Source organism: Thamnophis sirtalis, unplaced genomic scaffold, assembly GCF_051295495.1.
Source record: "Thamnophis sirtalis isolate CommonGarterSnake01/CBP01778 unplaced genomic scaffold, rThaSir2_p1.2 scaffold_4, whole genome shotgun sequence".
NCBI lineage: Eukaryota > Metazoa > Chordata > Lepidosauria > Squamata > Natricidae > Thamnophis > Thamnophis sirtalis.
Window position 1 is genome coordinate 97,291,940 of NW_028261384.1, and position 133,114 is coordinate 97,425,053.

The 133,114-nt window shown below is 38.6% G+C and overlaps 2 protein-coding genes across 5 annotated transcripts; one reads left to right on the forward strand and one right to left on the reverse strand.

Annotated features, from left to right (window-relative positions):
• Positions 1-18,175: 18,175 nt before the first annotated feature.
• On the forward strand, positions 18,176-101,432 carry CRHR1 (corticotropin releasing hormone receptor 1). 2 transcript variants are annotated; one of them, XM_087713516.1, is made up of 13 exons: positions 18,176-18,255; positions 42,675-42,759; positions 69,264-69,383; positions 78,066-78,151; positions 81,564-81,670; positions 81,809-81,929; positions 84,545-84,698; positions 86,717-86,777; positions 90,900-90,972; positions 97,762-97,847; positions 98,872-99,007; positions 99,869-99,910; positions 101,292-101,432. In XM_087713516.1, the coding sequence occupies exons 1-13, from the start codon at positions 18,232-18,234 to the stop codon at positions 101,430-101,432; spliced, it is 1,236 nt and encodes a 411-aa protein (XP_087569642.1). In that variant the 5' UTR covers positions 18,176-18,231. The 2 variants fall into 2 exon arrangements, with proteins under 2 accessions (XP_087569642.1, XP_013924558.2); XM_014069083.2 differs by lacking the exon at positions 18,176-18,255 and having other exon boundaries at positions 42,442-42,759.
• On the reverse strand, positions 100,297-114,416 carry LOC106551068 (uncharacterized). 3 transcript variants are annotated; one of them, XR_015696428.1, is made up of 5 exons: positions 112,865-114,416; positions 111,792-111,866; positions 110,450-110,695; positions 104,368-106,807; positions 100,297-100,923 (listed from the first exon to the last, which is right to left on the reverse strand). XR_015696428.1 is itself a non-coding variant. In XM_087713515.1 (4 exons), exons 1-4 carry the CDS (start codon positions 112,896-112,898, stop codon positions 105,474-105,476), a joined length of 1,686 nt encoding a protein of 561 aa, XP_087569641.1. In that variant the 5' UTR covers positions 112,899-114,416; the 3' UTR covers positions 102,567-105,473. The 3 variants fall into 3 exon arrangements, 2 of the variants coding, with proteins under 2 accessions (XP_087569641.1, XP_013924556.2); XM_087713515.1 differs by lacking the exon at positions 100,297-100,923 and having other exon boundaries at positions 102,567-106,807; positions 111,792-111,863; XM_014069081.2 differs by lacking the exon at positions 100,297-100,923 and having other exon boundaries at positions 102,567-106,807.
• Between the last annotated feature and the right edge of the window lie 18,698 nt (positions 114,417-133,114).

The following is a 133,114-nucleotide window of genomic DNA, read 5'->3' on the forward strand; positions in this document are numbered from 1 at the left end:
AAGTGCTAGGTTGGCAGAAGCTGGCACACGTAATGGGAGCTCACTCATGTGGTACTAGGGATTTGAACTGCCAAACTGCTGAGTTTAGCCACTGAGCCACCGCATCCCATCAAGACACCTTAGGTTCAAATAAAAGAAATTAAAATAGTGATTCCATCATATATATATTTTTATCAGCAAAAAATAGACATAAGGCAAGTAAACACATCTCTACATCTGACTGAGACTCCAGGGCCCAGGTTATCTGTAAGGGTGGTAGAGTTTGATGCCTCGTCTCTTTTCCCATAACAAAAACTATTCCCTTGTGATTTTGAATAGGATCATCTGTTCATATTCATGACCCTTGAAGGAAATATCCAGGGATTTATGAGCACTTTCCTATTTTTGACACATTTCTGACATGCAAACAATTTCTCTTTTTTTCTGCTATAAATTCTGCCCTACATCTAAATCAGTTGGTCCATTTCAGGACCCAGGAGAGCAACCCATATAGTGTACAGTATTTTTGTTTTTTAAGCCTCAGTGAAACCTGCAGCTATTGGAAATGTTTGATTAGAACTCCTATCTGTCTCCCTCAACATTACCAATGCCCATGCTCACTCAAATGATGGAATCTGGCCCAATATTTGTGGAGACAACACAACTGGAAAAAACTGGAAACTGTGTTAGGAGTGTAGGTCCTTGGTACTCTTGAGTTTGATTGTTTTCTTGCTGATATTTCATTACCAAGATAGGTAATTTCATCAGTGCTGACATGAAGTAGAATTTGCCGATCAAGGAACAACCAGCTCAAACAGTAAGTAAAGGCAAAGGTTCACCTCACACATGTGTGCTAGTCGTTCCCGACTCTAGGGGGCGGTGCTCATCTCTGTTTCAAAGCCGAAGAGCCAGCACTGACCAAAGACATATGGTCATGTGGCTGGCATGATTAAATGCCAAAGGCACATGGAACGCTGTTACCTTCCCACCAAAGGTGGTCCCTATTTTTACATGCTTTCAAACTGCTAGGTTGGCAGAAGCTGGGACAAGTAACAGGAGTTCAATCCATTATGCGGCTCTAGGTATTCAAACCACTGAACTGCTGACCTTTCTGATCTACAAGCTCAATGTCTTATCCACTGAGCCACCGCATCCCTCTCAGACAGTACAACAATTTAATCAAGGAACCACCAAAATTACTCCCACCAAAACTACTCCCACCAACATCCAGAGAACAAGCCACTAGTATATATTATAATATGAGAACAAACCCCACTCTCTTTTGTTTTGAAGAAAGCAACTTAGCTCAGAGAACACCAAGGACCCCTCAGTTCAACCATGAGCTGCAAATATTTTCTTCCAGTGATGTGAATACTAGATAACTAGTAGTGAGAGCCAAGTTCAGATCTCCATTCAATTATGGAGAATTTTAAATGTTTGTGAACTAAACACTACCTCAGTCAAGCCCACCTTATAGAGTTGTTGTTGGGTAGTAAAATGTGTCAGCTTCATTTTGCAAAACGAAATACTGTATAAAAAGTATTTTCTAAATAAACACTTTCGGTTTTAGGAATAGTTTAATATGGCAATAGTGTTAGCCATAGCAACCCGTGTGATATCTCTATTTTCTTTTAGAAGAACAGAAAAAGTCTTTTGAGGGAGAATTTTGAGATATATATGTATCATTAATGTTCACAGTGCATGCTATTAAAAATAAACAAAAACACGGAATTCAGAAAGCAGTTTGAAATCAGCAGGAAAGAAAAGCAAAATGACACAGAAAAGTGGCACTTATAATATGCACTATCAAACAATCAAGCCAGTACAAATATTATTGAAACCACTTTCCTCAGTGCACAATGCTTGAGAATAGTTGTGCTTCTTGGAGCAAGCATCACATTTGACAATAAAGGTGACTTCATAGCTTGAGTTTGCTATCATTGGCATGTGGGTAAACAGTAACCCTCTGTATCCCAGGATGCTTCTCTACCTATGTGAAGATATAAAACATCCTACATGTAGACAGTGTTCTTCTAAGACCCAAGAATCAGAGCCTGCTGAAATACCAGCACTGAGGCCTCTACTCTGTTCCTCCTTTTCTCCATCTCAAGTACCATTATTTCAGTCCATAGGGATAGTCTTTGACTGACAATCATAATTGGGACCAAAATTGCTAATCAAGGGAGGTGTTAAGTGAGTCATGTCTGATCTTATTACTTTTTTTTTTTTTGCTTTTTTGTGATTTATTAAGCAAATCACTGCAGCTATTAAGAGAAACATACAATTGTTAAGCAAATCCAGTTTCCACATTATTTTGCTTCTGAGAAGCCATCTGGGAAGATTGCAAATGGTAATCACATTGCCCCAGGATGGTTCAACCATCATGGATGCATATGCTGGTTGCCAAGTGCTGAAATTTTAACCACCTGATCACAGGGATGCTGCAACAGCTATAAATGTGAGAATCCATTGTAAGTTACTCTTTTTCAATGCTGTGGTAACTTCAAACAGTCATTAAACAAATGGTTGAAAACAGGTGTAAATCAAGCTCCCCCTGTATGTTGCTTCCTTCTCTCTTTGTCTTTACAAGGCATCTTCCTTCCTTCTTCTACTGTCTTAAGTCAATTAAATAATCAGAAGTAATTGGAATGAATAATGTTCCAACACCCGTTTTTGCATCTTGGCTCCACACCACGCCATCTGGAGGATGACATAAACTCTGGAATGTCCAGTGGAAAAAATATTTTAATTGTAAAAGGTCAGTTTGAAATGGGACAGGGTCCATGTGATTGGAATTGGATCAGTCCCGTTTAAAATGGGTTGATCATTCTGAAGTTAGCTCATAGCATAGAAAGTTTCGAGTTTCGAGTTTAATAAAATTTGTATGCTGCCCACTCTCATTGGGAGTCAGAAAAATTTCTGACCTAGATTTCTTCTGTGAGAGAAATATAATAGGTGTAAATACATTCCAATGTAATATTCTTGCTTATTACACCTAAATTACATTAAACGAATAAGAAAAGAAATGACCTCAAGTTTTTTTCCTAATGTCTGAACTGCCTAAAGATGCCACTGCTAGTAAGAGTGTAGTCTGGTGTTATCTGGATCTGAAGAACAGAAAGGCAGTCATTAAATATGCACATGAACAAAGAAAGGAAGCAATGATGGCTTTTTCTCTTCAAATACCTAAATTGTTTAAAAACAAGCCTATGAATTAAATTGTTTTGCAACATTTAAGGACAGAGTGAACTAATAAAAAAAACCACTCTAGGCTTCAGAAAAGCAAAAAGAATGGACTAAAACTTTGAGATAATTTATTTGTGACTCAGTGGGGAAATTATGGGAATCTAGAGAGAAAATGCTTTCAACTCTGCCACGCAAGTATGCCCTGTAAATGAATTATCAATAGAATATCATAAACGGGGAAAAGGTAGAGCAGTGGTGTCCAGCCTTTCCAGCTTGGCAGACCAGCAGTGACAGGAAGGGAGGGGGAAAGATGGGATGGTTTGCGAGCATGCACACTGACTCATGACTTCCACTGCCCAGTTTCCAATGGGTTGCAGCTCAGCACTGGGATTCTGGTCAGGGGTTGGGGACCTCTGTGCTAGAGAGACTCTTCAGCAGCTGTTTCCCTGCTGTCTGAATTCTACAATCAAAAGCTCAAATTGTTATCATTGAAGAAGGTTGCAAAGATTCCATGCTGTTCCGAGAATAATTCACAAGCTGTAGTTGAAGATGTAACTGTGCCACTTTCTCAGTGATTCCAAGGAAGGCGGGAACAAGCCTCATCATTGAAATGCAAACCCAACTATACACTGAATTAGATCTATGAGATAAAAATAATTAAAGCTATTTAAATAACCAAGGGAAAATAATGATATTTAGCAAACTGTACTGGAACTTTACATAAGATAAGTTTTGGCCTTAAGACACATAGTTACTTGTTCTGACCCTCCTGGCCTGTGACTAAACCAGAACACAGGCTTGGCTGTTTGCCACTGTTCAATTACTGAGATAACGAATCCTTTGGCTGGGGGCCCAAGCAACTCACATTCAATAGAGTAGCACCCAGACAGCAACCCAGACAGCTCAAACGAAGCAACGCAGATAGTCCCGAACGAACAGACATGACTAGAATACACAAATAGATTTTCTTAACTACTAATTCGAATGGTTGTTTTCTGCAAATGTCCCCTCCCAACGCCTCACCTATAATCTCTCTTGGGAGGGGCCAATCAACAACCACCTGTGCTTAATCATCTTCTGTGAGTCTGCCTACGAAATTGCTGTTTCCATTTCTCAGCCCTTCTCAATCTAGCATCAGGGACAAATTGCCTTTGATCCTCCCCATTGCTCCATGCCTCAGGCGCCTCCTGGTGGCCAACCAGCCTCTCTGGTCCCTCCTCTGAGTCTGAACCCTACCCAGGGTTCTCCACATCATCCAGGGCAGACTCATATGGTTCCTGCTATCCGAGTCCATCAGCAGCTCAAATGGATCCTGCTGGGCCACAACAGTTACTATTACTCCTTTTTATCTAGGAGTAATGGAAATCATTTATAACTGGCCTCCATTCACTACTAGCTGGTTTCACATGTCATGTTCTAATGCATACAAGACATTGATCCATAAATTGAGCCTAAAAGCTCAATTGGATTTGCACAAATATACTACTTTTGCCATCAAAACTTCCAATTGAAGTTAAAACTAACCAGTTTTTGATATTCTGTGAAAGCAGATATTTGGTGCAGGTGACCTGGTCAAAATGAATTGTGAATACACGGATGGGACATTCATTTGGAAGTATCAAAAAAGTCAAGGTATGGCTATGATGGGAATCTTGCAGTGCATGTTGGGGCTTTGATAGCATAGTTGCAGATACTTAATTGACTTTTTCAACACTGTCCCACTGCAGTGGATACCCTGCCATTGAGTAACAGCTGCAGGTTCCCTGGAATTAGGTAACATGAAACTTCAGAAGAGCTATAACATTGAATGGAAAGATGGGGAAAATTTGGGGGAATAAATTACAAGGAAAATCAGTATAAAATGTCTTGTAGATGGCACCTGCCACCTGCGAGACTTGCAAAAATATCTTCAAGTTTATCCCCAATGTGTTGGAAATGTGATAAATCATTTGGGAAGTACTATCACACATAGTGGACATGCAAGGTAGCCAAAAAATTCTGGGTTAAAATCAAAAAAATTATAACGGGATCACATGGATGGAAACCTGAGACATTTTTATTAGACTTAACCATAACAAAATATAATAAAGAGACTTTATATCTAATTCTGCATATTATTACAGCAGCCAGAATAGCATATGCACAGAAATGGAAGAACCACACAATACCGAGTAAAGATAAGATAATATGGAAGATCTTAGAATGCACAGAGATGGCTAAATTGACCAAGGAAATTCAAGGAAAGGAAGAAACAGAATACTATTTAATTTGGGGAAATGGTGTAAGTGGTTAGATGATAGAAATAGGAAATAAGAACTTGGAAAATGTAGTTTGTATTATAGAAGTAGTAGGAATTAGTGATAAGATTGTAGGAAAAGTGGGATTTACAGAAGTAGGAAAAGTTATATATTAGTAGTAGAACAACAAAGACTGTCTGATACAAATAACCAAACATAGACTGATAAGAAAAAGAGTAAGAAATAATAGGATTATAAGTGTAAAATTACTTAGAGATGTATTGAGAAGGAAATACCGTTTGTAAAGTTGTATCAAGAAATATCTGCTGTAAGAAGGAACATGAAGTTCCGATGTTATTTGTAAGTGTTGTGTATGTTTTCATCAATGTGTAAAAGTGTTTGTAATACATTTTTTAAAAAAAGAAAGAAACTCCAGAAGAGCCTGATATTTGACAACTCTATTTGTGTATTTTGGAATGAAAAGAAAAAGTCAACAGCCATTGCTATATCACATCTGAGAAAGGAAGACACAATCCAATCCCCTAAGAGTTTGCCTGCATAGAACATTCCATACTTCCTGTTATTGTCATTGTTTATTGGTAACTTTCAGTGCTTGTGTGATTACTTGATATCTGTTATCATCTGAATGCCAAAAGAAAAGCATCAGCTGAGCCTTCTTTGGGGAGGAATCTGAAGATTTGGCTGACCTATTTTCCTCCTCAACCCTGTACTTTAATCAAACAATTCAAAGAAAATTATAGCATGAGTACATTTCTCCTTTATTCTAACAGGGCTGTGCAGTACTTTAAATCTGAAGGAGAAAAGGTGTGTAGCCATCTATAATTCATTAAATCAAAGATACATTTGCTCAGGGTTATATTTCCAGATCAAGATGAGGCTGCTTTAAAGTACTAAGAACCACCAGAAGCTCCCTAGCCTTTTTACTTCTTAAATCAAAGCCTATTGGATATCAGGCACTTTAAGAAGGAAAAAAAAAACCAGTGTTATGCCAACAAAAAACAGGAAAGGAAATAAAAGACAGAATTCCTTTTTAAACAAACAGGTCCATTATCTTAGAAAGTTTTATGGGAGCTGGACCATTCTTAAAATTTAATTTAAAAGGTACTATAAATTGTTAACTGATTCACTAAGGCACAGATGGGCATACTGAGTTGTAGGGATTCCATATGAATCACTTCTCTCTTTTTTATGCAGTCTTTAAAATTGTGCCACCAATTCAATAGTAAACAGCTATATAAAAATTGTGCAATTTCCCATTGTCTCCTACATGACTATTGGTGGAAAATTAATAAAAGTAGGCATTGAGTCTACTTCAGCAGAACGGATACATCTTTCAAAAGAAAAATAAAAGCAAAGATAGTGCCCAACTCATGGTGCTTGGAGCTGGCAATAATATAAGTTTTTAAAAAGAACTGAAGCTTTGAGCCATAGAAAAATTCCATAAACATGCCCCATCATCCTCAGCCAGCACAGTAGTTCATGCAATTACTTTGACTTATTGTAGGTACTGGACTGATGTTGTAGTTTATTGGTCTGAAAATCTTGGTTGGGACTGCAGTTAGTGCAAAAGAATCCACAATGAATGAGTTTCTCCTAAATACTGCTAATATTGGTACATACAATTGATGATGTATTGAGTTGTTATTCCACTGATACTAATGAATTCAGTTAATTATCAAGCCAGCATGCCAGGAACGACTCAGAATGCAGAAAAGAGACCCAATTTTCCTGGATATTTTGAATTAGAATGTTTTGCTGGTGACAATTTTGTGTCTCAAAAAGTACTATGAATCATAGGACGGCTAAGTACTTTGAAATCACCTATTAAAATCTGCATTTCCTAGTCATATAATCCCACACATGCACCCAAAGCCCACATATCATGCCAGTCACCTGAAAATTATTTTATGTGTTAACATTGAGCTATCAAGACAGTCAAGAAACAAAATAACCAAAGGCAATTCCTTAAGCATTCCTGTTTCAGTGTATATAAAGCAGGTCTCTATATATATATCCTGTGTTAAAAAATATGCACCAGCATACGCCAAATTTCACCTCAAGAGAAGTTGAATTTTGCAACCCAGAGTTATTACATATTCATTTTTCACATAATATATTATGCTACTGTTAATTGTTGGGAGGTAAAACTCTTGAAGCCTGGTCACATCTTGGCTTCCTCCTTGACTCCATAAATTTCATCAGATATTGCCAGCATGTTTTCAAATGTAATGTCATAGCCACTAAGGGAATTGATCACCTTTCCTTTAATCCCTTAGCTCAACTTGATGGCATTCAGATGCATTGGTTGGGAATAATGGGACTTGAAGTTCAATAAATCTGGTGGGAATCCATAGTAACAAACCTGAGTTAATTACTAAGGAGATGGAGTAAGTTTCTTTAATGGTTGATTGCTCTTATGTCTAACAAATGCTACTCATTTCAGGATAGAAATAGTTAAGTACTGGAATGGAGCCAGGATAAAAGTTAAAGAATGTGAATGTTGAAGTTGGTTGAGAAAGCCAGTGTTGATTGTGGGAGAGGGATGTATGATAGAACTCCATTATCATTTAATATTAGGCTTAGAATTTTATATTCAAAATGAATGGAGGAAATAAATGAGTGGCATTTTTGTAAGAATTCTGCCTTTTCTGTACCTGTATAATACAAATGCATGTATTTCTCCAAAGATCCAAGATCTCAAGGGAGTCAAGGCCTCCCTCCTTCATCCCACTGCATGCTATGTCATGGAATCTAACACTAAGCATGACAAATGGACTGATTTTCCTCCTCTTTGGGAGTGTTATATTTTGCCTCTGCCATTTCTGACAAGTTGCATTTCGCTATAAATCCTTTCAATTATGCCTCCAAAACCGATCTGCAGTCATTTCCCTGATATATGGCGATGAAATTAGCTTAATGTCCCTGGCAACCAATTCTTGGACTAAAAATAGTTCCTGAATGTTTTCTATCCCCCTCCTCAACCCTTTCTCTCAAGCTTCTGGCTCCCCCTCTCTTGCATTTCATAAGAAACATGGCATAGGAGGGCTACTTAATCCTTTGAGAAACTGGGATAAACTGCTGAGATATGTGAGATACCATCCTGAAGGAGAAGGCCAGGTAGGAGAGATTTGCAGCCTAGGAAGTAACTCTGTACCAAGGCCCTTGTCATAATTGCAAGAAGAAAACAATAAAACAGATACTTGGCGCAATAATGAAAATTCTTCGCTGTTACAGTCTGTTGGAAAAAATGTCATTCTGGGTTCAGCGCCAAGTGGGGAAAAAGACACTGGAGACATGGAGGTTGCTTGGAAAGATGGTGGACAGGACCACATGGCTTGAGTCCTGAACAGAAAACATGCTTCAATGTTGGGTGAAGAAGAAGAGAAGAGAGGAAGGGCCTTGCTGGGCTTTTTATAATCTGTTCAGCCCCACCTCTCTGTTTCCTGTTCCTGTGTAAAAAATGTATTCTGATTGGTTGTCAGACTCCCATGGGGCCATGCAGGGGCAACTCTCTAGGCTGTGTTTTGAATCCCAAGTTTGATTGAGTTTCCAGATGCCATGTGGTGAGTTTCTGTGAAAGGCTGATATTACCTTTATTATGTAAAGTAGACTAGCTGAGGCTTTAATGACTCATTGACAAAATGAGGGTGGGCAGGAAGCAGCAGGGAGCTATTTTGTCTTTAGAACATGTTTCTCCCTTTTCACATCCAGGAAAATATAATATTCTGTCTTCTCAATATTTCCTAGGATATTTCATTTTTCTAGGAGAGGGGTGGGTGCTAACTTCCTACAAGTCCTAGAATTGATTGCATGAAAACCAACTGGGTTTATGACTCTGTCATTGTTTCTGTCCAGCTCTTGAGCCCCGTGACTCCCATTGCTATTAGACAAAGCAATCTTTGGGAAGAGAAAGGACCCAATGAAAACTCAGTGCATACAAGGCATGCCTGCCATCATGTTTCCTCCCCAACGAAACAGAATAACAGAGTTGGAAGGGACTTTGGAAGTCTTCTAGTCCAACCCTCTGCTCAAACAGGAAACCCTGTCCCATTTTGTCCAATCACTTCTTAAAAACTTCCAGTGTTGGATCTCCTTCAACTGCTAGAGGGAGATTGTTGTGCTAAGTAATTGTTCTGTCAGGAAATTTTACCTTATTTCTAGTTGCTTCTCTCCTTGATTAATTTCCATCCATTGCTTCTTGTCCCACCATCATGTGCTTTGGAGAAAAGTTTGACTCCCTCTTCTTTGTAGTTACCTCTTAGATGTTGGAAGACTGCTACCATGTCACCCTAGTCCTTCCTTTCATTAAACTGTTCTTCATATTTTTAGTCTCCAGTCCCCTATTCATCTTTGTTGCTCTTCTCTGTACTCTTTCTAGAGTCTCAACTATATATGCTTTTCCCCAAACTGCATTTGTTTTCATCAAATCAATGTTCCTCCTTCTTTTTCTTGCCATTTAATCATCACAACAGTCTTGTTATGGTAAGATAAGCTGTGAGATGGTGACTCACAAAGTCATGCAGCAAAATTCATGGTGAGTCTTCAACCTGAATCTTTCCGATGCAAATCCGACACACTAAATATTAAGCCAATACTGACTTTATAATACCTTCCCAAAAGCTATGTACACCCCCTGAAATTTGTTGAGGCTGAAACTCTCAGCATCCCCAAGGCTCTTCTGGTTGCAAATCTGGTAAATTGGAGAGCACCAGGCTGTATGTACATATCTGCAAAGCAAGCTGTAGAGTCTTCTCTCATCCTGGGGTAGCTGCCAAAAGTCAGGCTTCTGTCTTTTTTTACTGGCAAATTTCCACCTTCAAAACTGTTGGTTTCTAGCTACACATTATTCCTAGTTTCCATCCTTCTATGAGTAGGCATGATCATACTTAGTTCAATGGCGATCAGTTCAGTATGTGCCAAAAAGATAAATAAAAAAAGATCCTGTTAACACCATAAAAAAGCAACTAGGATTTCATTATATTCAAAATGAATGTGTAAATAATCTCACCATGGACTCTGGCCTAATTTCAGTATGGTACATCACAAGGCAATTATCAGCTATTGCTAAAATATCATAGATATGCATTCTAAAGATAAAATATAAGCAGTGGATGCCTAGCTCTGCTTGTCTGCTTGGATACCTGAAGCTTCCAGTATTCAATTCTTGAATTATCCTTCTCGTATTCCTGAAGTTCAGACTTGCATACTTTGCTCGAAAAGAGAATTCACATTTCATAGCTTTGGGAAAGTTGTAGATTTAAAAAAAGGGGGGAAACTTCTTACTGGCTACAGGGAAAAAAATAATTTGAAAGTTGGAATTCAAGGGATGAAATCAAATATTCTGAAGAATTGGTTTGGTTTTATCCACACCTATATGTCTATTAAAGCCCATGCTACTATCCCATTAGGTCACAATTAAGAAGCAATGCCTGACACGAAACTATTTGCCATGTATTTATGGGCAAGCCTTAGGGACAGACTTATTTACTGCCTCCCTATTAGGAGGATCAGCCTCTGCTGCAAGAATGCAAATGGCATACAAAATGTCTATTGCACCAGAGGGGTTACTGTAATAGCTTGACATTTTTTGGAATAAATTCTCGTCAATATGAATTCATTTGAATAATATAGATTGAAGAAAATAGAGGTTTCCTGTTTTTTCCTAATGCAAATAAAGCAAAAACATCTGCAAATATCTCTCCTCAAATATATTGCTTACTGGACCAGCGAAAAATTCACAATATTATGTTGCAGACCTTCCAGTTCAAAGACAGATAGTAAGGAAAGAGAATTAATGTCTAAAATGTGCTCAGGATAATGTTTAGCATTTGCATCATTCAATTGCCAGTCATTTTCTCTTAGTCCTAAGGAGGAGGCAATGGCAACCACTTCTGAAATCTTCCTAAAAACTGTAGGAACTGTATCAACATTGACCTGAAGGCTCAATAAACAAATCAATAAATAAAATTGTATTTTATAGAGATTTCCAACAATGCTGCCTTGCATTTGTAATCCCTCCTATTTTTTTTCTATTTGTTTTTCTCTTAGAGAAAAGGCAAAATATATTTTCACAGCGATGTTCGCTCTAATTTTTTTTCAGTGTGTGCGGAAAAGTATAGTGTTTGAGCAGCACATTTTCATGCCTGAGCACCTGAATTTTTTTAGCCATAATTGCCATTGCAGATTTTGGGGAGGGGGGGCAAGGAGGAACAGGGTCCCTTCCTTCTCCCTCAGACTCCCAGGAAGGAAGGAAGGAAGGAAGGGGAGGGAGGGAGGGGGATGGAAAAGAAAGGAAATGGGAAAGAAGAAAAGGAAAGGATGAAGAAGGGAGGGAAAGGGAAGGGAAAAGAAAAAAGAAGGGAAAAGGTAATAAGAAAAGGAAAGGAAAAGCGAAAGGAAAGGAAAAGAGAAAGCAAATGAAAAATAAAAGGAAAAGAAAAGGAAGGTAGAAGGCCAGAAAGGGAAAGAAAGAGTGGAATGGATTGGTATGCTCAAAAATCAAGTCTCAAGATCCCGTGGACCCCTTTGGCTCAGGCAGTCAAACTCCACACTGCTTCCCTCTCTCCGCAAAGCGAAGGGATTGCAGAAAGGCTGCTGAGCCCAAAATGGGCCTTCAGATGATTTAATGCCTGAGAAATGCGGGATGTGCAGAAAAATGCAGGCTACAACCAGCGAATCACGTTTTCCCAGGAACCGTCGAAACCACAGAGAACCAATGGGAATTCTCCCTTCTGCAGCGTCATCAGTCTCCGGGCAGAGTCTTCCTTGACTTCACCCGCTGGAAGAGAGAGTTCGGTGCAGAGGAGGGAGGGAGGGGGAATATTTTAAGTCATATTTTAAGACATTAAAAAACACTGCCCGGCAGTTGGAAACTGCTGTGCGGCATTTTCTTGTTAATTGCGCGGCCACGCAGCCGCACAGCTTAGAGGGAACATTGTTTGACAGAGATTAAATTTTTAGACTTTCAAGAAAAACTCCATCTCAAAGACATTGAAACTATTGCTCTTTCTTTATATGCGCTCTACATGGGGCAGCCCTTGAAGAGTGTTCGGAGACTCCAGCTGGTCCAGAATGCAGCCGTGCGAGCGATTGTGGGTGCACCCCAGTACACCCACGTTACACCTATCCTCCGCGAGCTGCACTGGCTACTGATTGGTCTCCGGATACGCTTCAGGGTGCTCGTTATTACTTATAAAGCCCTACATGGTATTGGACCTGGGTACTTGAGAGACCGATTACCTCCCACAGACCCATTCGATCCCACAGATTAGGCCTCCTCCATATTCCATCTGCCAGCCAATGTCGTCTGGCGACTACTCGGAGGAGGGCCTTCTCTGTGGCTGCCCTGGCCCTTTGGAACGAGCTCCCCGTGGAGATTCGGATCCTCTCCACCCTTCAGGCCTTCTGGACGGCCGTGAAGACCTGGCTGTCCCAGCAAGCCTGGGGTTGAGTTCCCCCCCCCTACTCGAATTTGCTGTGTCTGTTGTGCTTTTAAATTGTTTGTATTGTCTGTTTGTCTTTGTCTTACTTTTGTAATTTCCCCTCCCTTGGCTTTGTTCAGCCGCCCTGAGTCCCTTTGGGGAATAGGGCAGCCTACAAATTGATTAAAATCCAAATCCAAATATAGTAAAAATAAAAAAAATTAAAAGAAAAAAGAAAAAGAAAAACTCCATCTCAAAGACCTATGAACATGGTACAATACTACTTTGATCAGTATTTCTCAATCTTGGCAAATGGAATTTTAAGATGTATAAACACACCCACCCATCCACACACTAATCCTTTACTTCCAGAAGCCATGAGAACTTTCAGAGACTGAAAAAAGAGCCTTTAATGATGAAATGGGCCATATATGCTGATAAGAATAAAAAGAGGACTATATCAAACCAACATAACAGTTGGAGAGTAAAAGTGATCTTTTAAGTCATATTTCATATCCAACCTTTAAATTTGAATCTTTGCTAAAATATAAAAAATAGGGCTATATCACATTTTCCAAGAAGAGTTGAAAAGGTCATAATAAAGCAACATTGCACATGGTGCCATGTCACTAATTTCTTTTGCTCCCTTATTGATTTTGGTCAAGTCCAAGAGATCTGCTGCTATTTCAAGTACTGCAACCCATGCTAACTCTGTTGATTAGGGAAAAAAATATTTGGAGGGGGCTTCCAGAGGAGATATGACAAATTGAAGATGGTTCTGCAAAAGCAGAGGTGCTAACTGCAACAAAGATCAAGGAATTTCTCCAGATAAGGAGAGCACAGGGGATTACCCACATATGTTCTGGACAGCTTCTCCTTGCAGTCTCCGACTGACACTGCAGTACCTCAGTTATCTTCAAGTTTGAACATCGACATCGGATCAGCATCTTGTCCACAACTGCAATATAGTCTTTTAAAGAACATTGTGTTTGCAAACCTCAGTTTCTCACCACTTTCAGAAATTTCCTATTAGCCATCTTAAAGCTAGTAGAGACCTTTGCAAGTTTGAAAAGTTGGATGAGTTTATCTTCAGCTGTGAACAAAAGAAAATTAATTACAACCTTAAAAATTTAAAGAATTTTAAATAAACAGCAAAAAAGCTATATAAGATTTTTATCTAAGAATGTTATAATGGATTAAGAGTCCAGATAAACTTGGAATATTGATTTTTACTATAAGACTTTGGAATTAAAACTATAAAAAACAGACAACCTCATGGGAAACAGACTTATTTTGACTATCATGGCAATTGCAAGTCATAACAAGAAATGATGATTTTAGAAACTTGACACTAGAGGGGACAAAATATTTTAAGCAGAAGAAAAAAATGCAAGCCTGATGTCATTTATTACTGATACTTACAAAACCTTTCACCATCAGAAATATTAAAGGAGATATTTGAATAACGTCTGTAGTAACTACCATATCAAGACTGTCGCTAATGATGCCTCCCTCTATGCATAAGACTATATTTGAAAGATGTTACTGATGGAATGGCAGACTTGGAACAAATGTTATTTGACAAGATTCAGTAGAGGAAGTACAGAATGTGGAATTACAAATGACAGGCCAAGAGAATGATTGGGAAAAGGTATTTTTTATGCAAAAACAATCAAAAACTGGCTAAAGTTTTAAAAATAAATAGGGAGATAGAAATGATAAGCCAGAATAACTTGGAAACTTTTTTCTTATTGTATTCACAAAATAAGTTTGTTAAAATTTTGAAGAATTTGTGTGAGATAAAGAATTGAAATCAAATTCTAAGGCAATATTTGATTGAATTAAATATTAAGACTGTTAGAAGTAAATGATACATATAAAAAGTTGGTTTATATGATCAATGTTAAAGAAGTTATTTTTGCAACATTTCTGGAAACTCTTTATAGAGTTTTTGTTGATCACACAGTTAAAAAGTTGATGTTTTTTAGATTTGCTTGTAAATAAGTAATGAAACATGGGGTGAAGAGTTCTTAAATTTGTTTACATTTTGTATGATCCTTATGATCTTTATATTTTTCTTTTTTAATTAGATTTCTTTCTTATTTTTACTTTTTCTTTGTACTTTTTATTCTTTCTTTCCATTCTCTTCTAAGTGCTATTTGTTTGTTTTTTTATAATTTTTACTATTGTAATTAAAATTATTAATAAATAAGGTTGTCACTTTTAATGTGCACACACTGGCACACATTGCAAATGAAATTCTAATGTTCATTCTCAAAAGAATATAAAGGCACATACATACATACATACATACATACATACATACATACATATTCATGCATACATATATGTAGTGTATATGTGTGTGTATGTGTGTGTATACATATATAGTACACACACACATACATATACATATGCTGTAGGTAGGTAGGTGGAGAGAGAGAGGGAGAGAGAGAATAGATAAACAGACAAACAAACAAACAAAAATTCTTTAGTAGCAGGAATCTGTAGCATATCTGCAATAATACTCATATTTGCAATGATGGTAACTTGGAAGGAATTGGAGACACTTTAGAAAACAGGTTAAAAATCTCAAACCAAGAGAGCTGGACTGACAATAATAGGATAAAATCAAAGAAGGACAACTGTTCAAAGAAAGGGCATACAATGGCACAAGGAAAATGAGGAGATTACTGGCTAGGCAGAAGTGCTGCAGAGAAAATGAAGTGGGTGCAGTAGAGGGCAAATTGCACATACCATAATCTGGCAAAGCGATGCTGTGGCCATTTGGATTTATTAGCTAGATTTGCAAGGGGGGGGGGGGAAATCCAACACCAGAGGTGTAATTGAAGTGCCATTCTCATTAGCTCTAAGAACGTCCATGAAACTTAAATTTGGCCTTTGAGCTTTTCCTATTTATGGGAATATTTAGATTGAGTGAATGCAGAAGAGAAAACAGAAGGGAGATATTTGCTAATTAGTGCAACTAGTCATTTTATTTCCTTTTACATTATAAATGAAATAATACGGGTCATGCTTTAAGTCTTGTGTATGGAAGAGGGTAACAACTCCACCTAGATTCCCTTTTAGGCTTGGATTCCTGCAAGTTGAATCTAATGTTGATAAATTGGAAGCATTTGAAAGGGAATCCATGACAAGGATGATTAAATCTGAGATTTGAAATTACCCCCCCCCTTTTTTTTTTAAAGGTAAGCCACAAAAATCACAGGCTGCAAGATTACTCATTTGTTTAAAACCAAAAATTGCCTGGTAGACTTATCAAGCTTACAATCTGGGTTCAGACTAATACTTAACTCAGGGGCTGTCTTTGTGTAAACCTGATTAGTTTTAAACATAATTTAGCTGGAATATGGCTTCATAATACCGGGTGAATCTCCTATGTGTGTTAATTTTGCTATATAATCATAATCACAAACCGTAGTCATACATACCAACATGCAGCTGTGTAGTATGTAGTAGCTGTGTTGTAGGAACACAGTTTTTTACATGTGGTGGACCTTGTGGAGGCAGGCATGTTTCCTAAAGTCTTGTGGGGTCCTAATGTCTTAAGATGTCTTAGTATATTTGGGGAACCAAATTAGGTCAAAGGAGAAGTCCCTATAGAAGTTGTGTCAAAACTTGGTCAGAGATTGCTTTTTTCCAATAAGAAACAAGAACAGAAGCACATTTACTCTTATCTGACTTGTATCATACCAGATGTTGCTGAACTACTACTTCCAGTTACCCTGCCAGCCTGGTCAAGGATAAAGGATGCTGGGAGTTATCATTTCTCCTGTGTTTACATGTGTTCTCCTGTGTTTTTTAAAGTCATCAGTCATCATTGTGCCAAAAGGAATGAGGATAGGTTTTATATCACTTCAGCAATGGCTACGAAGATTCTGTAGCAGGAAAATGGTCACAGTTTACTTCTACGTAGCCACAAACTCTGCATTCCTATTTTGTTCATCCAGGACTAAAGTTGTTCCTTAAGGTGAGATATACAATTACATTTCAAAAATCTGGGAAACAGAATCAGTAAGAGATTACTAATACTAATGCAGAATACTAATGTTAATGCAGATCTAAAGACTGTTCAAATGAGGAGTGGGAAAGATTGGTTCATCTTTTACTAATTTTTGAAGAGCATCACAAAGAGCAATAGATTTAAATGATACAAATGCAGAATTACTCAAAAAATATGTTAGGTTCAAAATGCAGGACCTCCTTTTGCTTAACAATCTTTCTGCCATTAAGTGGGGAATGATGTAGTTTTATATCCAATATTGTTTAGACACCCTTAAAATCCAAGTTGTTTTGGGAGTAGGTAATCATAAATAAACTGATTTTTTAAAAAAAAATATTTATTTTTTAAAGAGATAGATTTAAGTCCCCTTTTTGAAATGGCAAAACTTCTTTTGATTACTAAACACTGGAATAACTTTTTCTCCTCATTTGGAGGCAGGGATATAAGTCCTATAATAGCATTAATATAGTATCAAACAACAGAACTTTCTCACCAAGAAAAATAATGCTTCAATCTACTTTGCAATATTGTCCTGCTCTCTGTGGCCCTTGAGCTCACCAAAAGATTGTCCATCCTACTTTCTAATCTAAGTTCTGCTAGGTAGAGTGAAAATTGATGGTTTGCTTCTAGATATATAAGTTGATGTCACATTGGTGACTGATGACCTTAGATTTGAATCCAGATTTTCCATTCTTATTCTAACTCCTCCAGAGACCTCCACTTTCAGTCCCATCTTACAGCAGGCATCCCTCCTGCTCAAAGCAAGCTCCAGATCTCCAAATCCACCAAATTATCTTCCTCAAATCGGTGGTCTCTAGATAGGCTGCATGCTCTAGCCCATCATCTACAGCAGATGAAAGGCGGAGAAGACATAGGGCACAAGGAATGTTAGGGGGGAAGCTCTTCCCCTGCAGCCAGCACTTCCACAGTAAGAGAAAATCCATGCGGAGCTTAAATAGGGGAGGGGGAGAGGAGAGAATGGGGGAGGAGGTAAAGAGAGAGTTTATCCAAGGAGATCCAAGTCTGGGGAAGCAAAGTCAAATGGGGGAGTCTCCAGCTCCTCCTAGTACCCTAAGCCTGTACTTGGGGAAGCGAGGGAGGGGGAGAGAGAGAAATCATGTTCTGCCATTCAAATGACTGCAGCCGTCCAATATCGGTTATTAGATAGAGCGGGATGGGGATTGGGGGACCGGAGGCTGTCCTTAGATCGACCCTCCCCAAGAAGCGGCGAGTGGAAGCAGGTGGGGGCGGAGGCTGCCGCCGCGACGTTTCTTTGCTTCTAGTTTAGCCTGCTAATGCTGCGGGAGATTCCCGGTGGCCGGACGGAGGAGAAGAAGCGAGGGGGGAAAGGATCTGCAGAGCCATGGAATCGCGGGGGATGCTGCAGGTAAGAAGCGGATCGTGCTCAGAGAACCCGGCCGGAGCAGAGAGAGAGAGAGTGAGGGATAGATACCCGAGCACCCCACAACCCACGCCTGGGCTTCGGGCATGCCATCTAAGTCAACTTTCCAGCCTTAGGGTCCAGGGATGGGGTTGCGCAGACGGGGAAGCCGGTGAGAGGCAAAAAGAGAAAGGCGGAGGGGGGATTTCACCTGGGATGCCAGAGGTGAGAGAGATTCCTCTCCTTCTCAGAAGGGATGGCAGGGAAACCGCGGGGCAGTCATGGAAGGAGACGCCGCCCCCGCTTCCCCGGACAGCCTTGAAACCTGCCGTCCACCCTTCTCTTTGCCTTTCTTCTTGTCTTTTGCCTTTTCCTGGGGGTGGGATGAAGAGAGAGGAAACAAAGCAATTGTGCATAGTTATAACCAGGGTCAGTTGCATCTCTCCTTCCCTCCCTTCTCTTTATGTCTCTCATCCTTTCTGTAGGGAGTCCCTAAAAAAACAAAAACCCACCAGCCCAGCTTTTGATAACTGAGTTTTGGATAAGTACTGCCTCTGATTGAAAGAGTTAGCCAAGGGAGGAAATTCAAAATAGTATTCATGACAAAATCTTAAATTAAGAGAAATTAATCTGGGATAACTACTCCCTGCCATTCCACACTTAATCGCCAGCAGAGATTAGACTTTCTGCCTGGCTAGATATATGAGGCTTCTGATATTGAATACAGAAGTGTGGCTAAAACTATTAGAAAGCTATGGATCTGCAGTCAACTGCTTGGATGCTGTATTCTGCAAGGCAGAAATCTCTCCTTCTTCCAGTGTGTTGTTGATAAAGTTGTCTTTGCCTGTGAAGGCTCAGCAATAAGCCCTTTCTTGGTGCATAAGATCCAGGGCCAACTGGGCATTAAAATATAGCAGGGATGCAGAGAAACCCCAAAGAGTCCTTTCTCCTAATGGTTTTCAGATATGTGACCTTCAGGGAATGCATTGCACTTAAATATGGGCTCTTAAATATGGGCTCTTGTGAATCTGAAAGTCAGCTCCAAGTGGGATTGATCCATAGGCAGCCCATGTCATCCATGAGCTCCTTAGATCATGTTGCCTTGACTGAGGGAGCAAATAAGGTGGATGATGCCAGTACTTGGGGCAATATTGGGTGGCTGCATTCGCTTACTATTATTGTTTCCTGCAATAATTCTCCCAACAATGAGAAAGCATTTTGGGAAAGTAAAAAAAATAGCTAGGCGATCTTGTAAAAACAAAAATTTCTTGGAGAAGTTACGGAAAAACGAGTGCGGTGTGGTACTACAAGTTTGTTTAAATACCCAGCTAGAAAGAGCACTGCTAGAGATACTAATGCATGCTTAAATTCCTTCCTCCTTAAATGGCGCTTCCCAGTTGGGTTGGGATTTCAGAGGTTCAAGCATTCCAGCGTGCAAATTGGGATATTTCTAGAGGAACATGATTCTGTCAAGATAGGACAATAGACAGAAAGTTTACATTAGCCATGGTACATTGAGAGAACTTTGCTCTGGAACTCCAACCCACAGTTGAGTCTTGAAAGGAAGAAAATATGTTAGTGAGTCAGTTAACTTGGTATACAAATTCTGCCATCTCTGGTGTCCTTTTCATTGAAAAATCCATAATGAACCTCCAGATAACAGTTCACACAATGATAATTATTTGAAAGAAGAACAAGAGTTCATTTGTTAGCCCTTCTTCTCTCTGTGTCCACATGCATTTGGAGTGGGGAAAAAACCTGCACACAAGAACTTGCTACATGTAGGTGGTCTTCCCTGTAATTTAAAAGGCTAGTGGGGCAGGACTGGTAACATCTAAAGTTCTATTCAGCTGAATTACTAAAAGGATCAGGATAATTTGCTTATAATAAAAACTTCAATTTCAAGATTCCATAGTTGACTTTTGCTTGTTATTGGGTGTTCCATTTATGCTCATGAAGATATCCCTTTAGGTCAGTGGGACCTATTATCTACCCATTGAGGACTGGAGATTTCTGTATTTCACTTTGAACAGAAAATTAAACTGTATAATCATGGAGCAGCATTACCAGTTATATTATATACGATTTGATAATTGCTGAAAGAAAAATCCATGAGTTTAATCTCTTCCATATATTGCAGCTTACACATACTGTAACACTGTAATGTTCTGAATTCTTCCCTTCACCTAATTAGCCACAGAGGGGAAATCTAGAATGCTATGATATCTGGACACAGGTAAGTTGTCTTTTTGGAAAGAAAAACCAGAAATCAGCAGAATGATTGGTTATGAATCTTGCTGGCTACAATGTGCATTTTATGAAATTTGTTTTTCTCTTCAGCATCCGATAAGGTATGTTAAAATGTCAAGCACCCAAGTACAATACAGTCCAACCTCAATAGGTTTTAGAGAAGAAGGGACATAGCAGAATAGGGGCAGATTCATCTTGCATGCAGAAGTCTGTAGCATATTCAAGTATACTGGGAGAGACTTACTACCAGTAAGTAAAAAAGAGGAATGGGCAATCTACTTTGGGCCAAGACTATTGAAACTCAAGATGCTCTCTACTGTCTCCATGGGACTTTTGTGAACCCAAAGCCATTGCTGTAAATACATACAATATCAGAGGCTAGTACTTTCCTTTGTATGCTGGCTCCCTATTTATTTATTTATTTATTTATTTATTTATTTATTTATTTATTTATTTATTTATTTATTTATTTATTTATATTTATTTATTTATTTATTTATTTATTTATTAAATCAAAATAATCTTTAAAAATCAGTGGAACAGAGAACCTGATGCACACAAGAGAAATTATCTGCTGGCACCAAATTGCTAAGCTAGAATGATCACTGGTCTGGTTTAATATAAGACATCTCCTCATATCTTGTGACATTCATATCAGCACAGTTCTGAGTGGTTTGAAAATAGGATTTCACTCTTGTTGTAGATTAGAATTCATATTTCCATAAAAAGGCCGATCACACATATTTCGTTCAGTTAATTCAAATTAGCATGGTAACGAACTTACTGGTGGATGGTAAAATTTGTCACGGGGAAGTGATCCTTAAATATGTACTGGGAGCCACAAGTGAGATGAACTATTGCTTTCATCCAGTGCTTCCCACTCTGCTCTAGCCTCCATTGCAATGTTCACCTTCCTTGAAAATGAGATCTCCAGGATTTGGAGGAAATGATGTTGGCTTCTCCCCAGACCCTTATAGTAACTATTAGAAGCTGGAGCAATATGGACAGGCCCGATTGCATTTTTTCTTCCAGATCTGTGGCTGCATTTTGGTTGAAAGGCAACTATGAAGAATGAATCCATGTCCCAGGATTCCAATAGTAACCTAAATGACTCTCATACTTAAATAGGTTAGGGATACAGTATTGAAAACTGTTTTTTTTTTCAACTGTTTTTTTTTAACGATAATAGGGAATGGTAGATATAATAAGCTTCATGGATATGAACAGAGCTTTCAAGCATTATTATGATGGGAAGAGACCCTAGGCAGTAGCTTCCCACCATTAGGAGTGAGTTCCAAGATTTCATTTGTGCCAGGGATAATCTTAACACCATTTTTCTTTTAAAAGATCAATTCTGGAATTGTGAAGTAACAAGTACCTATGAGCATGTCCAGAGGACTTCTGAGCATTTCCACAATGCTTTACTGATTAATTGCAGTCTGCTCCAGAACTTCTGGGGTGTGGTGGGAATAATACCCAAATCAGGCAGATTTAAGCTTCAGCATCTCTCATCTTCAAAACTATTTCAAATGGCAATTTCCCATTTGCACACTTGAATTAATGTATTTTGCATAATCCGCATACATCAATTATCCTCTGTGCAAATACAGTCTGCAGCATTTCCCTACATGAATTCCTTCTGAATTGAGACAGGCATTAATATATGCTAATTAATAATGGCAGCTATTTTTATCATCTGCAAAAGACTTCCTTTTTCTAGAGAATTCCATGTTCAGAAGATTGCACAAGGGTGACCACAGAAGCTCTTGAACATCTCTTGGCAAAGAAAGCAGCCGGATCCTATGTGCAAAGATGGAATGATGTGGTCATTTAAAAGAAAAAACATAATTCTTGGTGATCCACCAATGCATCTGGTTAACTGATTTGTATTAATAGGATGATGGTAGCGGTGGTGATAATGACAATGATAAAAACCTAAGCATTGCACGCTACACCAGAAATTAACCTACAATTCACCATCATAGTCTCCATCTTACTCATCTTTACCTTGTTGGGAGTGGGATAGCTTTAAAACCTACATTTTGACTGACTAAAAGGGACCAACAGTGAGCTACAACAGGGATTTCATTATAAAATTGCTGCTGCTGTTGCTATGTAGCATTTTTCAATATTAAAATGCATTATATGCATTATTTCAGATATTCTTACACATCTTGGAAAGGCAGATCGATATTTTCTCATAAGGGCGATGAAGAAATTGAAGTTATCAGAATACCTTGTTTGTATCCAGTGACTAGATTCATTACCAAGGTCTTTAGTGAAATATTGATTCATTCACACACATACATCTGTTGTACTCCTTAAGGTTAACCGGAGACAGGAAACAGAGTGAAGGACAGATGTATCAGCTCTCTTCATTGCCAAATTCCATGAAACTGAGCTGTTGCAGAGAGAAAGCTATAGATTTCAAATAACATCCTTGAACTGCACTTCTCCTGTTTCTGAGATTTGGAATTAGCATAAATAAGACAGAAGACAAAATCTGAAGGATAGTCCTCTTACACATCTATCAACATGAACGTCCCAAAGATGTTTTTTTCAAGAGACAACTGGACTTTCTGGTATCAGGAAATCCAGTTGCCTCTTGAAAAAGCACCATTGGGCAACCATGAGCTGAGAATCTGCATAGACATATCTCAACACGAACATTGCCATATTTCACTGTAGAAATTCTTTGTGGACGCCCTACTAGAAAGAATGAATGTATGAATGAATTTTGCCAAAGGGTTATTGTATCTGTCTGCCTTTCCAAACTGCTAGTCCAAACTGTGTCTAATCTCAGTGGAAGCTGATTGCAAAGGACGCATTTGAGGTGGGGGTGGGATTGGTTATTCTTTTGGAAGCCATAACATAATGGAGGAACAGACCAGGCTTTTCTTGACATAGCTAAAAAAAAGAAGAATGTTATTAGTGTGCCAATTTATCCAATAACTTCTCTACATCAGCTGCAAAATGACAAGATTCTTTGAAACCACACTTGCAAATGGACTTCTGGTATGGCCCACTACTTTTTCAGCAAGTAGAGGAAAATTGTTTGGCCACAGACTGTTAAGTACTTTTTATGTTATTAATCCAACCACAAAAACATAATTTAGCATGTGCCTTTTAAGGAAAACTGTAGTTCCAGAATGTGCAGATATCCTGAGGACTTTAAGAAGGTTGATCTTGGGATAAAAAGAGATAGCCAATACAATAAGTGCATTGATAATATTTAACAATCTAAAATGCACATGCTAAATTACTAGAAACATTAAATATTTGTGTATCTTCATCCCTCATTAAAATAAAAGGGGTAAATACTTAAGATTATAGTTACAACTGAATTAAAATGTAAGTGTTGCTCTGGTAAAAAGATATAAATAAATGGATATAAATTTATTAGCTATTATGGACTGTTACTGACACTGAAAAAAAATCCTCCTAAGGCACAATTTCTAAAATACTCTCCAGAGAAATGGTAAGATTTTAAATAGAAAAAAAAACCTGAACTATTTTTTGATGAATAGCAATAGTGATTAAGCAAAATTTGATCACTCTCTTGAAGGTCGTCTTGGAAAGGTCTATGAGAAGGAGGAAAATAAGACTGGCATCTGTTTCACTGTGATTGAATGTTAAAAGAAATCAAATTAAGTTTTTATGCCAATTTGAATAAAAGGGGCATCAAAGAAACATGTCTTATTGATTCCTCCAAGGGACATGAATATACCATCTTGTACCAGTATGCCTTATAATCTTTCTTCCAGAATAGTTGAATGTAAAACATTGTGGCTGCTTAATTTAAAGGCTTTTATGTGTTGGGCACATAGTGGAAAGATATTTGGCTGGTATGAATGTCTATATAACAAATATAAACCTGAGTTGAGAAGGCACACAGTTTTTCTTCCAATACAACTTTCTCATAGCCTTGTGAGACCAGTGGAAATTTCAGGGAAAATCCAGAGGTTATACTTTATTCCAGATACATATGAAGTGAATCTCATAAAGCCAGTGCTGCTAAAGAACTTTCAGAGAAGACTAGATTGAACTAAAAGATGATAAAATTGGATTCCAGTCTCAAGTAAAAACCCATTTCTGGACTTAATAAAGACTTAGCTACACGTCTTGGCACACAAATTAGGATCCTTAGCACTGCTTCTAAAGAGGTAATGCTCTAATAACTGCAAATTTATGTGCACTAGAGCAGGGAGCCCTTGATTTTCCTGACCGGCTCAAGGTTGACTTAGCCTTCTATCCCTCAGAGGTCGGTAAAATGAGGACCCAGATTTCTTATCACAGCAGGTAACAAATAAAAGAATAGTGCTTGTCATGTTGAACTTGCAGGGAAGAAAATCTCATTTGTTTAACTCAGGCCACTAAAGCTAGCAATAGGCTTCCTAAATGTTTAAATGCAATGGTTTGTTGGATGCTGGTATTTATAAAGAAGAATTCCATAAATTTAGTTTCTTTAAAGTTGGTAAGCTTATCCAATCTCTGCAATGAAATGGAAGACCTTGAAGAGATCATCCTATTCTCACTTGGAAAATAAAAATGATCATCTACATTGAGAAGGACAAAACCCAGGTTCGTTGGTCAGTGTAGTATGTGGTTGATGTTATTTTCTTGTTAGTAACTTTAACCAAAGAATTTATATAGAAATATGGGAAACAAAGGAGCAAGCATGCATGAAGAACCTCTTTTCAAATTTTGAAAGCTGCTGTGTAGTTTGTAAGATTCGTAGCTGCTTTGGAAACTGCTTTTGGCTGCCTTTGCAAGTGATGAAAAATGGCTGCGTGCATGCATAGAGATATGGAGATATAGCATGTCTTGCAAATGATGTGGCTGCTTTTCTAATTCTATGCTTTAACTGCTTCCTTATATGTTAGAAGACACATTGGTTGAAGATTTTGCCTAGGTGTAATTATTAATGTTATCGATTTAGAACCAACCTTTAGAACAAATTTAGATGCCTTAGATTACAACATCCATCATTCCTAGCAGTATGTTCAATGTTAGTGATGGTTGGGAATTATGAACACTGTAATACAATAGACTACAGACTAGATAATTCTTTCCCTATTCCAAGTGGAAGGGTGGGATAATTCATAACCTGTTTCCCTGAAAATTACCTGAATAATAAGCCTGATCGGGCTTTTGAATGCATGCTCTAAAATAAGCCCTCCCCTGAAAATAACCCCTCCCTCATAATATTGCAACACAGCAGCAGGCATGAGGTGACCACGCTCTCCGCCTCCTTCACCTCAAAAATAATAAGACCTCCCTGAAAATAAGGCTAAGTGCTTATTTCAGGGGTCAAAAGAAAATAAGACCTTGTCTTATTATCGGGGGAACACAGTACAGTGCTTCAACTTCTAAAAGTGAGATATTTTCAGGATGATCTTCTAGTTATTAGCATTCACAGAGGTATAGCCAGAGCACCTACCTCCCATTCTGGGGTTTCATTTTACTAAGCTGTCCCAGTAGGAAGATGTGATTGAACCCTGTTTGCTAGAATCCAAGGATGCTGATTAAATTGAGTTTACAAGCTCAGCCAATGGATTTGTAGCGTGACTTACTCTGAGAAAGAATGTTATACCCTGCCATATGTACCAGTTTCTAGGCATAGTCAACACACAAATGTCTGCCTACTCTATTTCTTTCTTTTCAGGTGTTTTAAAGTATTTTTCCTAACATAGTTAATGTTAATGTATTCTAAATTGTTTAAGTTAACAAAATACCACTGAATGCTTACTAATGTAGCTAATTAAATTGGTGTTTTTCAACCTTGGAAATTTTAAAATATATGAACCTCAACTCCCAGAATTCCCCAGCCACCATAGGGAAAGTCAATGTTGACGTCCAAAGATCTTAAAGTTGTCAAATTTGAGAAACACCGAACTAATTTATCCAAAGAAGGATGCTACACTGCACTTTTTATCTGACTGCCTTTGCTAGGTGGATTGAACCTTTGATCCTTCAGTGATAAACTAAAGATGAAAGAATACAAGTAATCCTCGGCTTTTGATCACAATGGAGCCCAGAATTTATGTCATTAAGTGAGACATTTGTTAAGTCAGTTTTGCCCCATTTTACGACCTTTCCTGCCATAGTTGTTAAGTGAATCACTGCAGTTGTTAAATTAGTCACATGGTTGTTAAATGAATCTGCCTTCTCCATTGACTTTGCTGGTCAGAAGATCACAAAAGGGGATCACATGACCTTGGGACACAGCAATGGTCATAAATATGAACTAGTTGCCAAGCATCTGAATTTTTATCACATGATCATGAGAATGCTACAAAGGTTGTAACTTGTGAAAAATGGCCATAAGACACTTTTTTTTAGTACCATTCTAACTTTGGAAGGTTTCTAAGTGAACTGTGGTATGTTGTGGACTACCTGTACAAACCTTTTTCTGTAAACATACAACTTCTCTCCTACATACTTAATGTTGTTAATGTTTTGTTTAAATACAATTCATCTCTACGTTCTTTTGCTTAAATATGTCAAGGAAACTTTTCCAAATGGTTCCCAATTTTTATTAATTTTTCTAGCCTAGACTAATGGGTAGCAGTTTATTCTTTACTACCACGGCAGAGCCTATTTTGACAGCTCATGGTATATTTTTAAGTTTTAAAAAATGGATGACTTTAACATTGCTGTAACGAAAGTCACCTTGTAACATGCTTCCTGCGAGGAATATGTTAGGTTGAAAAAGATTCATTTCTAATTTAGTCCCACAACTCTGGATTGCTTATGATGATGGGGACTCTTAAGGAACAGATTTTCACCAAACCACACTGCTGATTTACCTAGCTGCTGCAATGAAATCTCTCAGGGGCTGCATTTGAGAATTTGCCTACGAAGGGAGGACTTAGCTCACTACTGCTTGAAGTCTAATTTGGCTCTTGGGGAAAGAGAGATTTCCAGAATGGGAAAACAATGGTTGGTATCTCTACTGGAATAGATAATATCAGAAAAATAGACTCAGGGGCAACATCATCTTGGAGTCACTGCCTTAAATATTTCCAGTTGGATCCCTTAGGTTCCTTATATCGATGTTTCACCAGAAGGTAGGAACCGCTCATTCAACTGTCCTTTTGGAACAGGCCAGCAATGGCAAGAATGAGGGAGTGAAGCTTTATCCATTGGCTTTCTGTTGTCCTTACAGCCTGTGCATGGTGGTTCAGAGCTTAAGACACTGGGCTTGTTGGCTGGAAAGTTGGCAACCCAGATCTGAAACGTGAGCATCATGCAACAAGGTGAGCTCCCGTCCTCATTCCAGATCTGCCAACCTAGCCATTAGAAAGCATGCAAATGCAATTAGATAAATAGGTACCATTGTGGTGGGAAGGTAATAGCGCTCTGTGATGTTGTGCTGGCCGCGAAAATGTCTTCAGACAGCATTTACTCAATGACCTTGAAATGGAGGTGAGCACCATCCTCTATAGTCATCAATGACTAGTTTGGGGATTGGGTTTTTTTTTCAGCCTGTGCAAAAAGAGGCTTACTATTTTCAAGATTTGGGGGCATCTTTTTAACATCCTTCTGACCCACCTTATTGATGGAGAGGCAGGAAGTAGCAGTCCAAACGTGTCTCACCCTTTTTCAGCTGCAGGTGGCAAGTGCAGCTTAGCAGAAATGCTGACCGCTTGTTTGATAGAAACAGAGAGGGGGAATGAGTAACTGGACAAAACAAGTGATTTGTCTCCGCCTCATTTTTCCTGGTGGCATCTACGTGCTTGCAGCCTGCTTTCAAGTAATCAGAGACACACATAACATCCACTCTGCCATCAAAGATGTAACATCTTGCTTCTGAATGCAACTATTTCATGGCTTTGGAAGAGCCAATCCTCTTCTTTCTCTTGGCATTTCCATATTTTACTAATGAGTGTATTATCTTTATGTTTTTTGAGCAAGCTTACTTGTAAAACAGCTGAATCGCCTGCTGCATGATTGTAAATTTAAACAGTAAAGGAGAGGGGGGAGTGATGGGTGAGAAGCGATCTATCTCAGCTGCAGATCAGTTTGCAGAATACAGGGGATGGAGAAATCAGGTTTAACCTTTTCCCCTTTGTAAATACAATCTGAATGACTTTCCTACAACTGCTCTTTGGGGCTGAATAGGGTGCAAATAATGGGAAAAAATTGATTGATTGATTGGTTCTCAGTATTTATAATATTGCCTGTTATAAAAATTCAGGGTGGTTCATAACAAAGTGAAGTAACATAATCCAGATTCCAGATACAGCCAATTAAGATTAAAATATACTCGAAAAGCAAAATTAAAGCAACCAGAAAGTACAAAATAATTTCGAGAAGCTTGCCTGAAAAAAAAAATCTTAGCCGTTTTCCTAAATTGGTCCAGTTTCTGGATGAGTGGTTTTTCCAGAGGGCTAAGGAATTTGTGGAGAAGCTTTATCATTGTGATCATAGACTAGGGAATAGAATGCAGCCTCATCCCAGTTCTTCCTTCTGCTAGAATCCTAAAAGATGCTATTTACATCTTTGAAAATCAATTGCATTTAAGTATATTTACATGCATAACATAAAGCTTCATCAAAACTGATATTTCTCAATTCTGATTTGTTACAAATCACAGATTTATTTGAATGAAATCTTTGAGCTGAGTTTAATCAAGAGAGTCGTGATTAATTTAATGCTTCTCTTATTCTGTGGATCTAATTATATCACTCAAGCAGGTTTATATTCAAGCAAGCCTATATTAAAGTTTTGTAGAGTAGGTGTGAGTCACTTTTGGGAGCATGCCAGAGGTCCAAGGCGATTGTGGGTGAGGTGCATGGGGGGGGAAGACTTTGATTATATATATTATGCTACCTTCTAAGACTCATATATTTCTTGTCTTGTTGCAAAGTTAAAGAAACAAATATAAACGTGTGTGTGTGCGCGCATGTGTGTGTGCACGTCTGTAATTGTAGACTATTCAAGTATTTTCTTGCAGTTTTATGAAGAAGTATAATACTGTTATACCACCTTCATTTCTAAGCACTTCTTTCCAGTAAACAACTAGTCTTCACTGACCCATAGTGTTCTTTTTTTGTAAGCCCGTAAGACTAAAAACCTTAATTGATGTAATTAATTGCAGATGTAAAGTGTGGACTGTTGATCACTTTTGTATTCCTTGGGGGGAGGGGAGGGGGAAGAATTAATGCTTTGTTGTTAAACAAGCTCTGTGCACAGTTTAGATGAAGCAAGGTAATTTCCCACATAAGACATTGTCTGTGCCATTTGCTTTTCTTAAATCACTTGGAAATAACTCCTAAACTGTCACATTGATTTTTAAACTGGTAATTAGGCAAATAAGCATTTGGACTCCATTCTCATATGAAATGACAATCCAACATAAATGCTAGAATAAATATCCAGCTATGCCAAAAATGGCAAATATTATGCAGAACGCTAGGCAGCCATATATCTGATATTTTAACTTAGGTAGGTTGTATATGTGATGCAAAATCTGGTTTGGTTTTATGTTTACGGATATAGTATAGGAAACAGTCAGAATGATTAAGTTTTTAGACTTAGTTTTTGAAAATAAAATTTAAAATCCAAACACGAATCAGATGGAAATTCTAGATTTGTATGTGACATTTCATAAAGTTAAAGGACTTTAAACATATTGGTAGCATCAGAGCAACTTTTGAGTAGAATAGTATAGAAACACTTGAATGAATGAATTATCTCTTCATTGTTTTGAAATAGGAAATCTTACAAAATGTATATTAAATACCATTGTTTTTTATTTCTATTGGTTGTGAATTTTAAATATGGTAAAAGTTAATTTTAAAAAATTGAAATCGAAACAGATGCAAAAAAGAGAGAAAATAAAGGTATGAAATGTATGACTTCTGACACCTTCAATAGCCTACAATCTTATAATCCTCCCTTCCTCTTAGATTTTATATAATTCTCTTCGATCCTTCCCCTAAGTCCACATTTTTTCAATCCTCAAACCCATAAATCATATTATTTTTCTTCTTTCAACAGAAAGTCCATAGTTGTTCAGTCTTTCAAAAGTTTGAGCATACAATAGTCCTGCATTTTTCTGTAGTTACCATACAAGGTCAATGTGCCATCATCTTTTCTAGTTTTGGTTTCTTCACAATATTTCATTTTCAAATCATTTCCATCATTGTGTGGATTTGAATCTCACAAGTCCACCATGCATTGTAAAGTGTTCCTTCAAGTATTTCACATTTTTAATACTGGTTTGAAATATCTTTGTACATTTTTGATACCTTCTCCAGTGTTGTGTATCAATTTTTATCTTTCATCTTGGGTTTCAAATCTTTACAAAAGCATATATTTTTTCTATTGCACGTTCATCATTTGTACATAATTCAGTTTCAAACTCCATTTTGTACTTCTCAATCTTAGTTATCTTTTTAATCCATATTAAACACACACACAGAGACAATACAGATATATCAGTTGTGTTAAAATAAGAGTACTATAAGCTATGCTTAAAAATAAAGATTTTTAAAATACTATATACATTTCTTGGCAAAGTGGTAGAAATGGTTTGCCAATGTCTTTCTCTAGAATGTTTTTCTCAACTTCTCAATCTTCTCAGTCTTCTTCAGTCCTGGAATTTTCTAATGTTCTCCATCCAAACACAAACAAGTCTGACCTTGTTTAATTTTTCAAAACCAGACTCCACCACAGGATTTTACCAGGTGCATAAGTCTGTGACAAATATTTTTAAAATTTGTTAGATAATGTTTTTGTTAGTCAACCAAATTTCAGCTGAACTATGAATTCTCCAGAATATTGCATCAAGCTACATGGAGGATGAAGCAATTATCTTATGATGAGGTGGGTTGCCCTTCAGATTTTTTTAAGAGTAACTCTTAACTCTCCATGTTGACTTCAAAAGGTGGGATTTGAAATCTAACACATCTGGAGGTTATTGGATTTGAGAATCTGTTGTAGAAACTCATCTTTCAAATCGCAGGTATGTTGAGGTTATTACATATATTGAGAGAGTCTGCCATTGTTCCACTTCTCTATAGTTGAAGCAAAAAAAAAACGGATCAAATTTATTGTCTCTATAGTTCTACACTATATATATATAGTCACTAAAGTATGAGTATGTTAGGATTTTTAGATTTTTGTTGAAAAGCAGGCGTAACATAGAAAATTACCACCCCTAGCCACAAAAAAGTAGAATATAAATTAAAATGTTGGGTTCTCTTTCAAACTAAAGATGTTTCCTTTTAAGAGTTTCCTATCCAATATCATTTTATTTTTAATAAAAATGCCAAAGCAGAACAGAATATAACTTAAAAGACAGGGTCATAATATTAGGAACTTTAGAATTCAAACAAACAAGCATCTGCCACATAATACCTCAGGCTTAACAACTATTAATAAAGACCAAAACAAGGCCTGGTTAGTGTACATCATATTTCTGGAAACAGCAAAACAGAAAAGAAAGAACTGGAGAAAATTAAAAAATATAAATAGCTCAAGTAGAAGTGGAAACATCCTGGCAAAAGAAATCAAAAATAGTGCTAATAGTAATAGGTGCTTTGAGTGCAATCTCAAAACATCTGGAGTACCACTTGAACGCCATCAACATTGATAAAATCATTACAAAAGGCAGCTTTAGTTGGAGCAGCTTATATCCGGAGCAGCAAAGGGGGTATTCAGACAGTTCAGACCGGTTCGAGTGAACCGATAGCAGAAATTTTGAATAGTTCAGAGAAATGGTAAATACCATCCTCCTGCCCCCATCATTGCCTGTCCTATATTCCCTTGTTTTTTTAGCTCTGCTGCTCCACATGGCAAAGCAGATTGCCACGCCTCAGCTGAGTTAAAAAACAGCTCAGCTCACCAGCACTGACATCGAGGGCAGTCTTTGAGTGCTGTGGATGCACGCAAAGTATGTGTTAGGTGCGCGCACATGCAAAGCACGAGCACACATGTGACACACTCTCTCATAGAACCAGTAGGAAAAGATTTGGAATCTCACCACTGCGGAGCAACTTATATCCGGTGATGATTTCTTCTAAATCAAACAATATCCACTCCTCCCAGATCCTTGGGAAAGACCTGATAAGTGGATTAAAAATGCCAACTCTAGTGTGGCTGGTGCAACAAAGCATCTTTATGTGCAAGAATTAATTAAGTAGATGGTCAGTGAAGTGGTTTCATACCCAAGAAGAGAGCTTGGTTGTTGTTTTTTTGTTTCAAATTATCTAATTAGTTAGTGACTTCACACAGTGCATGTGATTCCAAAGTTATGAGCTGATCGTTATTTGTTATTTGTATGGTCCACATTTGTTCAGCCTGATCTCATTATTGTCCTTAATTGCTGTAATCAGGTGTAAAAGGTATCAGGAATATAAATAGGGGTCAGTGACTGAGGTAATTTAATCTATTAGCAGCTTTTCTTCTTCAGTGAATTTTTAAAATGTTGGTCGCAAGGCATTGGTTGGATTTGAACAGCTCTGCAAAGCTAAAATGTCAAGTTGGTTTGTCTTTGGCTCAGGGAACTGGTGAACATGGCCACTATGATTACTTTATAGTTCAATGTGTTGTGCAGATCCAGGCAAAAGGGTTAATTAGTAAACCATGTTTCAGGTGACTATGGTTAGTATGCAACCATTATCTCAAGGTTTATTGAACTAAGGTTCAACTCCAAATAGCGCCAGAGCTCAACTGGGGCATATAAAATGCAAATGAAGAAAAACAGGATTTGAGTGCATTCATATCCTGTGCCATATTTTTATTTTAACCATGGTTTTTTAAGGGTTCATACTTGTCATTTTAAAGTTTAAAGCAAGGTTGGGTTGCTACCGGTCCTTGCCAGTCCTTGCGGACCAGTTGGTCGGTGAACTCAGAAGTAATTAACTTCCGGGAATGCTGGCAATGTTCCCTCTAAGGTGTAGCTAGAACTGGCTACCCGTAAAGGACCTCTCCAGACTTGTTTTGTTGAGCACTGGGAGACTGACGGTAGCTTGCGCCGGCTGCGGCCACTGAAACTAGCGCCAGTCACCCCATTTTCAGCAAAGCAAACCCGGGAAGGTCCTTTGTGGGTGGCCAGTCCTAGCCGCTTGCGCCCGGTGCTATGGCTGAAGTGAACCCCCAAAGCCCCTGCCGCCACTGGAATATCTGCTGCTGCCTCCTCCTCCTCCCTCAGCATTGCTGGATTTGCCGCCTGATGCTGTGGCTGAGGTGAAGCTGCCAAAGCTCCCGCTGGCACCCCCACCCTTGGCAGCGATGTCTCCCCCTCCGCTCAGAGCACCTGAGCTGGGCCCCACATTATTCCTCCCCCCTCCTCCTCTGCCATGCTTTTGAGGAGCCATGAGGCTGCAGGAGCCAGTAGGAAGGCGGCAGAGGGGGCGGGAGCAGGAAAAAAATGCCTCATGGCTTCTCAAAAGCATGGTGGAGGAGGAGGAAGTGGTGGCAGGGGTAATGCAGGGCCCAGCTCAGGTGCTCCGAGTGGAGGGGGAGGCGCCGCTCGCTGCTGCTGCCACAGGCAGGGGCACCAGCGGGAGTTTTGGCAGCTTCACCTCAGCCGCAGCACCGGGCAGCAAATGTGGTGGTGCTGTTGGAGGAGGAGGAGGAGGAGGAGGAGGAGGAGGAGGAGGAGGAGGAGGAGGAGGAGGAGGAGGAGGCGGCAGCAGTTATTCTGGTGGTGGCAGGGGCTCATTGGCATCTTCAGTGGCAGCCCTGCCCCCTGTGAAAAAACCGAAGATGGAGCAGATCCACCCAGATGATGTCACCACAACATGATTGGAGGAGGAATTCTGGGAGCTGAAGTCCTCAAGTCTTAAAGCTGTCAGGATTGAAGACCCCTGGGTTTTTTCCCCTAAAGGGTTAAGGGTGCAAGGATCTTGTAACTTGACAGCTTTAAGACTTGCATGCTTCAATGCCAGAGTTTCTGAGCCAACATGACTGGAGGAGGAATTCCACAAGTCTTAAAGCTGTCAGGTTTGAAGACCCCCAGTTTTTTTTCTAGGGGTGCAATTTCATATCTGGTCACATGGGTGGCAAGCCACTCCCACAAAGGAGGCCACACCCACAGAATAGGTTCCAACAATTTTTGAAACCCACCATTGGTTTAAAGCCACAGTTGGCTGGGACACTGTACCAACCATATCATTAAGTCATGGTTTCTGTTGAATAACCCATAATGGCTAGGTTCACATATTGCATTAAGCCAAAACCAACATGTGTAAAACTGATTCTAGAGTGCACCCCTTAACACTGAAACAGCTACAATACATTTCCATATATCAGAGATTATAGAAAATGTTCCTGAACAGAAGGTTGTTGAGAAGGTGGTGGCCTTCCAGCTCCAACGGTCCTTGGAGGAAGCAAACTATCTTGACCCCTTCCAGTCAGGCTTCAGACCCGGTTACAGCACAGAAACCGCTTTGGTCGCATTGAGCGATGATCTCTGGAGAGCCAGAGATGGAGGACACTCCTCCATCCTGGTCCTCCTTGACCTCTCAGCGGCTTTCGATACCATCGACCATGGTATCCTTCTGCGACGACTGCGGGAGGTGGGAGTGGGAGGCACCGTGTTGTGGTGGTTCTCCTCCTACCTCTCGGACAGGTCGCAGTCGGTGTTAGTGGGGGGGCAGAGATCGTCCCCTAGGCCCCTAACATATGGGGTACCTCAGGGCTCGGTCTTATCCCCCCTACTATTCAACATCTACATGAAACCGCTGGGAGAGATCATCCGTAGGCACGGGATTAGATACCATCAATATGCGGACGATACCCAGTTGTATCTGTCCGCCCCGTGCCAACTCAATGAAGCGGCAGATGTGATGAACCGAGGCCTTGAAGCCGTTATGGACTGGATGAGGGTTAACAAGCTTGTGCTCAACCCAGAAAAGACCGAGTGGCTGTTGTGCTTCCCTCCCAAAGATTCGACCAATATTCCATCACTCAGGCTGGGGGGTCAAATTTTATACCCCTCAGAGAGGGTTCGCAACTTGGGAGTCCTCCTGGATCCACAGCTATCGTTTGACCACCACCTGACGGCTGTGACCAGGGGGGCATTCGCCCAGGTTCACCTGGTGCGCCAGTTGCGACCCTACCTGAATCGGGAGGCGCTCACAACAGTCACTCGGGCCCTTGTGACCTCTAGACTGGAATACTGCAATGTGCTCTACATGGGGCTGCCCTTGAAGAGCATCTGGCGACTTCAGTTAGTGCAGAACGCGGCCGCGCGAGTGATTGTGGGTGCACCTCGGTTCACCCACATAACACCTATCCTCCGCGAGCTGCGCTGGCTACCTGTCGATCTCCGGATGCGCTTCAAGGTGCTATTAGTCACCCATAAAGCCCTGCATGGTAGTGGATCTGGATACTTGAGAGACCGCCTTCTGCCAATTACCTCCCTGCGACCAATTAGATCTCACAGATTGGGCCTCCTCCGTATTCCATCGGCCAGCCAGTGCCGGCTGGCAACTACAAGGAGGAGGGCCTTCTCAGTAGTAGCCCCGACCCTTTGGAATGAACTCCCCGTGGAGATTCGTACCCTCACCACCGTCCAGGCCTTCCGCACAGCCCTCAAGAACTGGCTAGCCCGTCAGGCCTGGGGATAAGGATAGCCGCCCCTCCCAAATGATGAATGTATGTTGCTTATTACTTTTATTATATGTGTCTACGTCATTATTTGTATTCCCCCTCCCTGATTTTATGTGAGCCGCCCTGAGTCCCCTCAGGGAAAAGGGCGGCATACAAATGTTAATAAACATCAAACATCAAACATCAAGGCCAGAAACACAGATTGGTTTAGTTGCGGGATTTGAGGCTAGGCTAGGGAGGATGTTCCTAAGATAGAGTACATCTTACTCCAAAATGTTGCAAGGTAGTTAAGTTCCCTCCTGTTCATTTTGCTGAATGGGATATTGGACTTCTGCCAAGTGCATCCATAAAGGAGCAAAAAACTCAAGATGGTGCATGCATAACATTCATTTAAAAAAGGTAGGGCTTCTTCTTGAATTTTTGAGGCTGCTGACTTCTGCTCGAAAGTCTTTTTTTTTCCTGCTGGCAGTACTAGAAGGCATTTAGGATTTCAGAAAGACCTGAGGAATTTTGCCTAGCTTTCTTTCTAGAGATAAAATCTTGCTTTTCTAATCAGAGAGTATTTCTCTCACACACATACATAGAAACATACACATTATCTCACAAAGAGGCACAGCTGTTGTTTCCCTAAGCTGAAAACAGCAATAGCAATAATTTCAAAATGAAGCCTTTCAGGTTGGCTGGCAAATTCTACTGATCAAGGATTCAGTTCTAGGAACCTCAAGAGCCAGAAGAGTTTTTTTTCTTGGAACAGAAACTAGATCTTATTGCAGACCTTGAAGTCTCTGGGTCAACTGTGAATCTCTGAATCCTTATGCCAGAATCTTTTAAAAATTGAAGTCGGGACTTTCTTTCCAGGCTTCCAGATGTTGCAGGTCCTAAATGCACAACCTGATGGGTATATGCCAGGTTACTGCACAAAGAGTGACATCCAGATCCCATGCCTTGGTTGTAGTTGTAATATGTGACACACCAAAGCAGCCAGAAACTCAAGCTTGCTCTCTTCAGCTGTTGATCAGATATTGCAAGGTCAGATATTGCAGTGAAGTTCCTAGACAATGCAACACAATCCTCTGAACCCAGGTGGTTGGTTGTGCAGCAGCTTCCCAGGTCTTGAGACTTCAAGGCTGTGGTTGTAGAAAATTCTTTACTTTTAAGAAAAGAACTGATGCAACATTTGGGAGAGTCATAAATGACAGGCTGAAAGCATTATATGATGGGGAAAGGATGTTGAGAGAGAAAGCATAAGGCAGAAGGACAGCTTTTAACAATCTTTTATGATGTAATTTGTTTTTCAAAATGTAAAGTCATTTTAAAGTTGTGTTCCAAAAATTACATTAATTGCAGTGAACCGAAATTCCACCACCCAGCTGGTAATTTATATAGGAAGGTTTCTGTTTTGGATATCATACATAATAAACAGCGAAATGCATGTGTCTCACCTTAAGTGAAAACATTGGACAATAGCTAAAAGCGTCTTCTCCAATTTGGTGCAGAGCCACCCAATGGAAAGATGATATTTCATCAGCCTGGATGGATATTAGTTGAAAATGCAATATTTCTGGAAGGTACCTAGATGGCATAGGGTATTGGAGGTGAAAACTCTTGAGACAGAAATACCTGGCTGCCTTGGGACCAGTCATTTTCTCTTAGCTTAAAGGCTGATGTGGATACAATGGAATGTTCTCCAAAAGATGGAATTGATTCTTCTTAGCAGTAGATGAGATACAGGATATTAAGTACATCTACTATACATCTCAAAGAGCCTTGGTAGCATAGTGGTTAGAGTGCAGTACTGCAGGCTACTTGTGCTGATAGCTGGCTGCTGCAATTTGGCAGTTCAAAGTTGACTCAGCCTTCCATCCTTCTGAGGTGGGTAAAATGAGGATCCAAATTGTTGGGGGCAATATGCTGTAAACTGTTAGGAGAGGGCTGAAAAGCACTGTAAAGTGGTATATAAGTCTAAGTGCTATTGCTATTGCTATCTACTGGGTATGTTACTGAAGCCCTCCTTTTTACAACCTGCTTAGAAGTCTGTAAAAGCAAGATCAATTGCTATCATAAGCCAAGTAATCCTTGGTTTATGATAGCAATTGAGACTGGAACTGCTGTCGCTATGTGATGTGGTCATAAAGCACAATGTCATCTGATCACATCACTGATCGACAACAGTTCTATCAATCCAGGCTTTCATTCATTCATTGAGGACAGCATGACTATTGCATGACTACAATTTCCAATTTCCTGCCACTTTTCCCATTGGCTTGGAAAGCCAGCAGGAAATATTGGAAATCACAATAACTGACACTTGCTGCAAAATTTCAATTTCATTAATTTAATGCAATTGCAAGTAAGGCACAAGTACCTAAACTACAATTAGATGACTCTGAGGATGCTGTGATGGTCAGAATTCCAAGGACCCCTTCATTCAGCATAAGTCCCCTTCATGCAGCACTTTGCAAGTTCAAATGGTCACTGAATGAATAGATGTAATCTAAAAGCTACCTGTATATAATTGATGTGTTGGAAGAAATGCACTTGATAGTTCTATGCAATCATTTTTAACACGTCTAAATTAATAAATCAATAAATCATGAGGATTCATTGCAACAGCCCAGGGCAAGGCGTCCCAGCAGTTCAATATGTATTATGCAAATCGTTATTCAATGTTAATTGTATTCACTATATTTCTTATTTTAATCCCCAAGTGTTTACATACAGAGCGCAAATAATATTGCCCCTATGTATTCCATGTATCTCAATCACTAATTTATAACACCATGAACTGTTTTATATTGAACCCTTGTAAAAAATATTATTAGAACAGAAATCCCACTACTTAATAATGCTCCTCAATAGCCTTATTTTCAATGATTAAAAAATGTAATATAACTACAATAGCTTTCATATATTTTATACAAAATTTAATAAAATAATTCCATGAGATTAAACACTGTCACTTTTACATAATTCAGGGAATATTATGGCAATCATAGTGTCTAATGTGTTCATAATGGTATAAATGTCAGGATGGTTAATTAGGATTTCAAATTCATGCTCTTACAATGTGATCCATTTAGACAATTTATATAAGTATGACTTTTGAAATATTATAGCTATTATTAATACAAAAATAATTCTCTTTTGCAATGTATCCAACCTTTAATCATAAACTTCCTGAGTTTATTTTTATTTCCCAGTATTTAAATAATGCTTAGGATCATCCAAAACACATTAGAGCACTACATGGAAATGGAGATGCTAGATGTTCAAGCTGATTTCAGAAAAGGCCAAGGAACATGAGACATTATTTTTGATGCCCACTGGATAATTGCATGAACCAATACAATATGGTTGTATTGGTATTGGAATACAAAAAAGGAATCAATATGTTTTTCATTGATTATGCCAACCATGTCAAACTCTGGACTCTGCTTAGGAAAATGGACATCACAGAACATCTCATTATTCTCATGCGAAACCTATATAGGCAGTTCAGGTCCGATCATAAGAAAACAGACTGGTTTTTGGCTGGCAAGGAGTGAGACAAAGTCATATATTATCCCTTTATTTATTCAACCGATATGACAAATAGATATTGAGAAACCAGATTGGAAAAAGATGTGCAGTTTTAAAACAGGAGGATCCGTTATCTATGCTATAACAATGACACAATTTGGCTCTGGTGATGAAAATCAAGGGAGCGCAGTGAAAAAAGAAGAGACTAAGACCAAACTAATGACAAGTATAGCAACCATTAAAACTGACAGGATATTGAAGTGAGGGAGAATTTTTTTTTCTTTTAAGACTGACTGTCACAAAGAAAGCAGCAGCCAAGAAATACATTGGAAATTACAGCTTGGCAGAGTAGCAATGAAGGCCTTGGAAAAGAGATGTAACATGTCTCTACTGATTCAGTTGAGAACTGCACAGGCACTGGTTTTCCCGACACTTTATTTTTTTCCTATGAAAGGGGAAAAAACTAGAGTTTGTAAAAGCAGGATAGAAAAAGAATAAATGTTTTTGAACTTTCATGTAGGAAAAGACTGCTTAAAATTCCATGGTTACTCAAAAAAACAAACAAATGGTCATAGAATAAATCAAATCCTAGTTCTCACCTGAGGGGCATGTGACCAGCTCAAATTATTTTTGGATGTATTAGGCAAAGGTCTACCTCTCTTAGGAATGTCATGAAAAGTGGAAGGAAAGAAAAAAAAAGAGGACAATCAGCAGTAAGGGGGATGGAATTGTTGAATTACAGTAGTAATGGGTACATCATTAGATTTAGAAGAGAGATAGGTTGGGAACAGATCATTCTGGAAAAGGTATATGTGATGTCTTAGAGTCGACACCAACTTGATAGCTCATAATGTCACTTCTATTGTGGAAAAAACCTTCTGTTTCTTTTGTAAATGTTTGGTTAATTTTACCTTTTTTGCTGGCTCTATATGTAGAGGATTTCATCAACTCCTCCCTTTAATGGCTACTAATTTTTTCATCTCATGCTTAATTTTGAACAGAATCCTGGTTTTTATCTACCACCATCTCTTCCAGATAATAAATCATAATGATTGAACACAACGTAGCCTCACAACACATTACAAGTACAGTATATGTTTTTTTTTCCCCTCTTCACTCTTTATCTCACAGGGTACTGGAATATCCTCCAGAAGGTTGCAATTCACTAGATAATTTTCAGCTAGTCATAATTTTTCAACCAATTTTTATCTCATATGGTTATTGTAAAGGAAAAATTAGAGGAGCAAATGTATGCATAGTACCTTGAATTTCTTGAGGAAATTTCAGCTATAAATCTAAAAACAAAAGTTGAATAAATGTATCCCTTCTAAATCTTAAAGATGCCTTAAAATGTCAGTATAATGGCCTAATTATTCCTAATATTTTAATCAAATTTTTCAGTCATTTCACCCTCTGACATATTTGGTACTTAATAAGTTATTGTAAATTCTTCTTTATTACATTTCTCCAAATTATTTCTCCATAATAACTTGGCATGTTTGTCCTCTAGTCTTCCCTCTAAAACTACATTTAACATTATTGAAACCTTGCATTTTCTGAACATTCAAATACTGTATGTTCTCAGCTTTTAAATACTTGACACCTGTGCTTTTCACTACTGTGACAATCTATAGGTATCGTTCCCTGTCCCGAAAGATAGAACAAAACCAGCTTTCACTGGATTTGAAACACTAACAATGAAAATACTAGTGAACATTTTCCTTAAATAAAGTTCTTTGCAATTACACAAAAGACTGCTTTGCACCCTACTAACTCAAACCACTAGTCCCTTCAAAGTTATTTTGCTGATATTCGGAAGACAGATCTTCTGACAAAATCTTTCCCAATCTTATCCAAACTAGCCATGTTCAAACATAGGATTCTTTGGAAGGATTGGCCCTACTTGTGAGCTACAGTTATTCCCATCCACTGATGGGATTCTGTCTCAGCATCCTTTCACCATCTTGTTTTCTGCCATGTTCACAACTATATTGCAGTAGCTAAAAGCAAAGCATAGAAAAAGGGAATGGAAAAATCGAACATTGTGAATGAGTCTTGAGTCAGCAAAAGGTGTATCTGTTGGATGAATCTGTACCACTTATTTAGTTCAATGGATTTATAAGTTTCTCGAGACATCTGGTTAATGATTGGAGAAAAGAGGATGCTGCATACAGTATTTTTCTAGTATAATCTAATATGGCTTCTCTTGAATTTATAAACAATGATTTTGATAATGAGGATGATGATGATGATGATGATGATGATGATGATGATGATGATGATGATGATGATGATAGCAAAAATAGAAATATGACAATCGTAGAAACAAACTCCCATTTTTTGTAAAAAAAATGTTCTTTCTCCTTTTTGAAGATTAGAGAAAATCAGTGCTGTAGTTTAGTAAGCTTGTACATATTTACTCAGAAATAAATTTCACTAAGTTCCATTAAGATTATGCCCAAATAAATTTATATAAGATTGCAACCTAAATAAGATAGAGAATTCATTGTCCCTCAACATAAGATACAGCTGTCTCTGCATGATATTTTTGTATGTGATGGGCTGATATTTGACAATAGTTGATATATGTCTTGTAAAGACATTCATAGTACTTGACAATATTTGATGAATGACAAGTTCTCGATTGTTTGCCAAAGCAATCAAGATATGCCAAGAAAGCTAAAACATTCTTATTGGGTTTGTTTAGGGTTTTTTTTGTAAACTGTCACCTTCAGAAATTTAAAAGTAAATCTGGCAATGTTCCCTTTCATATTTACAATACTGAACACCTCAGTTCCATAAGTATGAAGAAGTTGTGACTATTATCTTTTATTCTGTGCAGTTCTGCTTCTCTATTTTAGTCCCATTATTTCTAAGCATCACTTCACTTTTATGGATGAGCTGTCTATGCCTCACACTTCAGCTAAGCTTCTCTAGCTTGGTGTCCTCCAGATCTGTTGCAACAACAGCTTTCTGAATTTTCAGCCAATTTGGAACCCCATAAGATGCAAAAGGTTGATGTCAACGGAATATTGAGAGTTGTCTCTGTATTCCCCTATTCAGGCCATCTGTCTTTTCTTCTCACCCAGGTTATTTTCTTCTGGTTCAACTTAGCTGCTGCCTCTATTGGTGATGAACACTGTAGAAATCTTTCTTCTGCCAACAATATTACTGGTAAGTAAGTTTCAATTATTTGACTTGCTGTCTGTCAGACCGACACATTGTCCAACTTGATGGATGATCATTTCCTGAGAACAGTTCAGGTAATCACCACGGACTGGCTGATTTCTGGAATCTGAAACTAGAGATTTCAGCACTATGAAAGGTTGTGATGTCCACACTAGAGGTGGGTTTCTGCTGGTTCGCCCTGGATTGGGTGAACTTGTTGTGGCGGCGGCGGGAGGCTCTGCCCACCCACCCAGACACTTCTGCGGATGCACAGAAGCGTCACGCATACGCACAAGTGCACACAAGCGAACCAGTAGTAAAATAAATTGAAACCACTACTGGCCCACACCTTTCTGGAATGAAGAGTTAGGTACCTGGCTAACTATGCAGCTTTGCTTTCTGGAACCATGCCTATTAGCCTGATTTTAGTAGGTATCAATTTGTCATCCATTTTTTAAAAAATTCCAAAGATATATTTTACATCACATTGTATAATGTGAGTTTTCCCAAACCCCTTTTCACACTTGCAGATTACAATCAGAAATCAAAGTTGGCATTCTCCACAAGTTTAGGACTAAAACTCTCATAATCCTCAGTCATAATGCCCATTAGCATCAGACTGAGCAAGCATTTTCTCAGTGGCCTTAACCTGTAACAATCTCTAGTAATTCTCAATATTTGGGAGGTGAGCATAGATAATAAATTAAGGATCATGGATGTTGATCAGGGAATACTCTTTCCTGATGAAAGAACTGTTTGTTCAATAAGTGTGAAGGAGAGGATAATTTCTCTACTTGGCAGGAACTTAAAAGCCACAACTAACTTTTTGATGAGGAAAATGCCTCTGACAGAAGCTGGGGAAAATTTGTGGATGACTCTTGCTCTGTCTGTCAGTAGTCTGTTGAGATTTGGGTGCTAAATTCAGGTCCTGAAAATTTATAATTTGGAAATAACAATTTACACTGCAGCCTAACCAGAAATAAATGTTGCTATTTTTGTTCTTGCCTGTTCTCAATAAGGTGTGCAGAAGGGCTCTCCTGATTAATGTTCCATCCCGCATGCTGGCCGAGTTCCTAACAGAGGCCTGCAGCCGGTTTGCTCCAATAATAAAGGCACGTGGAGACATATGGAATATGGTGACTGCATTGTTATTAAGAAGATAGGCCTAATTATTCACTGTGCTTGAATACAACGCACTGAAGATCCAGTACCTAGTGCCAGTTTTTCTTCATTTTGCCTGCCAAAAATTCTTGATTACATCCCTCTTCAGGCCTCCCCATGTATCTGCAATTAGCACCTGAATCTGAACTATCTGTGCCCTTTTCACGTGTCATTGCTTTCTTTCTCTTAAAATAAGAAACCTTTTATTATATTGCTTTGGTCAAAATATCTATGAGGTTCAGGTCTCTTCTATCTGCTACAGGTTTTTTTCAATATTCATAGGAATTTTCCTTCTTTCTACAAGATTTGATATGTACGGATGTAATTTGAATGAAATATAGGGCATAGTTTTGGGGTACATGTCAACCACAGACCTGATCTAGCAAAGGTTTGGACATGAAGTGCAGAAAACAGAAGCATAAGCACTCACTTAATCACCATTACTTCTGAACATATGTTTGATAGCTCTGGGCAACGCTGGTTAAAGTCTCTGTTTTACCAAGCTTATATGCATACTGCGTAAATGGCACCTGTTAATTTATATTAGTTCATTTGTAAGTAAATTTCCTGCCTAATCAACAAGCACACTTCACCATTCTTACCCCTTGGCATGAATTCTCTTTGCTAAACCATTAAATCATGAGGAGCAATTTTTCCAGCATGTGAGCATGAAGGAATCCTGATTTAAGTCATTGTAAGAGAACTTGAGAACTTGAGGAGAACAGCTGGAGTTTGGCCAGATAAGAAATGAGAACAGGGCTGTTGCTCAGCCTTGTCACCCCAGTATCTTAAATTCTGTGTCAAATCCAACTGAGTTTTATATTTCAACCTAAAGATCATGTTCATTGTTTAGTTTATTTGCTTCCAGCATTTCGTGAATCAGATTAATTATTTGTTGAAAAATAGATGCACATGAAGCTGCAGAAAAAAAATGTTTTTGCAACCAGGGAAAAGCTTGAACATTTAACATTTATCTTTGATATAGTTAGAATTTATTATCCTTTGTGTATTTTATTTCATATGTGTATTGCATATACTTATCAAACATATAAAGTACTTTCTAAAATACATCATTTTATTAATTATTATGTATTTAATATTTCTAAGCATATTTAATATTTGCATTTTGGACAGTTTCCTTATTTTAGGATGACCATAATTAATTTTAACTAACCATGTCGCCTCTTTCCCGATCATAAACTTTTCCCATAAATTACAGGCACTCACCCAAAATGGCACTTTGAGCCATTAAATAGGCAGTTGCTCACTGGAGCATTGAAAAAAGAAAGCTCAAGATACTAGTACAGTCTTTGACAGGGTGCCAGAAGTTGCTTAAGCAAATCACATCTTGATCCAGAGTTGAGTAAGTTTGTGAATGAAAAAGAAGAAGAAAGGGAAAGACAGTTTTTTTTGGGGGGGGGGGAATCTAATGGTTCTATAATGATAAGAATCAGTTTTTCTGCAGTGGTTTAAAAATGTCAGTCAAGGGCCTGGGAGACTGTGAATTCTAGTCCTAATAACAGGAGATTTAACATGTAGATACCTTTAAATATACAAAATATCATTCGTATTTATTTTAAAACCCTGCATTACTGTATGCAGGGTTTTGGAGACAAGAGTTTTATTGAAACAATGCACTACGTAATTCCTTCTCTTCTCTACCTCTGATTAAAAACAGAAAAGTTTTTGTTTCTCCTGCCGGCTCTGCTATGCTTCTAACTGAAAATCAATATAGCCACTTTTAAAATTCATTTGAAACTTGCCATAATCCATTTAGTGCTAGAGAAAGGATAGTTTTCCACATCTTAGTAGCTTTAGAATGCTGGGTAACCAATCCTACTATCCACAGCCAGTCAGTATTACAGACTGGAGATGTAATTCATGCAGTGTCCTCGGAGTTTCAACCAGCACCCGGCTAGTTCTTCAAAGAGTGTGCTGATTTGGTGTGACCCACCAGCCAGCAGGCGCATCACAACCAATCAGCACACTCTTGGAAGAACTAGCCGGGTGCCGGTCAAAACTCCGAGGACTGCAGTTCAGCATCAGAATGCATTGAGGATTCCATTTTGAAAGAGGTTGCCATGGGAGGTCTTTATTTGTTATGCCACTGAGTCAGCTATCCAAATGTGATTCCTTCTGGTAACTAGTGGCATCAGCTGCTCTAATGTACTAGAACTTGTAGAAACGTCTGAATTAAGGACATGAATAAACATTTCATCCAATATTCCAAATCATTTGGCCTGCTTCTGCATTGGAAAGATTCTAGAACCTTCAGTGATTTCTGAAATACTATTTCTGACCAATCTAAGATAATGGGATCATCAATATCATGAGGACTTTGAAACAATATTTTACTCATTGAGCAATCTGAGAAAGTTTGTGTTTGTTTTTGCCACAAAGGGCTAATCTTTCTCTGTTGCTTGTGAGAATAAACAGGAGTAGCAGAAACTAAAAGTGGAAGAAGTGGGAGATTATTAAGAGCCAGAGTTTCTCAGGGTACGAATGCTATGTTGAGACTCCAGGTAAGTTCTACCAACTACCAGCAGACTCTGTCTTGATTCATCTCCCACAATTCACAATATTGGGAAGAAGTCATTACATATCTGCTCGGGAATCAAAACGAGATCCTCCATCCTTATTGACAAAATCTGTCATGATATACTTACTGATAAACAGGTAATGATAAAATGTGGGCTAGATTATACAACCGCTAGATAGATTTAAAATTTGTGAATGACCATATAAGATCCCCATAAATCTCTCTACATCAACTTGGAGAATAATACAGAGTACAATGATAAATATACCTGTCTTGGTCCAAGTTTTGGTCAGGATTTTATTAATGCTTTAGAATAAGTGATTGAGGGGATGATTATCAAAGGCAGAGATGATATAAAGCTAGGAAAAATTTTAGAAATGAAAAAGAAGAATGTAAAAAGATCTAGACAGGCTTGAACTGTGAACTGAAGGAGAGAGAAAGAGAGAGAGAGAGGGAGGGAGAGAGAGAGAGAGAGAGGGAGGGAGGGAGGGAGAGAGAAATGTAAAGCCCGGTGATAAAAAACAAAAACAAAGGGAATTTATATAAATTATGGGGAGGGGAGAGGGAGGGAGGGATCAATCTGGCTTGGCAGTTGTATATATGGAAAGGATCCAGGTGTTTTAGTAGATCACAAGTTGAACATAAGCCAACACTATAACGCAGTTATTAAAAAGGCAAATACTACTTGGGGGGTGTATTAATAGGAGCATAGAAAGTAATTCCCACTCTATTTTGCAGTAGTCAGACTCCACATCAAAAGCTGTATTTAATTCTGGACAGTAGAATCTAAAAAGAATTAGCAAACTGAAGCAAGGAAGGCTATCAGGATTTTGAAGAGATTGGAATTCCGTTCTATCTGGAATGAGATATATTTACCCTGTAGAAAAGAAATCTGTTTAGGCATCTAAAGAGCGATCACATAAAGAAATTAGCTTATTCTTTCTTTCCCAGACGGTAGAACCAGCCCCAAGGGTTGAAATTATAGGGAAGGAGATTAGTTTAGATAATCCAAACCCTAATCCTTCCAACCTCTTGATATTACAAACTCCAGATGATTCTGCTAACCACCAGTCACTTGGCCAACCCCTTGCTTATATATCTACACTTGATAGCTACCCAGATATATTGGCTAGTCCTAACCATGGAACTGTTAGCCCAGCAGGTGGGAAAGATTCCTAAATGAATCTTCTCCCAATAGCTATCCCAGCAGATTCTGCCACAATTGTAACAGCAACTGCAGTAGCATTTTTATGACAGATGCCTACTTTCTTGCCAGACAAATGAGACAGGTTAGGTTTAGATTTAGGTTTATTGGACTTATATGCCACCCTTCTCCCAAAGGACTCAGGGTGGCGTACAACAGAAAAACACATATTACAAAAGTTAAAAGAAAGATTAAATAGAATATCCAAAAAACCCAATAGACAGTTACAATGAGATTTAGAAATTAAATTAAAATTAACAATTAAAATTAATAATTTATTTTATTCAAGCCAGGCCGGCTTGCTGGAAAAGCCAACTTTTTAGGCGCACCAGAAGGACCGAAGGTCAGGAATTATGCGAATTATGCTTGGACAGAAATCCAAGCCAGGTTACTGCTTTTTTTGCTCAAAACAAATTTTATATATCTCTAAGGTCACATAATTTTTTTGCTGATCAAGCAAAAGTAGCTTTCTTAATAGGTCTCACTGTTTTGCAGTGATTCAAAATAGGCAATCCATTTATTGATCTAAAATAATCTGGACTATGCTAACCTGTGACATATCTGAGATAAATCTTTGGGATTCTGTCAGGCATGTGATTGCCAATAAGACCCATTGCTTCTGGTGTAGGCCCAGAGATTCACCCACGAGTACAAAATGTGAATTGGAATGAAAGAGGCTTACCTGATCAATCAAAGGCCTGTCTAATGAAATCTCAAATGAACTAATACTTCAAGGGGCCTCAATGTGACAACTATTTTAGTGCAAGCCTGTCTGAGCATAGATGGGAAGATCAAGGACAAGTGGACAACTGCAAATGGGAGAGGAGATGTCACCATTCATTTTTCTTCCCTTCTCCTTCTATAATATCTGTCTGCACATTGGAGACTGCATAGGTTGAATCTATGCACCTTGGAACACAAAAAGTGACCTCACTATGCACAGAAGTTACATTCTCACACACAAAGATTATACTTATATGGTGCAAAGGTTGGCCATTTCTCATGAAAATCTGGCTATATTAACCCCTTCAAATATCAGTGAACTGATGTTGGGGGATATGGCATTTTGCCATCTAATGCTTTACCTACTCAGGCATGTCAGGAAATAATGTGATTCCAGCCACAAGCTGGAAATTAAGTAGAGTCCAGATTTTTTAAAATATGTGTTTTATTAATGCATTTTTAAATATCACATAAAAATTCCATATCTATCTGAACAGTATGTTGTTCAGGAAACAATTGATTTTAAGTAGAAATGCCATATAATCAACATTAATCATAATAATAAACATGTCAGTAATAATAGCAAAATAGTAATACAATTGGTTTCATATTTAGTAATACAAAATTTTCAATACAAAAGTTCTTATTATATTTTGGAGCTTTTTAGATTGTAATCTGAGATTTTGTTAACCATTGGTAAAACAAGTCTCATGTCAAAAAGTATTCTGTTTCTTCCTTTTCTTTTAAGTTTTAATCTGTCCATCTCAGCACATTCTAATATTTTTTACAACACTTTCTGATTTTTTTGTGGAGCTACTTAATGACTTCTAACTATTCAAGTTACTTTGCAAATATGATTAACTGCAATGTGGCTACAAGCTCTGATGTCAGAGATAATTTCACTAAGTTTTCCATTGCACACAAATATATTCTTCCAACTTAATCTGTCTATTTTCCTATTATAGTTGAAACAATGGATGATTGACAGCTATACTCTCCCAAAGGAACTTTTTCAAGAGGCAACTGGACTTTCTTGTTTTTCTTAAATTTTTGGAGAAGCTTCTTGGACGAGAAGTGAAATATCTTCAAAGAAAAACAAGAAAGTCCAGTTGTTTCTTGAAAAAGCACCTTGGGACAACCATGACCTGGTTGACTAAGACTCTCCATAGACATGACAACTATGTTCATTCATCATCAGTGAATACTTTGAATTACTTTTATTCTCTGAGATGCAAAAATCAACAAGCCAAATAGGTTCAAATATGTTTTCTTAACCCACCTTCCACCTTCCAGAATCACCATTTCATCTTTCTTTTGTTGTATAAGGTGAGGCATCTGATTTTATTTTGAGAACTGTATTACCTGAATCTGCTCCAGAGATTCCAGAGCTGTGATATATTTAACAAGGAGTTTTGGCCATCAAGGATGTCTTTCAGACTTTGAAATATGGCAAATACCCTGGAGAAATTTATTGGATAGAGCACACTATTCTGCAGCAGTAGAGATGGACCAAAAGAACATGAAACAGTTTTAGATTTCTTACAAACCTGTGTCATGTCAAGAGAGCACATTACCAAAAATGTCTTCTATTCCAACCTTACAACAACAAACAGCATGATGGGTTACCATGGAAGCTGGAAAATATAATTTTCCCCAATCTTCCATTTATAAATGTTGATATACTTCCTCTAAGCTGGGCATTTGGGGGCCTTTAAAATGATCCATATTCATTTTCTTACTTCTGATGGTCTCGTGTTGAAGGTGTCAAGAGTTACATTTCATGCTGCCAAACCTGATGACATGGCAGGTTTTGAAAATCATTCAATTTGAACAATACCCTCTATATCCCAAACAGCTTTAGGAGAGCTTTTTTTAAAAAAACTTTATAATTGACCAGTTTCTTGTCAAAATTCATTGCACACTTCTAAAATAAGCAGGCCCTATTTTGGTATCAATGTGAAGCTTCATCTGTTTGTGACCCATTATCCACAGATATATGAGAATATAAAGTGCATAAATGCCACTTCAAAACAATATCTTTGTTACTGTGTTACCTTCCAATAAAATAATTGGCCAGGTATTTTCCAAAGACGGAGTTTGCTTTTTATAACTCTGCCCATATTTTTATTGAACTGTGATCTTTTGAGATCAACTGTGGCTACCAACTTTTTCTGAAAAACTCCCTGTCTTTGCCCATCCCAGTAGTTTTGCGGCTCCTTCAGGAGCTTCATGCAATCTAGCTAACCCTTGCCAAGTCTGCCTACAGGTGCTCTGCCTGCCCTTCCTTGCCAGAAGGCCTTTCCATTTCTGTAGGAGAGTGTATGGATCTAAAGGCCTTTCATTTCCCCTGACCCTTAAGTACCTTAGTTCCTTCATTTCTGTTGTTTTGGGAAAATTGAACAATGAGTTTAGAGGGAGTGTATTCCTACTCTCGGGCTCGCGAAAGGCTCTCTTGCATATTTCTTTCTTGGAAAAGCTATGTAAACATAACATATTCCTGGGAAACTTTCATTAATGTGTTTCTATATTGTTGTTGTTGTTTTCCTTTTCCATTTCCCGTACTTAATACCTGAATGGCTATATGAAGAAGTATCTTTAGTTGCCAGACTTTAGGATTAAGAAAGATTTGGCGAGTAAAAAGTTGAGTGACTGAGAAGTGACGTGTAGGACAAAATCTGCCATTGCCTCATTGGCTCATAGCCTGGAAGAGACTGAGTCACCCGAAGAAAGAACTGAACCTGCAGGTATTTTGCTGGCCCCACATAAAGAAATGGAGAGCATATCACTCATTCCTGTCCTATATATTTGAAGAAAAAAATGGAGAGGGGAAAAAAACGAGTCTCTTTTCTACCATTCTAAATCTGAGGGAAATGATACCTCCTAGTTCTTCAAGGTATATGAAGAGGGAATAGAAAGGGGTATTTTGGAAAATATATTGAGAAATGTGATTTCTCAGGGCAGGAATGACCAGTTATGCCATTTATCAATTGCTATTAGCACCATGCAAGAATCGTATAAAGCAAGGGGTCCATTAAATAGTGGAAGGTCGGGAAAAATAAGCACTAGATTTAAAGAGCAGTCAACTGAATATAAGCCATGTTGGCAGAGGACCATCAATTTCCTTAAATTGTCTTCATTGCAAAAAAATGTTCCTATGTAATTGTACTGTGTCAAATGTCTGGGTCATTTCTGCCAAGTGTGACTAAGGGAGCTTGACAAGAAACATTATCAAGCAAATTATTTTAATTTCACAGAGACTTGTCTCGTCAAAATTAAACATTCAGAATATATCTTAACTTTATTAACATTTCAAGAACCTGAAGATATGGTAGAAAACTGGATTGATCACGGTTTATACTTAATAAAAACTTTTAAAGAAAGTAATTAACAGTTCCATTGTTCGGCCAAAGTCCATAAAAACATTTTATTCCCTCATTCAAATTTCAGAATTCCAAAAATAGACATTCAGATGACTGACTTTGAGTTCCAACATTTTTTTAACCAATTTATTGCATTGTTCTGTAAATTTTGCTTCCTTTAAGTTTAGGGTTGCTCAACCAATTTGTCACTTAGCATTTTTAACACACTATTCTCCTGGGAGGAGGGGAGAAACGGGAGTATCCATGATATTCCAGCATCTGCTGTTTTCTTTTTCTTCTTGGAAGTACAGAGGTAGAGGGAAATTGATCAGTAGTGGATTGAATGACCAGTACTAGATTAGCAGTTGGAGGGATCTTCAACAACTGAAATCAGCAACATTTTGATGCATTTAAACATATTATTTGTAAGTCAAATTGTTGTATTTGCACAACATGCTAAATTGGTTAATTTTTAATATTTTATTTTGTGTTCTTTAGCATATTGTGTGAATCCTGCCCATTACAGGATAGACAGGAGCTGTATTGGTGCAATGGCTAGAATGCAGTATTGAAGGCTAATTCTGCCTACTGCCAGCAGTTTGATTCTCACTGGCTCAAGGTTGACTCAGCCTTCTATCCTTCCAAAGTCAGTAAAATGAGAAGCAAGATTGTTGAGGGCAACATGCTGACTCTGTAAACCGCTTAGAGAGGGCTATAAAGCACCACGAAGCGGTATTTAAGTCTTAAGTGCTATGTGCTATTTAGCTGATGATTCAAATCTGAAAAAGAGGCAATCAAATTAATTTGTGGCATGAACACAGCCAATAATTTTTATCCTATTAATTAAATCTATCAGAGAGATAGCTTGATTCATAAAAAAAATAGAAGAAGCAACCTTTTGAACCAAGGATCCTCCAGATATATTGTTGTATCATTTTTCCCAGCCAACACAGCCATGATTAGAATTGTAACTACATACATTTGGGGTGCACAGTTGAGGTATGTTGATTTAGATCAGAAATCAATTAAATCAATCAAATATTAATATTTGACCAGATATGATGGATCAGAATATTATTGTGTAGGCATAAGTTTTTTAAAAACATTGTTGCTAGAATTAAGATATACAGGATTATTTCTTTCCTGTCACATAAATGGTCTAAATATGTCTGCCATACATTAACTTGTCTTTCATCAGCCTTAACTAATATGAGAAGACAGATGTTAAATGTAAGAAGACACAGAGCCCTCATTTACTTTACCTTTTGTAAGAACTTGCCTTTAACCTCAAACTGCAATCTGGGCTCCCTATCTTGTTTAATCTTAAATAAAGTATTTCTTCCATCATCGACTTTCTTCTTCAACTCAGGTGACTTTTCAATACCCTCTGCCTTCCAAGATGTCCTGTGCCAACCATCTGTTTGGCAAGTTTGCATGCCAACATTCATCCTCACTATAGCATGCAGCCAAGTTACACTACACATATACAAATCTTTAGACTGGAATGAATGGATGCTAAAAATTATTTTTGCGTGAGTGCTTAACACTTAGTTCTACTTCCTTATCTGGCAGCAGATGAAGCTCCTGTTAGCATGTAGCTGAAAGGCAGGGAGTTTTTTTTCGTTTGAGAAAAATTAGCTTCCTTTGCCAGCATCTGCTAAAATTCTGAGACTAATAGCTTGTACAACCCATTTAGAGAGTTTAGTCTCTCTATGTGATTTGGTTCTCAAGAGAGCAGGGAACTCATGTATTTCTGGGGATTTAATGGCAGATTTAATGGCCAACAACATCAGTATGTCTTTTTCAAGTAAATCATAGCTGGGCCTTTTTTTGCCAGGATGACCTACTGTGTGCCACAAAGGCTCCTCAGTTCCTCCATTCTTGAATTTGGAAGTGGTTCAGTCTAGGGACTCCACTGGCCAATGTCCAGTGGAGCTGGTAGCATATTTGGATAGTGAGGAGGTTGGGGAGGAACATGGAATCTGGGGAAGACTCCAGGAGACAGTCTTGGAGTTCTGGAGAAGGCTCTGATGAGGGGTCTGTGTTAGAGGCAGAGAGGAGGCCAGAGCCATATGCCAGTTATTAGCTGCCTTCAGAGTCAGACATCAGTGAGGCAAAAGAATAGCTGGAGTCTGTTCCCAGTGTGCACATGTGCGGAGTTGCCAGACGAAGGGAATAGCTAAAGAACAGGGATCGACTTGGAGAAAGACCACAGGCGGGTGATGAAATTATTTTATTTTATTTCCCTGAGTAAATAAAAGAGGACCAAAAAGGGAGTGGAGTTTGCAGGAGACAATTAGTTCTCCTGCAAACTCCAATTAATAGGTTTACAATTAATAGGTTTGTGACTCTCTGAGACACCTTGCCAAGTTTTGCAGATATTGGCCAGGCAGTTCTTCCAGCCAGATAAGGTCTATGACTGTAAATCCTCCTTGAAAGACTTTGCTGGATATGAATGAGCAGAATTCACAGTAAATTAATAAAAGGGGTTTTTGTTGGGACAAGGAGTTTGCTTCATGCTCTCAGGAAGCCTAGGTCAGAACACCATGCAGGTTCACAGGCAATTGGACTACTAATGGCAGGCCCACCTGAGAGGCACGGTTATTGACAAAAGGAGAAATATCTTACTTATCCTCAGGGTTCATTGAAGACCTAAGCTTAATTATTTCCTTCTCACCCAATATAACTTACAGGATTTGGGGATGAAATAAGGGAAACCCCAATATAGGTTATATATTCTGAGTTCTCTGAAAAAGATAAACATAGATGCTGTTATTATTATTACCATGTGTGCTGAAGAATAAAAAGTCATTAGAATAAGGTAGATAGATAACCTTGCTGAGCTTCCACAAGTAAATCAGATAATCTTTCCATCTCCTAGAATCAGAACAAAGTGAGGTGGGGGAAAGAAATCTTAGTAGAACAAAGTTAGCATTCCCCAATCTACTACTATGAAATCATGGAATTAAGTAGGAATTCACCTAGTGAAGGAATTCAGATTAAAACATCTCAGGCTGATGGCTATATAATCTTTGTCTGATAACATCCAATGAAGAGAGTCTACCACATCTCTGATAATTAGTTTTATTGTGAAACTTTTTCTGGCAGGAAATTTTTACCTATCATTCAATCATCCATGTTCCTATAACTTAAATCCTTTCACCCATTTCCCAATATATGGAATGAGAGAGAACAGGTCTTGATATTCTGCCATAATTCATACAGTTAAAAGAGTGCTTTCATGGCAGTCTTCTCTCAAAACTAAGCTTACTCAGTTCCTCCAGTCTTTCTTCATAGTCTCTGATTATCTTTGCTGACCTTTTCTGAATCTATTTCAATTTCTCAGAAACCTTTGTAATATGTGGTACTCAGAACAGGATGTAATACTTATGTCTGATGTCTCATCAAAAGAGAATAGAATAGAATGATTACTTTCTGTGATTTGTAATGCATGATGACCTTCTTTATAGCTGCATCACACCTCATTTTATTTATTATGACTTACAATATTTAAAAATTGTATGGCTACCAATTTTAGAAAACCACTCCTCATGGCTCACGATAACAATACAATCCAGAATCAACAAAGTTATAAAACCTAACACCAAAATAAACCTGGTGCTGCAATCATCCTCTTGAGATGCCCTATACTCCAGAATCTTTATCTACAGCTTTCTCATTTAATTTGCAATCAATTATAGCCCAATACTGGTTTTGCAGATAATTTCTCTTTTAAGGTACTACCCATCATCCAATTTTATGTTATTAGCAAATCTGATCAGATGACTTCATGAGTTCATCCAAATCATTAAATGAAAACATTAATGAATAAAACACATAGAACATATAGTACTCCACTTAATACCTCTGTCTAATTGGATGACGAACCATTCATGGACTAGTCCTTGAGTAGGCTTCTTTAGCTAGTTATGTACCTATCCAACTTGCTAATAAGCTAGGCATACTTTGGCCAATGCTTCATTGGTCAAAGTATATTACCTAGGTTGGTAACATTTCCAGATTCTTATTAACAAATATCAAAAGTGAAATAAAATTAATCTGGCCAGATTTAATTTTGACACATGCATACTGATTTGTGTTAATTACCACTGCTTTCAAAAAGCTTACATATTGATTTTTGTGATCCACTGCCTTACAATCTTTCCAGGTGCCAATATTAAAGTGGTATTTCTGTTTTTTTGAAAGTAGGGGCAACATTTGCTCTCCTCCAGGCATCTAAAATCCAATCTTCTAGGGTTTTTCAAAAATAATTATTAGGGCTCAAACTATTAATAGCTGCTTTCATTAAGAATAAATTCATCTGATCCTAAAATTTTAAATTCAAAATAAAGAGGTGCCCCTTGACCATTTTTGTTTATTCTCAAATTTCAATTTTGCCTCTTTATCCTGCCCTTCATAATTTCCTGGCAGAATATATAGTTCTTTGCTGGAAAAGACAACTTAAATAGGAGTTGTCAATCTGCCTTTTTTTCTGTTGCCTGTTAGCATTTTGCCTTGATTTTTTTATTGAGCTTTTTTTTTTTGAACAACAAGTCCTTTTTATTATTGTCAAAATTCTTTGCTAATCTCAGCTTTCCTGACACCTGCTCTACAGTTTTGAGCATTCTGTTTGGTAGCTCATCTGGTACTCTTTCCATTTCCTGTATGTGTTGCTTTTTTTCCTCTTTTGGATATTTATTAAGCCTTTTGTGTAACCACAGTGGCTTCTTTTGCTGTCCTTCATTTTTTTTCTTGCTTGTTAGAATTGTTGCACTGTTGTGCTTTTGGTATCTTCATTCTTATGACACTCCATCCCATCTTGCACTCCTTCTCCTATTAGTTTTTCCTGTCCTTGGATCCTATATATATGAGTCTATTAAAATCCCCCCACCTTTGGGGGGGGGCATTCAGAAGTATATGTTTGACTACATTCAAATTTCCTTTCTTTTAAAATTAGGAATTCCATCATTACTCAGTCACTTTCCCTGAAAGTTCCTGCTATTTTTATCTCCTTAACAAAGTCTTCCCTATTGATTAGTATCATGTCAAGGATAGCTGACTTTCTTATGCCTTCCTCTACTCTCTGAGGGAGAAAGTTGTCAACAAGACAAGACAGAAATTTCCTGAATGGGCGATGTTTTGTAGATATTGTCTCCCAATAGATATTGAAGCAATTAAAACCTCTCATCATCATGACTTCATGCCTCATTGAAAGATCTGCAGTTTGCTTTTATAAAACGTGGTTCACATTTTCTCCTTGGTTGGGAGGCTGTGCCACCAACAATATTACATTTATTTTCTCCTCCACTTATATTAACCCGCATGCTCTCTACAGCATTGTCAAGCAAAGGGGCTCTCTTAAGGTGTATGGCTGAAAATTATGGGAGCTGAAAAAGTGCAGCCCTAAATCATTTTCCGATTACACTCATTGCCCCTTGGTATCTTTTGCCCCAATCTGTAGTTTCATTTTTAAAAAAACCATTGCATTTAGCGTGTAACCTACTCGGCCCTGATCAATTGGAAGTTCAAATTCTGTAACAGGAGAATAGCACTCTATTGTGACATTCTTTTTTTAAAAAAGTAATGTCTGAGAGACAGGGAAGATATGGCTGATCACTATGGCTGGATTGAATGGGACCAATACTTTTGGTTTATTTTTGTCACACTTAAGGATTTTAAAGGGACTGAATCAGTACCTTCAATCTCCAGAAGCTGAGGAAACATTTCATCATTGTTGTTTTAAATTCTCAGAAATATTTTTTTAAAAGCTGAACTTTGGAATTTTTTTAAGTGTCTTAAATATTCGCCTCCTTTAAAAAGCTCAGAGTAACTGATAATTTTTAGCCCTGCATATAAAAGAGGAAGGCTGCAAGTCTGCAAAAAGTGGGACTAAGACTTGTGTACCTCAGTGCTAAAGAAAACATGGCACAATGCTGATAGAATATTCTACCTGGATGAGAAATGCTCAGCTGCTTATTTAGGGCTGTGCTGTTCTCTCTCTGTCTGTCTGTCCGCCTGTCTGTGTAATGGATGCATTCTGCAGATTCTGCAAACAAAGCATCTGCCAAGCTGCTCATTTATAAGTTTTGTGCAACCGCTGGTTGAAACTAAGCATTAATACTTACAGTCCTGGTTCAAAACTATTGTCTGCAAAATAGCAAAGCTGTCATTCCAGACACAATATTTGATCAAACTGAATCTGCCCTCTGTGAACCCAAATGCATGTGAACCACTGGGCTAGTAAAGTTTGGAAAGTAAATTCATTTTTTTGTTGTTGGCAGGTTACAATAACATTTCAAGGGTAGTGAATTTATCATGGTTCTAGCAAAGTAACACTGAAATGGGAAACCGAGTACCAAGCTAGCTGCCTGGGAGTGCCAAGTTTTGTTAGTTTTTCTTCTTGATAAAGTAATCTTGCATTGTTTTTTTGTGGCAATGAAAATAATACCTGCAATAATTCACCCTGTTTCTAAATTCTTCCTGAGTTCTGGGAATTAAATCTTTTTTTTTTTTGAAACAGAAGCAAATTGAAACAGCTACAGGAGAATGTTGAAAGTAATCACTGAACATACAACATGAAATGACCTTTTCTATTTATAAAATTGCACCCAAACCTAAAAGCATCTCTTTAATTGAAAAAAAAAACCCACCACCCAAAATGTAAAACATTTAGCATTAACGAATATGAAGACAGTAAGGCTCTGATTTTGTCTCAGCTGCAGTACTGCTGTTTGTTTCCAACATGTTCAGAGATCCCCAGAAAATCACAATAAAACTCTGAAGTCAACGTCTGTTAAATTATTTGTAATGACCAATAAAGTAAAGTTGTGTAGAACCTGTTTTCTCTTTGTTTTCTTGGAAGATAAAAGCAAACTTTGTTTTAAGACAGAAAAATCTTAGAATTTATCCAGGAAAACCACTAAACATTTTTGTGCTCTTCAGAACCCAAAAATATAAAGTAGAAATTTATTTGGAATCTATATTTCATTTCTTCCAGCAGATTTGCCTTTAATAGTAATATCTAAAGTGATTATCCTAGCTGAAAATGGAATGCTGTGCAGATTTGGCAGAAGACCTTGACTTTAGCTGATGTGCTGCATAGGTTCTGTTAAATCTTGAAGAAAAAAAACTGTAGTGTAGAAGAGAAGCTTTAAAGAATAGATTGACTGCCTAGCTGGCAATTGAAATGGTTTTGTGAGATCTTTACAATAGCTTCTCATTCCATCTGTCAATTAAATATCCTTGCCATATTCATTTACTATGACACCAGAGCAACTACAAGATCATCAACCAGGGAAACCTTAAGAAAGCTTGGAAAAAATATAGCATTTGTTTGCCAAGGCACTTTCAACTAATCCCAGTAAATTCCATCCAGAGGGGTTGGTTTTAGTAAACACCTCTGGGTAGGAAAAAAATGATAAGAGCCAATTACCATTGAAAAGATTTCAACTGCTTGAACAGAAGCTTTAGAAGTGAAAGCTTTAGCTCTTAAGATTTGGCATGGATTGTGAGAAGTCAGTCTCTGGGGGCAGGTGTGTGGGGGAACCAGGCTGTATCTGAAACATAAGTCACTTCTTCCTTATCTGCCAATAGCTCTCTTTTCTTCCTGATAGATTTTTGTTTTACACTGAAGGAAATCTTGTTGGGCCCAGATTTAGCCATATTTAGAATAAACCTTCTGTAATGTGTATCTCAAATTATTGTCAATGGATCTATTAACTGAATGTGAATTTCCAGTTAATCATAAAAAATGTAGGAACCGTGCTATTCAGCCCATCTTATTTTCCATGGGAATAATCAGAAGCATTTAGGAAGACTGCTAGCAGTCCTCAAGAGAAATAGCACCCTTCTCTTCACACATTTCTTCACATACCCCACATATCCCTTAAATGGAGCTGGCATTTAGAGGCATTCTTCTTCAGATATTGCAGGTAATGTACAGCTCTCATAATAAGAAAAGCTGTCCTCCAATAATTTATTTCTATTTAAAACTCTGGTGTTAGTTGCTCATCTAAATGTAATGTAATTATCTAATCAAAAAGTTAATCTGCAAAGCTATTCCCATTTACAAATGGGAAAGGGTTAGTTGCCTTTGCCAACAAGGCTGGACTTCTCCTTTTCTTATGGTGTTATGTTCTTTCCAAGAATACTCTACCTCCTAATTCTCTTGGATTTACCCCAAAGACCAAGTCTCCATTTCCATACTTCTTCTAGATTCCTGAAAGCTGGCAAGCAGCTATTAGAGTTGTATAGATATTGATGGCCTCTGCCAGTTCTCCTATCACAGAAGCTCCGATCTGGCCTAAGTGCCTCTTTTTTTTTTAATTTGAGCCAGAAAGGACATCAGGCCAGAAGTATGCACACTTTTCCTTCTGGTCAATATCATGAGAAGAAAGGACTCACTGGAGAAGAGCCTAATGCTGGGAAAGATAGAGGGAAAAAGGAGAAGAGGAGGACAGAGAATTGGGTGGCTGGATGGAGTCACTGAAGCAGTCCAGAGGATGGACTCCAGAGGATAGTAGAGGACAGGAAGGCCTAGAGGAATGTTGTCCATGGGATTGTAATGGGTCGGACAAGACTTCACAACTAACAACACCAGCACTGAGAACTTAAATAAATAAATACATTCCTAACTGAGAAGAAGAGCTGTAAAAAAAAAACCTCTTCTCAATTTGCATCCTGAGAGAAGCAGGAGGTTTATACTGCAGCCATTTCTCTGCCATGGATTCTTTCTTTCCCTTTGTACTCCTTATCTCCCCAAGAGGTGCAGCTTCTCTTTGCCCCTGGGCTGTGGAAATACTTGCTCAAAAGGATTAGTCCAGATATCAGGCTAGGCCTGATATGCTAAAATGAGCAAGGACCTTGGACAGTGGATAAGCTGTTAGAGGTGGATTATGCCTTAACCAAAAGAACAAGACCCTTCTAATTCTTGAATCCATGCAGATCAAACTAAAAGACTGTAAATTAATTGATACAGTTTATTGTAGTCTGTAATAATGTCTTCAGCATTGCTTAAGCAGGTCTCTGTTAAAACAATTCTTATCATGGGAGCATGGATATATATGCATGTGGGCAAGCATCAGTTTATACTATAATTTCATCTGTGAATATATGTCTTATGAAAAATATTAACACCATAAAACAGAACACATCACATAGAGTTTTATCAATTTGAGCATTCTTTAATCCAGTTTAACAAATCATTTCATCTTCCCACTATTTGGAAATCTGGACTCCTTTTTTATAGCCTGGACTAGTTTGATTTATTTTGTTATCTTGGGCAAGTAAAAATGCATTTGTTCTTCTCCAACCAAAGGCAAGATAAAGTAATGAAGATTTTTGTCCTCTAGGGAAAATATAAAAACATTTTTAAATGGTGACATCCTAAGAAATTACATTAAAATATTTAGAAATATTCTAATACCAATAGAGAGCTGTTTTTATGAGTCCACTGCTATAAAAATACCTTGTTTTCTTATACACCACACTATTCACTGTGGATTAAAGTGATACATGGTCAGAACACCAATTAACAATTCTATCTTGTTCAAGAAATAAACTGCTCTAGCTGTGGCACAGTATCGCTTGAAATCCATGTTATAATCACAAGCCCTTCTACTTATTGAGGCTAGCGAAGTCTCTGGTTGAACTTACAAGCAAATGCTGGGAGCTGCTGTAGTTCCATCACAATAGGAGAGTTGATATGATGTGAAAGTTTGGCTTTTTAGGTTCCTTCCACACATGAATTGTAAGACCCATGCAATGTTTGCACTGTATTGGTAGCAAGCACTCAGTCAGTGGAGGATAACTTTAAGGAGGATGGACTCAGGTAGAGTAGTAATGAATGCACCATTAAGAAGACCTAAAGAACCAAGTTAGAGAAAGATAATCATGGAGAAAAAGTTATCTATGCAGTTACTGAGAATTGGCAGAAATATGATGGGCCAAATTAGCAACAAAAACCAAACTTACATAGTTAGGTAGTTTCTTCTACTATTTTAGATCAAGGTGATACAATAATATATTTACTATTTATATATTTAGCATATGGCATATGATACATGGATCAGCAATATATTATTAACATTTCACCTAGATTAGTAAAACATAATAAAATATAAATGTTAAAAAAATCTATGTTGAAATATCAACGTCTAGGCCATCTAACCACTGAAGCGCACTATATATATATATATATATATATATATATATATATATATATATATATATATATATATATATATATATATATATATATATATATATATATATATATATATATATATATATATATATATATATATATATATATATATATATATATATATATATATATATATATATATATATATATAAAATACTGGATCTATAGATGCCTTCAACTCATAGCTGGTCACAATGTGATCTACAGTTTGATATGGTATCCTGCAGTCACACTGAAGAGAGGATACTATGCCCCATTTATACAGAGAGTGCCAGCAGACATCGTGTGAGGTGCAAATCCAATTCAGATTGTCCATAGTTGACATGGTAGTTCAAAACTTTATACCTTTTTTGTGGGATCATTTACATGTCTTTCTATAACTGGTATTCAGTAAGTCATTTGGCTTTCCATTGGGAATCAATGTTAAACTTGCTAGGCAGATGTTGTGCAAATGCCAGTGGGGACTTCCTGGATTTGAGACTTCCAGCTGATGAATGAGGAAGGTCAGCATTCACCAGTAGGAGTAAGTTGTTCATAGTTTTTCTGTATTTTCTCAGTAGTGCATCTTGCCTTCATAAAGTGGGAGGCTATATGACTCAGAACAGGAAGACAACAAGTTGGAGTAGTTTTACTACATGTTGGAGTAGTTTTACTACATCTACTGCTTATAATCCTCATGGGGGATTTTTGCCGTGCACCAAACTGGCAGTAATGCCAGCAGCAACCCACTCCTGGTCTGTAGATATTTTCACAGACTAAACAACCCATCCTTCCAATCAATGTTGTAATGTGCAGTTAGGTCTAGAAACATGGCCGTGGTTTTGAGATCTTATTGGAATCCTGTTTCTGTTAGGCTTAGCACCTGGTCTACACAGGTCTGGTCTTGTTGGAAGCCAGTTTGTTCCATGGGCAGATGCTCATCTACTATGGGACCTATCCTCTTTATAATTAATCTTGATAGAAGTTTGCAGCAGGAGCTCAAAAGGGCAATTGGACAATAGCTTTCAACTCTGTCTTGTGGTTTTACTAATGTTTTACAATTAATATTTACTAAGGACCACTCATATTTCTCAAAAGGTCTAGACTCTGAGGCTAAGAGAAAAATTCCTCTGAATTCACTAGGATATAACTCAATGACTTAACTCAAGCAATGTTATTATGATTATCTAGAAGCAAGCAGAAAACTCTGATTTCAGAAAAAATATTTCTAAAATCAGAAAGAAATACAAATTAAATTCCATAAAAACAATAGATCTGAGAGGAAGATAACCTTATTATTAGGCAGAATAATAAGAGGTCTGACAATAAGAGGTCTGTAATGAAATCAGGTTTCCCAAGAGGCCTCTACCCAATAAATGTATGATGAAATACTTGCTTCCTTTTTAGTGGGGCCTGAACTTGGCTTGTCACATTTATTTTCTGCCTTCAAGGATTTCATTCCTTTCCTTTCGTAGCTTCTATATGCCCTTGAGTGCCAGCCCGGATGGATGGTTGTGCTGTTTCTGTTATTTATTTTTCCCAAAACTTATAACACCACTGGCTTCTTGGGTTTCTCATCGATTATATTTTAAAGTCTGTTTCAATAATGTGCTGTTTGACAGCTATTTGATACATACTGGCTGAGATAACTATGGCAAAACAGCAAGAGGAGAACCAGGAAAAACACACCAGCCAAAGCATAATCAAGCACGTAACCTTTCTGAATATGATGTGTAGAGCACAACTAACTACTCATGAAAAATGTAGCTGACTAGTTTATGGTTCAGTATGTCATAGAAACCTAGCCAGAAACAGCATGATGATAAGGCCCTGAGTAATCAATCACTTGCTAATGTTGCTTATGCAATAAAAAACAATCATTTAGGATAGCTGCTTTCCTCTTCCTATAATCTCTTTGGTGTTGAATGCAGTAACATTTAAAGAATTCATTTTAACTTCATTGTTCCTCAGCTTCCATTAAGATGACTTTTGGGGCTCTGTATTTTTGCTCAAAGACAGCCTTGGGATTTCAAAGTCAGACTATTATTGTACACTGGACTTATTGCATGATGGATGCCATGTGTTGAAAAAGAAAATGCATCTTTGGAAAGCTCTGAGTGGACATCCCTGTCAAAATAATATTTGATTCTCTGCGAAGAAAGCAAGTTGATAACAGAGCGAGTTGAGAAATAAAAACATATCTTAGCTAGAGCTACTGGCTTTTTTATTTTTTTTGTAATATATTGAAAGTTCTCTAGCAATGTTCATTCAGAGTCTTTCTTAGCTTTTATTTATTTCTCCATACTATTAGCAACATTGATTTGTATCAAGTAAATTCTTAAAATTACAAAGCAAAATATGTTCCAAGCATAATTTATAGTGTTATTTTAGACAGTGTAGCCAAATAGGAAATTATCTGGACACAACCATGATCAGCTAAGTATAAATATAAGTCCTTTCTTAGTCTTACATTAAATTCTTGAAAGTTTTTTACACATATAATATATAAAATAACATGAAATCAATAAAAAAGGAATGTGTGCTATGGATATAATGAAAGATAAATTTCTATTTGTTTCATTCATAAATTCACTCCCTCCTATTTTTTTTTTTACATTAATCCATGTATTTTAAACAGAATGCCTTTGAAACATGACATCTAAATACAATTTAGAGTAATATTTCTAAATGTATTTTATCTCAAAATAATGCATTTCTCAATATGATTTAATGTAGCTCTTGGCCACAAAATGCATACTAAAAACAAACATAGCAGACATTGAAATTCTGATTAGTACATTATTCTATTGTTATTGTGTTGGGTGAGGCTGTATTGGAGTTCCCAAAGATTATATAATTCTTTAAACAACACTATTATGCAGATAAGGAATTCTAATTCTCCAGATTGGGGCATGCTAATTATAGAGTATAAGTGGCCTTTTTCTATGGATAATAGTTTTACGATACTAGAAAAAGGAGTTATTAACCTAGTCCTCAGTGCTGCTCATCCACCGATAACACCAATACAAGTAAGGAAGGTACTCTACATACTCTATGTAGTTTGCTGATTTTAATGCCACATAAAATCCTTAGTCCCTTGGCATCTACTATACTATTTCATTTGGGGCAGTTCTAGTAATACTTTGGCCTGCTTCCCTTCAATCTATGTGGGAACCTGGGGTGTATCAGGAATTTCACTGAAATGGAATAATTCTCACCTGTTACCTCAATATTCTTAACAAAACAATGAAAATAAATTAATAAATATATGCATTTGGGAAATAAAGAATGAAAGGAGGAAGGGGGGTGAGATGTTTTACTTGCTTTATTTAGATATACTTTTTTAAAATGAGTATGGATTTATTTCATGCAAAACAAGGAGGCATGTCCTCCAGTCTTCTGCGCTGTCAGTTGTTGGTCAATTGCAGTTGATTGTGACTAATTAGCTACTGAAGGAAGTCTTTTAATCTATCTATCTCCAGACACCAGAAATGCATAGTGATCATATCACAAGGACATTCTTGTAAATTAGATGGGGGAGAGGTGTGTGGATAGAAAGAATGTATTTTATCCATTCTCAGCCTGCAAATTTTTGCTTTCTTAAATCAACAGAGAAGAATTGAACTGGTAATCTAGGAGAAAGGTTTTTTTCCCCTCTTATGAAATCATGCCCCTTTGTATAGAACAGGAGAAGTATTACTCAAAAGCTGTGCATATATTTTGATGTGCAAAAGTCCCAATTTCACTTAAAAAAAAATATGACAAGCTAGCCACATCGATGTCGCAACCTGTACTCCGTCTCTGTCATTTATCCACAGGATGAGACAATCTGAGCTTTTTCCCCCCCTGTCATCCATATGCGCCTTGTATGATTTATATGAGCTGGTAGGACACATTACAATTTAAACCACATCTGCACATGCAAAGTGTTTGCAGATGATGCCTAATATATAATGATGCTTCTTCATTCAGAAAATGTTATCAGAGGTTCAGATAATATTATCTTTTAATTGTACATTGGTTTTTCCTTCCCTTTCCTCCCTGCCATCTTTCCTTCCTTTCCATTTAAATTTTTTATTTTATTGTAAATAAATAAAATAAAGGGACTGCAAAATCTGCAGTCTGATGTTAATAAAGGGGCTGTATTATTTAAAATCAGGCAGTTTGTCCACTTACTCTACCATAACTTCAATTGTTAGCAGCTTCTTTTAACTGGAAATGCAGAGAATTGAACATGGAATCATCTCTAAGCAAATTAAGGACAGCAGAAATTGGAAATTCCATCTCTCTGAAAAGGAAGAAAAAATGGTAGAATGCTAGTGAAGAGGAAATATGTTATCACATAATAATCATATTCTTTTCCTTTCTTATAAATAATGTATCTCAAAAATAATTTATTTCCCAAAATCATGGAGCATCCCAACTGAAATAGTTAAATGTGCATAGAAACAGAAATAGAAATAGGTATAAAATATGGATTGAATTTTGAATTTGTGTGTCTCTATGTATGTACATATTTGGTTATACACTATTGCATTATGCAAAAATAAATTTATTTGCTTTGTATTTATTCATTTAATGTGTAGAGGGATGGCTTTATGAGGGATCATGGGCAATAAGCTATTTCAAATAAATCTAATATGCTTCTCATCTACCATGGAGAGAGTCAAAGGTAATTTTTAGTTGAGAAGCTGAGCCTCAAGATCCAAATAGCAATAATTTGGCTAATGGATAATGTTTTGGGATGAGAGAATGAGGGCATGATTACTTTTGCCCGTAAGGATGAGGATGTGACTCTCCACTGAAGCACACTTAGTCTCTAGCATTTCTGATTTAAAAATGAATCTAAAGTAAGAGAATTGGGAGAAATCTCACATGGACTAAATTATTACTCAGAGTTATATTCTCAATATAAGTCAGCTTTAAATATTTACCAAATGCGTACATTTGTGAAATATAATTATTCAAATACAAATTAGAGCCAGTTAGGTCCAGTTGTTAAACATGAAAGTTGGATGAGTGATTTGGGTCAGCCACTGTCTCAACTCACTCAGCCCAACTCACATCACAGAGTTGTGGGGAAAATAGGTGGAAAGAATATCAGATATATTCATTGCCTTGAGTTATTTATTAAAAAACAATAAATTTAAACAATGTAAAAAAAATCCCTCTTTTTATATATGAATATGTTCCACCTGCATATTATTTCCAATTGGAATGCCTTCCAAGAACCTTGTACAGCCACATGTCAGTTGACTTTATATGCATGGTAGGTCTTGTAAGATACTGATTCATGACTTTTGCAGAGGCCAGAAGTATCTGAATATCAAGGATTGAGTACTTGAATATTTTGAATATAACACATACCAATACACTCTTTAATCAATTCAACTAATATGCATTTTGCAGTAATGAAATCACTTGCTTCATCAGAATTTCTTCTTTTTGAGAACGGTTGAATATTGAAAGATGAAATATGCACAGGAAAGGATGGAATGAAACATCTATCTAGTCAGCCTGCAATGTCAACATTGGCTGTCAAGAGTTTGACAGCTATCACAATTAAACGATTCTTAAAATCCACAAAATCACTTAGATTGACTTTGGCTTAATATGTCTGATATGCATTGCAGAGGATTTTAGTTTAGGCTTTCTTGAAATAGGTGTGTCTTAGTCCAATTTAGAGCTCAGGTAAATTTAAATAGAATCTATATCTACTGAATTCATTTCAATTTGTGTTTACTGTGGGGTTTTGTGATCTCTGACCCAGGCTATTTGCTTCTAGACAATTCATTAGATAACATCATTATTGCTAATGATTAGGAGGTTTGCTCTCTGTTTATAAACAGTAGCTTTCTCTGCCAGGGAGGGAGCAAATCCCACACTCACTGGGGAATAAGCCCATATTCACTAGGGCTGATGATGTTACCTAATCAGGTAATGAATCATCTGCAAGGATACAGCCAAGCTCAGAGAGCACCAAGGACTTCATAGTTGAATTACATATTTTCCTCTTCTATTGGAATTTGTGTTTAATATAGAAATGATTTTCAACTTAGAAGTAGTCACTTAAAAATTAGTTCTTCCAATATACTATGGTTGCTACTTTATCATGCTATTGTTTGTAGTCAGTCTGTGTAATCTCCTTGCAGCTACTGTTTCTTTAGTTTCTTTGCAGAGGCGGTATGGTGGTGGTGGTGGTGGTGATGGTGGTGGTGGTAGTGGTGGTGGTGGAGGTGATAGTAGTAGTAGTAGTAGTAGTAGTAGTAGTAGTAGTAGTAGTAGTAGTAATATTCTGCATTCCATTATGAATGAATGAATGAATGGTTCTATGAGTGGTGAAGTTAAAAGATACATTTTTTTCTGATTAAGAATATTTACTGCATGTGGATGCAAATGTGTATATATTCATTACAATTCTAGGCCATGCTGGAGAAAAATTTTGTTGATTTCATCCTGGTTTCATATCTTTTGCAGGAGCTAATTCCAAAAGCCTTCTGAAATGACTTATTTAATATCACAGCCCATAAGTTAATTAACATTCTTTTTAGATTTTAAGGCCTGGCAAAATGCATGGCTTCTGATGTTAAATTAAACTAGGATGAAATGTGTAAGGTACAGAAAATATATAGACAAATCAAGAAAATAAACCAAAAGCTGCAACTAAACAAAAATGGTCTAGAGCGGTGTTTCTCAATCTTGGTTATTTTAAGAGATGTGGGGATTTTTGGGAGTGAACATACCTCTTAAAATAGTCAAGGTTGATAAATATTGTCATAGATTTTAGCTAACATTCTTTTTTTCTGTTTGCAGCAATCAGTCAGAATATTTTGCGAATGCTCTACAGAACAGATGCCTTCCAGGCAAATAACTTCCAATGTCTCTAGCAGGAGAACCAGATCAAATATATTGAGAAAAACAACAGTGATACTGCCAGTCAATTTAACCAGGAGCTTAATCTAAAGGACCTTTTCCTCCTGGCAGTCAATCTGATATCAAGAAGGAAACTCGATAAACCACAAATACTTGTCCACAGGAAGCATTTTGGTGTACGAAGGAACATAAAACTCCCATATAAATCATATGATAATCTCATTTGGTTTCAACGTCTTGTTGAACATGTCTTTATATCGATGCTTCTGGGGGAAAAATGGAATATGGTTTTCTGAAACCAACAGCATCTGCTTTTGATTATGTATACCAAGCTATCTGTATCATGCCTCCCTTACTCTATTTCTGCAGGATTCTACTAAATTGCCCCAAACTACTAAACAAGTATATAATATGTGATGTCAATATTTTTTTCTATTTTTTAATTATTCTCTTCTTCCTTCCCTGCAGGCCCTCAGTGCAATGCCTTAGTGGATCTAATTGGGACATGTTGGCCACGCAGCCTTGCGGGACAGCTGGTAGCGCGTCCCTGCCCTGAGTATTTCTCTGGAGTGCGATATAATACCTCAAGTAAGCCAGCAGATGGGTTGAGTAGGAGCATACGGCAGGAAGAGAGGTTCTTCCCTTGGACACATTGAAGCAAAGACTGAAGCAAATGTTAATGAAAGATGGAACCAGAATATCAGGAAGCATAGAAATGTCAATGTGTGTACAGTACTTGCATTAAGTAATGAAATCAGCAATTTGCATAATCTAGGGGTGCTTGTAACATGCCTTGACAACAGACCCGGTGATTGGCAGGTAGCATGAAGCTTCTAGGTGGAACACACGATACACAGCTAGATATTTAGGAATTTTCCCCTTCTGTTCACTGTACTTGGAACTGCAAATAAAGCTTTGAATCTATATTCAGCTCCACCAACTGTTCCAAGAGATGGGTTGAATAACCATAGTGCAGCTTGAATTTGGGCATAACTTTAACTGATTCTTCTTTATTTCTGAATAAAACAGAATATACCATATACAAATATGTATGTATGTATGTATGTATGTATGTATGTATGTATGTATGTATGTATGTATGTATGTATATGAAAATATTTAATTCTGAAATTTAGGAGAGGTTAGAAATTATGAAGAGCATACCAAATCTGGGATGGGAGAGGGGATCTCTCATAATAGAAAATCACGTTTGAACACTAGTGAAATAGAATGGATTTCTAGCACTCTTTAAACAGTATTGAATTCCCCAAGACTTCAGATTTTGTGAATTAAGTATCTCTTAGAACAAGGATTTAGCTAAAAATCCTTTTTTATGAACTAGATTTAAATTTAGATTTAAAAATCTAGTGCTTATAAAAATCCAGTGCTTTTCAAAGTAAGAATTCAACAACTTCAAACTATATTAAGTATTTGTTATTATAACAAGGTTATAAGGTTATTTGTTGTGGCATAAACTTTCATGGTTTTGAATCCCATGCCATCTTCAATTTCTTGAAGTATTTTTTATGTCACTAATAATGAACAGGGAAAATGTCACTAACAACGAACAGGGGGGGAAATGCCAAACTTCTGGTCCTTTGGTCAATGCTGAACAGATAAATGATAAAGAAGACCTCAATTTTATACCTCAATCTTTTGTAGTCACTTATAAAGACCCCAAATATTTCCAAATAATGAATTACACCCCCCCCAAGGAACAATTCAACCAGAGAATGAAGTTTTGAAACTTTGCAATGTTCTTCCTGAATCTCTGACAGATTTTATCTAATGACATCAAATTAGTTATTACTTTGATACACTATTTCTTAAGAGGATTGCTAATAAAGGATTCATCTAATGACAAGAAGGTTATTTGCCCTGTGCTATTTTACTGGCACAAAAGGCCATCCTTTCCATGTTTATTTGGTTCTTAAATTAAATTACATGCTATGGGAGAATACTTGTAATTTTAGCCTGAATGACCTTTTTAAAAATTCATTCTGGAGAAGTGGTGAAGGAAGAGGGCTTAATTCTTCTTCATCCATTATGTTTCCACTTTAGAGCATTCTCCACAATGCTTCTCCATTTTAGAGCATTTGCTTGCATGAAGAAGATCTGTATTTATGGGGAGAGGGGATCAATTCAATAACTCAGAAAAAGATTACCTCCACCTCCTTCTTTTTTTCAGTGTTAAAAGCCTTCTTCTGAGATGGAGTTAGGTTTGGTTGTATTTTTATGAAGCAATTGTTATCATATAAGCATTAGCATAGTGTAGGAGCTCCTGTTTGAGCAGGGGATTGGACTAGAAGACCTCCAATGTCCCTTCCAGATCTATTCTGATTCTGCTTCAGCATATACCCCAGAATTTCCAGATTGGGTTTAACTACCCTTCTACTCTATTAAATACCCATACAATCCCAGTGCCTCCATAAAAAGCTAAATCTGCAAAGAATGAAGATTACCATATAATCCAACATATCTGCAGGTCAACAAGTTCAAAAAGGCTTACATAACAGAGTGATTTGAACATAGTGATTCTACTATCAGTACCTTCCCTGCATGTGGATTACATTGACTTCCTGATTGATCGATTCTCAGCTTGCCAATAAGAATTGCAACCTTTCCAGAGCAGTGAATTCTCAGGAGTGAAGAGCAGAGCTACTCTTATAATGAGACATACTTATTTTCAGTACAGTTTATTGCCTATGACTGTGCTACATGGTACTAAGAAAATCCTGGATCTTTGGACTATGGAAGAAAAGGCAATTTCTAGCTCAGGTTATTCATTCAAAGCAAGTCAGAGAACTGGCAGGTGTCCATTGGCTTTGAAGTAGCTTACATTTCCATCTCTGGATGCCTGAATTCTGAAAAAAGAAAGGAATGCCATGCATTTTCTTTATTTTATAATTCGCCCTACTCAAAAGATTATAGATAGATTAGACTTGATCATTTAAAATTTAAAGTCATTGAATGAAGCACAGTAATCTAAAAGTGTTGTTTTTGTGAGTTGGGCAGTAATAGAGTAGAGCTGGATAGGGATGAATTAGAAGATGCCTGTGTAATATGTTTTTGGTTTAACAAAAAGTTATGAAGATTCCTGGCTCCTTATTATGTTACTGTTCATGTTACTTACTGGGAGGATTTCCTGGAACTGTTGAAAGCCAAAAATAAATTTTGGCTCGCAACATAAAACATAAATAAATGTTTTCTTTTTTTGCTCCCGCATTATCCCAACAGGAATATTATAGTGGAATCCAAATATTTTAAGAACGATCATTAAGGGAAACCCTTGCAGACAGATCATAGGACACTTCTGCAATCATTGTGTTGGATCTGAGGAGAGGTCACATTTGTTACAGTCATTGTTGTGGTGATAGCAATAGCAATAGCACTTAGACTTATATACTGCCCTATAGGGCTTTACAGCCCTCTCTAATCAGTTTACAGAGTCAGCATATTGCCGTCAACAATCTGGATCCTCATTTTAACCGACCTTGGAAGGATGGAAGGCCAAGTCAACCTTGTATGATGACTCCCCGATTTAATAAAATTGAAACAGGGTCAATGAGAAACAAGAAGAATGGGCTAGCCAGTTCAGATGTATATGAAGGATTCTAGTATTTTAAGGGGAAAAGACTAATATTTGTATTTGTCAATTTGTCAAACATGTACATCGACCACTCTATTGCTGAAGTCGTATTTTCTGCAATCGAGTTTGGAGCGATTTATCTTGAGTTTGTATCGATTGTTTGCCTGTGTATTATTGAGGTTAAAGCTGAAGAATATAGAATATTTGAATAAACATATACAAAGAAGATTCTCCCTTTAAAATGAAACTAAGAAAAAGAAAAAAAAGTCCACTAAAGAACAAATATATTTGGCAACGCTGAAATCAGTTGGAAAATAAGGGATAATGATAGTGGAATACTCTCCTTTAGCCTGATAATTCTAAAGGCAAACCTAGCTTGAATCAAGCATCAATCCCTGCAAACTGAAACATGGAGGGCCTTTTTCCTCTTTGCATCTCGTTTTGAGGATTAATCAAAATATGTTCTGATATTTACCTAAAATAGAATATTTAAATGTACATTTTTAAAAAAAACTATATTATGTATTCTGGATAGATTTCCAAGCCCCTCACTTACGTTGAGAGTCTGTTTAAAGTACAGCATAGCGTTCTACATAAATGTAAACAAACAGAATAGAAATCCAATCAAACTTTGCTGCTCAGTTTAGGAAGATCAAAGATTAGGAGGATCTGCTCATATTCCCTATTTAGGCAGAAACTTGAAAGTAGAGAAACTATCCCATGCCTTTTGCTGGAGAAAAGAGAAAAGAGTCACTACAAACAGGTGCACATGTCCTTCTGTTGACACTGAAAAACAGCCTTTAGACCAGTGGTTTCCAACATATTTTTGGCCATGCCCCACCTAAGCATCTCTAAAATCCTGATCCCCCCCCCCCCCGCGATTCTTACTTCATTCAAAAAGTGACCTCTATTCACATAGAGGAAGCCTAAAAAGACATTCTTGGATTAAACAAGGTTCAAATTGCCTCCATTAAAAATCAAATTGCTCCCCTGTGAGGCATGGGACGTGGGCCCCAAGTTGGAAACCACTGCTTTAGACTCATGTTTTGTTTTTTGACTGGGTAGGTATGGATTTCCAGCAAATAATATGATCTCCTTCTTTCCAGTGGATGTTTGGGGAGAATTTAGCTAGGAGCACTGGTCATTTCCCATGTGATCATTGGGGGCTCAATTTGATGAGAATGAGGAGAAGTATATTTACTATTGTGCTTTCTCTTTGAGCCGTAGCTGTGTCTACTGTATATTGGTGGCATTCAGCCAGTCCTATAAAGTAGACCAGATTAAGAAATCAGTTCCATGTAGGTAAGAACTACTTTTATTGTAATAACTATAGCAGGTGTATAGTAATCTTGCCAATCTTGAGCATTTTCCTCTCCCTTTATCTCTGCGTGAATGAGGGAGAGGCGAATCTGAAATGTATTCTTATGTTACTTTTTTGAGTCAGCTCAGGTTCCTCTTATTTGACTGTTGCCTTGGTATTCTTTGTATTCTTCTCAACCTTCAAGGCCATTCCCAATGTCCTCTACCTAGAGCTCTCCAGACACATGTATAAACACATCCACGTATATACTTCAGCCCTCCTGCTCAACACTCACCCTCCCTCCCTCTCTCCCTGCCTCTTACATTTGACTTCCACATCCACTTTTGCATAACATGCCTTTTTTTGCCACTTTTCAACAGTCTTTTCTGAAATGGTTGTAGCTTATACCCACTTAACTTTCTGACTGACAGCTTCGGATTGAAATGTGGGGGAGTAGCATCTATTCTTATTATGAAGCTATACTGTGGGTGGAAATCAAGTGTTTGTTTTCTCCCTTCAAGGAAGGACAGTAGCAGCGGCAGCACTTCTGTCCACTCACACCCCCCCCCCAAAAAAGCAGCTCAATATATAGAGGCTTTAGCATTTCAGGACACTCACATCTCTGCCATTATTGTTTTTGGTGTGCTTGAGAAAGTGCAGTAAGCCAAGAATTTATTCTGAAGAAGAGATTTCTAATGCTAAAAGAAAAATGTGGAGGGGTGAAAAAAGTAATTTGTTATAACATGGAAGTGTTTGGATATTTCTTTCTTCTGAGATAGGCTTCTGATTTTCAAACAAGGTGACTGCCATGGCTTGTTTCTGGTGGTCTCCCTTTGAAGTATTAACCTGATCTGATCCTGCTGAGAAGTTTTCAAGATCAGTCAAGGTCGGGTAGATGCTACCTTCTAAAAAGAAGACACCATATTATTTCCACTCCCTTTCAGCTTAACCTATGAGGGGTCCTTGGTCTCTCTGAACTTGTTTTCTTGCTCATTACTCAAATTAGGTAACATCATCAGTGTAAGAAGTGTTGTTTGCTCTCAGTTTATACTCTAGTGCACCCTTTTGTGAAACTAGATTTCATTGAGGGCCGCATCAGGGTTGTGTTTGACCTTAGGGGACTGGGTTGGGCATGGCCAAATGGGTGTGGCCATCTCAACTTCACTCATTGGACACCATAGGGGACACCTATGGAGGCCTGAGTGCTCTGCTAGTGAAAATGGAGCTTGGGAGGAATGTACACAGTCTTCCTGTGTTCCATTTTTGCTGGCAGAGACACCGCAGGCCAGTCCTTTGCTGTTTCCAGGGCAGCTGTTTCAGCTAGATCTAAGCACCCCCATGGGCTGGATCCAGCTCCCGGGCCTTGAGTTTGCTCTAGTGGTTTGCCCTGTCAGAGTTGGTGGAGATGGTCTTAGAGATTCTTTGGTTGGATGGTTTGCTATTGACTTCATTAGCAGTTTCTTGATTGGGGTATTGTTTATTTGATTGTTGATCTGATGTTAACCTTTGAGTTAATCTGTGCTGATCTGGGTGCTGATTGCTGGTGGAGAGGTGCTTGGATCTTTTTGTGAGAGTGGCAGCCTTCTAGGAATTCCCTGGCATTTTTGGACATCTTGGTCTAGGATGGTCACACTTTCAAATTGAAATTATAGTGACTTCTGTCCATATATTGTGAAATTAAAGAATTTTCATCATGTCTTCTGATTGTTAGCTGGTGTTCATGGATGCGTACCTCCAGTCTTCTGCCTATTATCCTACATAGTGGTTGTTGCAATCCTTACATTGTATGTTGTAGATGACACCTGTTTTTTCTTCTGTGGTTATTTTGGTCTGGTTAGGATGTTTTAAAAGGCTTTAGTTGGGTTGTGTGCTATGTTGATTACATTTGGTTGTAGTAGTCTGTTGGTGGTTTCTGAGATATTCTTGATGTATATCTGTGTAATTCTTTTTGGAGTTTGTGTTGGTTGTGCTGCATTGAGTTGAGTGGTCTGAGACTTTTTGATAAAGTTGTGTGGATATTCTTTTTGTTTTGTTGGAATACAGTGTGTTGTACAGATGCTCTGTTTCCTTTTTGTGCTGTTACAGGTTGCTGCAGTGTGTTTGGGCTTGTCTAAATAAAGTCCTTACATAGCTTCTCTTGTGGGAGGTTGGGTTTTTGGTTTAGTAGTGGAGCACCTGGTTAGTATGGATAGGTTTTTTGTAGAGTCATGTTTCTAATTTGTCATTGTGATCTCACTGATCAGAATGTCCAGGAAGGGAAGTTATTGTTTTCTTCTTCTCTGGTAAATGGAATTCCTTTTAAAATGTTACTGATGATTCTGTGAGTATTCTCTTAATTGGTTCTTTTTTATTATTATAGTGAAGGTGTCATTTACATATCTGATCTGAAGTGCTTTTCTCTGCACTCTTTCTAGAGTCTCAACATCTTTTTTATATCATGACAACCAAAACTGGATGCAATATTCCAAGTGTGGTCTTATAAAGTGGTCTTATAAAACTTCACATGACCTTGATTCTAACCCTCTGTTAATGCAGCCCAGAAACATATGCCTTCATGTTTCTGGCAACTGCAGCACTCATATTTAAGTAATTGTCCACTAGGACTCCAAAATCCATCCCAAAGTTACTACTGTTCAGCCAGATAACATCTATTCTATTCTTGTGCACTTGTTTTTTTTTTCTTGACTAGATTTAAAACCTTACTTTTGTCTACATTGAATTTCATTTTGTTAGATAGGGCCCAAGTCTGTCTTCTGGAGTATTGGCTCTTCCTGCCAGTTTGATGTCATCTCCAAATCAAATGAATTCCCCTTCTGTCCTCTTACCTAAATTATTGATGAAGATATTAAAGATCATTGGGTCTAAGACAGAGCCTTGGTGTACCCCACTGCATAGTTGCCTCCATGTATTTGCAGTTCCATTAAAAATTACACATTGAATGTGATTGGTCAGCCAGTTATGAAATCACCTGGTAGTCGTGCTGTCTAATTCACAAGGTTTTAGCTTATCAAGTAGTAGGTGGTGATCAGTGGTGGGTTTCAAAAATTGTTCAAACCTACTCTGTGGGTGTGGCCTCCTTTGTGGGAGTGACTTGCTGCCCATGTGACCGGATATGAAGATGCTGACGACACTTGTCAGAACCACCTTAAATTACCTCACACACAGCACTAGCATGCATAAGAATATGATGTAAACTTTTTTTTTTAAGGCATCTTTAGTTTGCGTTAAAACAACTTCAACACACACAATGTTCTGATTGCACCACAAATGCAGTAGTCATCCTTACCTTTCACAGAGGCACTGAGTTTTATAAATATGAGCATGATAGTGTAGAATAATCATATCCAAGGACCAGTGGTGGGTTTCAAAAATTTTTGGAACCTCTTCTGTAGGTGTGGCCTGCTTTCTGTGTCCACTGGTGGAACCTCTTCTAACCGGTTTGGTAGATTTGACAAACCAGTTCTACCGAATAGGTGCGAACTGGTAGGAACCCACCTCTGGTGTGATCAACTTTATCAAATGCCTTACACAGCCTTTCACTGGTGCACGAATTTTGTCAAAGATTGCAATAAGATTATGTATCACAAGAATTTCATACTAAATATAGTCTCTACATCCTCTTCATTTGCTTTGTGGCCTCTTTTATGACACATTTTGTTATTGGACTTTCATGCTAGGGATGAATTATGGGATTTATAAATCAATGCATTTGCAGTGTATTAAATTTAAAAGACTGGTATACACAAGTACCCATCTTTTATCAGATCATTCAAAGATCAGAGGAAATCAAGAATGGATCCAATATTCCTTGCCTCACTCATTCAAAATAATTCATTCTGTTAACTCATTCTGTTAAATCCAGTTTTGTTTGCTTGTGAATTCTTGTCACTTTTGAAAAGAGCAAATATTGATCTTGAGCCATGTTTTTCTGTGACCAAAGTTTGTTAAGAAGGGTCAAGTAACATATTATAATTTATTTTATGTCTTAAATGAGGGATAGCATTCAAACCTCTGGCAGATATCAAATAAGAATTTGCATCTAAAGTAGATGAATAATTCAGCAGTAATCCAAGAACAGACTTTTCCTATAATCTCAAAAATAAAAAAAACTTTCTGTTCATGCATATCACATGTATTAGTAAATAATAAGTTATTAAAACAACAAATAACATATTCTGGTTCTGCAAATTTATAATGTCTCCTGAAGAAACCCATGTATGAACAAAACTTTAAAAAAATATTTTCCCAGTTGATTCAGCTAAGAATGCCAAGGATTATTTTGCTTGCCTAGTCAGCATATCTCATTTTATAAGACATTATTTTCATCATTTGTTTCATGCAGTTTGTACCACTCAATTGCCGCTGTATTTTTATTTTTCAGACAATGTGTACAGAGAATGTTTTGCAAATGGGACCTGGGCAGTCCGTGTGAATTATTCCCAGTGCCAAGAGATCCTCCATGAGGAGGTAAGGACTATTGTATGGTAACCAGATATAGAGCGGTATGTAGATAGTCCTTTACCTACGACCACAATTGAGCCCAGAATTTCTGTTGCTAAGTGAGACAGCTGTTAAGGGAGTCTTGCCCTATTTTACAACTTTTCTTGCCACAGTTGCTAAATGAATCACTGCAATTGCTAATTTAGCAACCTAGTTGTTAAGTGAATCTGGCTTCCTCAATGACTTTGCTTGTCCGAAGGTCACAAAGAACCTGGGACACTGCAACTATCATAAAGCACCTGAATTTTTGATCACATGACCATGAAGATGCCACAATGGTCATTAGTGTGAAAAACAGTCATAAGTCACTTTTTTCAGTGCTGTTGTAACTTCAAATGGTCACTAAACAAACTGTTGTAAGTTGAGGATTATCTATACAAGTGTAAGTGCTATTGCTGTTATATGAAGCAAATGGCCCAGATATATAATATTCTTTTATTAATAAAAATATGGACAGTGGAGTTATGCACGTTTCAAAAGTTATTTGGAAAGATTGCTTTACACCTCATGCCAGCACAGCATCTTGCTGTTTATTGAAACAGCTACATTTGGTGAGCTTGAAAAAAAAAATGCTGCTTTAATGAATCAGATCATTAAGTGAGGTCTTAAAGCCACTTTTCAAGTAAATGCTTTGTTTTTCTATTACATATGGAAGACTGAAAAATACAAGCTATGAACAGTTGAGATTTTTGGGCTTTTTTAAAGGTCCAAAGTACTTCATCTCAATTGTTTTCAGAATATACATAGGTGTTAGCAATGAACAGATTGGAGTAATTCATGGCTCCTTTTTATTTAATTAAACAGAAGAGAAAAACTTTTTTTAAAGGGTAAAACAACAACAAATGTGTATTTGTATGTGTGCTTGATTACATCTCAAATGTAAATGCAGACATAAAATTTTACACTAAAGGTTCAATCAAGGATGCACTTGTTCTGTTTAATTAAACAAAGAAGGTAGCATTAAATATTGTTATAGGGCAAATGGGAGTGCAGTGCAGTGGCTACAATGCTAGTCTGGGTGCCGAGATATATCTTTTCAACTACATCTTTTGGTTCTAAGAATTTGTGTTTTTAAATAAAAATGTAATGGGATTTGCAGAATTCTTTTTACATTGACTGGAAATAATTTGAGATTTTAAACATTGAGTAGAGATCTGGGATTCCCAATGTATGGGCTCACAAACATTTCCATCTCAAACCAGGTTAGGATTAAAGGTAAAGGAAAAGGTAAAGGTTCCCCCGCACATGCATGCTAGTCGTTTCTGGCTCTAGGGGCCAGTGTTCATCTCCGTTTCTAAGCGGAAGAGCCAGCGCTGTCCAAAGACATATCTGTGGTCATGATGCCAGTATGACTAAATACAGAAGGTGCACAGAATGCTGTTACCTTCACACCAAAGTGGTCCCTATTTTTCTACTTGCATTTTTTTTTACATGCTTTCGAACTGCTAAGTTGGCAGAAGCTGGGACAAGTAATGGGCGTTCACTCCATTATGCGGTGCTAGGGATATGAACCGCTGAACTGCCGACCTTCTGATCGACAAGTTCATCGTCTTAGCCACTGAGCCACTGCATCCCTCTGGTTTAGGGTTAGGGTTAGCTTATTTTTTAAAAATAATAACTTTAAAGAATAATAGCAATAGCAATAGCAGTTAGACTTATATACCGCTTCATAGGGCTTTCAGCCCTCTCTAAGTGGTTTACAGAGTCAGCATATTGCCCCAGTCTGGGTCCTCATTTTACCCACCTTGGAAGGATGGAAGGCTGAGTCAACCTTGAGCCGGTGAAATTTGAACCGCTGAACTGCAGATAGCAATCAGCTGAAGTGGCATGCAGTACTGCACCCTAACCACTGCACCATCTCGGCTCATGAATAAGCATTCTGTCTCCAATATTCTCCTTATTTCCAAAAATGCTTCTGAGCACCAAATGCTCCATAATGTTTCCTAAAGCATAATAATGGTAGACAGCTAAAACATAAGTTTGAAAGTGTGCCCACTTATTTAATATAGAAATAACAGTATGGACAGATAGTTGGGACCATCCTAGCAGCAGAATATTTAGGATATGACAGATATGTATCATTAGGGTAACTTAGTACTTTTTAAAAGGTTATGCCTATATTGGCCTGAGAGGCTTTTTAAGAAGAGGTTGGGCAGTGTGAGATTTTTATTTCACTCCTTTCCTGCACTGGAGTTGGCCTTTGGTGGTTTGTCAGTCACTAGAACAAAAGCTAGAGGTGAGTTCAAACATTTACTGGCTTTGCAGGTTTTGCATGAGGGCAGGAGGTGAAGAAAGTATGCAAGGCCTTTTTGTTGTGTGGCCATTATCTGGAAAATCCCAGAAGGCTGTTAGTTAATTAGAATTTAACCAAGGTTCCTGGAAACATGATATATCCACTGTAGCAATTAAATTTAGTTGTCCTTGGGGGTTTGGATAGAAATCACAGGAGAGGAGGACTAAGTAATTAAATTAGCCAACTGCCCTGTTGTGAGACTGGCATCCACTGTGTGAATTAGCAATTAATGTGGAGAAAAATAGCTGGCCCTTTCAAAAAAAAAAAAAGACTTTAGCATCTTAGACAGAAGACTGCTACAAGTAATTCTGTCCCCCAGAATTACACACAGCACACACACCTTCTTTTCCATTTTTGGAGGTCTATTTAGGCCACCTTTTAGAAGGATGGAACATCACCATGCAGCAGTCTGCATTTCTAAATGACTGCTGAGCACTTTCCTCTTCTTGTCTGTGGCTCTTCTTCTGTCACTTCCCAATGCGTCTTTCAGCAAAACATTGTTCTCTTTCATTGGTATGATTGCACATAGTTAATCTTGAACCTTCTACTAATCAATTTCACTAGAGCTTGGGAAACGATCCAGGAAAAACATCCTTCTTTCCACGATGCATAGTTAAGCTATAGAATTAATTGCCATTGAATGAGTTAGCAAGCAGATAATGCTTAGAGGGCAGTTGCTAATGCTGCTCCTAATAAAAGATTGCCTGTAAAATGATTTGTATCATCAGTGGGGTAGCCGAGTCATTACATTGCTGATCTCAGCCCTTGGCAAGCAATCAGTGTTGGGGGTCATCAGAGAAAGCTCAATGAAAATCTGATTCTTTGGCCTTGATTTATCTTTTCTACTCTGTTCCCACTGATACTAAATTCTTTACTACCAGTAGTTATTCTTGGGGGTTCCAGTTTTAGGTCTGGCTCATTTTCTTTGGATCTGAACCAAGGGCTCAACAATTTTGAAGTAAAGATTGATGATCATATACTCATCACCATAGTCTAGACTCACCATATTTTAAAATCATATTCTTGTTTCATTTCCTCCATATCCTCTTGATCTCATAGAGTCCTCTTGTGTCTTTCCTGTTGTAGAAGAGAAGCAAACTGCATTATCACATTGCTGTTGTGATTAATTACCTTGGGCACTGCATTTCTTTGGGGGCATTGCTGGCAGCTTTTGTCCTCTTCATGCGACTTCGGTGAGTATGAACGAAGGTATGGGATCATCAGATGAAAAGATTCTCTTTTGAAACTTGACAGCTGGAATGCATGTATTTTTGGTGTCTTAACAGCGCTGTGCTCACACTGTACACTGAGTGGTTTCTTTTCTCCTGCAGGAGTATACGATGCTTACGAAATATCATCCACTGGAACCTGATCACTGCTTTCATCTTGCGTAATGCCACATGGTTTGTGGTACAACTCACCATGAATCCAGAAGTGCATGAAAGCAATGTGGTAGGTTCAAGCAGAGCTTGGCACAACATTACTTGAGAAACTGAACCTTCAGGTTTTTTGAGGTCTTAATTATTTAGACTGTTGTGAAAATAAAACCTTTAAAATATAATAAAACTATACTGGAAACACTATGGACTTCAAAGATACTACTGATAGTGAAGCTTCTAATTAGCTTGGTGGCAAAGGACAGATTTCTTATGCCAAAACTCTGGTTTGAATCCTTGGGATTAGCTAGAGATGGGGTATTCAGGGAGGGGTAGCATCTCTAGTTTAGGGGAATGTTGTGTCCTTTTTGGACAGCTTTTGGGGAAGCTCATCCACCTTTGGTCCTCACCTGTCGCTCAGCTCTCACCTATGGCTCCTAGTAGCCTGTAGCATGCGCAGTGGCCACTCCCCAGGAAATAACTTTGGCAGGCTGGCCAAATCAGGTTGAGAGTAGCTGTTGAGTCATTGACCTTCAGTGAAGGCGATCTCTGCAAGGGACATGATATGTTAAGAGCACGGCAAGATACAAAAGAATCTGCACACCTGTCCCTCACTTTAATCCAATTCACACGCAAGTCTTGACATTCCAGATGTCAGGGTCCTATTCGAATATGATGGTTGAACATCATCAGTATAACTAACCCAGCAGTTTACTAATATGGCCTATGGTCCACAAGGAGCCCTCAGAATATGTGGAATCAACAGTTATGGTTTCTTTCTTTGTGTTTTGCACGTGGGAAGGGTCTTAATCGGATTAAACTGCTGCCTTAACCTTGCAGGAGCTCAATATAAACATTCTACCCTTTAGGATCCTGATCTCCCCACTGAAAATCTGGTTCTGGCTGTGCCTATGTTTTAAGTCTGGGCCACAATGTTCTTCAGAAAGCCTGGTAGAGACAATACACAAATGGCTTAATCCACTACATGCTGGCTGCCTATTTTTATTTTTAAAGGCACTATTTGATGGATTGCAATGTGACAACATAAATGGTTGAATCAGGCGTCTCTGTATGGGAGTAAAGAGCCTCTGGCTTTTCCAAATTTGATAGATTGCACCCCCCTGTGTACATGATCATTGACCCAACTGAAGATAAAGTCCAATAATAAATGGGGGACTACATTTTCCCTATTCCTGTTCTGTAGGTTTCAGTAAAGAATCTGTGAATCATATATATAAACCTGAAATAACAGTCCAATCTTTTGCTGTGGGTAGCAATGTCTAATAGAGTTCCCCCCCCCCCCAAAAAAGCCAATATGATAGTTGTGGTAGCAATCACACATACAAAGGGGCAGGACTTCAGTTGCACTGCCACAGCAGTCTTGTTGACAATTTTCCTGCATCCCTGCAAACACTGATGTCTGTCAAACTCTGAAAACTGTTTGCACTGCAATAAAAGTAGGAAACATGCTTTTTAAAAATAAATTTCAAAACAAATCATTTTGTGGGAAACTACCAAATTTGTCCTGCAAATGACTGAGAAATATATGAAGATTCTTTCCTATTTTTAGACCCACTTAATTTTTCTGTCTTTTGCCTTCTAAGATAAGCTAACACTTTATTTTGGATGTTAGTGCTGTTTTCCCCAAGCTTAAAACCTCAAATTTGAAATGTGGTCTGTCTTTACTTTTGGCCTGTAATTTTTGATCAGATAGAATAACTCCTTCTTATGTAGCACTGCACTGCTTTTAAATGATTAGCTCATTCATCTGAGGTTGCTGTTTCCTAGATGTGACATTCCACTCAGCAGTTTCTGTGGTTTACAATAATCTTATTACGAAACAAATTTTAGGAAAGTCACACAATTTAAACTGTAAAAAAAGCAACTCCAGCACATTTAAATTCCAGGCATATTACTGAATGTAAGCGGAATGATTGGCACAGGACAAATATCAATCCGTCAAACTTTTATACATAAAAATAGAATAATAAAAACAAAACTAGAATAATGTTGCATTATTAGTGTTTCAATGCTTAGTTTCAGAGTAACAAAAAAGAGGAGAAAGAAATATTTTTTAATTGTAAATAATTGTAAAATAAAGAGATATCAATTCTAACTTAGTATCTCTTTATTAGTCTGATTGGCAAAATACTGTAAGAGATGCTTTCCAAAACTCTTCGTTTAATCAAATGGTTGGTAGTCTGGAGCATTATGAAAGAGCTATAGTTAGAAACAAAGTAGATAGGGCTTTTAGGCCCAACATAAACTTTCTTACTAGTGCATTTTAGATAGGATATCCTACAATGTATATCTATGGTGATGAGAATGTTTGGCACAAGGAGGACATTCAATGAATTTCAAATGTTGGCAGGGTAAAGGAAACTTAATAACAATGATTACGGATAGACTTTGCTTAGATTGTCTTTATTTGTTAACTAAGAGAAAATATGGAGCATATGTTTTTTTTCTGATAACAACAACCCTACTAGGTAGGTTGAGCTGAGATACAACAATGAGCTTGGTTGTTCCATGGACATCCATGGCTACTGGTGACCTTGATCTTTTATCACACCTTAATGATAATAGTTCCTTGATCCTTAATACCACACCTTAATGGTTCTTAATTGGCTGCCTAACCAGAAACTTCTTAGAACTCTCATTAATTAATTCTGCTTGTCCTTCACACTGTAGCCATGGTGCCGTCTTGTCACAGCTGCTTACAACTATTTCCATGTCACTAACTTCTTCTGGATGTTTGGTGAAGGATGCTATCTGCACACTGCTATTGTTCTCACCTATTCGACAGACAAGCTGCGGAAGTGGATGTTCATCTGTCTCGGCTGGTGTGAGTGGCAAGGAGAGGGGTGGGAGAGGGTTGGTGCATCTAATTAAGTTTGTTAGATGATAGGAGGCTTCTTCTGAAATGAATTCCCTCAATATATCCAATTGGCACAGATAGGAAGAGAACTCAACTCATCAAGTGATATCTGGTAGAACAAAGAAATATACAGGGACATCATTATATTATTTTTTAATTTAATCATACCTGAACTAGCATAACAATTGGATAACATGAGGAGGGGAGGATACAAATTCTGGAAGACACCTGTTGGGGAAGATGTTATAATCTTTATTACTCTTAAGTGTATGCAAAGGGATGCCCCATATTTCCTGGCCTGAAGTGAAGAGCAACTCTTCTGAAACAATTTGCTGCTGCCTTTTAATAGCCACCATTTACTATTCAAAATAGTTGCTTCTGTTTGCCTAGAACTTTACATACCCTCTGGAACACCTCATCTTTATTATTATATAAATTCTGGACCCAATTTTGCAACTACAAAAATTCAGAAATAATCTATCATGTTACTTTTACTGCTGATACTGAAAAATAAAAGGAGAGTCTGTGGTTGAATCATTGTAGGATATTGATATTCATATGGTCTTGACCCTATCCCACAGACCCTAGGGTGTTCTAGAATGTTCTAGACTGTAATGGGAGCCTGTGTTTCCTGGGTACTGTTTTATTGTTGTGTTTATTTCCTGTTTTATTGCTGTGGGTTTTTTTTCTGTTTGGATGCTTTTAATATTAATATTTTAATACTAATATTAAATTAGTTAATTTAATTAATTAATATTAATTTAGTTAATTTAAAATATTAATAATATTAATATTTTAATATTAATATTTTAATACTCTTGTAAAGCCACTTAGAGTGGCAAGTTGTTTTTCAAGGTGTTGGTTATTACCTTTAAAGCCCTACATGGCTTAGGGCCAGGATACTTCCGAGACCGCCTGCTGACACATACCTCCCAGCGGCCAGTAAGATCTCACAGATTAGACCTCCTTCAGATGCCACCGGCCAAACAATGTCAGCTGGCGGGCCCTCGGAGGAGAGCCTTCTCTGTGGCTGCTCCGACTCTTTGGAACCAGCTCCCCCCAGAAATCCGGACCATACCCACTCTCATGGCCTTCAGGAAAGCCGTAAAAACTTGGCTGTTCCAGCAGGCCTAGGGCTGTTGACCTCACTGTTGAGGTCCGGCCTCGACTAGAATGAATGTATGAGGGGTGTCTGTTGTTTTTAAATTGTTTTGTCGTTATGTGTTTTTTATATTTCTTGTAAGCTGCCCAGAGTCCTTTGGGATTGGGCAGCATATAAAAACTCCAAATAAATAAATAAATAAATAAATAAGTTGACAGCTTTATGAATTAAAGAAATAAATAAACCAATAAATAAATTATAAGTCCCTATTAAAATGAAGTAAAGCAGCTTTTTAAATGTTCAAGGAATCACTTTTCTGCATTGGTATTAGAAACAAAATATGAGAGTAAACTCAGAATCATAAATTAACCTTGGTGGTCATCAAGAGTCAACTTGATAGCACATAATTAATTTGCACAGATTCAGTGTATTCAGAACCTCTAGAAAACTGTCCCATAACATCTAGATCAGTCCTATCATTCGGGAAAGTCTTGAAGAAGCCCCTCTTCATGCTATGAAAAGGAAACAGGTTTACTGCTCAGATGAGGAAGATACACCACATAACATCTAGATTAGTCCTATCATTCGGGAAAGTCTTGAAGAAGCCCCTCTTCATGCCATGAAAAGGAAACAGGTTTACTGCTCAGATGAGGAAGATACACCATCATAAGTGCTACAACAATTTTACTGGCTTTTGGCACAACACATCTTATGTTGGATTGAGTTTTCATATGCTGCTTCAGCTTTGGGAGCAAAATATCCTGGTTCAGGAAATAGTGAGATTTCTGGTTGGTTGTGTGGATGAAGCTGGATCCCTTCATGTTCAACCTGTTGTTGGATCTTGTGTTGATGGCACCACTAAATCTACTTGTTGCATTCACAGGCATCCCTTTCCCCATCATTGTTGCCTGGGCCATTGGAAAACTCTACTATGACAACGAGAAGTAAGTCAATCCCACATCCACTTTTCTGCTACTATGGTAATGACTTCCAAATCAAGCTTGTGTTACCATACAGTGGGTGGGTGTCCTGCTGGCATCAAAGAATCATGAATCATTTTGCAGTCAAGAGCGGTCTGAAATGATTTCAGAAGGTTAGGTAGGAGGGGAAAGTAGCCCTACTAACAGGCTTCCTCTTATTCATACTGGTTACCTCTTTTCTCCCACTTTCTTGTTGATGCATGAATCTGACCAAAGCAATTTGTCTGTGCAAAATGTAGGTTTTTTCCATTTTTAGATTGCCTGCAAATCAGAAGTTGCCTTGGATTGCAATGTTCAATTAGAGATCTAGTTAATGGGGGCAGAGCCTGTTTATAAATATATTAGATGTATATGCTTCCTTTGCTCCAAGAGATGAAGGTAGCTTACATGGAGATCTCCCATCATTTTGTCCACATAGGAACAACCCTATGAGTTAGGCTGAAATGACAGTAAATGACATACTGCAATTTACCTAGTGAATTTTCATTCATAAGAATGGATTTGAACTTGATTGCCCTGGTTCCTAGTGCAATGTCCTAACGATTATACTGCACCAGCTTCTGTTAAAAGAATTGTAATTGGTTTACAGTTAATCAGTTAAAAATACAATAAAACTTTACAGCATACAATAAAATTTTACAGCATACAAAGTAAAACAACAAACAGAACATTAAAATAATGCAAAGTGAATACAAAAACATTTAAGGAATTCCTTTTTTAAGTTGCGTAGAAAGAGGAATTTTCACAGTATAATTATTATGTTCAGTTGTAGCAGGGAATATAATCTTATCCTGCTCTATTAAAGCTATTTCATAGGTCTTTCTAGTTGCTACATTGAAGAAGCAGAATATGAAGATTATTGATGTTTTCGAACTCTAATGTTGAAGAAGACTTTTGAGAATACCATGGACAGCCCAGAAAACACACAAATGGATTCTCACTCATGATTTAGGCTCAATTTATTATACATTTGGACACATTATGCAAAGATCTATAGTAACTCTCATGGAAAAGTTGAATATGAAAGTGGATGGATTAATTTACAGAGACAAAAGGTGTGTCAATGGAAGACCTGAAGGGACATGTTAGAGACAGATTATCCTGTAGAAAAATTCTTGATGTAGTTGCTCTGAGTTGATATTGATTTGATGGCACATAATAAATCAAGTTGCTACTTCTTACCCCAATCCATATTGCAAATAAAGAATTATGCATCATAATATACAACATATATTAACTCACTAATATTTTCTCCACTTCCTTCAGCTTTCTAATACAGCTGCAACTCTGCCTGCCTTGTTCGTCTGTAATATAAATGTCACTAATATTAGATACAAATAAGTATCAAGTATACTCTAGTACTCTTTAGTACTTTGCCTTTTTAAGATGGCAGTAGAGGAGAAATAGCAACATCTTGCAGGGGTGTCAAATTGGGGGCCCACAGGCTGAATGCGTCACGCACACACATGCACAACCAGCTCCACGTAGGAAAAAACATCACAATACATCTCATAAAGGCAATGGGATACCCCTGATCTAAGGCATAAGTCATGTGGCGGAATAGGAAATCTATTCTTTAGGGCTGCATCTCTTATCACCTTCAACCTGCATTGCTGATGGTAGGGGATTATAGAAGTTGCAGTTCAGATTTTCTATAGATACCAGATTTGATGCCTCTGGGGGTCGCTTGTGTGCTTTAGCTCAAATATGTAGTTCCTTACCTTTCCAAATTCAGCAAAGTAATCTTATAAGTCTTTGTTTACTCTAGTAAAGTAAGATTCTGGTCTCATTAAAACAAATAAGCTTGAGACACTGTATTGTTTTTCCCCGCCAAGGGCAAAAATGATACAGGCAAGGAAGGGTCAATCTTTTCTTCCTTTCGAATATCATGGGGCAAATCTAACTTCTTTTCTCCTTCACTGTTAATTATACACCCCGCTGTTGCTGCTTTTAAAAACCTATAAGGATTTAAGCCTGGAGCTTCAATATCCCAATCTAATTCAGCCTTTATTATTAGGGCTTGCACAGTTGGTCAAGTTTCAAGGTGCTGTGAGGTTCTTTGTGACTGTGGCTACACAAAAGTGGAATGATTAATGAAAACTGAACAAATTTTGAAAAAAAAGTATATCATTCAATCACAAACTAGAATTCAGCCAGAAAAATAGTAACAGAGCAGACAGACCAAGTACCTCTAATGAAACTCAAAAGGGAAGACTCCATTCATTTAAACAACATTCTAATTTGACAAGAGCAGATAAGGTGTTTTCCTGGTGCCCTTGGCCCTCCATTCCCAAGGATTTGATAATGGCAGACTTAGCAGCCTCCTGGCAAGCCTATTCCATACTAATTAATCAAGCAGACAAACAGGATTGATTTCAGGCTGCCACCTTTTACCTTAATTGCCAGCCCTGGTTTTCATTTCCATGCTAAGTCCTAACTGAGGTCATGGCTGAAACCAGGTTACAGTCTTGTAATCAGCTGCAAGCTACTTAAAAAGCACTCCTCATTTGGAATGGTATGCAACTTTCTCTGCAAAGGCACAGCAAATGCAAACAGGCACTTTGAAGATATTGGCTAGCAAACTTCATCTGTTGGATGAAACAGATTGATTGATTGCTTGAGAAACTTCAGGAGTAAAGGACCTGATACCTAAGAATGGGAGGCCAAAGGAAAAGGTGAGTTAATATTGCTCCCCCTCCTCCATAATACAGTCCAAAGAAAAAACACAGGCATTGACAGCTAAAAGCATTATAACCCATATTTAATTATGTGATTTGACCTCTACAGGATTTATTGAAAGTTTTGCTTATCAAAATAGGATGGATCCGTTATGTTAACCTTTTCAGTAGGAATAACCTACTGTGTTAACCACAGTGAAAGTAAAATGGGACAGTGTAGAATATTATACATTGAAAAGGGCAATTATATTGCCATAGGTACCAGGGGATACCTCGCTTGGTGCTGCTGGATCCAGGCCAAACAAACATCAGTCTCTTGGTCCTCTATAGCATTCTTAGAAAATAGAAGTGATACAAACATTTTTTGGGATCTTCAAAAGAAATGATGACCTGGGGAATGGAAGGGCTGTTGGAATCTACTTCTCTAGTTTACTTTCTGGTAGATGGTGCTTTTTTGACTGGCTACATCTCATCTACCAGAAGAAAAACCAGAAATTGATCTCTACCTTGATCACATCATCTCAGCATTCCAAATGTCCTTACTGGCTAATGATGTACTATATTCTCAGCAGATATTATTTTTCTTGCTGTGTACTTTAAAACATGTACTTAAAAACAATATAGGATGTTTTCCTGTGATTTCAAAAAGATTTAGTGGGGGAAAAGTTGCCATGCTTGAAAGGTTCAGCAGTTGGAAGTGCTTAGCTTTTAATAAAGTGATGAAAGAAATATTTTATCACACATAAGAATTCTGGACTATTGTAATAATAGTGAATTTACTGGTAAGCCACTGTCTACTGATAAACATAAAATATAAGATAGATTTTTCCCCTTAATATATATTTTACTTGATTTTTTTCAATTTCACCTTGTTTATAAATAACTCAATGTGGTGAATAGATTGAGTTTAATTTTTCTCAATGTTTTATAAAGATTAAATATTTTTTGTTAAAAAATAAAATTATTGATTTTTTTTAAAAAAAAATTCTGGACTATAATGAAATTTTCTCCTAGAGCAAATTACGGCTTTGGAGTAGAGCAAAAAAATATTTTTCTTTTCCTTGCTTCTCTGGAGAGGGGCTAATTGTTGAACATCAAAAGACTCCCAGCATCCAAACAGAGTTTTTTTTTTCTTTTTATAGTATTGGACAGATTGCAAATATTATTATTTCACATAGCTGAAACAAAACATGGATTTGGGTCTTGAACTCTAGCTCTGCTTCATGTATATTTAAAGTCAAGCCCTCAACATTATCTATCTCAATGTTTTTGAAACTTGGCATCTTTAACATGTGTGAATTTCAAATCCCAGAACTGCCTGCTTGAATTCTGAAAATTGGAGTCCCCATATCTTAAAAGTGCCAATTTTGAAAAACACTGATTTATCTGTTTGTGTTTTAACTTGCAGGTGCTGGTTTGGAAAGCGTGCAGGAGTTTACACTGATTACATCTATCAAGGTCCAATGATACTGGTGTTGCTGGTAAGAATGGAAGCCCCCTCCTATGCCACGCCAAGATTTTCCAGGATAACCAAAGGCAAAAGAGAAGAGCATTTTCAATAGAGTAATTATGAATGAAAGAAAGAGGTCTGGCAAGATCAGTTAATTATTAGTAGCAGAAAAATGTGCAAACTAATTTCTCTCTCTTGTTCAGTTCTGAAAAGTTTTAACCCCATTCTGCTCTGCTTCTGGTTGTCCTGAATGTAGTTCTTTACACTTTCAGACTGGAAAAATAATATTTTGACTTGTTTTGCATCAAGGAGTTATTCTCAGGTTGCTTTTCTTCCTTCTTTTTTTACTCTTATGACAGAGAGATCTAATATTAGTGTCAGTAGGTTGGGTGAGAAACAAAGTGAGCACTAAAATTTTCCTTGGAAGCCACTTGTCCACTAAGAATACCAAACTATTTTTTCAGACATGGAAAAAAGGAGAACTGAAGAAGTCCAAGGATTTCTTTCCTTGTGGGTAATCATTTCCACAAGACAAGGCATACAGAAGTAGAGAGATTTCCTCCAAAGCAACATCACATTTTGCTATCTTAAAGTACCAACAAGAGAGTGACCCTTGAATTAGTTTTCTTTTATTCCTTCTTTCTTCCCACTCCTCCTCTTTCCACTCCATTTTTGTCCTGCTGCTGTACTTCCCTGCCAATTTCTCTCACCCTCACACCACTATATCAATTGAACACAGCATACTTCACACACATTCCCGTTCCCAGCAAGCCTTCTAATAATGTTCTTTGATGAGGATAATAGCTCCTGCCTTATTAACCTAACCATATCTCTGTTGCAATCTTAGTCAATGCAGAATCCTGGGGAGAAAGTGGGAAGTGATTGCATTGTTAGAGGCTGATGCCAGGCATACAGATATATTGCAGTTGTTTCTGCTCTCTGTGAAGTGTGGTCATTATTGTTTCTGAGTATTTCTGAGTATTAAATTATACTTGAATTGATAGATGCAAGAGTACACAAGATTCTCAACTAGAAATTACAGCAACCTATCTCCAGAAAGTCTTTCAGTCCAAAGTTGTTTCAATTCCATTCTCCCAAAGCATCTTTCCTCAAATGAAAGCTTTTTAAATAAGGGCCTATAGCTTCCATAATTCCCAATGGTTTGGTGTTCTGTATAAAGCAGAAGGCATGGTTTAAAATATACTAAACTATTCAGAATATATTTCTGGGTACTTTAGGCACTGATATTCTGCTTCCTATGTAACATAAGACAGGACAAGAGATTGAACACTGATTTAATACTTTCTCGTGGGAAGAAGAAAGGGAATAGGGTAGAATTCTGCCTAAGATTTCAATTCTCCAACAGACCGAGTGGCTGTTGTGTTTCTCTCCCAACAATTTGGTCAACGTTCCATCAATCAGGCTGGGGGGTCAAAATTTATACCCCTCAGACAGGGTCCGCAACTTGGGAGTCCTCCTGGACCCACAGCTGACTTTTGACCACCATTTGTCAGCTGTGACCAGGGGGGCATTTGCCCAGGTTCGCCTGGTATGCCAGTTGCAGCCCTACCTGAACCGGGAGGCTCTCACAACAGTCACTCGAGCCCTTGTGATCTCTAGGCTGGAATACTGCAATGTGCTCTACATGGGGCTGCCCTTGAAGAGCATCCGGCGACTTCAGCTAGTCCAGAATGCGGCCGCGCGAGTGATTGTGGGCGCACCGCGGTTCGCCCACATAACACCGATCCTCCGTGAGCTGCGCTGGCTATCTGTTGATCTCTGGGTGCGCTTCAAGGTACTACTCACCATTCATAAAGCCCTTCATGGTAGTGGATCTGACTATTTGAGAGACCGCCTTCTGCCAATTACCTCCCTTCGTCCCATCAGATCGCATAGAGTAGGCCTCCTTCGAATTCCATCCGCCAGTCAGTGCCGACTGGCGACTACGCGGAGGAGAGCCTTCTCGGTTGCAGCTCCGACGCTTTGGAACGATCTCCCCGTGGAGATTCACACCCTCACCACCGTCCAGACCTTCCGCACAGCCCTCAAGATCTGGCTATCCCGTCAGGCCTGGGGATAAGATCCTAATCTCGCCCCGCCCGAATGTCGAATGAATGTTGTGTTTTATTGGTTATTTTCCTTTATTCACATTTCTTTTGTGTCCTGTCTTACACTCCCCTCCTATGAAATGTAAGCTGCCCTGAGTCCCCTTAGGGAAAAGGGCAGCCTATAAATGTCAATAAAATGAAAAAAAATGAAATGAAAAATGAATTCAGCTTTTATACATGGTGCTAACTCAGAATTTAGCAGTAAATATGACTCAGGTATTTTATCCTGCTTCAGTCAGGTCATTCAATGTAATAGAAAGAAGAGACCCAGGAGCTACTTATATAGTATTCTTTAAAATAACATAAATGATAAAGAACCAGTTCTAAAAGAGTGCCAATAATTTTGTATATTGTGTATATTTGCATATTGTATATTCATAGGTGATGCATTGAAGAGCATAAAAGACTCTGCAATGCACTAGACATTCCTATCACTAGGTTTTCCTCAGTTTAGTCTGAAAACATATAGAACTATTTTTTTTTAATGCCTAGCGTTTTTGTAGAGAAAAGTGCTATCTGTTTTGTGGATAGTGATAATACTGTCAGACTACCAGCACAACTCTAAAACACTGCTAATCTTTCTGTCCCTATCCCCACTGTCAGTAGTGAAAGATTTAGACAAATATAAAATTGCATATCAAATGAAATGCCATTGATACTGTAATATGCAACACAGACGGTAATCATATTCATTCTAACAAATGAACTTTTAACAAAAATTAATCCATACTTCATCAAGGAAAGGAAGGAAACAGCTGTTTGAATATAGCAATAGCAATATAGCAATAGCAATAGCAGTAGACTTATATACCGCTTCATAGGCCTTTCAGGCCTCTCTAAGCGGTTTACAGAGAGTCAGCATATTGCCCCCAACAATCTGGGTCCTCATTTTACCCACCTCGGAAGGATGGAAGGCTGAGTCAACCCTGAGCCGGTGAGATTTGAACCGCTGACCTGCTGATCTAGCAGTAGCCTGCAGTGCTGCTCTTAACCACTGCGCCACCTTGGCTCATGAAATAGCGGCTAGATTGTAATCTTTTTCTAATCTTCATAATCCGTTTGATAGTTTTTAGACTTACAACCAGATATGTCATTTGCTCCCTGGAATAAAAGACAATCCTTCCCTGGAATAAAAGACAATCCTTCTACAGAACAAGGTTAGATCAATAATAAGATACAAAGAGCCACTTCTTTAGGGGCAACAGGGTAGCTTAAAGACCCTGACAAAAGACCTCGACAACTGATACATGTGTTGTTGTTCATAAGAAGGCAATAACACAAGCAGGGAACAGGTGCAATTATTAAATTCAACTTGGATTTAACTCTGACCCTATTACAAACAATGTACCATTACTGTCCAAAAGGGTGTGTACATTCAACCTTTGATAAATACCAATTTTCTTATATCCCTCGCTTTCTAAATAAAATAATTTATTCATGGTTCACTTCTTGTACCATTCATTTAATATTCAACACTCTTTATTTAGTCTGCTTGACTTCTTGATCACAGAGTTGTTTATATCACTCATAGGGTAACATATGGATACTCTTTGTAACCCCAGTTGGCACTGGTTATTATAGGCTTTCTGCTCTGAGGAAGCTGGTATTTAGCAAAAAAAATAAACTGCTCATGTTATGGAGAAATAGTGTTTTCTGTGAAATATTTTGGCTTTTTTAAAAATAATATTTTTATTAGGAGGTCTAAGTACAATAATAAAAGATAATAAAAACTAAAAAGACAAAGAAAGATTGAAAAATAAAGGTGGAAAAAAGAAAAAATGGAAAGAAAAGAAAAGAATCTAAGAAAGTGACTTCCCACCAGTGGTGAGATTCAAATAATTTAACAACCGGTTTTCTGCCCTAATGATCAGATGGGTAGGTGTGACTTGGTGGTCATGTGACTGGGTGGGTGTGGCCAACATCACTCACATTGATGGGCTGTTAACTGTTACAATGTAACCAGAGAGGCAGTTTCTGTAAGTATGGCAATAAAGATTAGGTTAGAAACAACACCACAATGTTTCCTTCCTGCCTTCCTTACAGGATTAGCCCTGTAAAGTGGGGAAAAAAACAAAATGAGATTTCTTCTAACAACTGGTTCTTCAAACTGCTTAGAAAATTAACAATCGGTTCTCCCGAAGAGGTGTGAATTGGCTGAATCCCACCATTGCTTCCCACCCTCATCATGACAAATATAAACAATTTCTCAATCCCTTTCTAGTTAACAGATATATAAATCTCTTCACCCCATTCCTTTACTATTAATTATAGGCAAATCCAGTAAGCAATGTCTTTTCTAATCCAGGTATCATCAAGAAGTCAAAACAGATCTCTAAAATAATCACATTAATTAACAAGTATAACATTCTGTCTGTAAGAAAATCAGAATGAACATCTTTTCCAGTCCAGATGCCAACAATTCCAGAAATAATATCCCCAAGTAACAACAAACCCCATTTTAACACTAATCAAATAAGCCAACTTTATAATCCTTATTTTTACATAAAAATCATCTTGCTCTTTAATCCATTTGAATGATCATTATCCCTTGTTTCTAATTTCGTCAAAACTTTAACAAGCCTTTTTGTAAGTTCAAGCAGGAACAAATTATTCCAATTACTCTCTTGGCCTTTTTTATTTTTAATAAAAATATTTGTATTTTTTAATTTTTATAAATCCATTTTTATCATTCCTGTTCATGTTATTCTTCATAATCATGTCAGATAATTGTTTTTCTTCCTCCCACCCCTCTATATCAGCCTCCTCTGGTGTAACAACTTTTTCTGGGAACAAGATGTTCATTAAAAACACAATCGAACTAAAACTGTTGATTCAAAGTCCAGTTGCCCATTCCTCAACAAATTTTCTCAATGCTATTACAAGCTGCTTATCATGTTATATCGCCAATATTGAAAATATTTATGCATTTATTCTTTAAAATTAATTTCAAACTCTTAATATTCAAAATAAAATATTCCAACTTTCTCTGAGCCTTTAATGTATTTAAAACTTTCTAAAGCCCCAAAACTTGCCTTGCTATTTACTGCTTATATTGAATTCTTAAAGCTTAAAAATATAGTTAAAAATTTCTTATATAAGGATTGAAGTCACATGCAATAAACTTTTTGTTCTATGCTCAAGCTGATACTAATAAAAACAGTCAGTTCAGCTTTTGTTGTATTGCATACTCATAAATGCACAACAAAGACGTACAGCAATGATGATGTGCTAAAGACTCAGGCAGGGGGAGGGGGCACTTAAAAGAAAGAAATATATGAATGTTATTGCATAATATTGAATTAATATAGTGCCGATTGGTCTGGGGTCTCCACATCCCATCTCTGTATGGGGGCATTCTATAAAGAGATGGTTAATGTTTTTTTTTTTTTTTAAAAAAAACTTCACTTCCACTCCAGTATATACTGGTTCCTTCCTTAGCTATCTTATCTATTTTGATGTTAATATTTATCATTTTAATATTATATATTGTTTTTATCTAGTTGTGAGCTGCCCAGAATCATTGATGGAAAAAGGGCAAATGTGTAATAAAATAAATGAATAAAAATCAGTATAAGATTAGAAAGTAAATAACAGCTGATACAATAATAGTACTCTCTCTAATGTTAGCACAAATACCAACCCAACAATATAACCATGGAATCAAGCCAATGTTGAATTGAACAGAGGCCTCTAGTTTTCCATTGGTTAATAACAGAATATAAAAATACAAACTGAATTTTCTAATTTTATACCAAAACACTTCGAAGGGAAGAAAAGTACCTTTGATAAATTCATGACAAATAAATCTATCTCCTTCTTGCTTTAAATAGTTGAGAAAATTGCTCCTCCCAGTGGCAGAGAATGAAAGAGATTAAAAATTAAAATTAAAAAAAGAGTAGTTTGTTACTACATTGGAAACTTTAAAACAATGTATAAAATGTATTTTCAAGACATGCCATGCACATTCTCTGAGAGTTGGAAACTAGGCTGCATTTCTTAAATGTATATATAAATATATGATTGTAGCAGGATGGAACCAGGATGAACTGAGCACATGGCAATGCTCAAGTGAGGATCCCTATAGGACATTTATTATACACCATGATAAGACAAATACTCATTGGTTACTATGCAGATTGATATGGAGCCATTACAGCTTGAAGATCTGTGTGTATGTGTATCAGATGTTCAGAAAGTCCATGATTTAAATAAGAATTCAATCAATGAATTCAATAAGAATTCAAATAAGAATTCAATAACTTATTATTTGACTGTTCCTGAACTTTACACCTTGAATCTGAGATATATCTGAGTCCAATAAGTAATGTAATCTGATGAAATGGTTGCACTGTGATAATTACAAAACTTTTCTAAGCTGCTCTGAGTCTTCCCATTTTCAGAACATTTTCTATAAATAACATGCTGCAATTTTGAAAAATTGGGGTGTGGAGATTGTCTTTTTTTTTTTTTAGCATTTTGTACCTGATGGGATTAATCCTAAGTGTCTTGCTGGGAAAAAATGTAAGGATTAGTAAACAATATAAAAATGATATAAAGTACAAGTAAGAACAGGATAATGGTGTTTGAATACTATTCCAACTCTTCTACACTCTATAATGGATTCATTTAGGGGATAACTTTAATTTATGGTATAAAACTCTCCTTGCCCAGTTACTTTAACAGTCTCAAATTGATTTCTGTTTCTGTTCCAGATCAATTTTATTTTTTTATTCAATATTGTCAGAATCCTGATGACCAAGCTTCGGGCTTCAACCACCTCAGAGACCATACAGTACAGGTATTAACCTAGATCGTAAGGAGCAGTGCAAAAATGGGAAATAGATAGAGGGTTATAAGAAGGCCTGTCCTAAAAACAAAACCAAGATTATGACTGAAATATCTGCTTCAAGAGGGAGCATGCAGGAGAGGAAAGTCAGCAGAGTAAATGGGAGGCAACAGTGCATTTGGGAGAAAGCATACCAAACCAACACCCTTACTAATCTACTGCTCTGAGAGGACAGAGAATAATGGCTCACTGCCAGCACTGAAGTAGGATTCAGTACTAGGTCAAATCACGTTTTATTGGGTGGAAGCCAACTTATGTATCTGAGGTGCAGATAAATAACAATCTGACTTGGTCTCTTCATGTGTTATCTTTAGTGAAGCATACAACCAGCGTTTGCATTTCCTGCGTCGGATGAGGAGAGCACTTTCTCCTTATGTCCAGGCCACTTGTTGCAGATGCACAATTGAAAGCATTTTAACAAATTGCACCATTGTTTGATTTGGTGGCAGCAGTGCCTCAGATAGAAGGTCCATACAGAGAGTGGTAAGGACAACTGAAAAGATTATAGGGAGCTTGCTTCCTGTTATTCAGGGAGGCCTATAAGCGCTATGTGCTTAGAGCTCGAAGCATTGTTAGAGCCCCCCCCCCCCAATCCATTTCATGGTCTGTTTCTGTTGCTCCCCTCTGGGAGGTTTTGAAGTATCTATAGTAGGACTACTAGATTCTGTAACATGCCATTCTTCTTGTAAACTCTCAGGATTCTTTTTTTCATCATATATATATTTGAACTAGACTCTGATGTTTCTGTGTCATATATATGTATGTATGTGGATATATGCATAATGATTATCTTTTGAGAGCTGAATGTAACGAAATTTCATTTTAATGTATGCTGATTAGTGTACATTTAAAGTGACAATAAAGATTCTGTGTTATTCTGTGCTGTGTTGTTCTGTTATTCTGCTCTGTTGTCCTGTCCTGTCCTATCCTATTCTTTGTTATAGTATGGATGGTAACATGTATCCTCTTCCTTCAGGAAAGCGGTGAAGGCCACCCTTGTGCTCCTTCCATTATTAGGAATAACCTACATGCTTTTCTTTGTTAACCCTGGAGAAGATGAAATATCCAGGATAGTCTTCATTTACTTCAACTCCCTTTTGGAGTCCTTCCAGGTAGGCAAACCTCACAAAAATCAGAGCTGAAATGAGTTAGAAGGGAGGCTGGAAACATGGCATTAACGTAGATCAGATTTTTCAGTGATATTATATATAAGGTAAACGAATATCATATTAAAGGTGTTTTTTATGTATTTATTTAACATGTTGCTCCTCCACCTTTCCCAGTTGTGTACTTTGGTCTGATAAAAGATAAGCTTCAGGAGCAGTTTTTCACACACTTTCCTCCTGCTTCAAGGAATGGGGAAAGCACATCAACATAATTGAAGGAAAACCACTTGCTAAAAGGTTGACATAGCCAAAAGCTAAAAGTGTTTGAATTTCTATTTAATTTAAATGTAACAACATTTTAAAAATGCAAATAGTGGAAAACTCACCAAGAATTGAATGATATCCTTTATGGCACTAAAATTTCAATTCAGTGAGATTTTCAATGGCGAGAACCAATTTGCAGGTTGTGTTCAAGACACTGGAGGCCTCAGATGTCTATTTTTATTACAAATTCAGTTATTAAACATGGGCACAATGAACCCCATTCCTTGAGTTAACTACAGTCCGTTTTCCTGGGAGAAATGTGTTGTATCTCTAGTCCAAATTGTCTGATAAATGTAAAAAATTCAGAGATTGGCAATGTGCAAGCAAGGAGAATCCAGGAGAAAGCCCGCTACCCTATTAGATAATAGACCGAAGACAAGTCAGGTTGTAGAGCAGATTTTTACATTAGAGACATGAACGCTAGTATGTGTTTGTTGAAAGACATTAATCATTCAATATGTTTCATAGAAAGCCTTGGGGGGGGGGGGGGGAAATCATGGCAATTTGTTTCTCTTCTCTAAATCTTTTTTATTCTCCATCCAGGGCTTTTTTGTCTCTGTTTTCTACTGTTTCCTGAACAGTGAGGTGAGTTAGGGTTGGAAATGAAGGAAAAAAGAGGTTGGTTATTACCTTGCATGCCACTAAGGATATCTTTTTTAAAAAAATAGTCTAAGCTTTCTTTGACACAATTGAGAGCTACTATTTTAGATTCATAAAACTCAGAATATAGCAAAGGAAGTAGGAAGAAATTAATCTTTTGAAGTTTCAAATGTTGGTTTAATTTTTGAAATTTAAATTCAATTGTCTTTTAGTATTTAAATGTTCTTTTTGTGGAAACCTTTGAAGATAATGATCTCTAAGGACATTCTGGTTGGCATAAATATGATAAATTTAACACCATTATTAAATTAAGGCATATCTTTAATACTTTTTAGACAATTGCAAGGTGAAGATATAAATGAAAACTTTTTTAAAAAATTGAAAACAATTTTAAGATGAGAAGAGTTCCTTGAGTTTTTTCTTCTCCAAATATTTTATTTCCAGCTTTTAAGATTGATATAATGTCTAGAATAGTCCTTTTCAATCTTGTATTATATGGGAATTCTCAACCAGAATGGTAAATTAGCATGCAAAATTGGCCTAAAGAAAATCAAAATAAGATAAACTGCACACTGATAGTTTTATGTCTGAACAAGGAACACTTATTCCTGAAGAATATCTGTGTCAAACTTAAAGGGCAAGAACTTTTTCTTCCTTCTGTATCTTGCCTCCCTACAGCTTAGTTATCAAGAAATCAATTTCAGCCATTGTTTGTGATACAGCAAATCTTTTATTTTATTTTTTCAAATTGGATCCTACTTCTATCATCATTTTTAATCAGCTGGAAAATATGCTATGATATCTATTTTATCTCAAAGGACCCACTTGTTGTATAACCAACTTTAGGTGAATTAATGAGTAAACTTACCATTGCTGCAGAGAATCCTCAGGAATGTGATTTCTGGGACTGAAATTTTCTCTGGAAGATTGTTTTTTCTTTCAGAATCGTCAGCCAACATTAATTAAACAAAATTTCTTTAGTTATTTGCATAAGTATCCTGAGAAAATAAGAATTTTTCACATGTGGACACTTCATACATTTCTTTTTGATAAAGACACTCATTACAGATTATACTGTGGTTTTGCGCTTCTGAATGATAAGGATTCACAATACACCTTTTACTATTTTTGTACAGATTGTGATCTAAAAACCCTGGCCTTTGGGGTTTTTACTGTAAAATAAATTTCATCATCTTTAATCAATGTGACCATATTTTGGGTTGAAATGCTTCCAAAACTCACGAGACCACCCAAGGCTGCTACAATAAATCTAGAATGGCCTTACATCTTCATTCAATCTGGATTTCCTTTCAAAGGAGAAATTGGGAAGTAATAATGTTTATTTTTTTTTGTTATTATTTTTTAGGTCCGTTCTGCAGTACGAAAGAGATGGCACCGATGGCAGGACAAACACTCCATCCGTGCCCGAGTAGCAAGGGCCATGTCCATTCCTACATCCCCAACTCGTGTCAGTTTCCACAGCATCAAGCAATCAACTGCTCTCTGAGAATCAAAGTTTAGGGAGAAAAAATTTACTGCCTTTCCTAAGTCACAGTTTAGGAAAGGCCAAGATATTTTGTCCGCATTTTGCAGACATTTTATGGTAGACACTGTTTGCATTGGAAGGGAATCTTTGTGAGATTGGAACTGCAAGTCTTTGCAAACCAAGTGGTTTTGAAACAAGAGGAACTCCAAGGCCTACAACCACAACGTTCCATTCTCCCCCCCCCCCCCCAAAAAAAATGTTATGGCCTATTTTATTTTCCAACACACCTGAAGATTTTTTGCTCTATTTGTTTACTAGTTTGGAAGATGTTTATCACAAGTGCTGCAGAAAGAAAGTTAGCAGATTATCCCCAGTTGGAATTGGTGAGCAATAAGCAAAACCAAATGCATCAAGATTAAACCTGGAATATTGTCTCACATGGTGCACATAAAAGGCTTTTTTTAAAAGGACTTATGAGTTCATTAAGATAATGTACACTACAAGGCAAAGGCACAAATCTCACATTCAGGACCATGCATCTTGATTCTGTGGAATAAATAGAACTGCCGGACACTGCCGTTATGTAAACTCCCTTAGTAAATATCCTTAGGACTTCTATTTGACTCCTATATGAAGATTTAGGTGGTAAGAGAAAGTAGAGCTGTTCCCATGTTCTTCCTCATCTAAATCTGCTGCAGGTGATGCCAAAGATCTGAAGCCTGGTGGACACTCATTCAAGATGATGACTAACCTATTTGTTCCATGATCCAGATAATATTACCTGATTTTCACCATAGACAGCCTATTTGAGCCCCAAAATGGAGTGGGACAATAATGCATTCCTTTTGGTATCTCTTAATAAAGAACAGTACTATCCTTTATCCTAGCTTGCAATTTTATTGTGTGTATGTGTGTGTGTGTGTGCATGTGTGTGTGTGGGTGTAATCAAAAGAAAATACTATCTTTGCTATGATTAGAAATTTATAGGAGAATTTTAATTGTAAATACAGGAATACAGCTTTCTGCAGAATTTGGGTTAACATTCAGAAGTCTTCACTTGAATGTTTTATTTTCTGTGTCTTGAGCCACAATTCCCATAAAAATAGCTCCTGCATCATCGGCATTTTTGTTGGAGTGTGTGTGTGTGCGTGCATGTATGTATGTATGTATTTATGTATGTATGTATGTTTCTAGACAACCCATGCCCCTTTGGGTCATCATTTCAGAGATATTTCTTTACCTAAACAAGGGTAGGCAAAAAAAGAAGCGGGAATAGGAACAACTTCTGACTTCCTACTGACTTCTGCATTGAGTTTCCTTGTGGAAATCTGGCAGGGATCATCAGAAAATGCCAAAATATCCTTTTTCAACATTCCATGACAATCGCAATAACCCAGCAGTACTCAATCAAGCACAACTTCCCCAAATTTAATTCCCACAGAAGTGATGGATCTCATACTTTGGACACATTCTGTAAATTAACCCATTTGAGATATCTGGGCTCAAAAAATTGCTCTATGATGCTTTGATCAGTTAAAAGTCATAAGAAAGAGTTTTAGTAATATAGAAATTTTGTAGAGGAGCCAATTCTTGTTCCATAATATCTAGTTCTTAAAATTAAAATAGACAAGTATAAATTTTTATTTACTAAGGCAAAGATTATTAAGCCAACAATTTTTGTGATATGCCTAATGCAAAAAGAGAGAAAGGGAAAAGGCTCAGATGACGGAGGTCCAAGCCAATGTCTACTTAATCACCGGTAGTGTAGAGATCAAAAGGTATGTAAATCTGGAACATTTAAATTGTTTATCAGAGCTCTTCAAGTACTGCCCGGCTGAATATAAAAGCCGTTTTAGTAATATGTCTGATTCAACAGCCTTGCAACAGGTAAAACCTATCAAACGTGTTCTAACATGTTTCAAAAAATATCCAGGAAAGGTAATATCCATTGACAGTGTGACCCACTAGGAGTGATTAAAAAATTACAGACCCAAAGAGTTATTAACAATTCCCTCCTCTCTATTTCTCTATCAATATCCAAATGCTATTCTTTCCCCAAGACTTTGTAATGCCCAGCTACCTAATCAGCAACCATTTTCTGGTCATTCTTAATAAACTGAATAAAGTAGCAATCAATCACTCATCTTTTAAAAAGGTTTGTCAAAATAGCTATTGCTAAATCAGATTAGTCTAAAGAGTCTAGAGTCAGTCTTAAGTCTGTCTATGTTTGAAGATGGATGCTAGCATGAGTCTGAAAGCTTCAAAGAATAATCTCTGCTCCCAGTGACCAACCCAAATTCAATCTTGCATCATAATCCTGGGACATGTATATTTGCCATTTGTAAATCAGATTAGCCCACTACTGAGGCAATGGAATCCAATTCCAGCACTCATCCAAGCTAGTCTGCCTAACCTGTTGACTGTTTCTTGCAACATGCAACATGGTGAGGTCATGCCAACGTATTTCCCCATGCATGCTTTCAAACAACATGCAGGCCTGGAAAAGAACAGATCTGCACTGGGTAAGATGTAATGCGCACTAGGATAAAAAACTGCATATGCAAAATTTTTATGTTTCATATCTTCATGAGTTTCCTGGTGTTCAGAGTTATTGAATGGAGAAGGCTCCAAACCATTTTGAGCCTATGACCTCAACCCAAAATACTTGTTATAATATGAAAGATGCAAAATAGCTTCTGTGGAAGTGTGTTGCAAAATATTCTATTTTGTTCATATATGTGTACGTTCTGGAATTCAACTATGTGGTTTAAAAGAAAATACATGGTTAAAAAAAATAATATAGATTCTACTGCATTAGTCTTAAATCAGATATTAATTGCTTCTGCAACCTAGAGGCCACGGCCAACTTTATGATGGAAAACAAAATGCCAGCCCTACATATATTAAGAATATACAAGCTGGAACTATAACATTGGCCTGGTAAATAATAATATACCTGGGAGTTGCCTGTCACAGTAGTGTGTACCAAAATATTGTTGTCCTTACACAGCAGCAACTTTACCATTCTCTTCAAAGCTGGCTGAATCACCAGTAGATGTAGCAAGCAGACTCTCTCCATTCTAAAATGCTCCAGTCCAGAATTCTCAACAACAGACAGTTCCAACTTTGCTCTCTCAGGAGCAGATGGTGAAAGAGCACCAATAACATTTTTGAAGGCATGGCTCATCTTTTTCCAAATTCCACAAATAGCTGTGAGGCCCAAATCACAACACCACTCTGTTTCCTGATTCTTAACTGCTGTTCTCTCATGAGAGTTCTGGATCATCCAATGCTTGGACCTGATCATCCTTTGGAGCTGTAGAAGCATAGACCACCTTGACATAAAATGCATCCAACTCAATCAGTTATAGACTGACTGTTACAATATGTCTATTCTAATATAAACTGTAGATTCAACAAGAAGTATGTCATTTTTTGTCTACAGGTAATGAGTTCAAAGTCCTTCAGAGAAGCCTATTTGGATTTCTTTCCCATCAAAAGAAACAACAAATCTGCTCAAAATGAGATTTGTGGCCAGGGGTAATGTTGGGAACTGTTTAAATTTTCAAAAATAGGGAAGACAAGGAGAATCATGTAATGGACCATTTCAAGAGAAAAAAGAACTACATCTGTGAATCTGTAATAAATGCCTGTTATGACTATGGTTTGCAAGACATAATTACTTGCATCAATGAACTGCAGTTAACTTTGGACAGTAAAATTATTGTGTCTTTCCTCTTCAGACTTGTCAAACTTGACACCCTAATGGTATTACCAAGATAAATCAACAAGTAAGGGAATGTAGCAGATGATCATGAATAATTTCACTGGCTCCGTACCCTATAATATAAGGGCAAACACAGAAGTTCTAAGGAGGTCCAAGCAGAAAAAACTGCCAAGCCTCCAAACAGACAAGGATAAGGGGCTAATACGATTCTGTTTCTATGGGCTAATCTGAACTCAAGATTGTTCCCAGCAAAAATTCTATGAGCAGAAGGGAAGACATCCTAAAGAGAGCACAGGCAACTGTATTGGCTTAAGCATATGATTTAAGGACATCAGTCACGCAAGATTCATGCTGTTGATGTTGACGAAGGACATAGCATCTGGTGAGGGAGCAATGAAAAGATGAGCATTCTGGTGCCGAGATGCAGTAGCTGTGGCAGGCATTCCCCCATGGGTTCGCTGGTGGCGTTTAAGATGAGCCCGGCGAGCAAAGCGCTTTCCACAAGCTGTGCATGGATAGGGACGCTCCCCAGTGTGAGCACGCTGGTGGATAAGGAGTTCTGAGCGCTGCAGGAAGCGTTTAGAGCAGACAGAACATGCATGAGGGCGCTCTCCCCGATGCATGCGTCTGTGTTTGCTGAGATTTGAACTGACACTAAAGCGCCGTCCGCACTCTGTGCAAGCATAGGGTTGCTCACCAGAATGTGAGCGGATGTGAATAGTGAGGTCAGAGCGTTGCAGGAAACGTTTCCCACACTCTATACATCCATAGGGACGCTCCCCTGAGTGCAGTCGCCTATGTTTGCTGAGCGCTGAGCGCTGTGTAAACCGCCTCCCACACTCCCCACAGGAATAAGGTCGGTCAGGTTCTGGAGGTGGAGTTGGGGGTGGAGGTGGTGTTGCAAGGCCTCCACCACATTCCACACAGCGGCGTGATCGCCTATGGCGCTCTAAGTGACAACCCCAGCGGAAACGGCGCCCACAGTCTCTGCACTGGTGTGGTTTTTCTGCTGCATGACGCTGCTGATGCCGTTCCAAGTTTGCTAGGATTCTGAATCGTTTGCCACATTCCTCACAGGCATGAGGTTTTTGAGACTGGGCAGAAGCTGGGTTACCTGGCAGAGCCTGGGTATTCAGTGGCCCTACAGAATTCAGAGTCAAGGCAGAAGAAAATTCAGAGGCAGAATTCAAGAAAGGAATCAATGCAGAATTATGAGGGGAGTTAGGTCTTAATGGTGGGATCACAACAGTTCTCCTGCATAATCCACAGTGATGGGGCTTCTCCCCTGCAGGTAAACGCTGACGCCTTTGTGTGTAATGGGGCTTCTGCCATCCTAAGAACTGGGGTCTTTCAACGAAAGATGGGCAGATTCTCCCAGCTTCCTGGGAGTCATGGCTCATGTTTGAAAATGGACTGCGGTTAACATTCTCTCTAGGTTCCGCTCCCCATCTTGTTCCTAGAGGATTTTGCTGGGCAGGATTATTCTTATACCCTCTCATGTCACCACGAATCATCTTGGGTTGCTTTGGTCCTGCCAGCCCTGGACATTTGATGGAACCTTGCACTTCATTCCCAAATGGTTTTCTGGATAGCACAGCTGGTCCTTCCACTGTTCCAGTCTGAAGATCCCTTGAAGTCTCCAAGTTACTTTGTTCCGCTGTTTCACCACCTGTTGAAACAGAAATGTAGTTATAGTTCAGCCTCCTGGAGAATAAACATGGGTGGAAACATTTGACCTCCAAGATACTGGTAGAAAATCAGTTCTCATTAACACAATCAATGGCCATTCTGGCTGTGATAGACTGGAGGAGAGGTTCAGCAATGTTTGGAGCATCATAGTTCCCCATCTATGAGGTTCCCTCCTCTACATGTTTACGAGAATACCCCTAGTTATTTTGGTGTATTAGATTACAAAAGATTCAGATTCAATCCCTCAGATTTCAATTAAAATAACTCAAGCAGTAAATACCTTCAGTTCAGAGCCCAGAAATTGTCAAACATTAATGAGTCTACAATTGGTCTATCTGATGAAGATTTTTAAGTTAAAAATTAGGTTTCTTAATCAGTTTTAGCTCAGAAGTCTGAATTCCTCACCATCCCAACCAAATCCACAGAGTATTGCTAAATAAGTTGTATTTTCATAATACTATATGTGATTTTTCCATCATTCTTCTTCACCATACCACAGAAACAGGCAATTGTAAAGTTTATTATTATTCTATTACTATTATTATTAAGATTTTGCTTTATGTAAAAAGTAAATTCTGCTTTCATATATGGCAGTCCGTAACTGGCAAGGATTCAGTAAATCTAAATATATCCATCATTTTATATTACATAAAGAAAGGGATTGAGGAATCAGGGAACAGAAGGCAGGCTAAAGGAAGGAATGTCTGAAGAAAGGATAAAAAGAATGCAGTACATACATCAGCAGTGAACTTTTTTCCTGTTTTACTATTAATAGGAAGAAAGGATAGTTGGGGCTAGGGGTAAGAAGCTTCAAACCATGGAAGCCAAGATGATTCCTTAATATGGAGAAATAGGTCCAAATCATAGATAGTTTTGTGTATGTTTGGAATATATATAAAATATTTATATAAATATATTTAGAATACACACACACACACCTTTCGTAAGGTAAGATTTGCCTCCACCCTCCTATCTTTCCTCTGCTTGTTGGCCTGTAGTCCAAATGGGGAAGTTATATGCTGGAGATGGCTGCTGGATTGATGGCAGATTCCTTCTCCTTCCTTCCCCCTGTTCTCTACTCTCCACCCATCCATCCTTTGCTATCATATTGATATATTCTCGTTGTGTTCTTTTTCATTGTTTATTTTATTGTTCTATTGTTGTACTTTTGTTTTGTTTATACTCTTTTCATTTCTCCTTTTTTATTGTTGTAAGCTGCCTAAATTAAATAATAAACAAACAAATAAATGAACAAATAAATAAATATGAATAAATACTTTAAAGTGTTAGATATGGACTTGGAGGTTCTATCACTGCTTGACCATACAGTTAACTGACTGATTTGATATTAGCTGTTTCTCTCAGATCAGCCTATTTCACAAGAATTTATCAGATCAGCCTATTCCATAGGAATTTATTGATTCACTTATTTATAACGTGCTTTTATTATTTAAAAAAATCTAAGTGGTTTACAAAAACAAAATAAAATAACTTATACAACATATAACTCACTGAAAAACAAAATCACTAAAAAAATCATTAATGTCATAACTATAGGTAGTTCCTGACTTATAACCATACATATTAGTGCCTGTTCGAAGTTACGGCACTGAAAAATATACTTATGACCAATCCTCAAAGTTATGACTATCACTCATCTCCACGGGCCCATGATCAAAATTTGTGTGCTTCACATCTGGCATATATGTTTATTTTTGCAATGAATTATTTTTATTCAAAACATTAAAATACAAACTCCCAAAAAGTAAATAAAATAAAGAGTACACAAAAAAGAGTGCATAAAATAAAATAAAAAAAGACTTACATAAATCCCCCCCCCCCGCCATTTAATTCTGATAAGATAACTTCAATTTACAAATTTCTAGAACAATATTTACCCAACCCAGTTAGCCTGACATCTATCTACTCTATGGAAACATAGTTAACAGGTAAAACCAGGAGAGGGAGAGGGAGAGAGAGGGAGAGAGGGGGCAGGGAGAGGGGGGAGGGAGAGAGGGAAACAGAAGTCCCTCACAGCCCCCCCCCCCAAAGCAGCCACATCACTAACCTGCTTTCCACCCCCAGGAGCATAACAAATCAAAGTTTCTTTTGTGTGTATTGTTTAATAGACTACTATATTGGCCATGCCCACCCAGTCACATGACCACTTAGCCATGCCCACCCAGTCACATGACCTCTTAGCCATGCTCATCCAGCTGGCCTGGCCCCCCCAACAGTCTGAGGGACTATGAATTGGCCCTGTTTAAAAAGCTTGAGGACCCCTGGGTAAAACCAACAACTAAATTAAACTTCAAAAATCTCTGTTAACAGTCTATTTATTGTATTTCACATGCAGAAAGTCCACAACAGCTTCTGATCTACCATAAGTCACCAGGGCCATTGTCTCTGGTCCATCCAAGATCCAATATCCTGGATTGATTCTTAAGAATGAGGCTTTTCCTTAAGCTATTAATTGGGATCTTTCTTAACAATTGGATTTTATTCCCCAAAATCATAAGTTCCTGCTGTGTATATCACCACAGCATTTGTTGTAAAAAAGGTCTCCTGTAAATTACATAATGTCTCTTAATATTTGTTTTCCAATTGGGTATGATAAATCCATTTCCCAATCTTCCTCAAACTTCTTGAAAAAGTTGAGTTCATAACTGGTCAATTCTACCAACTCTGAGTCTTTAAAATCCAAATCTTTCTTAGAATTCATTTACCAAATCTGTGAAGTGTGCTGCCAAAAGAGCCAGTTTTGGCAGCAAAACCAGCCATTTGTACGCAGGGAAAGAGTGTCCTGCTGAGTCAGGATGCCATCTTGGGAAGACTCTGCAACCAACACATCCTGAAGTCATGTGGTCATATGTACAACCTTTCCAGTTGGCTTTCAACAAGCAAAGTCAATGGGAAAAGATGGGTTCACTTGATGACCATGTCATTCACTTAACAACTGCAGTGATTCACTTAAAAACCACAGCAAAAAAAGCTGTAAAATGAGGTCCAACTCACTTAATCATTCTCAGTAGTTAATGCCACAATTTTGTCAAACTCCTTGAATTAAAGCTGAAAGTTTTCACTTTGCTCACATCTTGAGTGTTTCATTTCAATTTCAATCTGGTTGTGTTCAGAGGCCAAATGCCAAAAAAACCAAGAAAGAAAATCCAAAAAACCCACACACTATCATTGCCCCAATCTATGTGAGCTTGACTATACATCCTAAGAGTGTGGATACAGGAGTAGGCAGGGGCATCTCTCTCTCCTTGTGCTCCCTCAATCAATGTCATTTTTGCTGCTGTAGAGATTCAATTAGAGGAGATCTTCTCAGAGAAAACAAAAATGTAAATGACATAAACAACAGTGATTTTAGAATGTAAAATGTAATATTGTTTTTAAACTTTTAATACTTAAGACAGGATAGGCAATATTTTTATCCAAGAGTTAGATTAATAAGTTGGATAGATATACATATGTTCTCAAAGGGCTGCAAGAAGCATGGCTGTGATTTCACTAATATTGCCAATTTAAATGAGGGAAAATCAGATCCAATTTGCTGGGGATTTTTTCTCTCTCTTTAAAGCCACACTTAAAGTCTTGCGTGCTCCAACAAAATACCTACCTCCATGTCGAGGGCTCCTGCTCATTCTTTTCCGCCGCCTGACTCTTCTCTGCTGCTCCTGCTCCTGCTCCTTCACCAACTCCTTGAGCATCTTCTCCACTTGAGCCTTCCCTATAGTTTGCAGAATTACCCCAAGTTGCCTACGAATGTCTGGAAGGATCCCTTCCCCACTTGACCCATCTGTAGTTGCTTCTGCCTCGCCCTGCAAAGGAGCCAGCTGCCCTTGCTCAGGTTCTATTTCTAAGCCTATGAAGAGAAAGGAAAAACAATACAATATTTCTACAGAAATCCTGCAGCAAAGAGAATACAACAGAAAACATAAAAACAAACAAGCAGAAAGGAGGGGGGGAAAGAGATGGGTGTGTTACTTTGATCTAATCTGCATTTTTTCCAGCTTCCAGAAAATAAGGATAAAAAGTTGATATTGTAGAATATATCTTTATTAAGTAGAGCAAGATTCAGATCAGTTACCTGATTTCACATTAGCCACTCCAGCAAGGATGTTACTTAAAAAAAAAAATCTGTAAAGGTCTGGAAAAGTCGTATAAGAGATCAGAATCATCTTGGTTCGTGGAAACATGAAGTTCTATTTACCCAAACCTTTTGTGACTGATTGTTCTAAAGCTCAAAATATGCTATCTTCTCAGTTTGGATAACCTATTGTTGAGCAAAGTTCTTTTTGTTCTCAATTTGATTACAGTACTTATAATTGACTGCCACTCCCATTAGATTTACTAGTGTAGCCAATGATCCAGATCACAATCCTTTACAAATGGAGAATATCAGTGACCCTCGGTCTATAATCTATCCTTAACCTTTCATTGATGGAATCCATATATCAACACCCTGGAACATTTTTAAAAGGAATTTTACATGTAATATAAAATTAATGCAAATATTTATTTCAGTCATGAACCTATTTATATTAATAGTACTTAGACATATATACTGCTACATATTGCTTTATAGCACTTTATGAATGGTTTACAAATGTCAGCATATTGCCCCCAACAATCTGGGTCCTCATTTTACTGATTTTGGAAGGATGGAAAACTAAGCCAACTTTGAATTGGTCAGGATCGAACTTCAGGCTGTGGGCAGAGTTAGTCTGCAATGCTACATTCTAACCACTATGCCACCATGGCTCTTAATGATTATTTAATTACTTCCCTCTCTACCACATTAACTTATATAATGTTGCAGTAACTTCTGGAAGGACTCCATGCAAGGCTTTTGATTGTTTTATATGGACTTGTGGTCACAATCCTCACAATTTGGAGATGGAGAACTCTTTAGGATCCACTCAGCAAAAATCACCCGTGGCTTTTCTTAAAGGTCTTACCAGGGGCCAAACCTTGGCGTCCTCGAATCTCTGTAAAGGCAGTTATCCGAGGCCAGCTTATGGCAAGTTCTTCTGCTAAAAAAAAAAATGCAGAAGAAAACACATTTACTGAGCTGGCTTAATATTGTATTCTGAGAACATCTGAAGGGCACTGGCAGTTTATGTAGATTTTCTCAGTAAGAACAATTAGCATTTAATTGATAAGCTTTTAGATTCTCTGAAAGTTAGTGCTGGAAATGCAACTCTGTGCTTTGTACCTATTATCTTTTTTGCCCTTCATTAATCATCCTCCCCCATGTAACAAGCAACTGTTGGGAAATCTGGGGAATATCTTCAAAGACAGAGGTGAACAGTCTGGTTCCTTCTATAAGCACTGGGGCTACAATTCCTGTTAGTTGCCAGCCAGTGGATAACCAGGAAGGATGATCTAGTCCAAATACTCAAAGGCAACCTCAAGGCATCTATGCACCTTGAGTATCATATCCATAAGGAGTAACCCACAAGGATACTGGTCTGTGTTAACCACACAAGATGACACACGTAGGATTCTTTCTTATGCAGAAGGTGATTCCTTACAAGCAGCACATTTTGAACTCTCCATTCAAGTGCTTTATTTTATTTTAGTAGCCTTTAAGTTTGATTGTTCAAGAATAATAATTCTTCTGTCTTAGTACAATCCTGCCTCAATTACATTGAGAAATGCTAGAATTTAAAGAATATGCTATTGCACCAAAATTTTCAGTCACATGCCACAATTTGGTACCATCACACAATTTTTTTACTTGCCTGTCTTTAAAATCTTTTAAATTGTTCTTACAAGGCATAGCACCCATTAGTCTGATTGCTATGTGGCTCCACAGACAAATCAATGCTCATTTTCAAGATTTAACTACTTATGAACTTTTCAAGCTTTAACTACTTACTCTGAAACTTTCCATGAGTAGATCTTATTTGGCTTCAATTTTACTTATAACTGAAATGATATTAATACTTTCCCAATTTGTTATAAGAACACGCAGCTGAGGGTGAAGTTCTAGTGTAGCATTGAAATTTGAAGAAATCGGATCTCTTACCCAATGAGATAACAGTTTCATAGCTCTCCTGCATGTTGGTCCACAGAAGAATTTCCTTTCTAAAGTTCTGGAAGATTTTTTTCCTTTGTCTCTCACAAGAAGCTGCAGAGAGTGCTTAAATCAAATAAAAAGTAATTGAAGAATCTGTTTGTCACAGAAATCACTGAGTGTCACTTCAGTGATCTTGGCAATCAGATGTATAATAGTAATTTAGATTACTACCAGAAGTCTAGATCAAGAATAGCTTTTCAGAATGAGATGGGCCACATATAAATAGAAGATGGATGGATGGGTGGATGGACAGATGGATAGAGACAGACAGGCAGACTTACATGGGAAGCATAGAAAGCAAAAAGCAGGACACTAAGAGAAAATACTGCTTGAGGGTTTTGCATAAAATTGAAGATTATATTCTCCCATAAGGTAGTTCTATGCCCCTTTTAAATTGAAAGGATGAACTATGTGAGAGCGAACAGATGCACACCCACGCTCTAGATATGCAGGCCCACATAGCATATATTCTACTGATGCTGTTTTCACATGTTTCATAAATAAGGATTTCCTCCCAATCATATTAGGCTTAAAACAGCCATCTTGATTCTGTTGAACTTCATATATACTGGAATATACAAACCCAGGTTCTTAGTCAGTGGATTAATTGGAGTTGTGCTCTGAATACATTTTGGGGACAGTAACTTGGGAAGATTTTTTTTTCTGTCCTCTGAGAACTGTGGACCCTGTTCTTAGAAAAGAAAAAAGGAGCAATATCATAAGGTTGAATGTAAACTATAGAAAATAAGTTTACTGCCCTAAACATGAATATAGCAGCAAAATATGTTTACTTTTAGAATAAATGCTTTCAAAAATACATTTTAATGCAAACTTATAAATTATAAATATCCCAGATCTGGGGCAGTCCTTAAATCCTCTGTTCTAAAAATTATCTTTAGACATAAATTATTTATGTCTAATGATATTTGTATCATTTATCACATCTAAACGGCTAAATTTTAATTTTTTGTCAGAGAAAAACAATACTGTAGGCATTTATTTAAAAAAAATAAAGAGACTGCATGCTGTGAAAATTCCAGTGGAACAACTGAATTAGTCTCTTGTAGTAAAGGCAATTATCTGATAAAGCTCTCATAGATTAAAATTTGCTTTTTCAAATATACAGAGTTTACTTTAAGGACTTATACTAAACAACTCCCCAAAGCGAAGTTTTAAGGACCAATATTAAACATCTCCCAAAAGCGAAGCTTCCAGATATATTACACATCCCATGGAAACAAACTGTTCCACAATATGGGGTAATATATGTATACTAATGAATAGGCGTATCACAGGTGGCACCAAGAACTCTGAAGTTATTGATTTAGAAGATTTGTATAGCTGCCCATCTTTACTTAAGATAATCCTGGGTAGAACACAATGTTTTGGCACAAGAAGATCTAAATTATATATTAGATTAAATTCTAATTAAATATAATTTATTATATTATATATTATATTATATTTAATATATTTAAATATATTTATTCTCTCTCTCTCACACACACACACACAAACATATCTTTGAAGATGAGCTCAAGGGAACGGAAAAGATTGCAAAAGGCGATTGACGCTGGACCCTCCTCATCCCCTTCCTCCATCAAAGTAACCCATCCTCATGTGGCACTACAGTATTGTCCCTTCCTCTGGGCATCCCCAGCCCAAGATCTGCGTGCAGATCTGAACGTCCAGGCAAGAAAACGGGACATCAATCCCAGGCCAAAGTCTATCTATATCCCGCATAGCCTCCATTGTTTCCTCCATGTGCATCGGATCTAACGCTGCGAAGGGGAGGCAGTCCGGCTAGGGGCCGAAGAGCCCCGATTCTTGTATGCTTCCCTCTCACCCCTTACGTTGTTTCACAAGGTTTACCTGCAGTCAGGCACAGACTACAGCGTCTGGCGCCTGCACGGGAATGGTGATGGACGGTTAGAAAGCCCCCCCACCCATCTCCCTTGCGGGGAGTTAGGATAAAAGAGAGGGGACTTAGGCAAATCAGCTGCAAGATCCAGGAAGCTCAGTTCCACATCCTGGCTGGAGAAAAGAAGGAAAGAGAAAAAAGAGAGAAGTCCTTCTTTTCCCGCGGTCGGCCTCAAAGCAGGGCCCTCTTGTGGTTGATGTATCTCTTTCTTCTCTAAGCCTCGCTCCCCTTCTGTGCTTCTGAAAACTAAAAAGGGATACGATATCCCTGATGCTGTATACTACAAATACTAAGAGCCACAGCCAGCTGGACACATGGTAAAGAATGCTGGGAATGGTAGTTCTACAACCTCTGTGAAGGCATATATCCCCCCCCCCCCGGAGTATATATGCGACTTCACTTTTTTCCAGATAGTGTAATTGGGAGAAAAAAAGCTAATGGGATTAGAAACGATATAGACAAGTGTACAGGCATACTTTGTTTTTTGAACTTTGGTTTGTTGCACTTCACATAAATTAATATTGCATTACAAGGCCTTCCATCAGCAAAAAGAGTAGAAAGAATTCTATTCCTATTCTATTCTGGCTCAGATGATGATTACCTTTTTAACAATAAAATGCTTTAAATAGAGGAGTCTATATTGTTTAGACATAAAGCCATTGCAAATTTAATAGACTACAGTAGAGTGTAAAGTAAACATAACTTTTATATGCATTGAGAAAACAAATGATTTGTATGTTTGACTATATTGGCATAGGTAGCTCTTAACTTACAACATTAATTTAATGACTGTTCAAAGTTACAGTGGCACCAAAAAAAGTGATGTATAACCATTTTTATGCTTATGACCACTGCAGCATCTCCACAGCCACATGATCAACATTCAGATGCATGGCAACTGATTCATATTTATGACAGTTGCCCCAGGATCATGTGTTCACCTTTTGCAATCTTCTGGCAGTTCCACCACAAAACCGTGGTAGACTAAAGCGCGCTCGACGAAAGCGCGTACGTGACGTCATCACAGCGCGACGAAAACAGCACGCTGTGAGCGGTAAACTTAAAATTAACGCGTAAATCTAAACCTAACCCCCCAAACCTAACCCTAAACCTAACCCTAAGCCTAACCCTTAACCTAACCCTAAACCTAACCCTTAACCTAATGCTAAACCTAACGCTAACCCTTAACCTAACCCTAAACCTAACCCTAACGCTTAACGTAACCCTAAACCTAACCCTAACCCTAAACCTAACCCTTACCTTTATGTGAATCGGCTTGCTTTAATTTTATTTTAATTTTAATTTAATTTATTTTTAATTTTATTTGTCGCGCTGCTGATGACGTCAGGTACGCGCTTTAAAAGGGCGCGCTTTAGTGGACCGCGGTTTTGACGGGTCACGGTTCTGGCAAGCAAAGTCAATGGGGAAGCCAGATTTACTTAATAACCATGTCACTAACTTAGCCGCTGTAATGATTCATGTAACATCTCTGACAAGAAAGGGCATAAAATGGGACAAAATTCACTTAACAGCTGTCTCCCTTAACAACATAAATTTTGGCCTCAATTGTGGTCATACGTAGAAGACTACCTGTATATGCTTTATCGTGGTGGTCTGGAATCAAACCTGCAATATCTTTGAGGTATGTCTTGTAGGCTGCTTCTCAAGATAAGTTTGATACTGGCAAAGTTGAACTGGGGATAGAACTAACAATCAAGGGAAATTATTAAGAGATGACTATAAAGGAATTGCATTAATTCTATTTAATAATTCATTAATTGTAAATGAAATGAAATTTGGTATACTGTTTCTCCAGCCTCGTGCAATATATTATGGAATGTGACTATTGCAATATAGTGTGTATGCAGAAAAGCTGCCCCTTCCTGGTTTCTAGAACACAATAATTAAATTTATTTCAGTAGTCCTCGACTTACTATCACAATGGAGCCCAACATTTCTGTTGCTAAGTGAAACCATTGCTAAGTGAATTTTGCCACATTTTAAGACATTTCTTGTCACAATTAACAGTTTGAATCTCCAACTGATGAGATCCCCCCCCCCTTTTTTTTTGCTTTGAGAATGACTTGTGGCCACTTCTTGAGCTTCAGAGCTATTTGTAGCACTGCATGCTTCCACCATTGTTGAGGCCTTGTGCATGAAGCAGGTTTTACTTGCTCTCCTGCATGTTTTCAAATAGTTTTTGCAAATTGTTCCCCCTTTGTGAGCAACCTAACAAATAAATATTCTTCACTTGGTTTGTTGCCAAGCTCATGAACTTTCTGTACCATTGTCCGATGTCTCTTTAACCGTTCTATAGAGTTTTTAACACTCAGGCTGATGTCACTAAAAGGTTCTGAAATTATGGTAGCCTCTTCCTTTTGGATTTTCAACTCATCCTTTTTCTCTACATTGTCTGTTATTTTTGTTTGAGAGCAACCTGTGGCCTTTTGCTATCCTTCAGAGGAACTAGTCGCCCTGCAAGCCTTCCTTGTCCAAATTGAGGACAACTTATTTAAACAAATAAGAGATCAAAGTTTAATGCATATAAAGAGGATATATAATGTATTAATACAGATAGTTTCGGAAACAGAGTTAGTTAAAGATTGTATGGTAAAGTGGGCTCAAAATATTGAAGAACCAATAATGTTGGATACATGGGAAAAAAATTGGGTAAGAAATGTGAAATTTACACAAGCTCAAAACCTGAGAGAAATTTTTTACAAGATGTCCTATAGATGGCATTTAGATCCTAAAAAGCTGGCTTCTATGTATCCGAATTTACAACCCAAATGTTGGAGATGTGGTTCTCTCGATGCTACCTATTTCCATATATGGTGGACTTGCCAAAAGGTTAAGGCATTTTGGATAAAAATATGGTGGATTATGCAAAATATCTTTAAAAGAAGGATAAAGTTTACTCCCCAGTTATTTTTGTTAGGTATAAGTACTGACTTTACAGCGGTAGAGACTAACTTGATCCTGCACTTAATAACGGCAGCAAGACTGTTGGTGGCGCAATACTGGAAGAAGGAAGACCTGCTTACAACTCAAGAATGGACATTGAAAGTTACAAATTTAGCCGAGATGGCTAAAATATCGGCATATCTTAAAGATCACTCAAATGAGAGATATAAACGAGACTGGAAAAAATGGATTGACTATATATAAAATAAATACGGGACCAAGAAATTCCAGTTAGCCTATGCTTAAGATCAGGAATGATTTAAATTGTTTAAAGTTAGCTTGGCAAGAAGAAGCTAAGATCAATGTAGAGATGTTATTAATTTCTTTATTTCTTTTTTCTCAATAGATTTTAGACTGTGTTTGTTAAAAATCTATACCGTGTACGGGTTCTGGGAAGTCGGGGGGGGGGAGGAAGTGGGAGGTCGGGGGGAGGGTGGGGGGAGGGAGGGATATATATTAGGCTAGACACGATGTGTTAGATCTCAATGCAATGTGACTTCACATGTATACTGTTTTTCTTTAATTTTTCTTTAAAAATAGGATAAGCCAAGTACATTAACATATAGTGGAAATACACCAAGGGGAGGAGGAGTAGGAAAGAAGAAAGATGGGTAGAGAGGGAAGGGAGAGAGGGTGGGGGGGGAAGGCGAAAAAGAAGGGGGGGAGCAGAACTGGAGAGAGGAGTGGTAGAGGGCGAGGGGAAGTAGGGTAGAGGGGGATGATGGAGGGAAGATAGAAAGTTGGAGGGTGGTGGAAGAAAGAGGTGTATGGAGAGTGGAAGAGGTATATTGGGCCTTTATTTTCTGGGGCATTGTTGACAAGAGGAATTGATGCAATTATTGTTTAATACTGTATGGTGTATACATGTGAGTGTATGAAAATGAAAATAAAATATACTAAAAAAAACACACTCAGGCTGATGTCACTAAAAGGTTCTGAAATTATGGTAGCCACTTCCTTTTGGATTTTCAACTCATCCTTTTTCTCTACATTGTCTGTTATTTTTGTTTGAGAGCAACCTGTGGCCTTTTGCTATCCTTCAGAGGAACTAGTCGCCCTGCAGCCTTCCTCCAATTTTTAGCCATTTTATGTGAAACAAGATTTACTTGCTCCCCTACATGTGTTCCAGTAGTTTTTCCAAATCTTTGCTGTTTTCTTATCAACCAATTAGAGAAGTCTTCTTCCCTAAGATTTTTCCCAACAACATGATCTTCTTGTACTATTTTTTGATGGCTCTTTAAAGTTTCCAGAGGGCTTATAGACCTGACACTGATTTCACCACAAGCTTGTGAACCTTCAGTTGCTGCTTTCTTTTGGGTCTACAACTGATGAAATTTCTCTTTTTTTCCTTTTATTTTCGCTTTGGGAGTGATTTGTGGCCACGTCTTAACTTCAGAGCTATTTGTAGCACTGCAGGCTTCCACCATTGTTGAGGCCTTGTGCATGAAGCAGGTTTTACTTGCTCTCCTGCATGTTTTCCAATTGTTTTTGCATTTTTCTATCTGAGATCCCCAGGATACTGCCTCTGCAGGGACTGTTGTGACTGATGGTCATTGATAGCTTTGTGCTCCTTTATGTGTCTTTCAGTTGGTATAAAACAGGCATTGGGTCTAGCTGACCCAGGACAACTTAAGTTCTTACAGACTGGAAAGAAGAAGTGGGACATTAATGCAGTTGAATTTGAATTCCAGCTTTCAGATTCATTATAAATTGAAAAATGCAGAGAGGTAGAAGCAGACTATGAAAAGCACAGAAGGCAGAACTGAAACTGAATTATGAAAATTAACTTTTTGACACTGGTTTTGTCTGAGTATGAAGCTGCTTCCCCCTGCTTCCCACATCCATTTTCCTTCTCTGAGAAGATGAGGTATTTTGCTATGCTTTGTGAAAAAGAGCAGGAAGTAAATGGTTCCAATCAGTAATTTGCAGAAAAACATGCCCAAACAGTATGAAATTGAGCATTCCTGATACAGTTAAAAGGACATTTGGGGCAACGTCTTAATAATAATTGTATATGTGTTTTATATGTGGAATGTGGGTTTGAATTGCCACTTCCTTGATGTGAAGAGTGGTTAGTGGCAGGGTAACCTTACCAAGTATGAAATGATAATATAGGGTTAGTTACTGTTTTCTTATAGACTTTTTCTGGTCAAGCAATGGAAAAATTGCTTGCAGTATCTTCTATCTCAAGTATTCACTGGAAATAATTGATCTGGATGCCCTCCAGAGACACATAGGTGTTTTGGAAGAAGTGCTAAATTTGTAAAACATCACAACACAAACTCTGGCCCTTAGATATCCCTGTGTGCAACATTAGTACAAAAGGTCTACTTGTGTTATGACCTCACAATAAGCCTTTCACCATTTTTTAATTGGAAATAGATGTCTATGTGAACACAGTTGTTCCATTTTGGGTAGCAGAATACTTCTGACCAGGTTGGTGTTTAGCAAAGTCTTTGTGTTTGCCAACAGTGACTAAGTCTCTGCTTCAAATGTCTATGGAGATTCTCAGTCATCCAGGTCATGGTTAGCTCAAAGATGCTTTTTCAAGAGGCAACTTGAATCTTGACTGAGAGCTGAAGAAGCTTCTTGGATGAGAAGCAAAATGTCTTCAAAGAAAAAACAGAAAGTCCAGTTGCCTCTTGAAAAACACCTTTGGGAGACCCAAAGTTCAAAAAAGGGTTTAAAAATACTTTAGTTTTCAAAATGCAATCTCGAAGGTTTTCCTACTGACAGATATGTTCACTGAGGAATAAAAATCTCTGCAGCCCTTACCATAATATATCATTCTTCCAACTTGGTGCCTTCCAGATGAATTAATTAAATTAAACTCTTCACCCAGCTTTGGCAACTGACAATCAACCAGCTGGAGGGTACTTGGAGCTGCCATAGACCCAATACACAATTATTTACAAGTAGTTCTGTTGTTGACTGCCCAGATGGAAAAGGTTATTCCTAAGAAGTTGGTTATGCATATTAAGCTAAAAAAAATTACATCTTCAGTTTTCTGTACTGTAGAAATTTGAAAACACACTTTTTTTCCAAGCTCCTGAAACAAAGAAATAATATGCCAAGTCAAAAAAATGCAGGGGGGGGGGGACTCATTAATATTAAATGTTTTTTAATTATTTTGAAAAGTTCAGCATATATTTTTGAAATTCTCTCATTAGGATGCTAGAATTTTTTTAAAAAAAACATGAGCCTAAAGAAGGAAAATCCTAACTGCGAAACTGTAAATCTCAGTAGGAAACATTATGTCCTATATAACTAATATATTTCACATATTTTCACCATAGCCATCCCTGTAAGGAATTCTGGGATCAGTAGTCCCAGACCATTCTGGAGGGTCCTGGGTTAAAGAAACTGAAGCAATGTGATGCTAGATACTAGTTTATCAGATTCAATCCACTGTTGCCTAGCCAGTTGGGAACAAGAGCAGGAAATGTTCAATTTAAAAAATGTCATTTGGCGAAGGGAGTGTCAAGGGGTTCCACCACAAAACCGCGGTAGACTAAAGCGCGTGTGACTAAAGCGCGGTGACAAAACCACACCGTCAAAACTGCGCGACAACAGCGCGCCGACAGAAGCGCGCTGTAACATAACCCTAAAAATAACCCTAAACCTAACCCTAAACCTAATGCTAAACCTACCCTAAACCTACCCTAAACCTAACCCTAAACCTAACCCTAAACCTCACCTTAAGTGAAATCGCGCTTCTGTGGGCGCGCTGTTGTGGGCGCGCTGTTGTGGGCGCGCTTTTGACATCGCAGTTTTAGTGCCGCGGTGTTGTCGGCGTGCTTTAGTCTACCGCGGTTATGTCGTGCCACGGTGTCAAGGGAGTGCCAGAGAGCCCATCACAAATTCATTTATCTTCTCAGCTCTTTTTGCTTTCATTTTTATGGTGTGCCTTAAATTGTCTCTGCCTGCCTTCTCCCTTCTCCCCATTTGAATGTCTTTGATTCAACAGTCTCAGGGAACTTGGAAATTGTGAATACTGCTTTTTAGTAGTTTCTAGCAGAGCAGTTGCAAACACATTTTTAAAGCTTTTCTAGAGTGGAATTTTCACAGGGGATCCTGGTTGCCACAGGAATTGGTGTCCCTTTGGTTAAGTCAGCTATGGCTGACCAAGCTAGCTAGCCTTTTCATTCTTCACACAGATGTTTCCCCCAAATCCCACTTCTCTGGTCTGGCTTGGTAAACACCAATGTCTTCATACGTATCAGCTAGTTCAACTGTCAGCCCCTGCTGATGAAGAAAAATAGCACAAGCCAATGAACAGAAAGTTTATAGTTTAGTTTATAGTTTTATTGATTTGTATGCTGCCCACTCCCGAAGGACTCCGGGCGGCTTACAATAAAACAAGGGAGGGGGGAATAATACACAAACATCATTAAAATATACAACAATCACAATCTCCGGGGGGCTGGATATATCGAGGGCCCGCCGGCCTGCTGGAGCAGCCAGGACTTAACAGCTTTGCGGAAGGCCGGGAGGCTAGTAAGGGTCCAGATCTCCATGGGGAGATCGTTCCAGAGGGCTGGAGCTGCAACAGAGAAGGCTCTCCCCCGGGGAGTCGCCAGCCGACATTGGCTGGCAGATGGAATCCGGAGGAGACCTAACCTGTGTGATCGAATCGGTCTATGGGAGGTGATCGGCAGGAGGCGGTGTCAGCCAGGGCAACAAAGCATTTTATTTGGGGAGGGGACTGGTAGAAACATGCTTCCAAACTCAATTTTGTTCTTTCTGCATGCCAGTAAAAAGTCTGCCCAACAGATGTCCTATGGGGACATAAAAAGAATCCTCCTCAATGAGACAAAAGGCCCATCTAGTCCAGTTCGACTGGCCGACTGTTCAGCCAGAAGTCAAGAATGAAAGCAACTGACTTGTACAATTTTCAACTAGATCCATAATCCATCCAAGACAGAATTATTTGTTTAAATTGGCAGTGGCTCCCCAGAGTTCCAGATAGGGTTTCTCCAAGCCCCTCCTGGAGAAGAGGGCAATTGAACATTTCTGCATATGAATAGAGACGCCTGGCTACAGTTCTCTGGCCTGAAGATGACAGGCAAGCATTGGAATATGAAGAAAAATGCACACACTTTTATGTGGTTAAGACTAAGAATCTCTCACTTTGTTACTTACCTTGTAAGTATGTTCCTCCCCAGAGGCATCTTTTCTATCATCCTAAAGTGGTAGCAGTGGCTCAGTGACTTAAGACACAGAGCTTGTCGATCAGAAAGGCCGGCAGCTGGGTGGTTCGAATCCCTAGTGCCACATAATGGAGTGAGCTCCTGTTACTTCTCCCAGCTTGTGCAAACCTAGCAGCTTGAAAGCATGTAAAAATGCAAGTAAAAAAATAGGGACCACCTTTGTTGGGAAGGTAAGAGTGTTCCATGTGCTTTTGGTGTTTAGTCATGCCGGCCACATGACCATGGAGATATCTTTGGATAGCGCTGGCTCTTTGGCTTTGAAACGGTGATGAGCACCACCCCCTAGAGTCGGGAACGACTAGCACATATGTTCGAGGGGAACCTTTAACTTTAAAATGGTAGCACCAGCATGCATTCCCTCCCTGTCCAACTGTCCCCGTTTATTTGTACTCATTTCCCTTGTTCATGTCCTTGTTTATTATACTTATACCTGATATATGTTTGACAAACTAAGTAAAATAAAATAAATAAAATAAAATATATAATCAAACTTCAGTTATTATATTTCTTCTGATAATTACGACATCCTTTGGCAAAGCATGCCTGATTCTTCTCCTTTTTTAATTCTTGCTGAGCTTATTTATCCAGTAATCTTAATATTTTATTAAAATACTCTATTTAGAAAATATTTATTAATGGACAACAGAAAAGCCTAACTAATTGGAGAATATATCCTTTGAAATGAAATGTGATGATTTGAAAGAGAAGTTGCTTCTTGGTCTCTATGCTCACTTTATGGTAATGTCTGGTTTTGAAATTGTTATAGCCTAGTAAGTCCTCGGACTTACGAATGACAGATCAGCAGCAGCCAGGTGCGCCTTAACCAATCAGGCGCGTCTGCGAGTTGCCGGGCTATCATACACGCGGCTATTGGCTCATCCGTCTGACAGCTCCATATAAAAAGCTGTCAGACGGAGGAAAGGTGCCGGTCTGCCTCTGTTCTTCGTTCTTGCCTGTAATAAAGCAGTTTGACTTACGGTTACCTCAGACGCCTCTGATTGATTCTTCCGCCGATCTAACACTGGCGATGAGCTGGTGGGATCACGGGCTCTGAGCACGACCTAGAGGGCAAGCAACGAGCGTATTTAGGCGCTTAGACCGGATAAAAATTTTGTGCCTCAAATCGCCTCAGCCGCCGCTCCACCTTAGCCACGAACCGCTATGGCTGGCATGCCCGCCTTCGCTCCGTTTGGAACTGCCGGGGAGTCCTGGGCCGCCTTTTTAGAGCGGTTCGAGTGCTTCCTAATCGCCAACAACCGGCAAGGCTATTCTCAAGCCAGGAAGTGCGGGTTCTTTTTAACCGCCTGCGGACCCGAGATGTTCGCGACGGCGCGCTCCTTCGCAGCCCCGCCGGCTGTATACGATTTATCTTGGGAGGAACTAACGGAGGGGCCCCAAGCATACTATGCCCCGACTCCATCCCAAATCACACGCCGGTTTGCCTACCGCCGGCGAGTGCAGAAGCCGTCCGAATCTGTGAACCAATTCCTTCAAGCATTGCGAGTTGCCGCGGCTCAATGTGACTTCCCTCACTTAGAAGACAATTTAGCGGAGCAATTTGTTTGTGGCCTTAAGGACCTGTTCCTTAGGCGGCGGCTCCTTGGCAAGTCTAAGGTCACCCTCACGTATGCCATTTTTTTTTTTTTTTTTAAGTATATTTTATTCAATTTTCACATTCCATTTGCAATCATTTATATACAGGGTATTCACTATAAGAAAAGAGAAAAAAGAAAAGAAAAAGGGAATAAAACGAACAGAAAAAGGAAACACAACTCATCATTCACAACCCCACCTAACCCTTCCATCCTCCATACACCCCATCTACCCCCTCCAACTTTCCTTTCTCCCTCTAACACTCCCCTCCTACTTCCCTTTCCCCTCAAACCTTCCTTCTCCCCTTACTCCCCAGACACCCTCCTTACATTCCCCTTACTCCTTACATTCCCCCTACTCCTTCCTTACTCCTCCCTATTCCTTCCCTCTACCTCCCTCCTTGGTGTATGCCTTTATTCGAGTGTTGTTGGATCTGATAAAGGTAAGATGAACCAAGGAAAAAAAAAGAAATAAAAAAAACAAAAAAAAAAACAAAAACAAAAAAAAACCACTGTATATAAATACATTCTTGTTCTTTTTAAGGCTATGTTAACACCCCCCCACCCCACCCCCCACAAATCCCCATCCCTAATCCTCCCGACTTCCCAGGGCCCACACCTGGCGCTACCTTCTGTCTAAAATATCTTGTGTACATATGGATTAAAAAGTAAAAGTAATATATCAAAAGAAAAAGAAAAACAGAGAAAAAAGAAAAGGAAAAAAAAAAAAAAGGAAACCACTCTTTGTGTTGATCTCAGCCCCCCATCTTTATCTATGTTTAAATAGTATAAATCCTTCTATCTATATTTTATTCTCGTCTCTTACTTCTTTGCTATTTACCCCAACCTTCTGTAGGTTCTCCCGTTCCTTTTCCTTAACCTCATGATCCCTTCTGATAAAATTTAAGCAGCGTGGTTCATACCATATATTCAAATATAACTTTACAGACAAGTAATCAAACTTTCCCTTCTAGTAAAATTTACACAGCATGAATCATCTTTCTTTAAAGCAGCATAAATCAACTATTACTTTACACAGAAATCAATTTCTATCTTAAGATAATTCCAACCAACTTCCTCTTCAAATAGGATTTAAATAACGTAATTCATTCCACATGCATTTTACCCTTTTCCCTTACTTGTCTGATATTTTTCCCTTCAAGTAAAAGTTAAATAGCATGGGTCATTCCACATATTCGAATAATACTTTCAGCAAAAGTCAGTTAACCTTCTATTTTAAAATAGTCCCTTCTAACAAGGTTTAAGCAACATAAATCATTCAGCATTCTTTTTACACATTATCTTAAAATAATCCCAACCGACTTTCTGTTCTAATAAGCTTTAAACAACATAAGTTTTACCCTCATCCCTTGCTTGTCTGATGTTTACCACAAATAACGTAGTTCCTTCCACATGCATTTTACCCTCATCCCTTACTTGTCTGATATTTACCACTATCAAATTTATACTAGCATTTGTTTAAAATGTAATTCAGAGCAATTTATAAAATAATACTTTCAGCAAGAATCAGTTATCCTTCTATTTTAAAGTAGTCCCTTCTAACAAAATTTAAACACCCTAAATCATTCCGCATTCTTTTTACACTTATCTTAAGATGATCCCAACCGGCTTTCTGTTCTGATAAGCTTTAAACAACGTCAATTTTACCCTCATCCCTTACTTATCTGATGTTTACCACTATCAAATTTATGCTAACGTTAATTTAAAATCTAGCTCAAAGTAGTTTCACCCAGCTTTCCCTTCTGATAAAAATTAGTCCGCTTTTTCTACCGGGGAGAGGTCTCAAGCCCCCATTCAGTCCTCAAGCATTTTGAAATGTCTAAATTCTCGATCTCTGTTTTTCTACTTCTCCGAGGGAGGAGGGGCTACCCCCTCCATCTTGCAACCACATGGCCAACCGCTCGGCTTCTCCTTCCGCTTGTCTCTCCACTCTTCCAAACGCGTCAGGAAGTCCCGCCTTCAGAATCCTACAATAGAAATCTTGAGCCTCCGAAACAGAGTTAAGACGAAATCTTTGATTCTCAAATGTAACTGTGATACCGGCAGGGGCCTCCCATCTGTATCGAATCTGTTGGCTCCTAAGCTCCTTAGTTAAAAAGGCGTAATCCCTTCTTGCTGTCAGCATCTGAGAAGGAATATCTTTAAAAACAATCAGGTCTTGGCCTTCAACTCGGAGCCTGTTATTATGAAATTTTTGCACGATCGCATTTCTAGATTCTTTTGTAGAGAAATGTATAATTATGTCCCTCGGGAGCTGTCGCTGTTCCGCTATCAATGAGTTCTGGCGATAGATTTTCCGAATCTGCCAATCAAAGTTAAGTCCCGGGCTTCCCAGCGCATGGCTGAAGGCTTCAGCAAAGGTTTGTTTCAAATTCTCTTGCTCCTTTTCACGGAATCCCCTGACCCTTATCGCAGATGCCTTCCTATTAAAATTTATCACCATAAGCTGTTTCTCATTGTCTCTAATTTTCTGTTGTAAAATTTCAATATTGGTAGTCAAATTTAAGTTAGCCTTCTCCAGACTTTCCAATTTGTTCTCTATTTCAGCAGAATAATCTGACAGGGCAGACACAGCTGCAAACGTATTCGCCTTCATTTGATTAACTTTAGATTTTAAATCATCATATAATTCCAATACAAATTCCCTGATTTCTGTCTTAAAAGCGTTAAGCATTTTAAGGAGATATTCCTGTGTTAAAAGTTCCCCAGCAGAAGGCACAGGAGACAAAGGCTGTGTTTCTTTAAATTCTTTTGTAGCAAGACGCTTCCTTGACTTGGGTGGCATAATAAATAAGCAAGTAAGCAGAGCTTCGCTCCCCTCTATTTCCAAAAAAGAAAAATTTATTTTGTTAAGGAGCAGTCTGCAGGGAGATAACACCGGCTAAGTACATCAATCATCCACGGAGAGAAATCGCCATTTTGAGGTCTATTTAGACAAAGAAGTCTCTAAGACGAATGGTGCTGGTATTTACGATAGTAATAAAAACATAAATCTCACAGGGGTGGGACCCGCCCGTATCAATTCTAGCTTGAAAAAACTTTGTCTTGTCCTGGGGGGGGGGCTAGCCTGTCTGGGGCTGCCAAAAAAAAAAAGGCAGCTGAGAAGAAATGGCTGGAGATAAAAGCTCCGCTTCGGCCGGATCTAATCTCTTTCCACAGCCATAAAAGAAAAAAGGCTGTGGCTTACGATTAGATCCTAACCTACGGGGCTATCCTCCCTGCCCCTTTCTTAGCCAAAAAGGGGTGCTATCTATGATCTTATTTAGATATACAGACCAGATCTCTGAGGAGCTCGGTGGAGCCCTCCTCGGCAACAGGCCACGCCCCCCTGCCCTCACGTATGCCATTGACGAAGCCAGAGCCACTGAGCTTGCTGACCTCTCCTCAGTGGAGATCGACCGCTACCTGCCCCAAGCAACTGCTTCAGCTCCTATGCCTGCCTTGCCGGCTTTACTGGGGCCTGCCCCCACACCGCCACAGCCGTCGACGTACATTACCAACTTAATCGACGAGCTTGTTCCCCTGCCGGAACAGTTCTACAAGGCCCAGGTGGATCGCCTGAGGGCCACCCCACGCCGGCCTCCGTAACAGCAGCCGACCCTGATCTGCACTCCTAGAGCCACCACTGCCTGCCTCAGCTGCGGAGGTTCCCATGCCCGGTCAGCCTGCCCATTCAAGGCTGCCGTCTGCCGCCGCTGCGGCAAGAAAGGCCACTTGGCACAGGTCTGTCGGGCCACCTCGCCACCTCTTCCACCAGCCAACCAGCTGCCCGTCTACAGCCCTGCTCCACTTGCCAAGAGCCAACCGGCCAGACGCCAGCAACCACGTCACGAAGATTGCTTTGCCCTGACGGAGGATGTTCCTGCCACCCCTGCAGTGTCGATCAACCTCGCCTCAGCGGGTACGCAGAAGATTGCCATTAAAGTGACCATTGAAGGTTTCCCCTGCCTAATGGAGGTTGATTCGGGCTCCTCCCGATCACTCCTCTCCTGGGCTACCTTCACTAAACTATGCCCCCATGTTTCAAAGTCCCAGCTTTCTCCATCAGATGCAGTATTAAAGGACTATCAGGGGACTAATATTCCCACCCTGGGATGCTATGGGGTGCGGGTTTGCTATGGGAGCCACTGTGCAGTCCTCCAAGCCTTGATTGTCTTGAAACCCCTCCCTTCAATTCTAGGCCTAGATTGGTTCACTCCTCTGGGCTTATCCCTGACAGGAGTGCATTCCGTGGTGGACACGCCCCTTGACGTAGCAGCTGTCCTCTGGGACTATGCTGACATATTTAATGGGGAACTGGGCCAATACAAGGGCACCCCTATCTCCCTTTACTTGGACCCCGAGGTTGCCCCCATCCGGCTGAAGGCCCGCAGGGTGCCTTTTGCCTTGAGGCCAAAGGTTGACGCCGAACTCAATAAACTGTTGGTGCAGGGCATCCTGGAGCCCGTCGACCATTCACGCTGGGAGACCCCCATAGTGATCCCCGTGAAGGCCGATGGGTCCATCAGGATCTACGCCGACTACAAGTCGACGATCAACCTTGGCAAACCCCTATCCAGTCCCTGTCGTGCAGCATCTGCTCTACTCCTTGGGGCAGGGCTGCATTTTCTCCAAACTGGATATGGCGCAGGCCTACCAGCAGCTCCCTATGGATGATGATGCGGCGGCTGCCCAGACCATCGTCACCCACCGGGAGGGCTTTCCGCTGTCGCCGCCTACAATTCGGCATTTCCGTTGCCCCGGGGACCTTCCAGAGCCTCATGGAGTGCTTGCTCCATGGGCTCCCCGGCGTTGTCCCTTACTTCGATGACATCCTGATCGCTGCAAACAGCCGCTCAGGACTCATCGAAGTCTTACGGAAGGTCCTCGACCGTTTTAGGGGTGCGGGTCTCAAATTGAAGTGCAGCAAGTGCTCATTTGCTGTGCCCCAAGTGGAATTCCTGGGCTTCTTGATTGACGCCCAGGGCATCCACCCCACCCCTTCCAAAATCGCTGCCATAAGGAACGCTCCCCCCCCACCTCAAAGGCGCAGCTCCAAGCGTTCCTCGGCCTTTTAAATTTTTACGCGCCATTTATTCCGCATAAGGCGTCACTAGCCGAGCCACTGCATTGGTTGCTCGACCGATCCTCAGCCTGGCAATGGGGCAGCTGCAAAGCGCATGCGTTCACGGCTGTCAAATCCCTGCTGACGTCAGAGGCAGTCTTAGTCCAATACAGTGACTAGGTGCCCCTGACTTTGGCGTGTGACGCCTCACCCGTGGGTTTGGGGGCAGTTCTGAGCCATGTCCTCCCCAACGGCTCAGAAGCCCCCATAGCTTTTTACTCCCGGACACTTTCCTCTGCCGAGAGGAACTACAGCCAGATTGACAAGGAGGCTCTGGCTGCGGTGTCCGGGGTTAAAAAGTTCCACGACTATCTTTACGGTCAGCACTTTACGCTCTACACCGACCACAAGCCTCTCCTTGGGCTTCTGGCCGGTGATAGGCCGACCCCTCCCATCCTATCCCCCAGGATGACCCGCTGGACGGAGTTCCTAGCCGCGTACTCCTATGCGCTATGCTACCGTCCGGGCAAGCATCTAGGGCACGCCGCTGCCCTTAGCCGCTGCCCTCTTCCCTGTGATGACCCCCAGCCAGTCTCCTGCCTTTCTGTCCTCTCCATTGCTGAGCTGGACCTTCCCTTGACCTCCTCTGACGTGGCCGCCCACTCTCGAGCTGACCCTGTCCTTTCTCAAATAATGGCATGGGTCCTGAGGGGTTGGCCTACAGGGATCGTCCACCTGGACTGCTGGCCCTTCAAATCCCGTCAGTTGGAGCTGTCTCTCCACTCTGGCTGCCTCCTCTGGAGCGACCGCGTAGTCATCCCATCAGTCCTCCGCCACCAGGTTCTCCAGCGGCTCCATGCCAATCACCCCGGGGTCGCACGCAGAAAGACGCTGGCCCGGAGCTATGTGTGGTGGCCCGGCCTCGATCGAGGCTTGGGTCAGCCGCTGCATTCCCTGCCAGGAGTCCCGCCCATCTCCCCCCTCCTCCCCCTCCCGGGAGTGGGAGATGCCCCGCGGGCCCTGGTCCCGCATTCACCTGGACTTCGCGGGCCCCTTCCATGGCCAGGTATTCTTGGTGGCTGTGGATGCCTACTCCCGCTGGGTGGAGCTGGTTCTAATGCACTCCACCACAGCCGAGAGCACGGTGCGGGCCCTGAGACGGTTGTTCACTACCCATGGGTTGCCGGACACAGTGGTGTCCGACAATGGCCCGCAATTCACATCCACCTGTCTTCCAGTCATACCTGGCCGCCCAAGGCATCCGCTACACGCTGGTTGCCCCTTACCATCCAGCCAGCAATGGCTGGGCGGAGAGGGCGGTCTGATCAACCAAGGAGGCTTTGGGCCGTATGGACCATGGAGACTGGCAGGCAAGGGTGGATGCTTACCTAATGGCACAGCACTCCACACCTTGCCCCCTAACACGGCAAAGCCCCGCGGAGCTGCTGATTCCTCTATTCAGGAATTCAGCCTGGCAACCTGGGGTCTCCCTCCCGCTCCTTCCTTCCCGCTCCTTCCTTCCCGGGGACATGGTATGGGCTCGGAACTACCCTGGGGACCCTCGGTGGGTGCCAGCCACCATCACCAAGGTAACGGGACCCGTCTCCTACAGGGTCCAACTTTCCGATGGCACCAAGTGGCGGTGACACCTGGATCAATTAAGACGCCGCCACCCCCCGGATGATCCAGCTCAACCCGACACGCAGAGGCCGGCCACCGACGCCTCGCAACCGGCCCCAGATCCGCAACTGTTGCCGCAAACCACGCATCCGATGGCCTTCTCAGATCCAGGCCAACCTACCAGGGCCTCAGGGTCGCTTACTTCCCCTGACTGCCCTTGCTCCACCTCTCAAGCCGAGCCCGCAATGCCCTTTCCCAACCAGTTAGGCCTTGTTAGAACAGGCCTTCCCCAGCCCCAGGCCGCCTACCGGCCCATTCCAAATTCACCGCCATCCTCGGCCGCGCCCCCTTCGCCCGGCCTACCTCGTCCTTGGTTGCCGCCTCCTCCACTAGGCCGCTGCAGTGATGTCACCTGGAGCTCCACTCCCCGCAGGGAGGAGCTCTTACAGGGACATCCTCACCAGTCGACGCCTCCACACCGAGGCGTTCTGGGCGTGTCTGCCATCCCCCCGCCTACTTACGCGACTACGCCTGCGCCGCCTTCGACGCATGCACATCGCTGGTGGGGAAGGAGTGTTATAGCCTAGTAAGTCCTCGGACTTACGAATGACAGCTCGGCAGCAGCCAGGGGCGCCTTAACCAATCAGGCGCGTCTGCGAGTTGCCAGGCTGTCATACGCGCGACTATTGGCTCATCCGTCTGACAGCTCCATATAAAAAGCTGTCAGACGGAGGAAAGGTGCCGGTCTACCTCTGTTCTTTGTTCTTGCCTGTAATAAAGCAGTTTGACTTACGGTTACCTCAGACGCCTCTGACTGATTCTTCCGCCAATCTAACAGAAATATTTGAGATTGTTTCTGAAGTCCATTTGATTATGGGCAAACCAAGAAAATCCTCTGTTCATCATCTTCTTGGTAAGGTCCTCATTCCGTATCTTCCTGCTTTGTGTTCATATTTCTTACAGTATATATGCTTCATCCTAAGAAAAGCAGTTGACCTTACCTCATCCCATTACCTCAGCTTCTGTTTTTAGGATTTATTACAGTTTCTGTTCATGATGGGAATTGTAGTCCAATAAATCCGGAGAATGGCAGGGATCAGACTATGTCATCCATAGGCAAAGGTGCAGTGTGGTGGGGTGGGTGGGGGGTCCATGGCAGAGAAACAAGCTCAAAAGCAGGAGTTTTCAGCAGATTTGAGTTGCTTTGCTGCTTCTAGAGGCAACACTCTTCAAATAATAATTTGCCAGTTTGCATGTTACTGAAGTATTTCAAGTGTTTTCTCATTTATTTGTCCATATTTTGCATTTGTTCATTTATAAATACAGCAGAACATGAAAGAAAAACCATAATCATGCCAGATATATTGTGCTATGTACCAGTGAAATATTCCTAAACTTTCTCCAGAAGAGCCAGAAGGAAAATAAGGCCACCTTTGCATCCTTGAAACCTTAGTAAGTATGAAAGGATAATATAGGTTTAGTTATTATTTTCCTATGGACTTTTTCTGTTCAAGCAATGGAAAAATCGCTTGCAGTTATCTTCTGCTTCAGGCATTCACTGAAAAGACTTCATCTGAATGAGGGAACATCCGGTGTTTCATAGGGTGGGTTAAATTTGCAAAAGATCGCAACACAAACTCTGGCCATTGGATATTCCTGTGTGAAACATTACTATAAAAGGTGTACCTTGTGTTATGACTTCACAACAAGCCTTTCACTAGTTTTGTATGGAAATAGATGTCTATGCGAACACAGTTGTTTCATTGTGGGCAGCAAAATACCTCTGACCAGGACTATTTTTAGCAAAGCTTTTGTGCTTGCTAACAG

Bases quoted from the DNA above. Each gene is read 5' to 3' on its own strand.
- LOC106551068 (XM_014069081.2), bottom strand. From the start codon at position 112,898: ATGCAGGAGAGCTATGAAACTGTTATCTCATTGG. The intron at 110,696-111,791 runs GTAAGACCTTTA...TTCTCTTCATAG, and splicing joins ACGCCAAGGTTTGGCCCCTG to GCTTAGAAATAGAACCTGAG. The intron at 106,808-110,449 runs GTAGGTATTTTG...CTGTTTCAACAG, and splicing joins CAGGAGCCCTCGACATGGAG to GTGGTGAAACAGCGGAACAA.
- CRHR1 (XM_014069083.2), top strand. From the start codon at position 42,591: ATGCAAAAGGTTGATGTCAACGGAATATTGAGAGTTGTCTCTGTATTC. The intron at 69,384-78,065 runs GTAAGCCAGCAG...TTTATTTTTCAG, and splicing joins AGTGCGATATAATACCTCAA to ACAATGTGTACAGAGAATGT. The intron at 99,008-99,868 runs GTAGGCAAACCT...TTCTCCATCCAG, and splicing joins CCCTTTTGGAGTCCTTCCAG to GGCTTTTTTGTCTCTGTTTT.